The 117606-nt window shown below is 41.4% G+C and overlaps 7 protein-coding genes across 11 annotated transcripts; 5 read left to right on the plus strand and 2 right to left on the minus strand.

Moving 5' to 3' along the window:
• The first annotated feature begins 8519 nt into the window (after positions 1–8519).
• On the plus strand, positions 8520–45982 carry pde4ca (phosphodiesterase 4C, cAMP-specific a). Of its 4 annotated transcripts, none has more exons than XM_084911626.1 (16): positions 8520–9754; positions 34478–34669; positions 35406–35450; positions 35947–35983; positions 36627–36700; positions 36795–36847; positions 37279–37391; positions 40090–40183; positions 40357–40529; positions 40634–40732; positions 40923–41087; positions 41181–41280; positions 41416–41570; positions 41673–41795; positions 41886–42068; positions 42447–45982. In XM_084911626.1, the coding sequence occupies exons 1-16, from the start codon at positions 9681–9683 to the stop codon at positions 42939–42941; spliced, it is 2175 nt and encodes a 724-aa protein (XP_084767752.1). In that variant the 5' UTR covers positions 8520–9680; the 3' UTR covers positions 42942–45982. The 4 variants fall into 4 exon arrangements, with proteins under 4 accessions (XP_084767752.1, XP_084767749.1, XP_084767751.1 ...); XM_084911623.1 differs by lacking the exon at positions 8520–9754 and adding an exon at positions 17349–19625; XM_084911624.1 differs by lacking the exon at positions 8520–9754 and adding an exon at positions 19511–19789.
• A 1259-nt stretch (positions 45983–47241) lies between these two features.
• rab3aa (RAB3A, member RAS oncogene family, a) lies at positions 47242–58932 on the plus strand. Its single transcript, XM_084911632.1, has 5 exons — positions 47242–47359; positions 51646–51870; positions 53471–53589; positions 54055–54179; positions 55764–58932. Exons 1-5 carry the CDS (start codon positions 47357–47359, stop codon positions 55952–55954), a joined length of 663 nt encoding a protein of 220 aa, XP_084767758.1. The 5' UTR covers positions 47242–47356; the 3' UTR covers positions 55955–58932.
• Positions 58933–59242: 310 nt separating this feature from the next.
• On the minus strand, positions 59243–61225 carry LOC146367425 (transcription factor JunD-like). Its single transcript, XM_084911630.1, has one exon. It carries the CDS (start codon positions 60909–60911, stop codon positions 59970–59972), a length of 942 nt encoding a protein of 313 aa, XP_084767756.1. The 5' UTR covers positions 60912–61225; the 3' UTR covers positions 59243–59969.
• A 1540-nt stretch (positions 61226–62765) lies between these two features.
• On the plus strand, positions 62766–67393 carry LOC146367426 (pyroglutamyl-peptidase 1-like). The gene is made up of 5 exons (XM_084911634.1): positions 62766–63189; positions 63648–63700; positions 64094–64210; positions 65175–65407; positions 65867–67393. The coding sequence occupies exons 1-5, from the start codon at positions 63159–63161 to the stop codon at positions 66075–66077; spliced, it is 645 nt and encodes a 214-aa protein (XP_084767760.1). The 5' UTR covers positions 62766–63158; the 3' UTR covers positions 66078–67393.
• Positions 67394–70307: 2914 nt separating this feature from the next.
• Positions 70308–84160, plus strand: LOC146367427 (regulator of nonsense transcripts 1-like). Its single transcript, XM_084911622.1, has 24 exons — positions 70308–70694; positions 71295–71431; positions 71737–71826; positions 72414–72581; positions 72672–72852; positions 73402–73563; positions 73893–73977; positions 74164–74262; positions 75075–75183; positions 75307–75466; positions 75580–75698; positions 75887–76051; positions 76322–76436; positions 78241–78384; positions 78489–78702; positions 79025–79142; positions 79409–79565; positions 79777–79919; positions 80008–80182; positions 80442–80523; positions 80615–80776; positions 80877–81133; positions 81283–81402; positions 81761–84160. The coding sequence occupies exons 1-23, from the start codon at positions 70524–70526 to the stop codon at positions 81397–81399; spliced, it is 3330 nt and encodes a 1109-aa protein (XP_084767748.1). The 5' UTR covers positions 70308–70523; the 3' UTR covers positions 81400–81402; positions 81761–84160.
• A 192-nt stretch (positions 84161–84352) lies between these two features.
• Positions 84353–101810, plus strand: LOC146367428 (homer protein homolog 3-like). The gene is made up of 10 exons (XM_084911629.1): positions 84353–84909; positions 85097–85145; positions 88323–88479; positions 91422–91553; positions 91655–91759; positions 92830–92963; positions 95599–95755; positions 99843–99941; positions 100038–100118; positions 100225–101810. Exons 2-10 carry the CDS (start codon positions 85123–85125, stop codon positions 100408–100410), a joined length of 1074 nt encoding a protein of 357 aa, XP_084767755.1. The 5' UTR covers positions 84353–84909; positions 85097–85122; the 3' UTR covers positions 100411–101810.
• Positions 101811–106019: 4209 nt separating this feature from the next.
• Positions 106020–115800, minus strand: LOC146367429 (ceramide synthase 2-like). Of its 2 annotated transcripts, none has more exons than XM_084911628.1 (11): positions 115621–115800; positions 114790–114963; positions 113930–114047; positions 112562–112680; positions 112301–112358; positions 109685–109735; positions 108552–108644; positions 107987–108115; positions 107304–107413; positions 107034–107187; positions 106020–106753 (listed from the first exon to the last, which is right to left on the minus strand). In XM_084911628.1, exons 2-11 carry the CDS (start codon positions 114954–114956, stop codon positions 106535–106537), a joined length of 1218 nt encoding a protein of 405 aa, XP_084767754.1. In that variant the 5' UTR covers positions 114957–114963; positions 115621–115800; the 3' UTR covers positions 106020–106534. The 2 variants fall into 2 exon arrangements, with proteins under 2 accessions (XP_084767754.1, XP_084767753.1); XM_084911627.1 differs by having other exon boundaries at positions 115592–115800.
• Between the last annotated feature and the right edge of the window lie 1806 nt (positions 115801–117606).

Raw genomic sequence — 117606 nt, forward strand, 5'->3', positions numbered from 1 at the left:
TCTCTCTCTCTCTCTGTGTACATGTGTGCGTGTGTTTGTGTGATAGGAATAGCGATGTATGTACTGAGTACTTTATGATGTTTGCATGTGGATCGATGAGTGGCCTATCATGCGAAACACTTTCAGTGGTCAATAAGAGCACTACATAAATGCATTCTGTGGGTCATCTCCGGTAACAGTTCTCAGTATTACAGTCACATTTGGATACAATTGATTGCAGCACGAGACTTTGCAAGCTGGAAAAGATACTCATTGTTTTCTGGTAAATTGAATTCTTGTGACACATATTATGCAACTATAAAAGGTCATAAGTTTTTTTTTTTTTTTTTACTTTATAGCATGCTCTGCTGCAACAACACACACTGTGTTTCATGTGTTTGTGTAACTGTCAACTGATCAAACATGACATTTTCATGTAGGAGGTCAGGTCAGCTTATAGTCAGTCTTAGGCCATAACACGTCCTATCAAAGGTGCTCTAGAACTTCACTGTGAACTTCTCACCACTTCTTGATTCACTCTCCTGCAGACCCTACCACTGCGCTGCAATCCCCACCCAGCGGGTAGAGCCTGGGGAAGTTGCACACAGTTGCTGCACGCTCTCCTGCCAAAGACACTCTTTCAAAAGAGAATCTTAATGTCAAGATTTATACTTCCTGGTTAAGTAGCTTTAACTGCTTTTTCACTGACAGATATTTTATTCACAATTGAACAATATGGCAAATATATAAATTGAGAAGCTGTACTGCTTTTAACAAAAATATTAGCTCATTTTGGAATTTCATTCCAACAGCACATCTAAAAACATTGGAACGAGGGCAACAATCGGGTGGAGAAACATTTTACAGCTAATGAGGTTAACTGGCAGCAAGGTCAGTGACGTGATTGGGTTTAAAAAGAGCATCCTAGAGAGGCAGAGGTTCACCAAGCTGCAAAAATTGTGGAACAACTGCAGAATCATGATCGTCAGGGTAAAATGGCAAAGAGAATATCTCATCATCTGCGGTACATAATGTCCTCAAAAGATTCAGAAAATTGTTAGAAATCTCTTTGTGCAGGGGAAAAGGCTGAAAATCAATATTGGATGGCTATGATCTTTTGGCCCTCGGGCGGCACTGCATTAAAAACAGTTCTGTCATGGAACTGTGAGCACAGTTCACCGTGCCATCCGCAAATGCAAGTTAAAGCTCTATCATGAAGAGAAGAAGCCGTAATTGGACACGATCCACGAACGCTGCTGGCTTCTCTGAGCCGACACTCGTTTAAAATGGACTGAAACAAAGTAAAAAAACTGTTCTGTTCTCTTAACATCTATTACATCTGCATGACTTTGTATTAGAAGAGTCCATTTGCTGAACTAACCTGTCTTTAGTCCAGACCTTTCACCAACTGAAAACATTTACAGCATAATGAAGTGAAAACTTCAACAAAGAAGAGCCAGGACTGATGAGCAGCTAGAATCATATATCAGACAAGAATGAGACAACAAAAAACCAGCAGCTGGTCTCCTCAGTTCCCAGATGTTTAAAAGAAGATGGGAATGGTGCACAGTGGTAAACATCGCCCTGTCCCAACTGTTTTCAAACATGTCGCTGCCATCAAATTCAAACATTTGATGCGCTTTCTGTGTTCTGTTAATACCTGTTTATGATATTTGCAAATCATTTCGTTCTCCTTTTATTTACATTTTACGCAGCATCCCGCCTTTTTCAGCATTGGGTTTGTAAATTAAAACTTTGGAAAAACACTATCTTGCCAGCCCCTTTATGAACGTACGGGGCCCTAAAATGCCGAAAAAACCCTTCAGATGCACTATAAACATCACATCTAGATTTATACTAACAGATTACTGCCATAACGCAGCACATAAAAAATAGGTGCAAGTACTGTGATGTTTCACTTTTATTTACTTCATAAATGTTTATATGACAGCAGGTATAAAGTAGCGCGGCTACAAACATGACAGCAGGGATATCGAAGGACTAGAAAGCCTTTCATTATGTTCCCTTTCTTTGAAGAGAGCCATGTGCTCTCCTGTTTACCAGTTGGTAGTGCAGTTTTGATGGGATGCCAGAGAAAGTGTTTATAGAGAAGTCAAGGATGCTTTATAGCTGACAATGCTGCAAATCTTAGGATAACCTTTCCCTTTTCCTTTCCTACATCATATACATCAAATTTGCATTAAATGACTCCAGAACGGACCTCAGCAGCTTGGGAGGGATGCGGCTTTTTATGAAACATCTGAGGAAGAATGTTCTCAAAAGACAAACCATTTCCTACCCGGAATAAAGCAGATGGTTTACAAACAAAGTGGATCTGGTGTGAGCCTTTTCTCCAAGTGTGTCATACTCGATGTCTGAAAGTGTCTGATGCACGCTTCCTGCTGGCAGCTGAGGCCTGAAAACCTGGAATTACAACGTCACTCTGAAAGAGAAGGTTGTAAGCATGCTCTGTCCACAGCAGATGGGATCTCCAGATGGATGTTTGAAGACAGTGAATCAGCGTAATGTTTTCTATGAGCCCTGTTTTTTCGGGGGGGGGGGGGGGGGGGGCGTTTGTTCTTTCTGTCTTTGGCATGCTTCATTGCGGGATAAACTTTCGGGTGAATCTCGTATCGAGAAACAAGCAGAAAGCCTTTTTCCAAACTAACAGTCATCCCATTCCAGACACTACTCAGTCTCAGTTATCATAGAAGCAGTCACATGAGAGGCTGCAAGTCTGAGCCACTCTTGAAAACTTATAAGCAAACTTTATGCTGACAGAAGCATCCAGCTGATGGTGCTGTCTCGATGTCTGATTCTGTAAAAAGGGGAATATCTCGAAACAAACGAATGGCCTCAGTGTGAGGAACTCCACTCCAGATGTGCCTCAGGAATACTTAAATCTGAATCTGATTGGGCCCTGGGTAGCTCTTAAGCCTCTGTGGCTCAGAGAGTTGATGACAACGATAACAGGCCCATAATTTGACTTTATTCATCTATTCATTTTGCTCTCATGATTGCACATCTCCAAGTGATATAGTATTATTTCCATATTCCTCACAGTCCTCTTGGCTCCGGCTGGCTGTGCTGTAGCTCCGTCCACTTGCAGAAACGCCAGAAATGTTTTGTTTCCATGCTCGCTGATATCGTCGCTCCGAAAAAAACGAAACCTTAAGATGCCAGACAAATCGTGTTTGTGCTTTAGTCTGCTGCTGCTTAGCCTGGTTCCAGTGACTGCTTAAAAAAACATGTTTCTTTGGATGTTAAATGTTAACTAACTTTGGCTGGCGTGTGCTGAACATACAGGTACAGAGTTAATAAAGGTGTGCCTGAAGGTCGGGTTAATGAGCGAAGTGAGAGTGAACCGAGACAAAATGACAGTAAAACACATTCTGAGATGAGCTGCAAAAGATTATTTGTCTCATTTCTAGATATAAAGATGGATAAGCAGAAATAACAGCACCAAATTTAATGCAGTGCAGTGCTAATGAGTGTATGCACACACACACACACACACACACACACACACACACACACACACAAAAGCTCTCAAGCAAACAATTCTTATTTCCTGCTTTCCCTAAACAGCTGTTGGTCATAGGTTCAGTCCTGTGTCAGATGTTCCAGCTCCCTAGGTTATTTTAGTTACTCTAGACAGCACCGGTGTTTAGTTATGAGTCCTTAATCACAGGAGGACCTTTTCTCACTCTCCGGCAATAAACAGACAGATTGGGTGAGGGAGAAGATGTTGTTGCCTCTGGTCACAGATAGAGAGTGCCATCGTGACAGCACCCATGCTCTCTATAGCTTTTATCTACCTCTGCTTTTTATAGTCAGAGGCACTTCATGTGATTCTTCCTGGTGCGCTCAGAGCATGTGAAAGGCAAAGAAGCTGTCTCTGAGGAAATAGGCAACTTCACAACAGATAGCACCTCAGGGAGTGCAGGGGAGGGGGGGGGAGCCTGAGTATGCAAACTTGGGAGTGAGAGTAAGTAAGGTGAGCTCGAAGGCCAAGCCAGGCGACGGCTTAATGTTTATACACAGGCGGAATTTGGAAAGGAAGTAATTATGAAGCACAGTTTGAAGTTGATGAACAATATGTTCCTTAGGATTGCAAGGGAGAGAAGAGGGGGGAAGTAGAGGGATGGAAAGAGGGATAGAGGAGCAGAAGGAGGTAATCTGTCATGCTTCCACTCCCTGTAAATCAGACGTCCATATTTAGTTGGAAAGAGGGAAGGCCTAACAGTAATGTAAACAAAGCCTGGGGGAGGGAAGAAGGCAGGGAGAGTTTATCATCAACACTAATGTTTGAACGGCCAGCACGGCAGTCAGCATGGTCTTTAGGAAGAGACAAGAGACAACGGAGCTGATAGAGCACAACTGAAGGTAGAGAGGTAGCTTTGTCAATTTTCTGAGCAGTCTTGTCTAGTCCATTTTAGATTTTGAAAACAGGTTTTTATTCTTGAGATCTCTGAGAGAATTGCGGAGCAATGATGAGCAGGCCCAGATCCTCACCTGTTTCATATGTCATGTCACACAAAAGTCTTTAAACAAACCTGACGACAACATTTTTCAAAGGGAGAGCGTGCAAAGAGGGAGCGATCGCTTGACCACTGACCATCTATCTATTCATCATGAACGACCTGTGCTCCGAGAGCTCCGAGGAAGAACAATCTGAAGTCGATGAGACCCCCCGGGAACAAAAGCTGTCCCGGCTTCCCGTGATTCAGCTCATGTCCAGGACCGTAGGGGGTTCCACGGGAGGATCTCCAAAGGTTTCACCCAAGGATTCGCCGCGCGGGTCTCCTCGAAATTCCCCGCTGCTCTTCAGGAAGCTGCTGATGAACCGCAGCATCAACCTCCAGAGGCGCCGCTTCACCCTGGCCCACACCCCCAGGTAGAGTTTATGACTGCAGCCAAGATGATATTGATGACAGCTGTTGCACTTTGCATTATTCTCACTCAAAATAATGTAAAAAAAAAAAAAGGTTATTTTTCTGCAGATTTTGAAGATGTGTTAATGTTATGCAAGTTGTGCTCCAAATCCACCAACTAGGATTCTTCTCATTTAAAAGCCATCTATTCTTATCGAATGTTCACATTTAGCACATCATTTAGACATGGATGATGCATATGGAGGGGGGTGGGGGGCTATGTGAGGGTTGTTTGGTGCTCTTTGCTGTTCCTATTGGTATTTGGTAAAGAAGAACAGCCTTATGGCCATCTTTACTCCACTCGGTTGGAGATGTTGATGCGTTCAAGTGTATTTTTGTCCAAGTGTTTCACACCACAAAAATGGTTGCCCTGAAGCTTATCTTATTAAAGTAAGACTGACCACAAGATGTTCTTATATTCATGCGTTTCAGTCATGCCTGCTCTCCCATAAAACTAGCCTTTTTTTGGTAAGATCTAATCCAAATTTGTTCTCATAATGTGCTAAAGTTTCATTTCCTTAAATAGACCTGCCCTTATTTACTGACTGCACATAGGTGCATGGTTCCTGCTTGTGTTTAGCTTTTTCTTCTTTCTATGAAATCTGCTAATTATAGAATTCATTCACAGCATAGCTGCTGATGAGCATTGAGTTTATATTAAGAAACGCTTTTCCAAACCCGCTGTCAGCTTTAGTGCTGAATTACCTGCAGCCAGGAGTGTTTTTCCTAAGCTTTGTTCACCTTTTGCTTTCCATCATGTCAGTAAACACAGCTCAGCGACATCCTTGTTGTCACAGGATCAGCAGTTTGTTGTTCCACTTGTTAAGGACACGCTTCAATCTTTCAGCAACGTCTTCTTGTTTAACAGCCGCACTTTTTAATCGCTGCACTCGCTGCGAAAGCACACCTCAAACAACTGGATATTTCCTGCCGAGTTTCAAACACCTTAAATTTATTCTTCCGTTGCAGCGGTCACAAATCTCTTTGGAAACAACGCAGCAGTCTCTCTATCAGGCAGCGCTGCTCTGGTACCTGTTGATAGCTTTCGTTTTATGATCCGTTATTGAATCACGTCAGGCTCATGATTTTATTCTTTTCAGTGCAATTTAAACATTTACCTAGTCCCCCAATTAGATTGCATTTGACCATAACTTCTCGAGATAGGGAGAATAAACAGGACTCTGACGGGACTGTGTATTTCTCTTCCCTCACACCTGTTGGTGTCCTCAAAAGAAGAGCCTGTTGTGGAAAATTGTAAAGCACTTTAAAAAGCAAATGTCTCCAGTGTGTACTCTGAGCATATAAACACTCAGATGTAGGCACCATGCAAACTGGCGCTGTTGCACGGTGTCTCCAGCTTGTTGCACCGATGTCAGGCACATCCACGTCAGTGAAATCAGATTAAAAGCTCGAGAGAAACTCTAGCTGGTGCTATAAATTCCTGCCTTACTTTTATTGGCAGGAGCATTCCTACGAGAGCCACGTGCCCCGTAGGAAATCTAAACATGCAGCATTTAAACGGTGGTGTATTTGACATTGGTGGATATGTTTCTATTTCAGAGTTTATTGTAAACTGTTTAATTGAGCTCGGGGTGTCTGTTAAAAATCTAAATATTAGAGGAAAAGAAGTCAAGTGGACTTCAAGGCTCAGTCTTGATTGTCAGATATCTGGAGGGCAGCGCAGATACTCAACATGTCAGGCTTTGTTTTACACAGCTCTGAGGCCAGGCCATTGAGGAAGTTTCCGCCTGCAGTGTCACAGCTCAAATAAATGGATGGACATGAGTTATTGCAGGATGACTGGCAAGCAGGAAGAATTAAACAAACTGGGGGTCCGGCGGAAAATTAATGTCGCAGGCCGCTCAAATATAGAACATGCGCGCAAATTTATTTTCACTTTGTGTCTAAGTTGATGAAGTCTCTTTTTCCCCTCCAGAGACACCGAGTCAAAAGGATTTTTTTTCCATGAAAAACTTTTAAACATTCATTAAACTTTTTTTTCAAGCCAGCTCTGTGATGACAGGTTTTTTTTTCCATTCAGTGTTTCAGTCACGTTATCATAATGGAAATAAAAACTGTCCAGAAAACACAAACACGCAAATTATTGCTTTATTTATTGGATGTATTCATTTCTCGAGCAATGTTATCAGTCTACCTGTGTAGACAGGTGACAAATTAAAGGGGAAAAAATCCAACAAACTAAATCCTAGCAAGGTGTTGTGCCACCATGATCTGCAAGAGCACTGTTCAAGTCTCTGGAACTGATCCCTCCTTCGGTGCTTTGTTTTGATGATAATACTGGAAAGCTTTGAACTTTCCCACAGGTGCTAAACTGCACAGATCCGGTGTGAAGGGAATAGGATGTGATTGTTTTCATGCTCAATAAACCGTTCAGGGATCCCTCAAGCCCTGCAGATGAGAGCACTTTCATCATGGAAGACATTACTCCTCTCAGAATACACATTTTCATTTGTCACCCATTTATAGGTGATGATCCTGACTTATTCCTTTCAATTTGAGCCACTGAAGTAATAATCCTGGGTCACTACTTCCATTAAAACATGGGTACATTGTTTATTTAAACCTTGAGCTTCTGCATATGGGTCTTCTGCTCAACCCAGTGAGCTGCGCTCGCAGCCTCGACAGAGGTGTATGTTAAAATAGCAGAAGAAAAACGTGTGGCGACGCTGAGGATCCTCAACATGCATTTCCCCTTCTCTTCCACTAGAGGACATTAAGTTGTGAGATGCGGGCAGAGAGCCTCTCCGGAGGATGCATTTGTGTTTCTCTGATGGATCTGAGTCGGGGAAAGAGACATTTCCTTTGCTGGAGTTTGACTCTGTGGGGACTCAAATATTTTTAGGGGGGAAATGAGATGAAAAATGTTTTTCTAGCCTGATGCTGTTGAGAAATGTTGTTACTGGATCAGAGAAATTTTCTTTTCTTTCTTTCCTTTCAGTCTTGGACTGATAAGTATTAAGAGTAATGGATGGATTACAAACAGTCTTAAGTTTATCGATGTTCCAGCAGAAGGTTTAACAGCCTCTAGTTGTTTAAGTTTTGCATTTTGATTGTTTCTTTGTTTCTCACCTCTTGGCGAGGGAGAATTCTTCACTTCCAAGTCGCTTCTTAATTAATTAGTTATTGGAGTAATGACCCCAAAACTGTTTTCCTTCTCATTAGGAAATATTTCCTCTTTTACTAGAAAACTTCTCTGAAATATTTCCACAATTACATGTTTCACTGTACCCCCCCCCCCCCCCCCCCAAAATAAATAAATAAAATTTAATAAATAAAAAAAGATGGATTTATATTTATGATTTTAAAATCATAAAAGCTCAATATTGGAAAAGGAAACACATTTTTTAGTTGTTGTTGTTTTTTTCACAAAAAGAAAAATGATGCACTCTTAAAATTCTTCTTTTTCACTTTAAAACATGAAAAAATACATTTTTAACACAAAGTACCTTTAATATTAGTCCACTTTCTCAGGCAGTGACCATCATTGTCCACACCCTCTCTCTTTGTGCAAGTTGCTCTCACTCACTCTCTCCCTCTTTACCACGCAGCACCCTACCCACCTCTCTCTCCCTCCCTCTCTCCCTCTCTCTCTCGCTCTCTCAGTGGAGACAGTGTTGTTGTTTGTTGTTTTAAGCCCCGGTTTGGTCCCACCACTCTCAGGAGAGAAGAGAAGAGAGAGCAGAAGTCTGTTATGGCCCGCTGACTGGGACTACATGGGACAGCCCACTCCAGGGAGCATCTGATGGGATTATAACACTCTTTCCAGCTTTTTTCTTTCTTCCTCCTGCTCAGAATAACTCTGCTCATTCTGTTGGTAGTCCACTTTCACAGAGGCAAAACTGTGTTCAGTGGGACAAGTTTGCATTGAGGTTGTCAGACCTGACTTTTAAAGATAAAGAATACCTGGAGGTTGTTGGTGAGGAATTCGGCTTTGACAGTTAGAAGCTCACTTGGACGAATTCAAGCTTGGTGTTTCCTATTTAGGAGTATGAAAGAGAGAGAGAGAAAAAATACAAGAGAAGTGTTTATCTTGGCACATCTGTGGTGAGCCGAAAGAAGAACCAGTGAGGAATTAGTCCCAGATGAGCACTGACAGCTGACACCATCCTCAGTTTCATTAGATTTGTTTCGGCCCCATACTTTCACATACAGTGAGGCGATATGCTAACTCGCTGTGCGACAGGTCTTTAACAGCCAAGACTCTTTGCCTTTTTAGGCTGTTCACGTGCACACACTCTGAGTTGAACCTTTCTGATTTTCCTTCCAAACAAATGGACATATCCGTACAGCTGGGACCCAAACCAGAACAGCCAGTCAGTTTTTTCTTTCTTATGCACTTTGGTTCATGGATTTTGCACTGAGCTGGAAGTGAATCATTTCTAACAATTAGGTTTATGTGATAAACGCAGACTCAACAGGCCTGGCTTATTGTTGCTCTCACTCCCATTCTTGCTCCTGTCAGGTGCAGCTGATGAGTTTTGCTGTTTTGCATGTTGCAGTTGTTTTGCATTCGTCCTTCTTGGATCTGTTTTTCCTGCTCCGTCCCGTCAAGGGAACCTGCCTCCCGATGCCATAACTTGTGACGGCAGTCGACATAAAGGAATTTGTGCAGACTCTCTTTCTGATTCCGGACAGTATGGGGGCTTTGCTCGAACGGCAGAAGTTATTTTTCTTTATTGACGCAGAAGCTGGTGCTTTGATGATTCTCTAAACTCAGCCAAACTTCTTTTTGAACCCGCCAATAAAATGATGAACAAGGATTCTCGCTTTTCAAGGAAGATGCACAGCAACTTCTCCACCCGCAGGCACTCATGCATTGGGTATGTATCCAGTTGAGCGTCAGGGGTACTGTGATTGCGATGATCTTTAGTGATGGGCGGTGAAGGCAACACGAGTTTGCAGACATTCAGGAAATATTGGAAGCTGGCTTGTTTCTGTTTCTGGCTGTAAATAAATATAAAACACAAGCTGATGGGTAACAGTTAGACACCTCGTCTCTGTCATCGCATCATATCGATTTGATCATCTGCTCATTCTTTGTTGTGTATTTTTTCCAGTAGTTGCCATAGTTCATGCTTTAAGGTAAAATGTATTTGACTCAGTGCATGTAATGCTGAATCTGCACCTGTGTGCTGTTTAAAACTCTGGATTAACTTAAATCCAGTCTAATGCCCGTTAAAACTAACGCAAGTGGTTGTGTGTGTGCCAGAGCCAGGGGCTGTAGCTGTTGGGGTGCAGGCCTTGGGTGGCATGCTGGATCAATGTCTATGTTCTCTGACGTCTCTCTTTGTCGGGGGACTCAAGCCAAGCTGTGCTGTCTGCGTTAGGCACGGTATCATCATCATGTGGTGCAGGACTTTTATGTTTTATAAGAGCAATGTCCATACGAGTGGCAGATGTGGGAGACAACATCTGTGTTTTTATGTAGTCCTTTAAATAATCTGTCAAATCTTACAGTACAATCGTGATAACTTGCTGGGGAGACTGATGACGTGAACACCCGGCGTAATTGGAGATGTGCGTAATTAGGAAAAATGTCAGATCTACTAAATCTGTGAAAAAGACCACGGAGGACACTTTGTTTCAATTTACAGACATAAAAAAACAAAAGAAAACAAAACAGAGATTTTAAATCGTTAAAATAAGAACTTTGATGCACACCATGGGGAACCTGGGGACCTAAATGACTCCAGATGTAGTGGGGAGGGTTAATCTTCTTACTAAAAACACCCATTTTGGAGATGTTGTGGACTCTTTTTTTTTTTACAGTGCAGTATGCAGTGCAGCAAACTTTTCTGAACTCTGGGCATAAGGCATGTGCCTCACGAGTGTCATCCGAACTCCTCCAGCTGTGAGCCTGTTTGGATCATATGAGGAGATCAAAGCAGGAGATTTAAGACCACAGCCAGAAATACAGAAGCACAGAAGGGAACAGAACAAGCCTCTATTCTCTTATTACCTGATTTGCACATTGAACTTTCTGATTGAAAAAAAAAGAAACCCTGAAAGCATTTAGGAAGTTTCTCTTTTTAAGCACAAATAAAGACGGCGACAACTTTATTTATTGTGCGATAATGAGAAGAAGCCATTGTGACAGGAGTAATAGTTCTGAAATTAATTTAGATAGATATTTGAAATCTTTAGGAAAAATAATATCTCTGCCCTCTTGCCCCACACACACACGCACACACACGCACGCACACGCACACACACACAAACACAGACAAAGGAGTCTGTGTTATCCAAATGTGACCATCACAATAATGACACTCTCATCGTCTTTTGTACTGACAGTACCAGGACACTATTCATCTCCCCCCCCTCCACTTCACTCCTTATAACTTTCTCCACAACACACAACACATTTTTATGGCTTCTCTGGTCGTGTGTTGCATAAAAAAAACCTCATGTCGCTGCATTAAGCGAACATAGCCGGAGACGAGAGCTCTCAGACGGTATCATGAGAAGATAGTTTGAGGAGATGCCATTAATGTGAAGCAGGGAGTGATGGGGAGAGACATGGTGAGGTGAAAGTAAGAGATACAGCAGCAATGGCTGACCGAGTGGAAAAAGAAATAATCTAAAGAAATGGGGGGGAAAGGCACAGAAGAGAGGGTGGTGAAGGAGCGATAGGGTGCTTGGGTGGAGATAGGGTGGCTTTTAGCACACAGATAACGAGTGCAGTAGTAGACTAAGAGAGACAGCGGGCTCCCAGGCTGAAAACACAATATAACGATACTCTGTAGACATGCTTAGAAATGTTGGAAAGAATAAAAAGGAAAACAAAAAGTGCCATGTAAGGCCACTCAACCAAAGGTTAACAGTGTCAATGTCAGAGGTCCCAATATAGCTGCTCGTCCCCCCCTCCACAACAAACACACGCCCAGATTAGTCAATAGGGCCTGTGTGAAGCTGCTCTGTGCGTCACTGCTGTACTCCATATTTTCAGCATGACTGATTTCCCCAATCGCCTCCAGAGCCTCATCGATTCCCGAGCAGCGGCCTGGGACAGCACTAACGCTGCCGAAACTCAGCACCAGCTGCTCTACTGTATTCACAGTGCGAAAGGACGTAACAGGCCTTTCTTTTATCCAAAGTTCAGAGAGGATCATTCGGCAACAAAAAAAACCAAAAAATAAATAAATAAATAAAACAACTTACATGATTGTTTTCCAAGAGAAAGTTTAGATAATTACTAATGAATATTGGCATTTCTTAAAAAACCCCACAAACTTTTTTTCCCCAACACAATCTGTGTGTCGACAATACCAGGCCGAATGGTTTGCTACCACTAGAGGGGGAAACCGACTAAGTTATACCGAGACGTGCTGCAGAACGAGCGAGAGTTCAGTGAAAGATTGGGAGCTGTGCGCATTTGATGGATTATAACTGTGTTTATAGGCTTTTTTAGTTCCACTAAACAGACTCCATGTTGTGATTGTGTAGTGATGCTGTATTCACTACATTAGATTACGCATTGCTCTGTGTGACAAGCTTTTTTTCTTTCAAATTCACACTTTTACTAATTTTACTACTTTTATTTCTGAATCTCTAGATGAGTTGTTACACATCGAGGGCCATCGCTTTTATTCGTATTCAGTTTGAAGGTTTTAAAAAAACAACAACAACAACAAAACTGATTCTCACACGGATACTTTTTACTAAATGGCTGCTTTCCAAACAAAGGTCAACTCTAACAGTGTAGTTACAGGATGATCGGCTGCATGATACCAAAGCTGAGATTTTTTTTAGTTTCTAAAAAAAGTACATTTATTGTTCAGTGAGGTATTAATTTACTGTATGTATATGTATAACTAGGTTTTTCACAAACCTTACTGCAACAATTGTACCCACTACAAACATGGACGTATTTATTGAATATATGAGGGTCACATAGTCGGCCAGAGCGATGACACTATCCTTTCTGTCTGTTCAAAGAAGTTTAGCTACACATTTAACCCTTGAAATGTGATGTTATTATTATTAAGAAAAAGAAGTGCATTTCCAACAATATGTTTCAGTCTTTCCACGTCACATATAAATGCTGCTGTAGGAAATGAAAGAAATGTGTCAGCACGACTGTTTGGACTTAAACTGTAGGAAATAGATATGTAACTGTAGGAAATAGATATGTAAAGTTACAGGAGAGAGTTCTGGTAACTCATTGGTTGACTGACTTGTAATTAGAAAACTAAGAAAAGCTCTGTATCAGCAGAAAATGCTATAAAACGTGTGAAAATACAGTAAAAGTCCACATGTTTAAGCCCTCGTTTACATTTCCTAAAGCCATGGAGTGGGCCAGATTTGAGTCTTTAACGGGCCAGTTTTAATCCCCAGGGCTTAAGTTTGCCGTCCCTCTCTTAGGGCGTATGCAAAGTCCCTTTTTTCTTATTTATTTATTTGTTTTTGGCAGAAATAAGATTCTTTTTTTTCATACATTTTCCTATGTTTTTTATTCCATAATCACATCCTTGGTAAAGCAGTATTCACCTGAGTGTGCACACAAGCCCATGTGCTTATTAATGTGAGTTTTGTGTGTATGCATTTCTGGGTTTTTCATATGTGTGCGTGTCTTTGTTTGCGCAAGTTTGTCATCCACCCAATCCTCAAATAAAATGAGCCTCAAAAGCCGGCCGTCGTGCTAGCAGATGGCAGCCTAATGAATCATGAGGTGACACACTAGCCTTTACTACAGTACATGGTGTAGCATGACAGTGACATCACAGAGACGCCGAAAGTTAAATATAGGCCACAAGCAACAGCCAAAGCCTGACACCTGGTGCTGCTTCTTTGTTACATGCTCAATATTTTTGATGACATTTAGCTTGTGAAGAAATAAGTTGAACTGCCTGTTTTTTGGGGAGGGGTTTTGTGTTTTTTGCAGGGAGGAGGTGGTGTCAGTTTTGCAGTTCAGGTAGCTGTGAAGATGCGTAATTGATACGTATTCAGCAGCATGTAACTCCTTTAAAGGAAGCAGTTAGTTTTGTGAATATTCCTTCCTGGTGATCCTGTTACATGCCGCGTGTGTAGGTTTGTGTGCAGCTGCTTTAATAACACTGCTAAACTTTGCTGTGCCAATCTCAGTCAACACATTTAATTTACGACAAAAAAGCGTATAAAAGCTTAATTTAGAACATTTCCACTTGATTTGACATGAAGTCTGGGTGTGAAGGTGTGTTCACACCCAGATGTTCTGCACATCTATGTAATGCGATCAGTGCAGTTTACTTACAGAGCATTTCCTTGCTTCTACAGCGCAAGATATAGAAGAACAAACTGTTTGCAACCATCGTGGCATCTGTTTTAATTTTGTTGGAATGAGATCATGATAAGCATTGAGCAATGAGAGGGCATTACTTAATTGCTTTTAAGTCTTTTTTTGGAAACAGTGTGGCTTCCACACATACCCACATTTTCAATTTGAAGGTCAGTTTTCACTTGATTGAAGCTTCTATCGCCTATTTGGACTAGATGTTATGCAGGTGTGTAGATCTGTCATCTCTGGATGACAGAGGCAAATAAAATGTACATCTTTTGGAGAACTGTGTCCTACATATTCTGCAATTTAAATATGTCCTTTTTTGCATTTTTTTAAATAAATATTTTGGGGCTTTTTGCATTCATTTAAACATCTGGTTAGTTTTAGCTACTTTTACAAATCAGAGACGGTGTGTTCACTGACAGTCGGCTACTTTGACACACAGTACTCCTCGATGACTTCAAAACAGCTCGTTATTCAAGAATGTTAACCATTCGTTCGTGCGTCCAACACATGATGTCATGAGGCTTGCTTTGCAAATAGTGGACTATTAAATCCACCACTGAAAGTTCAGCCAGAATCTACCATTTTGTGAGTTCCAAAAGTGACCTTGTAACATCGATTCGGCCTTGGCATCCAAGTGCTTCGGAGCTCGACTCTCTTAAGTGGGGAAGTGAAGACACTGAGCAGAACCAAACAGTTAATGTCTGTCTTTCTTCAGACATCAAGTCTCTTCCACCACCAGTGACGCAGATTCATGAAACACTCTGAAATCCTCTGGTATGCTGCCAACCAGCAAGTGTGTGTGTGTGTGTCTGCGTGTTCATGTCCACTCTAGATTACAAAGAACAATGCTCTTGCACCGTGTTGTATAAGCACTTTCAATTCTTCTAACTGCACATGAAAACAATTTTCCTGTCATGAAAACGTGTCAGAAAGTGCAGAGCCTGTAAAGTTTAATTCATAGCACAGTCTCATCCCGCTTGCATCAGGACACTGTTCATCCCACAGGGGATCGAGTCTTCCCTTTCATAAGCCTGGCTTGGACGCTAGTACAATATTTGTAGTGTATAAATTCACAAAGGATATTTGTGAATACAAGCAGGAAACTAGACTTAGATTTAGTGACTCCTTCATCAAATAATGATGGATCTGCTTCTAATACTCTTCCACAGTTGTTTCTGCTCACGGCTAAATTTGAATTCACCGTAGTCGGTGTGATTGGATTTATAAGCTGTGACCGTTCCTAGTTCAGTCTCGCCGCAGCTGTAATGCAAAGCAGTATTGTATGTCTGTTCAGATTGTGGTTACGATTGGTCCTTTTTGTGTGCACCTCTTCAGATTTCCTTAAATGGAAGTTTTTCTTGACTACCGCAGACACAGAACCTTTGTATTATAGTAAAGGGTCATATCAAATACTTTGACTGAGCAAACACTGCAGTTGTAATTTGTCTGTGCTGTGTGTGTCTCAACCAATGGAAATATAAAGTTGTAATATAAAACCAAGGCGTATGAAAAAATAAAAAATGAAACGACCTTTCTGCATTTAGGGTAATAAGATTTTCATATGTATGTAGCAGAGCAGTGGTCCTGTGATGTGTTTTAAACCCTCTGGCCTCTGAAAGGAGCCTGGTTCATATTAAAGGAAACTATTGAGTCTATATTGTGATACTTTTATTTCCTTGCATTTTCTTTTCCATTCTCACCTATTGTCTCCGTGCTAACGGTTGTGAATTCCATGATGATGAAGTGATGCTATTGATTGATTTGCCAATTTAATTGAAGCATATCATAGCGCAGAATGAAGCACAACGCCATTTATGGGCATGTGTTCTGTGTAGCTTGACAGTAAGTCGTCATTCCTCGGGTCATTCTATGTCTGCTGGGCTTTTCGCTCGTCCTGGTTGTAACTATGAGTTTTTTTGCTCACGATTCTTGCGTTTTAAACAACAACGTTATAGGCACACAAACACATTTCTGATTTCTAGCTAGCAGCAGGTGGTTTTGCAAAGATTCAAGTAGCTTGAAGATGTTATCAGCAGTGTCTGTTATCACACTTTTTAATAGGTCCTGTTGGCTTGTTTTAAATTTAAATATTGACAAAAAAAAAGATCGACATAATTTCATTAACATGAATTCATCCTAATCTTAAAATAGCTTCTTTTGGTCATTTAGCTTACGTGCTTTCATTGAACTTAACAATGCAGTGCTGTCTCGTGCAACACCGACCGTGGTTATTCAACTTTAAAATTTCATAAAGAGAATGAGCAGGTGACCAATAGTGTAAACTAACCAAAGGCTGGGGGCTACACAGTGGGGAAAAGTGGGGAAATGTTACACAGGTGCGTATGCAACAAGCATATACACAGTGTGCAGCATTGTGAAAAGGGATTTTCTGAATGTCCTGACACAATGCCACAACCTTGCAGGAGTGGATAGCCCAGAAAATTCAGCCCAAGATCAGACTGTGTAATCAGAGAACCTTAAAAAAATGACAACTTTGACCTACATTTCAGGCTCTTCAGTTAGCATGTTACATGTTACGGTTCATGACAGCATGATTAGAAAAACACAGAACAAGTGTGCCTTGTTTGGAAAGGCTACCAGGAGAAAGTTAGCATATTTGTGCAAACTACAAGACTTCTGGAACAATGTCCTTTGGACAGATTAAGCCATAATGCACAATGTAGTATTTGGCAAAAACTAAACACAGCATATCAGCACAAACATACCAACTGTCAGGCACGGTGGTGGAGGGGTGATGATTTGGGCTCATTTTGCAGACCTGGGCACTTTGCAATCACTGAGGCAACCATGAATTCCTCGATATAAATATTCTAGACTCAAATGTGATGCCATCTCTCTGTGAGCTCAAGCTTAGCTGAATTGGGTTCCACAACAGGACAATAATCCAGCACAAGTGGTAAATCTACAACAGAATGACTTAAAGAGAAAATAGTTGAGATGGTCCTCAACTGGATTAAAATGCTGTGGTGGGATCTTAAGTGAGCTGTGCAAACCTCCATGAACTGAAACAGCAAAAAAAAGTGGGTCAAATTATTGGTGTGGAGGAATTTGATGAAGTCATATAGAAATTATTGCAGATAAATGTGACGCTGAATCATGTTTTTTTTTTCAAGTTTTTAAAAGGAGTGCATAGATTCCTGTGAAGACTTCCTTTTTCACATGAGTGCTGCAAACAGTACAGTTTAATAGTATTAATACTACAAGCATATGGTTAATGATGAGCTCCTTGGTTTACAAATAACATATGTTGAGTAATTAGGTGGATATGCTAAGAACTGCAGTTTGTGTTAGAGCAGATTAGAGGCTGATAGATTTATCAGCGGAACGACGTTATCAGCAAATATTCTCTATTTGTTTATCTATTTTTTATTTATTATGGCTCATAAATGCAAATGTAATAATTTATGGTATGACGAAAACATCTTACGAGTGTTCATATTCTATAGTTTGTCCACCAGAGGGCACTCTGCAAAACTCCCTGTTGGCACCAACCTGCTGATCCAAGCAGAGTCGGCAGAACATAAATGAGTAAATGAAAAAGTACACAAAATAGCTCTGCTTTTGTTTTTTATGTCTGAAAAAACAGAACATATCAGCGGATATATTGAAATATCAGATATTTAAATCACCAAATATCTGCATTGGTCCTAAATATGTTGTATCTGATGGGCTCTAGAGCAGATACACATATTGTCCATGAATTGCTTCTACTTCTTTGCTTGCAGTTTTAGTTAGATTAAAAAATATATACTTATTAAAAAACACCACAGTTCATATCTTTAGGCTGCAATGTCCTATAGTCCAGCTTTAGCACCTGGTCAGTGGATACTATTACAATTAAAACTGATATTCAGTACCAAATGCTCTCTAAATTGTAACAAGGAATTATCAAATTATTAAAAATTTTACAAAGCTGTTTGTCCTCAGTGAAAAACAACCACATTTAATCTGTCTCTGTCTCTAAAATAGCTGCCTCGTGTCTCATTTTGCTGATTTCTTGTTAAATATTCTTCTATGAAAGATTTTGTTTGGAGACAGAAAGTTAACCTAAGCTAAGGTTTCATATTTACTTTTCACATTTATGCTCTTCAAATACACAGTCTGTTTAGGTCATGGGTGACCTTGCGTGTGCCTAAGCCTGTGCATGAGTACATATTGTGTGTGTGTGTGTGTGTGTGTGTGTGTGTGTGTGTGTGTGTGTGTGTGTGTGTGTGTGTGTGTGTTCTTCGTTCTCAGCAGTCTGTGTCCCAAGAGCTACTTATTGTAATACCGTATCACACTCATCCTGCCATCAATCTCTTTACCTAACACATACATGGCCTCCCCAACACACACACACACACACTGTGCCCAATGAGAGAGTGCGATCCTGCAGTGGTATTAAGATTGTGTAAGAGAGAGAGCAGGAAGGGGTTAAAATGTCTATAACATTTAGGGAAGGCAGGGACCGTGCTGGCTCTTCTCCCGCCCCTTTTCTCAGCTCTGACCTCACTCTGAAACTTGCTCCCCTTTAAGTCTAATGCATACACACACACGCAGGCACGCATGCACACACACACACACACACCTAGAGACACTTGTTGAGTCACATGCCTGCATACACACTTGTTCAGCAGTGCACACGCTCACTAACACACACATTTACACAACCAGCTTGTACAGCTCTGTGCACATTCTGTGGCACGTCTGAACAAAAAGTACACACACACACACACACACACACACACACACATGCAGATGACAGGACTACTGTGACAGACTGGAGCAGGAGAGCAAGTTTGTCCAGGGAAAGGAAATAAGTCTGTTTGTTCGGTGATTAAAGGTGTAGCAGCCAAAGGGGGTAGGAGGAAGCACAGGGACGGAAACAGAAGACGAGTGTGTGAGAGAGAGAGAGAGCAGACAGAAAGGGAGAGGGGGAAGAGGGCAACAGTGTTGCGTTACATTTAGACCCAGAGCAAAGACAAGATGTACATGGGGGACCGATTAATGGAGCTCTGCTGAGAGTGATGAAAAGCTTTTTCTACAGCCTGCAAGGCAGACAGACGTGCAGCTGGGAGAGTGCAGCCTGGAGGAATTCAGGTGCTCAGGACAGATTACACTCAAAAATTTATACGTATCATCCCAGAGAAAGCAAATCTTCACCAGAATACAGGAGCGACAGCTTCGCCCGGGGCGGCAGATTCCATCGTGCCATTCATCCTGGCACTCCTCTGGAGCCGCTGGTCATAGTGCTGGTGTCCACTCCTGCCAGAGGTAATGCCACCTCCCGGGAAGCCGTGGAGAGCTGGACAGCCTGATCGAGCGAGACAGACGAGGAAGCGGGACGGACTTTACAGAGATGAGAGCGGCCACAAGCTGAGGAGAACCAAGAGAGGGAGACAAGCGGAGTTGCCGAGAAGAGGAGGGTGAGGACGAGTTACAGAGAGTAGGCTAAAGAAAAGATGAGTGTGCCAACGAACTGTGGGTTCTTTTACTCTGTGGAACGGAGTATCACAGTGCGGAGTGGGAACATATGGGGATCACCGTGTGCTGTCAACAGGCCTATTGACATCATGCAGAAACGCAGGCGGTAATTAAGAGCTATGTTATTTATTCTCGGTGCTTTTGTCTTCCTTTTTTTTTTCATGTCTTCTTTCATCTCCTAAACACACAGACATACACAGCGAACGTGTCATTATGCAGATGTGCATGAAGTTGGGGAGCATGGGTCTACTGGTAAAACTGGCTTTTATTGAAACCAAAGTTTATTTCCAAGTATCTAAAACACTGCATCGCTCGTAGGGTATCACTGTCTATTTTTTTCTTTTCGATCCTTATAGTTAAAACAGGAACATACAGGAGTGACTCTAATGGGATTAAAAAAACAATCACAAACCTCTTTTTTTGTACTGTATATCTGAATATGGAAGTGTTTAGACTGCAAACTATTTTTATCAGCTGCAATATTCACAAAAACATTTTTTCTTTATCAGTTGTTTTGGTCCAAATCAGCATTTCCTTAAATATATATATATATATTTAATCACATTTCCTCTTCAGCCCTTTTCAGGCACTGTTCCAGATGAGAACAGTGCCCGCTGTCGTATCTTTTTTTTCATTATGAAGACATCTTGCAGCTTTCAACAAGAGTCAAACTAAGAGAGGAGAAAGGGCGTGTGAAAGTAATAGCTTTTGGATCATTTGAATATTGCAGTATATCCTGGTTGGGGGAAAAAAAAACAAAAATTCTGGTTGCCATCCAGATATTTTTTCAATTCATAATTACCACCGTGGCTTATCCAAGAAGGTTTTATAATGTGTTAGGCAGAAAGCAGTACACAAGTCCAACTGTAATTTCAAATGTGTGTGAGAGATTTAATGCAGACTATACAGCGATGGAGTAATGAAGTGGAGCAATTATGTAACAGGTTTAATACCTTTACAACAAAAATGGTAAAATCGGAGAAAACACATCCACACACTCTTCATCATTTGGATTTCACTGCTTTACCGAATACCTGCTGCCCTCCAGAGATGCAGATTTTACATGGTGGCTTACTTAATTCATGATTTTTGCTGCTGTAGCAGTGAGCCGGCCTGTTTCTGTTACACATTAACAAAGTTTTCATGTGAAGGAAAACGTCGGGATGTTTTTTCTGTGTGTCTCGCACATCAGTTTGAGAAATCCTGTTTCGTAACGCAATACTTTTTTCTCATTAAGGCTTATCTATCTGACATGCAGCTTGAATGCTGCTGTCCTTCTCATAGGAAAAATTCCCGCAGAACTTTTGTAATTTCACGCATAATCCTCAGTGCCAGCAGGGAGGCTCTGAAGGAGGACTCGGAGATAAAGCCGTGTTTACATTACTGTCCTCTGTCCTGTTTCTCAGGCTGGGTCTTTGTTTATCAGATGTAACGCAGAACATTTGTGAGCAGTGGGGCTTTTAAAGGGCAGTTGCCCTATATGATTTCATTGCTCTTGGGGGCCCGTGCCAGGAAAAGCAACTGACTTCTACTCTTAAACAAGCAAAATTACCTAAAAATGTCAAACTGTGGAGACACTGGACGTTTGCTCATTACGTTGCTGCTCGAATTACTTCCACCCGTGGATCTAAAAAGGTCAGAGCTTTACGAGCAGCCGTCTTTGCTGGAGTAGATCTGTAAATGTGCCCAAAGAGGGGAATCAGAAACCGGGAGGTAGAGATCTTTATTTGGATTGAGTTATTTTATCTGGGAGGTTGTGCCGGTGATGCTGATGGAAGAACTGACTCTTGCTGGAGCCCGAGTTCCAATAAACGGCCTGTTTTTTTTCAGTAATTTGTTACAGGAAGTCCAAGCAGATTAGAAACACATGAGATTATCAGAGACAGCCTTATGACGTATATGCATTTATTTTATAATCGGTAGTATAAACCATTTTTATGCTCTTTATATCTTTTTTCATACCTCCCCTCTTTTTTTTATCCTCCCTTTTGTTATTTCTCAGCCAGTCCACATAAAGTAGATCACAGCTGATATCTATGGAGCCAGTGTAGACACTCTGATGTCAGCCTCGGCTCCTTTTGTCTATAAAATATAGTCATGCATGAGTAGATCCCCACATAGGCATGAGATGAACTGACAAATTAAACCTGCATGGGGAGGAAGGATATAAATCTGCAGCGTTTGACATCAGACACCAAACTTAGAGCGTCTCATGTGGCCGCAGTGCGTGATTTAAAGGCCAATTATCTCACTTAACTGCAGAAGAAAACATGAAAGTAGGCCTTCGACTTAGATGGATATGTGCTGAGGTTATGCATGTTTTTACATGTCTGTGAGCGCAGCAGATAGAAGGGTTGGTGCTTTTATGCATGCCATGCTATTTTCTTTAAGTTGGTGGGTGAGTGCTGACGATATTTTTGCGTCCGGTGGTGGTTACTGGTTTCTCCTTTCAACTGTTTTAAACTTTGCTGAAACGTGGATAGATAAATTCCCACGCAATTCATGGGACAGTCGCAGCTCATCGGCGTGTAAAGCTTTTTTAATTTGAATGTTGTGGAAGTAATATTCGCCTTAAGGTATTAAAATAGCCTGTTAGGCACGTCTAATTTAACTATATTTGCTTCTCTTTTGCTGAGAACAGCATGATTTTGGAGAGGGGGCCACTATAGCTGTAATGGTTAGCACCAACACCTCACATCAAGAAGGTCCTGTGTTTGAATCCGCCTGGCTGGCTTCCTCTCACGGTCCAGAACTTCCATGTTAGCTTAACTGGTGATTCCAAAGTGGCTGTAGGTGTGAGTGGTTGTCTGTCCCTCTTTGTTAGCCCTGCAACAAATCGACGACATGTCCAGAGAGTACCGCGCCTCTTGCTCTGTGATAGCTGAGATAGGCTCCAGCCCCACGCTGACCCTGAGTTGAAGTGGAAAAAGATGGAAGAATTGGGTGGATTTATAAAAATAATAAGACCAAATATAAAAACTGGCAGACAGAGACAGCAACAAACTATTTTAATAATACAGAATTTCATCTTCAACCTTTCAGCATGCTGGGGCCCAGCTGGGAGCTTCACTTTTACTCCCTAGCCAAACAGTTTTGGAGCTCGCATGCAAGTCAAGCTCTAGTAAAAATAAATGCAACACTGTGGTAACTGTAGTTGCATTGTATGGCATGGTAACAATATTTCTGAGTCGGTAAAAGTGGTGTGACTTCATCCCTTATTATGGAAAAATAGATGATGGTCGTAATTCTATTGCAGTGGGTCACAGTTAGTACATTTTTACATTCATGGTGATCTCAGGGTGAATCCCTCACAGCAAACTTTAAAAGCAAACTTTTAAACTGGCCAGCGGAAATACCTGCAAAGTTAATCGTCCTCAGCAGGACGTTTATGGCTCTTTTTCTTTGTACCTCTCGTGGGTAAAAGGTTTACGTTGTTATTTTCTGCATAACAAATCACAGAGCCCGCTCTTGTTGTCGGGTCGAAAATTAAAAGCTGGGTGATTAGCTCCATCGATTCGAGCCGTTTCTCTTCCCCTCTCTCGAGCCCATTTGCAGGCAGCTGTGTGTCCACAGGCTGTTGATCTAGTTTACCTCAGCCGTGTCAGCAGAGGGCTGCGCGCAAAATTAACATTGACACGGAATATCATGCAGGTTTGACAGTGATGGAAAAATCCTAAAGATTATTTCTAAATAAACCACTGATGGCAAATACAAGTGTGGGCTTTGTTAGGTGTTTGGGAGTTATGCTCAGGGTAATTTAATATAAATTAAGTGCGTTACAATGCTGACAGTTTTGGCAGTAAAGCTGAGCTTTAGACGTGCGTTTTTAGAAACCCAATACTCTCCCCTGTCAGTTCAACCTGGGAGGAGAGGAGGAGGAAAGAGAAATCTTCATCTGCCTAATTTATCAACATCTCTAAGTGTGAATGTTGGACCCACTCTAACGCTTTAGATGCCAACTCCTGTTAAGTAGTTTCTAGATAGATGTTTCTTGTTACTGCTTCATTTACGTACACAGACTCTTGTCTTTGAGATAATCGCGCAACACTTGTGCCGGGGTCAAATATTATCTGACTTTGCCAGGTCACTGCGGGCTTGATAAATGAATCCAAGCTTTCAGTCGCCGCGCTCATTTGCAGAAGTGATTAACTCATCTTGTGCCCGCTACGCTTCATAACTCTCACAGGTCCTGGCGAAGTAGAAGAGGTTTCTCAGCCAAAAGCCACTTTGTCGTAATAAATGTCTCTTGAAAGTGTTTCCAAAGCATTTCTTAATTCATCAGTGTTTCCTAGTGATGGTGTGGCCCACGGGGGAGTGAAGCGACATGGACCATCTGTCTCAGACGGAGGCAGCAGGTCGGCTGATGGGTTGCAGGCCCGAGGCGCACAGACGAGCATGGCTGTGAAACCGCTCTCTTACCTGTGTTTTTAAATGGACACGTGAGTTGCAGACTACTTCGTTTCAGTAGCCGGTGATGACCTCACAGGAAGATTCATCATGCAAAGGTTACTTATATTTAAAGATGCGGCCTGTATGTGTCTTGGCAGCCAGTCCGCCAGGGCTAGATTATATCTCTCGGCTGGCCTGGGAACGCCTTGGTGTTCCCCCGGATAAGCTGGAGGAGGTGGCTGGGGAGAGGGAGGTCTGGGCTTCTCTGCTTAGGCTGCTGCCCCCGCGGCCGGCCCCGGATAAAGCAGATGAAGATGGATGGATGGATGGATGGATGGCCTGTATGTGCACTTCAGTTTGTTACAAAGCATGAAAACCACACAGGGTTCTGAAATTGTGTCATTTTCTTCATAAAGAGGAATCAGGTTGCTTGATACAGGCGTGAAAATGTGGGCAATACATTAGTATGTAGCCCACTGACTGTGTTGAATAAATTATTTTTATTGGAAAAGAAGAAGCGTAAAGCTTTTTGTCTTTACTGTCTCGTCTATTTTATTTACAGCTTATAATTATACCCAAAGTGCTTTAGAGACGGGAACATTTACATTCCAGGTCTCCAAAAAAACACCTTCAAAATACACGAAAAGCTGAGAGGTGTATTTTGTTGTGTTAACAAACTGAGTGATTTGTTGGTCATTAAAATACGTTCAGAATTTACAAACTAATGATGATATTTTTAAGTACCTTTTTTTTAAATATTTTTATCCAGAAGTCTGTTGACACTGTAACTGCAGAGACCGTGGATGCACATCCATGCAGCCCTGTACTGATTGTGTGGCTTGTAGGCCTCTCCGGGCCTCTCTGCCTAACAATTACGCGACCAGGTTAGGTCCTTCCGGGTAAACGAGTCCCCTACAGTCTTTTGCAAACCTTAGGCTGGATCTTCTTTCCTCCTTTCTTGTTTGTGCAACTCCAGACCTGCCCCCTGCATTTCACCCCAGCTGCCATTTTCAGTTTGTAGGTCGCTTGATGTCATCCTACATTTGTGACATTCGACATTCGAATGAGCTGTGAGTCGTCCCTGACGGTTGTTTTCACCCTCCTCTGGTCTGAGGTTTGTTGTTAGCAATATTGCTTGTTGTTGTTGTTGTTTTAATGAATCATTTTAATGTGGAAACAATTACGTCTATGAGTAAAGCTGGAATTTAACCCTTTGTTGCCTCACTTAAAACTGTTTGTTTCCAATGCTTGGCTTGATTAATAGTATTTTTTCCTTTTGAGGTGCTCCTATCACTGGTCTTTGCTGTCAAGTTTGTTATTTAGAGGAGCGATGGCCACAGCAGTGGTTTTTAGACTTTTCCTCATTAAATGAAATTTGGTTGAAGTTAGATTAGAGATTAGATAAAACTTTATTAATCCCTCAGGTGGGTTCCTCTGGGAAATTCGGTTTCCAAATAGCACAGCACCGACAGAAGTTACAGAATGTGAGCAGAATACCATATATACACATATATAAATACAGAGACATATATAAAAAAAAAGAGTATACAAAAGGGATAAATGGAATAAATAGGAATAAGAATACAAGGGAATTGCACATTTCAAGTATTGAAGTGTATTGCACTGTTGGATATTAACAAAAAGTATTGCACAGTGTAAAGGCACTACAGCTTAGTTGTTCCCCCCTCCTTTGTCCTCCTGTTTCCCCTCCCTCTCCCCTCCAGAGAGGAGTTAAACAGTTTGATGGCGTGTGGGACAAAGGAGTTTTTAAGTCTGTTGGTTCTTGTCTTTGGGAGAAGCAACCTGTCACTGAACAGACTCCTCTGGTTGTTTATGGCCGTGGGCAGAGGATGCCCAGCATTGTCCATAATGTCCAGCAATTTTAGTGTCCTTTTCTCTGCCACTGTCACCAGAGTGTCCAGCTTCATGCCGACCACAGAGCCAGCTTTCCTGATCAGTTTTTCCAGCCTGGATGAGTCCTTCTTTGCTGTGCTGCTCCCCCAGCACACCACAGCATAGAAAAGTTCTCCAGCAACCACCGACTGGTAAAACATCCTCAGGAGCTTCCTGCAGATGTTAAAAGACCTCAGCCTCCTGAGGAAGTACAGTCGGCTTTGGGCTTTTTTATACAGGTGCTCTGTGTTGCATGACCAGTCCAGTTTGTTGTCCACCCACAGCCCGAGGTACTTGTACTTGTTGACCACCTCCACCTCCTCTCCCACCTCAAGTTAATACCATGAGGTGGACTTGCATTGAAGTGGCTTTTAACTGCATGGAAATACTGATTTATTTATTATTTAAAATCTGGAGTTGAAGTTAGAGGTTTTCCCATGCAAGGAGTCCTTTATGTATGTGTATGACCCACTGTTCACTTGCAATTTAAACAACAGTTCGCAGTGAAATAGAGGTCAGCTACATATCTATCTTTTGCCAGCAAGATATCCACACATCATTCTACAGCTTGTCGCTCTAACAGCGAGTTTCTCTTTCAGGGTTCATTCAAGGAAAGGCAAAGAGGAACATTTGAAGAAAATGGAATGTGTTTGCAGTGACAGATTCTTTATGCAAGTTCAATTTCATAGATTAGGCACAAAATATGCAAAAAAAATATCTGGGAAATTTGGCTGCACTGAAATTGTTGGAATTCTTGCAGCTGATAGCGCTTGTGTAAGTGTAACTTAAAACCATTTGTTGGAAAAACAAGTATTTCCTTCTTCCACAGCACCTCTGATTGTGACACCTCACCACTGCCTACACTCTATCAGCTAACTGATGACTGACAGCAAGATTGTCCTCGGCAGTCATTTCACATTGTAAACGGTATCAGAGCTCCACATCTAGACTTTATATTGTTTTTCAAAGGAAGAAAAAAATTGGGGAAAGACAGCTGGGTAACTGAAGCCATCAGAGGGAAAGTCCTGAGGAACCTGCAGTGTTTTACCTCTGACACTCATTTTCTCTAAGTTAAATAAATGCTGTTTGACAAATGTAATGTAATACTGCATGAGTGTGAGATATGTATAAATCCTGTTAGTTATTCACCTTGACCGTAGTGAGGAGGGAATCCATCCTTCCAGACTTTGCACACAGTCATTTCCGAGCAATCAGTACTGGACCTACCAGAAAATAAGGTTGCAGCTAAGTGAGTTATGATACTAGATAGACTACTAGATAGTCACCTTCCAAAAATTTTTCCTTGCCTGCAAGAACCGTTCAGATTTTCCTTACAGACATAAGAAGAATAATCTAACAACATGCTAACTATATACTTACCGATACTGACTTCCAAACCCTTTTGTTGCTTGAAATTAGCTGATGGTAATTTTTAACAGATATATTCCTCTATAGGACTAGCTAGGGTTGCCTCTTTAGAAATCATGCATTGTTTTAGATTAATAGTTAATCACATTAAACGTGAAGTCTTCTGTTTCCTTAACTAGAATAGTAACTTCTTACAGTATGTCTGTACAAAAGCTTTTACGTCATCTAGGAAATTGTAAGTTTACCTCTTCTAAGCCAAATGTTAATTATTCAGCAGGTAATAATCTAAGTATAGGTTGGGTCTTCATTTTTTAAGGCAATGATAAGATAAGGCAAATGATTCTGAGTCCCTGTCTTTGTTGTGTGTCTTCTACATTGGATTACACACTTTTAAAACCAGTTTTTACTGGTTCACTTCATTCTGAACAGTGGTTAGACATCTGTATTACCAATGCACAATGTCTATAATTAGCTCTCCTCTGTCACTCAGAGGCTGACCTGCTGGGCCTGTTTTTGTTGGCTGTAAAGTGTGAAAATAGCTAAAAGGTTATTGTTTGTGTTGCTATTCACAACTACTTTCTTAAGCAGTCACAGCTGCAGTCCGGTTTATGTCTGTGCTGCTTTGCTGTATGGTTTGAGAAAGATCTACAGCGTATATAGCAAAACTGCTCTGTGTGTGTGTTTTAGGAGGATTATTCAGGAACAGAGAAACAAATTCTTACATATTTAGCTTATTCAGCTAAATGCTAATTTGGCTTTTTGAGAAATACATGTTTGCTTTGTTGTTGAACGTTAGCTCAGAAGCTAACTTTGCTTTGTGTAAGGGGCACAAAATCTACTTATAAGCTCCTGTAAAACTCACTAATAAACATGTCCTATCAACTAAAACATGAGTCCAGCACAGAGCCTCGAATGAGATTAAATGCTCGTTTTGTTTGTTTTCATGCTAAGCTAAGTTTAGCTAGGCTAATTGTCATAAGGCTGTTCCCTTTTTGGGTTAATGGTCCACAAGTCAGTTGTCAGTGACACGACAGACAAGACAGCCGATAAGTTTCTTTCCTTAAATCTGTTGTGAGTGCCTTTATTATACAGTCATGTGAAATGAGGAACATTTGATCTTCTGTGAAACACCACAAGCTTTTTTCAGTCAATATCAAAATCTCAATAGATTTAGTGTTCTTCTGTAGAAAATGTACACCCATAGCCTCAGAAGCTTATTTTGGGCCAACTGAGATATAAATAACTTACTTCCTGTAGGTTTTTTGCATAATTTGTCAGACCTGTGTCTGATATTTATTTCACCACTCTTTCATGCAACATTCATTTAGTGATCTGACAAGTCAAAGAGTTTTTTTTGTTTGTTTTTTCTGTTTGAAATCCACATTTCGCAGCATTTAAGTCCAGTCCTCTCCATGACCCCCTTTTCTTTTTGAGCCATTACTTGGTGGATTTTCTTGGGTGCTTAGAATTTTTATCATCTTCAATTCAAGGCAAATGTCCTTGCATGATGTTCAAACACACTACTTTAACTGCGCCATATTCCAGAGCATGGTTGGGAAGGTAAACTGATAAGATGTACTCATGGAAAAAGGAAACATTTTCCATGAGACGCGTTTATTGTTTTACCATACTTCATTTAAGCCACCCACAGTGTATAACATAATCAGATTTATAAAATAATCATGACATTGCTTTTAGAAAATATTTAGAAGATGCAAGAAACCAATGAAAATATAAGTGTACTTTCAGAGATGGATTGCAGCTGGTGCTCTGGGAAAAAGGATAAGGCAATTGTGAATTAATCTAGCTACACTGTCGACATGTAAACACATACCACCTCCATTGGGTTTCTTCACGGCCAGATTCAGTAACGTGATGTTACAGAATAGAAGAAGAAGACGCGCAAGACAAACAACAGGGTGGTCCTGGCTGTGTGTGTGAAGGGCCACACAAAACCAACATTTATCCCAGAGCACAAACTGATGACTTATGTAATTCATACTCAAAATCACCTCTGTGGATTTCTACTGTGACCACTTTTACCACATCTGTTCTCCCTTTGTTCCCATTGTTCTGTGTGCTGAGCTACAGCGTGTGGACTCTCAGTTGCTGGTGCAAACTTTGTGGTCTCACTCAAGCCGGGCGGAGAATGTCTCTCGTGCCTCTTGTGCTGTAATAATTTCACAGCATTGTTGGTTTTGTTTCACACTGACACATTGTCGCATACTAGAAATCATTTCAGATTATCTCCCAAGTTTTACAAAAGCACGATTTTCTCTTGCATGAAGCGAATGCTCTGTGCATCAGTTTAAACAGCGTTTGAATAAATGTCCCAGCTCGTCGCGCAACTCTGCTTTGGTATAACTAATTCTACCTCTGGCTGTGTCACAGCAAAGGCCTGGGAGTGATGAATGAAGGTTCAGATGACAGCTTGCCCTGGTTTACAGGCCTATCTCGCACTTTCTTTCTCCCTCTCTCACTCGCTCTGCCCCGTTGCTCCTGTATTTTAATGCTCCCCAGATGGGATTGACGTTGCCATGACAGGCGGTGACGCAGGCGGGGTGTCAAGTATCAGGGCCACTGACAGGTTGCCATCAATCACACTTGTTACCAGCCAACCACTTAAATAACAAACATGGTAACACCTCTCTCTTTACACCTTTTTTTTTTTAACTAAAAGTCTTTGCCTTGTCCAGGAATGCTGGCTCTAATTGGTCTTTAGACAAGAGAAGTAATTAAGTGTGCGAGTGCATGTGCATTCATGTCCACCTTTGAAGCTTGGTGTGCGAATGCAGATGCCAAATTAGGATGGTTCTATTTAACCATATCCAATCTCAAACAGGTGGCACATTACGCATTTCAGCTGGCTTTTTAGCTTTTATATGAGATTTTATTTTCACCGTCTCTGCACGTAGAAAAACATTTCAGTCAGGGTTTTTTTTTTTTTTACAGTGTGGCAATAATTAAGAACAAAAGTAGCTTGGGTTTTTGTTCAGTGATTAATTTGATTTATCTGCAGAAAACTTCGTCTCTACCTCATTATTTTACAGTGCATACAATGTGCAAGTTCAAAGACCCGCCCCAAAATCGTCAGAATGCATGTTTTGTCTGTGCTAAAGCTACAATGATACAAATATCTGAATAATAAATTATTACATGAATAACATGCCTTAGTTTTCTCTGTTCAGACATGAACATTGACTGGCTGAGGCAGTTTCACTAAGGCCCAGCAGAGGGACTCTGTCCTCAGAGTGAATGAATAGATTATTTTAATTCGGCAGGAAGAACCTAAAATACACGTTAGCTATCACTCATCGCCAGTTTTATCGGGACTATAATTAACACCTTCCCACACTAACAGGGATATTTTTTAAAAATCCCTTTTTTTTTATTCTTGGAGCAGAGAAGAGTGGAGAGTGGGAAGGGTGCTGGAGAAGGAGGAGAGGTGGGCAGGCGGGTGGGTGGGTGCCAGTTGTGAAAAACAAAAAGACAATGGAGGAGTCATTTTTGAAGACAAACCAGCCACGGAGCTTCTGTGGGAGCTTCCTGTTCAGACGATGCGCACACTGAGCTTGAACCTTGACCTTTGACCTCTTAGGACTACAGAATGCCTCAGCTGACAGATTTAATGCACATTTTGTTAACTGTATAGTTAAAGATCGTGCACATTGGAGGTGTGCAGAAAATACTGGAATATTCTGATTGCACTGTAAACGGCTTTTTTCATTTTTTCCGAATATAAAATATCACAATTCAGCTGTTTAGAAAATTATAAAATCCGTAACTCACAACTTAACAGCCTCAACAACAACTATTTTTTTTCAAAAATAGCATGTGTTTTTGAGTTATTGTTTTACTTTATCACCTATTTAGATCTCCATCGCTTGTTTCCATGGTAACAGCTACTTCCCCCCCCCCCTTTTTTTCTTTTTTTTTTTTGCCACATAAATTAAAGGATTTGTTATAAAACTGTATAAACCACAACTAGAAGATTGTGATTTCACAATGCAAAAATACTACGTGTTTTGTCTGCTGGGGTGCTGGAGTACTAGGTGAGCAGTGAAGTGTCACGAGTGAGTCAGGATTCCCTTCCCTGCACTGAGCTCACGACAGCTCAGCGAGAGATAAAGAGAGAAAAACTGGAAGTGAAAAAAAAAAAAGCAGTGGGGGAATGGCGTAGGCGGTATTTTGATCCACGGTCTAATTTTAGCTCGGTATTGGCTTCAAATAGAAACTCCTCCATAAATATTCATGAATGGAGGGAAGAATCTGCTGCTCTGTGAGGCGGAGATGGCAAACAGAGAGCGAAAGAGAGAGAGGAGGGCTCTGAATTCTACCTGAAGGTTATTTTTAGCTGCAGTGTTGCCTTTCTGGATTCGCATGCGAACGGAGGTTAAATTTAGCTGCACAGACAGAGACGTGTGGAAATACAAACAGATTCATAATCAGAGCGCGCGAGGAGAGCAGCATTAATACAGAGATACGATGAGAGAGATGGGTTAAACTGGAAACATGAAAAGGTGAGGAGAGCGTGACCATCTCCTCACCTCAGTAATTTGAGATTAAAATACACACATTGTAGGCGTACATCATTGGGACTCATTGTTTGTATTATTTACACATAAAATTATGTTGTTTTTTTTACCCCTTGCACACACAGCCAGTCTGTCATTCGTGCACGCTCACTCTAGCAGCCACGCTGGCACAGTCCCACTGTACTGTCTGACATTTTAGTCACTCGCACTTTCTTGGCCTTATTATCTGAGTCCCTGGACTTCTGTGATGCAGTCAGTGTGTCTGAATCTGTCACATGGAAATCAGCTGTTATGTAATAGCCAGTAACACACCAACGTCTTTGGGGGGAGAGTACTGCAGAACGGAGCAGGATTGAGAGGAATGAATGCAGTGTTTTCATGCAACTGTAAAGGCTGGATTGTAGCAGCACAACTCTGCAAATGCCAAAGTTGGTCAATCGCTCATGGATTGGAGTAAAAGGTAGTCATTCATGGGGCCAGCAGATAGTTGTGGTTTTGCTCAGGTTGTGTCAAATGTCAAAATCTGTTGACCATGTGAAAAACACATTATTACTCCCCACCTTCTATACTGTGCACCCACTGACCTCTTTGTTAGCTACACCTCTTCAACTGTTTGTTAATGGAAACATCTGCCAGTCGAATGGCAACAACTTGGTGCAGGTAGGCGTGTAGCCATGGTCACTTTGAAGTCGAACGTTTAAACCGAGCATCAACTGCTGTATGCAGCACAGTGTACAGTGAGTATATATGCGACATGGCAGTTGTTAACGTCTTTCAATGTGTGCATTTTGTTACACTCTAGACCCCACACAGCTGCACAAGAATCTGATTTTGTGGTAATCGTATCACTGACATTTAGGGTTTGTGTGTTATTATTCTCTAACACTTTGGAACCCATACCTACGCCATGAGATTTTTATTTTGAAATATTGGTTTCCCTGTTCTGTTTATTTGAAAGGGATCAAGTGTGTCTCAGCATCTGCCCTTGCAAAATCCTTCATGTTCTGCTAATGGTTGTTTTACTAAAGTGTGGATTTCTATTCTGGAGCTCCTGACACTGTTTAGCAAAAGGAGATGCGTTGCCAAACGGAGCTGCTGGCCGAAAGTCTCCGAGGCTCAGAGCAACGCTGTGGGAGAGTAGAAATGTAGATCACAGGAGAAACATGCCTAGACTGTGAAGAAGGACCTTGCCGTGCCTTCGTTTGTTGTTTTCCTCTGTAGTCAGACGGTGTTTTTCAGGAGGAACTCCTCATCACCTGACGCTGTGCTATTCTTAGACTCGCCTCTCTCGTGTAACCCACGTCAGTACTGTGCTGCTATTTTTATCTCTGCTGTTCGCTCACAGTCAGATTCATCTGTATGTACACGCGGACACATACACATACTTGTATCACGAGAGCATCACATTATCTAAACACATTTCATGCCTTTACTGTTTCTCTGCATGATGATTGTGTAGCTGTGGAGTTCAAGTACGTCCAGGCTGGCTGCCTGACAGCCCCAGGTTTCGCTTGATTCGCTGTTTCAAATGCTATAATATCTTTTAATGTTAAATATATTAATATTGAAAAATGGGTCCATCCTGCCCATCAGCTGCTCTTTTTTGGATCACTCTAATAACACACTTAATGGATTTTAGCGGTTAGTTATCCTATTTATAAATCAGCTATAGCATTGCATGCAGCCACCAGTGCTGAGAGGCATTCTTCCTCTTTGGATCTCATCACCTCCTCATTTTGGTCTCAGTCCGACTTGGATGTGTTTTCTTATCCACCATTGTTGCTCGGCTTGAATTGTGGTGCTGATTTTAGCTTACTTCCTGAGCTGTGAGCTGAGCTCATATATATCACAATGTCTTATCCTTTTTGTCACCCTTCTAAATTTGAATTTTGAGTTCTTATTGTGGTCTTTACTTCTATGTTACACTATTTCCTCTTCAAGAAAGGACAATATCAGATTGAAAGCTTGTGTGATAGAAGTCCTTATAAGGTCTGTAGCGATGTTTTAGATATGAATATTCCATCTTTTACTAACTGTGTCCATGTTATTGGCACCAGAGGAGCAGCAGTCTGGTTAACTTGTAACTAGAAGTTTGTAAAAAGTTTGTCTGTCAGTTTGGTCTGAAGGGAAATGCTTATTCCCACATTTATTCTCCCTTATTCTTTTTATTTTATGGCTGTTGCATTTATACTGCCTGCAGCTCTTAATGGAGCTCATTTTCTCACCTCAGTGCATGCTGACCCACTTGACCAGCCACTCGGTGTATTTCCAATAACGCTGTTGACAGCTGGTTTTCGGTTGCTCCTGCCTGATGCTGTAAACAGTCACAAAGTGCTGAACTGTATTTGTGTGACAGACTCAGGGATATATTCATACACACCAGCTGTTGTACACATGAATGCACACATTGCAGATATTCTGTGGGAGATATTTTATGGCACTGTGTGTCTAAGAATGGAAAAACAAGCTTTCCAGGAAGCATGGACAGTTTGGATGGATTCATTTCTTCTATTTCCTTTCCTGACCAAATCTACAAGCTGGTAAATTCCTAAATAGCCTCTTAAGCCATCTAACCTTAATAAATTCTCTTTGCATTTATGTCTTCTTAGTTTTGATGTGGAGAATGGATTGTCTGTGGGACGCAGCCCACTGGACCCTCAGGCCAGCCCTAACTCCAGTCTGGCCCGACCGACCAATTTCCCTCACAGCCAGCGGAGGGAATCTTTCCTCTACCGCTCTGACTCCGACTTTGACCTTTCACCCAAAGGTCCCTCCAGAAACTCCTCCACTGCCAGTGACCTGTAAGTCCACCAGTTGAAACTGTTAATCCTCTGTCTCTATGTATTGAGAGGGGCCTAAAACAATCCCTTTGGATAAATCCAATACCCCGCCTAGGAATCTTGTTGCTTTAAATGTAGTAATCTGTTGATATCAAGTTCTCTAAAAGTAAAAAAAGAGCTTTTTACATCTGAAAAACACAGGTAAAAGTTTTCAAAGTATCAACAGCCATTCCTGATGCTGTGCTTTTTATCCTAAAGGGATACCACTAGGATCACATGGATCATATTTGCATTTCTGCTTTTCTGTTCTTCTCTATCTGTTTGAGCTCAGAGGTTTCCGGGCTGGAGAAGCAGTTTTGTGCCTTGATTTACGTGCTGGCTCCCTTACCTGTTTGCAGTTTGAGTTCTGAAGCCAAATGGTCACGCAGTTTAACTTTTTTACTTGTTTTTCATAGAGTGAGGAGGACTGTTAAGAAAGGTCCACCTTGAGAAGATTGAGCTTTCTCAAAGACTTTATTAGGACATGCTATGTATTGCTTGCAGCTGTTTTCCCATCACAAAGTGCCTGAATGTCAAATCTATTCCACTGGGATTCTAAAGAAAGGAATATTTTGTTTGTTTTTCTGTGTGTCTCAGTTACATCCCCAAGCAAGACATTATAGATTTCATGCTATCTAAAAAAAAAGAAAGAAAGATTCAGTTTTGTAATTGAAGCAGTCACAGATCTCTTCAACCTCTTGCCTATCTGTTTTTAAAGGGAAGAAAGCTTGAAGCATTGGGAAGTCAACTGGTTGTCATCTCGGTGAGAAGAACATGATAAACAAAATAAATTAGGGCGAAAATAAACCCACACTGGCTCTGTCCCCTGAAGGCCTCTTCTGCATTCCCTCTGGATGGCTTCATGATCATTTCCCTCCTTTTTCCCGATGACTAAATATCAAAAACCTCTCTTGTGACCCCTGTCAGGCTCTCTAAAACACCCCGTTCTGTTTTGTTTGTTCTTGCATGCGACGCTTAATCAGAGCGGAGTCAAGTATAATAACACATTTTTGTTTTTATTTACTCATATTTAACTGTTCATAACGTGTCGCCCACCCTTTCCACCTCACCCAGACTGTTTCCTCACCGGCCTCACTAGATGCAGTGCATGTCTTTAATAAATTAGAATAAACTATAATAGATACGAGGAAGGTTTCTTTTTATCACTCTTTGGTATCACAGTTTAGGGATTTATAGTTGAGCTTCTCAGTATTTTGTGTTTTTTCATGCTTTTTTCCTCTTGTGTGTCTTTTCTGCAGACATACAGAAGACATGATAGTCACACCGTTTGCACAGGTGAGTCCTCTGAAATCTTTTCCAGTCAGCCTGTTTTACTTATTGTGTTATTTGAAAATTTGGCAGATGGGCAAATTAAGAAAAGAAAAAAAAAACAGCCTCCAGATGGTATGAGACTGGGCTTTAGTGCTCTACCGGAACATCCCCTCAGGATCATGTTGGCCCTGCGACAGGATCAGCATCCCGCTGGTGTTGCCTAGCTCTTGCGTGGGATGTGCGTCACTCCTGTGCTCACTTTACACAGTGAAAGGAGCTGAGAATCCAATACTGCTGGATCATGCTGTTTCAGATATGCATGGTGGCAGATAAGGCTCATGCATGGATCAAGTCTGGACATCTGATACTCTGTGGGCTTTCTCCTCATGCTGAGTCAGTGTTTGGTGACAGATGCAGTGGCAGACGTGACCTAGAGGAGTGTCAGTGATGCTATGAAAACATCAGAAAGGGAGTGGGGGATGCCTTTGGGTAGCACATCTGCCAAGAGTGGAGAGCCACAGTATCAAATGATAGTCAGTGATTTGTGTTGAGAAGCTCTTGTTCAATGAAAGTGGAAGCTTTTATGAGCATTTAAAGCTACACTTCATCACATTACAAATGCGTCATTTGATGAACTCGTACATTCATTCCTTTGTTCCTCTCGTAGGTCCTCGCCAGCCTGAGGACAGTCCGAAGTAACTTTGCCGTCATAACCGGCCAGCAAGATCGCACGGCCAGCAAGTAGGCGTTTTGGAGACTTCCTAAGTCTTTTTGGTTTTTCACCACCACACCTTGTGTCTTTAATATGCTCACTTTGGATGGTCTCTGTCTACAGAACACGATCTTCAGGCAGCAACCCACCATCCATGTGCAAGACCAGCCTCGCAGGTTGGTAGCGGCTTTGGAATGAGATATTTACTTATTAGCCCAAAATACACGCTGGTTAAAAAACAAACAAACAAACAAAACACACACACACACACACACAAACACACACAGATGGCAAAGATATTAACACGATTAAATCTGTGAATTGGGAAATCTGGGTTACTGGAAACACATCACAGCTGTTTAATTAGTAAGCGAATGTTGTTCACCAACACATGAAATCCAGTGGTGGGCAAGTATTCCAGCCATGTGCCTGTAATGATGATTTTTTAATGCTTATTGTAAGTCACTTGTATCCTCATCCCATGGATACAATTACTATGAAACAAAATGCAGCTCAATATTTGAGAGGGAAATACTTTCCTTCTCAAATATAGAAAATATAATATAAATTTAATATATATATATGTGTGTGTGTGATATACATACAGAGGAGCCTCACCAGCAGCTGGCCATAGAGACTCTAGATGAGCTGGACTGGTGTCTGGAGCAACTAGAGACGCTGAAAACCCGACACTCTGTCAGTGAGATGGCTTCCAACAAGGTACTTTAACAAAACACTAACACACTACCAACAGCCTGCTGGGTTAGACATTTAGAAGCTGGTAATCTAGGCAACTGAAAGACTGGATGAAAGTTTGTTGCTCTTTCAGACATTTCACACACACACACACACACACACACACACACACACACACACACACGAGTGAAGCCTGTTTGAATATTTTGTGGAAAACTGTGGTATGTGTGGGATATTCAGAACACGGTGGATACGTAACCAACAGGTTTTCCACATGATGGACATGACATGGTCCAATGAAAAATCTTGCAGTTGTAGAAAATGGATTAAGTGCAAGGTTGGGAGCTTAAACATCTGCTGTAGTTGCTTAAAAGACGTATGAGGGTCAGAGAGATGGAGTTTTGAAGACAGGGTCCTCTGGTCCTGCTCTAATTGCAAGTTGGAAGCTTATTGGACTGTCCTTGTATATTTTGGAGGGCTTTTGGTATAGAAAGCACCAAAGAACAAACCTTGGGGGCTGATTATGCCGTTATTCCTGTATATGTCTATTTTTAGACCTCACCGCTGGGAAAGGTGCTCAATCTGCAGCCGTGCGGTCATTTTCTTCCAGCTTACTGTTGTCATTTCCCCTTTTTGAAATGAAATGCATCCGATTTCTTTTTAGAATGGATAATATAGACAGTACATGAGGCATGTTCATTTTCGTGCTTTATGAATGGATGTATTCTTTGGCTGTGCTTTTTTCCTGCCCAAATTAGAAAAGGCCCCAAATACGACACTAAACCCAAGGATTGTGTGTGGCCTGCCGTAAATACAATTACCATCACCGATGCTTTAACCAAGCTGAAAGCTCATTAACACAAAGAATCCATCATGAAAATATGAATAGAAGCCCCCATCTGTCCGCAGATGGAAGAAGCTTACATGCATAGGATGATTCCCGGCATGCAGATAGGGACTAGAAACAGGGACACACCTTTTTCCCTGAATCATATGCAGAAACATGTGAATGAGTAGTGGGAGTGGGAGAGATGTTGCACTGGATGAAATGGAATCCTCACCGTGCATGCTTCCTCCATCCATCCCTCTCCTCTCCGATCAGCACTCACAAACACCCACTTCATAGAAGCGTCCAAACATAAGGAAGCAGACCTCTTCTCATCACATAAATCTGAAATACATTATTAACCTATCACATACCGCGCCTGCTTCCTGCTTCATGCATACACCATTCCACACGTCACACACTCATGTGGCAGCGGAGGGGAGTTTCGCTGGAGGCACCCCCCCTCCCACGCCCACTCCTCTCCCCAGCCCCCACAATTGCTGCAGATCAGTCAATGAGCTGCTTCAGTCACTGGGGAAGAATTATCCATGCCGGCCCTTGGGAACAAAGACAGGTGCATGGGAGGCTGAAGTGAACAATGTTTCTGCATCCCTGACGACCTCATCGAACCGCTTTGTTAAACTGGATCTTTACTGACCCTAGAAAGGGTCTTTGAGGAATCGTGCAACCTCTTTTAATCACTGAGTTATTTATATGTGAGTAGGGTATTTAAGAAAGAGCTTTTTACATGCTGCATAGGCATTTTTTTCCTCCTCTGATGGTAATTACTACCAAGTTTGAATTTTGTATAAAAGTGAATAAATCAGCTTAACATTAAGGCCACTGTAATTATCCTTTAATATTTTCTATCTGCTTCTGAGCACGATTTAGCTGTGAGTGAACTTTTGGAGCCCGCTTTAAGCATTTCTTTGTCAAAGCATTTTGTCTTTTGTTCCTCTGATTGTGTTAATGGTCAGGGCACCCAAGTCTCTGTGGTGCGTGATGTACTATTTTTATTTTTGGCTACAAGAATGAACCCTCCTCCCCATCCATTCAAAGCTTTTCCTTCATACCTTCAAACTTGGTGCACATGGTGTGTCTCACAACCTCACTCTGCCCTGCCTACTGTGTATGTCTCGTGGCCAATGACGGCTCTCTGTTTCGCTACACGCTGCTGCAGCGGGTGTCTGATTGGCTGCTATTCTTAGGCATTTTTGAAAGGAGGTGGAGATTAGAGTACCCCATTCTCCCTCTGTTTACACACATAGTGAGCAGGCAGTAACTGAGTGAATGAGGGAGAGTCGGGGAGAGTCTGCCTTCTCTGCCTTGCATCCTGGCATCCAGCAGCATTCCCACATACATATGCTTCGATTCTCCTGTTCTTCCACAGACTTATAATCAAAGCTTCTGCAGCACTCACTGGTGGATTTTTCCGAGACAGGCAGCTCTGTCGAACAGGCGTGTTAAACCTGAGAGCTCACTCGTTTTATTTTTGCTCCCATGCTTGACTTTACGCTGAAATGCCAGAAGTGACTTGTTTCATCTCCATCTCGTTGATGTTCATTCAGGTGAGGAGAGGGGAGGAGAGGGATGAACTGGGTGGGAGGGTAGGAGACTCCCTGAGGTTCACGTGTTGCTTGTTTTCTGACTTTCTCTGAGACTCAACACGTCTTATGTCAGTATGATCTGTGGCATCTGCTACCTTGTATTTGACTGAACCTTTTGCAGGTTTTGAGAGAGAGTGATTTGCTTGTAAAGTGTTTCTTTTCTACGTTGTTGTTAAGAGATAACTGTTGTTCCAGCAGGCGTCTGAGTTGATCCGACCTAGTCTGTCCACAGTTTAGCAAACAGAGTGTTTGATCAAGCTCATTGATGCTTGCATGTGTTTGTCCTCAGTTCAAGAGGATGCTGAACCGAGAGCTCAGCCAGCTGTCAGAAACCAGCCGTTCAGGGAACCAGGTGTCTGAATTCATCTCCAGCACCTTTCTGGGTAAATATGCCGTCTTTGTACGCTACACACTGCTGCACATACATGTAGATATGCATGTAAATCACAGGACAGTGCTCAGACAGGAGTAGTTGAAATGCATGACAGCAGGAAAGTTAGTGTTAGTGGTGCATTTCTGTTTTCATCACTGTTAACTGGATGACTTTTACTGGCAGAGAAACAACATGACATGGACATCATGTCTCCCCCGACCAAGGAGAAAGACAAGAAAAAGCGTCCTATGTCCCAGATCAGCGGTGTGAAGAAGGCCACCCACAGTCCCAGCCTCGCTCCTTCAACCATTCCTCGATTTGGGGTCAATGCTAGCCAGGAAGGACTCCTAGCTAAGGTGTGAGGACTAGTTCATTTGTTATTTCCCTGAGGCTAATTCTCTATTTCCTTCCGCATACTGAATGTTGTTTAATATACGTATTTATACTTTCTCACTGACAGGAACTTGAGGATATAAATCGATGGGGTATTGACATCTTTAAGGTCTCTGAGTATTCTGGGAATCGCCCACTGACAGTCACCATGTACACCATTTTCCAGGTACCACATCACAGCACACAGCGTCCTGTATGGCTCCTGTACTTTATAGCCTCAAACACGGCACAGCAAACAAGTGCATAATGAATTTACTTAAGTCAATGAAGTCAATGAAGCAATGACTTAGCAAACAATTTGTAATCAGTCATTTATCTTTACCTTGGATGAGCCATCCTCTCCTCTGCTGTTGCAGGAACGTGAGCTGCTGAAGTCCTTTAAGATTCCAGTGGATACTTTCATTACCTTCACGATGACTTTGGAGGACCACTATCATGCTGATGTGGCCTACCACAACAACATCCATGCTGCAGACGTGGTCCAATCAACACACGTGCTGCTGTCCACACCTGCACTGGAGGTAATCGCTCAAATACACAGTCCAGGTTGATGCCCTCACGTACACGCACGCATACACACAAAACTAACTGTCTCTCTTTGTGTGTCATCCAAGGCTGTGTTTACTGATCTGGAGATCCTCGCTGCGCTGTTCGCCAGCGCCATCCACGATGTGGATCACCCCGGAGTTTCCAATCAGTTTCTCATCAACACCAGTGAGTTTGCTCGTAGCTCTGCAGGGATTATCTGAATGTGTGTGGGTGCTGAGTGTATTTAGCTATGTAGCTGACGAGATCATGATTTATTTTACATTCAGAGTGCTGAAGTTTTTTATGCCTTTTTGTCTTCAGACTCAGAGCTGGCCCTGATGTACAATGACTTGTCAGTGCTAGAGAATCACCACCTGGCTGTAGGCTTTAAGCTTCTGCAGGAAGACAACTGTGACATTTTTCAGAATCTCAACAAAAAGCAGCGTCAGTCGCTTCGCAAAATGGTCATCGACATGGTGAGTGGACCATTAAGATCGTAGACGTGCAGTAGCTCTATCTCAGCTTAAGCCTTCTTTTTCCCCAGTGACTTCTGTTTAATGTGATTGTTGTTCTTGCAGGTGCTCGCCACAGATATGTCCAAACACATGAACCTGTTAGCAGACCTGAAGACCATGGTGGAGACTAAGAAAGTCACCAGCCTGGGAGTCCTGCTTTTAGACAACTATTCAGATCGCATACAGGTGAGAACTCTTTTTATACAAAGATAGAATCAATCTAATCTAATCTATATATTTGACATGTGACAACACCTGTTTAATTTGCCACTGCAGGTTCTTCAGAACATGGTACACTGTGCAGACCTGAGTAACCCGACCAAACCTCTCGAGCTGTACCGCCAGTGGACAGACCGCATCATGGTGGAGTTCTTCACACAGGGAGACAGAGAGAGAGAGAAAGGCATGGAGATCAGCCCCATGTGCGACAAGCACAATGCTTCAGTAGAAAAGAACCAGGTGGGGAATAACCTAAACCGCGAGCTTAGCCTCAAAATCAAATTCATGTATTTTTCCTCTTGGTGCCGTTCGTCAGCCTAGATTTAGATTGTTCTGTTGTGAGGTGGTTTTGGAGATCCCTTCTCTTTTATATAATGGAACTAAAAGGCACTGAAGTGGTCCTCAAAATACATTTTATGATGGTTAATGATAGGGAGACAGCCTGTAAAAATTAGCCGTATCTAGCTTCATGCTTCCTGTGGTTGATGGATGTAGACGTCAGGAAGAAAACTAGTTCGGATACAAAACCGCTCACGGAAAGATGGAGTTCTTTGATTAAGTCAAAGCATTACTGCTGAGTTTGTTATTCGCAGTCTTAAACATTGCTTTCTCTTTCAGGTGGGTTTCATCGACTACATCGTTCATCCTCTGTGGGAAACATGGGCCGACCTGGTGCACCCTGATGCGCAGGACATCCTGGACACGCTGGAGGATAACAGAGAGTGGTATCAGAGCATGATCCCCCACAGCCCATCACCTCACCCAGAGGGCCAGGAGGAGGAGGAGGAAGATGCCTTTGCAGGGGAAGCTTCGGCACATGGTCGGGGTAGCGGGTCTGCTTCTGCTGACAAGTTTCAGTTTAAGCTGACCTTAGAAGAAGAGGGGGAGTCTGACACAGAGAGTCCACCTGAGGAAGAGGAGGGCCACAGCAGCAGCAGGAGGCATGAAATCTACAGATCCGATTCGGCCTCTCCTGCATCTCGAAGGCTTCCCAAAATGCTTACAAGTGACTCGGGCAGGACGTTTTCTTTAGACTCGGAGAAAGATATGGCAGAAGAAAGAGAAACAGATGAAGGCGTCTCTGGGGTTCCACGCTTTCGAATTGGCACATAGCACCAGTCAATAGTTTCGACTCTTTCGACTTTCTTTCGTTTAATTATTCTTGATTTCAGTGCCTCACCCTCTGTCACACCCCACCTTCCACTTCGAGCAAACGCCACCACCTCTGTTTTTCTGCAGATGGGGTTTAAGAGCAGGACTCAAGGTGGGGAGTACGGGAGTGCGGGAGGCTGTGGGGGAGGACTGAGAAAGTCTGCAGTTTTACACAGCAGTCACTTGCACTGGAGAGAGACAGATAGGCCCAGTCGCTGTTCCAGTAAGGACAGGAAATCTGTGTCTCTCACTCAGACAAATTGTGGCTGAAGTTCCACAGAGACAATAAGAAGTTAGAAAAATACATGCTTTTCTACCAGCTAGCCTAAAGTCCGCTACGACTAAAGACAGACGTGTCTTCCTCTAACGGAGTATTTTTTTTGCGTGAAAGAAGCGAGGAAGTGATGAATGACTGCGAAAACACAACAAAGTATTTTAAGACTTCTTGCCAAACTTGCAAATGCTGGTTTGTCTGCCTTTTGGGGTTTTTTTGGTTTTTAATTTTTAGTAAGTTTTTCTTTTTTAAATTCAGTTGTCTGTTATTTAGATTCACACATAGTAAATTGAAGCTACAGCTAACAGCAAACTTGAAAGAAGTGTAAGCAAATTCATAGCACAAAAAGAAGAGCTATGAAGGATTTTTTTTTTTTGCAAGACACCTTAAATGTAGCAGATATTTGAAGTGACTCTATCACTGTGTTTGTATACATGCAGTAGCACTCCTTTCAGCTGGTGTTGCACAGCCGATTTAATTGTACTCAGCAGGCAAGTTGCTTTAATGATTATAACGACTGAGCTGGCACCGCATATTATTTTTCATGTTTTCAGATGTATTATTTCCATTTTTAATAATCTTAATGAGATATAGTCAGCAACAAAACTGAGCCAGGGTCAGTGTAGCGTTAGGCGCTCTAGGAGTTACATCCAGAGCGATGTGGGCTGTGCTTATGGTGCCTCCCAGTGTCCACATGTGGAACTAAAGTTCTGGTACTGTGGTAAATGATTTGCAATTTCTTACATTGAAAACATATTTAACTGTAGGACTACCCAAAAAAATGTCGGTTATTTTTCTGTTTTTGTTGCTTTATTGTTTGGATTATTTTTATTTGATTTGATGTTTGGCGCCCATTTTATCAGTTTGCCTTCAAGTTTTAGCACTTTGCAGTTTTGTTCATAGGTAGCCTTCATTTTTGTCTGTTTTTAAGGGCTCGAGCCAAAACATGAACTCATTGGAGGCTTTTGACTGAGAAACACTAACTAGCACAGACATCATGAAAAAGAAAGAAAAAAAAACATAAAAAGAAAAAACAAAAAAACTCAGTGTCACAGTAGAGTTAAGAGTACATTAAGCTATTAGAGTTCCATTATTCTTACTACACAGCATCTACCTACTGAAATAGTGTTTTTGGTAACATCCACTAGCATAGATTACTGCACTAATGAGGGCAGTGTCTTGATGAGGTTGTAATGACAGATGTTAGCATCGCTGTAACTGTAAAAACCCAGGAGGTTACAAAGAGCCAGTTCCCTGTGCCTGAATCTCCCCTCTTTTTTCCCCTCTCATTGATCAGTACTTTGCTCTCCACAGGGACACGCCGGTAGTCAATGACAAAACAAGTGCCAAGCAAGCATGACACAACCCGTACTGTAATTTCCATTTTGCCACTGGCTACTTTCCATCAGTGACTGATAAAGTTGGTTGATTGTAGCACCCAGTGTGCCAATCTGACCTCAGTGTCTCTGCTCTTTTTTCTCTCTCTCTCTCACTGAACTCCTGTTCGAACCGTAACAGTAACTGATATTGTCTTAAAACAGTGACGTGTTTGTTGTCTGGGTGAATGAGTTTTCTTTCTCATTTTTTTCTTTTTCTTTTCTTTCTTTTTTTTTTGAAGTATTTGCTAAAAAGAAGAAAAAAACTCAAAGCACTTTGTACGGTTCTCTCACACATCTGCACTTTTCTGTTGACGGACGGCCTGGTAGTTTAATTGAATTGGATGAGCTGGACCATTGACGCTCAGAAGGGCTGAAGTTCCTTGTCTTGTCTTTTCTTTTCTTTGGTCCTTTTTATAATGAACTAATTGACTGTGCAAAAGAAGTGTTTTGTTGAGATGCGTGACATTAGCTCAAACACTATGAAAGTAATGCAGAGAACTTACCAAACTCATCCTGTCGAGAAACTTTTTTATTACCATGAAACAGTGTAACTTATGTTTTAAATGTGTGACTGAGCTTTCTTTCTTCCTTTTTTTGGTTTTTTTGAAGCCTTATTTTTAACTTGGGATTTTTTTCTGGTCACTGACATGCTGGAGTAAAACATGTGCAATCCTTTCTGTAGCCGACGACTCAACTCTCAAAGATGCCTTCAACACCAAAGGACTATTTAACAACATTATAACCAGCACAACATGCAAAGAGTCAGTGTGTGTCTCTCTGTGTGTCACTAATTCATTGTGTTCTTTTTCCTCACAGTACTTTGTGTACAGTTTATTTATTGCTTCTGTATTACCTGTCAGCAACGATGTGACAGAGAAGTAGCTTTTTTTTAGTCTAAGGTTTTAATACTCACACGTAGCTTCATGTGTGAGAAACTTTTCCTTTTCCTTTCTAATATAACATTATACATGAGCAAATACTCACTTTCACTTTTCTCTTGGTGTAAAAATTGCTGAGTGACAGATTTCCGTCTGGGTTTTCTGGATCACGCCCTATCGCCTGTCTTCCTCTGTCATCACTGATTTGATCGCATCACGTGTTCATAAAGGATCTCGGAGTACGTGCGCTCATCTGAAAGCTCTTTGACTCTTAATGAAGATGTCACGTTGTCGAACAGTCTCAACAGCCAACCAAGACCAGTATTTCTGTGCGTGGAGATTTTTATGAATGTGTGTCATAAACTGAAACTCTGCAGCTTTGACAATCCAACTCTGCTGTTTAACTGTGGCTGCGTTAGCCCTCTGTCCAACTAGAACTTTATGCCTTGCCAATAAAGGAAAAGCTCTTCACTTTGTGATGTCCCGTTTTCTCCTTTTATGAGAAAAGCAAGTCATAAAAATGCATTTATCACTTAAAGGAAATGAGTATTGATTACTGCTTTTTTAAAAGTAGCTCCAAAGAGAATGCATTTCTACGTGACACTGCAGACAAACATTGTTCAATGCTAATTTTATTTTCAGTTCTAATTTCCAAAGGGTGAATCTCGCTCTGTGAAAGCTCCAGCCTCGTGTCACCTTAAGTGGATAACAGATTAAGATGATAAATGGTTGTATTTAAAGACATCTTATCTTAAAGACCTTATAGTAACTTATCACCCCGACAGAGCACTTCACTTTTGGACTGCTGGCTTACTTCTTAATATATTTAAAAGTAGTTTGAGAGGCAAAACCTTTCAATTTCAGGTACCTCTTCTGTGGAAACAGCTCCCAGTTTGTAATGTATTTAGGTGATTCACAGACACCCTCTCGACTTTTAATATAAGGCTTCAAACTTTCCTTTATGATAAAGTTTATGGTTAGGGTGTGGATCAGGTGACCCTGGATAGTCCCTACCACTTGGCATTTATCATTAATTATTATTCATCTCTAGCTTTCTTTCACAACCTGTCTTTTGTTCTGCCTCCCTTCACTCTCTTCTACGGAGCCTGGTCCTGCTCAAGGTTTCTTCCTGTTAAAAGGAAGTTTTTCATTCCCACTGTCACCAAGTGCTTGGTCATGGGGGTCGTTTGGTTGTTGTGGTTTTCTCTCTTTTATTGTAGGTTTGTTGCCTTACAATATAAAGCGCCACGAGATAACTATTGTTGTGATTTGGTGTCATGTAAATAAAGCTAAATTGAATAAATTTTAATTGAATGTATTGAACTGAATGCTGAGTTTTGGAGATTAGTGCAAAATATGTATTATACATTGCAATTAAAATGTAGTAATAAAAAAATTTAAGAAACACAATGCAATACATCAAGGAGTGGTAAGAAGAATATTTATTTCTGTATTTTATCCTACCTAAGTACTGCACCAAACTTTAATCAGTTCGAGACACAGAATACCCAGTGGTACTTAGAGTTTTACTTAACTTTATCAAGCTACAGGATGGTTTATGCATGTATGTTAACTCTCATGTAACTCTCAAATTCTCCGAGTTTGTTTTATTAGAGCATCTCCTCTCTTTTGGCCAATTTAAGAAAGAAAACGCATGCAGCGCTGTATGGTCACTCTGGCAATGTTGAAGTCTTTTCTCTTCTCTGATTGGTCAAGTCTCATGCCAATCATTCTTACACTTAGCAACTGCTTATGCCGGAGGCAGCCAATCAAGAAGCGTAAGAGCTACTGCAGGTGCAAAGCAGGGCTAGCCGCTGCAGTAAAGCCGAAGAGAAAACACATTTCATGGTAAATCCCTGCGTTTTTTGTTATTTCTAGGCCTTGTCAAGTGTGACAGTAGCAGCAGAAAGCATGTGGGTTATAAATCGGTTATATAGTCTGAGATTTTGATAGCGTGTTTAGCCGTAAATTAAGAGGAGTAACCTTCATTTGACATAGCTGGGATGCTTAGCTAGCCCCTGCTGCCACATATAAATACTAGTAACGGTGGCTGTTGTGTTAGCATTAAAGGTAGCGATGCTAGCCGAATTCAGATTATTTGTAGAAACACCTCCGTTTTAAGCGTAATGCGTTAATTTCTTTTAATCCCCTTTGTTACCTTTCGTAGCGGCTAAGGTGCATGAAAGCCCGTTATAGTGTTACCATGTATTCCTCTAGCTAAAGTGAACCAACCTGTCAATTTCTGGCTTATTCTCAGCGGAGCTAAGATCCGGTGTTAATTGGTGGTGTGGTTCAAGCCATTTAAATTAGCGACGTGATGTGAGAGGGCACTACTGTTTGGGCCGTTTCCAAAATACAATGCCCTACGAAGCACATTCTGGCCCACCATACGGGCATCCATAATTGGCTGTACAGCCAAGCGCTTCGCGCAGGTCGCAGCCCTCCCTGGATGGGAAAGGGTAGTCAGTTTAGCTGACGCTTAGCCTGCTAAGCCCTAGTACTTCCGGCCTCTTATCTGTGTGGAGTGGAGGCGTGCATTTCTTATCCAACCTGTGTTGATATGACGTAGAAACGCTCGTGTCTCTGATCTGTTTTTGGCTGGATGTGACGCAGCATCTGAGCGAAACGGCATCAGTTTTTATTCCTGTCCTGATACATCCAAGGCGGTAGCTTAAAATCTCATGCAACAGACCGTAATGCCATTATCAGGGGTATGCATGAGGCTGTTTTTAGTTATGATCTCATGTAAGATTGCAGTAATACCCTCTATCAGACCACCCTTGTAGTGCTGGAAACTTACACAAGTTTATGGCTATATATTTATATATTTCCTTTTCAGAACATATTTGTCTGCTGTAAGGCTCACTTGATACACAAGAGATGTCAGCATGCGATGAAATGAGGCACATCTTATTGAGTTCATGATGCCGTAATTGTTGCATCATATTATTTTCAGAGCTCAGGTACTTTCTGCAATAGAGTTGATCTCTGTGTGGTACATGCATTTCAGAGCTCTGTGCCTTTGAGTTGTTGACTTCCTTACTCAGACAAATATTGGTTTAGAAAAAAAGAGGCTTCAAAGGATGTTTGTGGGTAATATAGATTGATTTGGCTTTTCTGTGCGTCTGTAGTTTTCTTCTGATGCTTTTCCTGTCTGTTTGATCTGGTTAAAATTTAGCCAGAAAACTGTGAAATATTTCACCACCTAAAGACTAACTGGAAAATGCATGAAAATTATAGAATTCAACATGTTCAACAGGATTCAACAGAACAGTAGTTTTATGGAAGTGCTTGCTGGCCATGTTGATTGGCCTGCTGCTGACCTGTTTGGCCCAGTGTTTCCATCAGCTGAGTTCACCTGAATCCTCACTAATTTGTAGTTTTTCTTGCAGTCAGTATTTTCACATTTTAATACCATCAGAAGTCTTTCACCAGACCATCTAATCAGATAGTTTAAGGGTTTCTTTTACGCAGTGATCTGAATGAAAAAAATAAAGTAAAAGCTCTTTAATGTGCCAGCATATTTCAATTTGACAGATTTCTACTAAATTTTGCTGAAGGCTGGTAGAAACTCTCCTCTTTCTCTTTCAAGCAACAGTACCTACAGCTTGCAGGACAGAGTCTAAAGCATGGATGTCAAACTCATTTTACATCAGAGGCCACATACAGCTCGCTTTTATGTGGGCAATGAAATGTGTCTTTCTCTCAGTGTACAGAAAGAGATATGCTAATATAATCAGATATGTTAATACAGGGAGTGCAGAATTATTAGGCAAGTGAGTATTTTGTCCACATCATCCTCTTCATGCATGTTGTCTTACTCCAAGCTGTATAGGCTCGAAAGCCTACTACCAATTAAGCATATTAGGTGATGTGCATCTCTGTAATGAGAAGGGGTGTGGTCTAATGACATCAACACCGTATATCAGGTGTGCATAATTATTAGGCAACGTCCTTTCCTTTGGCAAAATGGGTCAAAAGAAGGACTTGACAGGCTCAGAAAAGTCAAAAATAGTGAGATATCTTGCAGAGGGATGCAGCAGTCTCAAAATTGCAAAGCTTCTGAAGCGTGATCATCGAACAATCAAGCGTTTCATTCAAAATAGTCAACAGGGTCGCAAGAAGCGTGTGGAAAAACCAAGGCGCAAAATAACTGCCCATGAACTGAGAAAAGTCAAGCGTGCAGCTGCCAAGATGCCACTTGCCACCAGTTTGGCCATATTTCAGAGCTGCAACATCACTGGAGTGCCCAAAAGCACAAGGTGTGCAATACTCAGAGACATGGCCAAGGTAAGAAAGGCTGAAAGACGACCACCACTGAACAAGACACACAAGCTGAAACGTCAAGACTGGGCCAAGAAATATCTCAAGACTGGTTTTTCTAAGGTTTTATGGACTGATGAAATGAGAGTGAGTCTTGATGGGCCAGATGGATGGGCTCGTGGCTGGATTGGTAAAGGGCAGAGAGCTCCAGTCCGACTCAGACGCCAGCAAGGTGGAGGTGGAGTACTGGTTTGGGCTGGTATCATCAAAGATGAGCTTGTGGGGCCTTTTCGGGTTGAGGATGGAGTCAAGCTCAACTCCCAGTCCTACTGCCAGTTTCTGGAAGACACCTTCTTCAAGCAGTGGTACAGGAAGAAGTCTGCATCCTTCAAGAAAAACATGATTTTCATGCAGGACAATGCTCCATCACACGCGTCCAAGTACTCCACAGCGTGGCTGGCAAGAAAGGGTATAAAAGAAGAAAAACTAATGACATGGCCTCCTTGTTCACCTGATCTGAACCCCATTGAGAACCTGTGGTCCATCATCAAATGTGAGATTTACAAGGAGGGAAAACAGTACACCTCTCTGAACAGTGTCTGGGAGGCTGTGGTTGCTGCTGCACGCAATGTTGATGGTGAACAGATCAAAACACTGACAGAATCCATGGATGGCAGGCTTTTGAGTGTCCTTGCAAAGAAAGGTGGCTATATTGGTCGCTGATTTGTTTTTGTTTTGTTTTTGAATGTCAGAAATGTATATTTGTGAATGTGGAGATGTTATATTTGTTTCATAGGTAAAAATAAATAATTGAAATGGGTATATATTTGTTTTTTGTTAAGTTGCCTAATAATTATGCACAGTAATAGTCACCTGCACACACAGATATCCCCCTAAAATAGCTAAAACTAAAAACAAACTAAAAACTACTTCCAAAAACATTCAGCTTTGATATTAATGAGTTTTTTGGGTTCATTGAGAACATGGTTGTTGTTCAATAATAAAATTATTCCTCAAAAATACAACTTGCCTAATAATTCTGCACTCCCTGTATAAGAAAAAGAAGCACCGTTTCAGAAGTATGCTTCAGTTTTTCTGCATGAGAAAGAAATGCTGCTATAGTAAATGAAAGAAATCTGCCAGTGTGACTCTTTGAGCTTAAATTATAAGAAGTTAACTTGTAAAACTACAGAAATCTATAACTTCATTGCTTTGGTGTAGTATGAATGACCCTGGGAGACCTCTTTATTTGTAGAAAAAGCTGTAAAACTTGTGAAAATACAGTTAAAAGTCTTGAATTTATATCCGGCTTCACAATTTTGAAAGCCATCCAAAGGGCCAGGCATTATGTTTGACACTCCTGGTCTAAAGAGTGGACACAGTATTTATTTCACTACAAAAAATATATATAGTTACTAATTAGTTTTCTGATATAGATTTACAGTAAATATAATGCAAAATAAATGTACTAATAAATGATTTTCTACTCTTGTAGATAATTCTAGGAGTATATAAAGCAATTAAACTGGCTTTTTGTGGGTTAGTAAAGCTCTGATCTGCTGGCTCAGGGAATAATGGGTGGAAAAATGTTCTGATGTGTACTGCACCAACCATAAAGTTTCTCAGCCACCAGCAGAGGAATTGTTTATTTAATTAAGGAGTTATTGTCATGACTACATGGCCTGCAAATTTGCTGGAAGTAAATAGAACAAATACGTTTTTTCAGGTTGCACAAATGTAGTTTGCAGTATTTTAAGTTGTTGTACTGTGCATACTGTAACGTGTTTCTGCTGTTTCATGCAAAGTAACATTGCACGCTGTTTCCTCAAGCTCTTGTTCTGTATAACTTACTTATCCTTGTCCTTGCGTAGATGGCGTCTGCAAATGCCACATACGGGCAGAAGGAGTCTACGGACCAAAACTTTGATTACATGTTTAAAATCCTCATCATTGGCAACAGCAGCGTAGGAAAGACTTCCTTCCTTTTCCGCTATGCAGATGACTCATTCACGCCAGCCTTTGTCAGCACTGTGGGCATCGACTTTAAGGTCAAGACCATCTACAGGAATGACAAGAGGATAAAGCTTCAGATATGGGTGAGAATGTAACTAATAGCACAAAAATAGTACTTGTATGTCTTTATGGAACACACTTAATTAACTCCTGTCAGTGTTTGATGGAAAATAAAAGCAAATTTTATAAGTTCTTACTATCTCCTACAATCCCATTTTGACGTAATAACCTGTATCAGACATACCGCTGTAGCTCCTTGTGAAACTTCAGGAGGTGAGATTGTAGGTACAGATGGTGTAGTGGTTACCAAAGCAGATCTTTGGGTTTAAAATGATAAATGTGGGAAAATAATTGGGAAATGAGAGGGTAACTGGTGTAAGGTGTCTGCCAGTCACTGATTGCTCCCCAGCTTCTCCATTCCATGTAATGAAGTATCCTTGAGCAAGAAGCTGAACCACAAGGTCTTCCTAGTAAAAGGGAGCTTTTCTTTTGCGCTATCACCAAGCGCTTGCTCATAGGATGTAGTTTGATTGTTGGGTTTTTCTATTGTTGTTATGGTTTGGAGCTGTACATGTATATAAAATCGAATTGAACTGAGTTATGAATGTATGCGTGATAGGGTGAGTGAGACTTGCAGTAGGCACTATAATATAAGTTCCACTACATTACGTAATTTTTAAATGTTCAAACTGAAATCAAGATTTTCTTATGCTGCAGTGGAGTTGGACAGCTGGAGAGCTAATTAAATTTAACCAAATGCAGCCTGCAGTGCGTGCATGTTTATGATTATTTATTTATTTATTTTAGTGGTTTAAGTCCATATGACTGCTGCACACACTTGCACTCATTATATTTTTACATGATTGTTATTCTATATAAAACAACAGCAGATTGCAAATCCAGTCTCTCAAAGTTAAAGGAAGTCTATTTATCTGACTAATTATACTCATGGACAGATGGAGACAGCACTTACCGTAAGCGTACTTATTATACTTGTTTGAAGTCCGCCTGAAGGCCTCACACATAGTTGGTTCATCATTGTGCAGTTTCACTATAATTAAGAGAACGTTGACACCTGAGCGGCAGCTCACACTCACTGCCTGATCCAATCAGATCCTAGCATGCTCGTGGATCCCTGAACTATAACATGTCTTTAACTGAAACTGAAATAAACCTCACAGTGATGTAAAAACGGGGATAAGAAACAGCCTCACATGCAGCTTGATACTTTGTTTGAAATGTGCAAAATGATAAATCCATTTTGAGAATGTTGCCAGCTAACACTAAACATGAATTCCTCCAGCTTTTCAAACTGGCAAACAAATTAGATGTTATCATGAATTTCCCTTTTACCTTATTGCTTATTAAAATACAGATTTTTCCTGCCCATCGTATTAGTGACAGTGGAGTCTGTCTTATCGTGTGTCGCTAATCAGTACCAGAACTGGCCTCTTCTGTGCCTTTTATTTGTTGTGTAAACCCTTGAAGGGTACTTAATACGAGCCATAAAGCCTGACACTGGAACCAAGTACTCATTACATGAAACACCACAAGAATGTGTAATGCTCATGGGAGTGTGGAGACTCTTGCACAGCCACAAATCCATTGCAGGTGCCTCATCAGTGTTCTTTGTCCTCTGCTCACAATAATCCTGCATATTCTCAAAAATGTCTCTGAATGTAGGACACTGCTGGGCAGGAGCGCTACAGGACAATCACCACAGCCTACTACAGGGGTGCCATGGGCTTCATCCTCATGTATGACATTACCAATGAGGAATCCTTCAACGCTGTGCAAGACTGGTGAGGGACGGCTGATTGTCTGTGAGAGTGGTGACTCATTAAGCTGCAATCTTGTTGTCTCTTAATTTCGCCCAGCTTTCCTTTTGAGTTTGCGTATCCTCCATCTAAATTTCTGAGATGTACAGCTGTGGTTCCACTACATGGAGATAGTCTAATGATGTATTAGACTACAGTAGGTCATTATTGAAATCAGCAAACAAATGCAGGGAACAACAGTGATGTTAAAAATAACCGTTGGTTTTTCTAACTCCGTGTTTGCAACACAGATGGAAGAAGTGTATGTCACTGCTGAACGAGAAAGAAACGCAGCAGATCGTATGTTAGATAGTTTTCTTCTCAGATCCACACAGTTCTGTGTTGAAGGGATGTGTCAAAATATTTTCTGATTAAATTGCTTTAATGTCAAAAAAATGCTTGTTAGATTCCGTGAGTCAGAACATTACACCATCCTGTTTTTGCAAACAGGTCGACCCAGATCAAGACATACTCGTGGGACAACGCTCAGGTCCTGTTGGTGGGGAACAAGTGCGATATGGAAGATGAGCGAGTGGTGGCTGCAGAGAGGGGCCGGCAGCTGTCAGAACAGCTGGGTAAGTCATTTGGTCAGAATGAAAACTGGACACTGTGTCTGGTGTTGTATCACTCTGGGTGTTTATCTCCCGTTTCCAGGAATATTTACGTTTATTCCGATGGAGAAGGTTTTGATTAGACTGTTTGTTTGTGAGGCTGTCGTTATAGGAGCAAACTTAATGCTTAATATCTGTTTAATGTCGTCTTCAGCTTTGCTGCACTGCATCCTTTCATTTGTGTGTGAAACTGATGTTTGGAGAACGTTAAAGCTGCAGCAGCTCTTACAGAGAAATGTTATTGTTTGATGTGTGTTTGGGCTTGTGGCCTTCATCACAGCCATCATAAAACATTACAGATGTAATGTTTTTAGTGGGATGAGAGGTTGTAAGAGTAGTAGTATAATACAGTGCTGTGCAAAAGTCTTGAGCCACTCCTCACTTGTTTATACAAGGAGCCAGACTTGCTTATAATGTTTAGAGTGCTCTTGAACAACAGTTCTCAAGGCTTTCTGAGTTTTTCTTTGGACAGGCCCTTTGTTACTAGCAGGCTGTTGCAGAAACACATCATTTGTCACCATTTATTTAGCTGAATCTATGAAAACTGCCAGTTTGACAGACATAAAATAGTTTTTTTCCACCAACAAGGTGATGTTCAGTGTGTCAAAAAATGTTTTGAGAAAACTGGACAAGTGGAGGACCAAAGAAGATGTAGCAGGCCTAAAATGTCTGCAGCAGGTAAATCATATCCTTGATTATGTTGTTAAAAATAGGAAAATCAACACAGACCTGACACAGGACTTAAGAGATGCACCTGACCTTCCAGTTGATCGAGCTGCCTTTTATTAAAGCCTCATCAGAAATAGTCTCAATGGAAGGGTAGCTGTCAAGAAGCCATTCTTAAGGAAGGAAAACATGTTATAAAATGCCATGGTGTGCCAAAATACACAAGAACAAGTACACCGTTGGTCATTGATTGACCTCCCCAGAGCCCAGACCTCAAAAATACTGAAGCATTGTGGGATCATCTTGACAGATAACAGAACAAAAGCAGCCAACATCCAAAGATAAGCTCTGAATGTCCTTCAAGAAGCCTGGAGAACTCTGTTTTTTGCCTTTTTATATACTTTTTTCTGTGTATTTTTGCATGTTTCCCACTATCCTTGCAAAACATAAAGAAATGAGGGGTGGCTGAAGACTTGTGCACAGTACTGTAACTCTAAATTAAAGGCAATTAAGCAAAAGTGAACTGCTAACATGAGCCTTACACAAGATATCTGCTGATAGTTTAACAGAGATCAGATCATCAGAACTTAAGAAATTACAAACATGGAAATGCACAAAGAAGCTAAGTAGCTGCAGCTTTGAGAAGGATGTTTTTTATACTCTTACACTATTTGGTTCAATCTCAGACCACCAGTCAAAGGGAGACAGGTTTTAAAATCTCTTCAGTCTTCTGATATAAAGGAAAATGTCATCAGACTTGAGCTGCCTGCCTGACTAGTCTTGATATGTCTTGCCACGATGAGATCACTTAAGAGGATAAGCTGCACATTGAAACAATAAGTGTAACCACAGCGCATCTGTCTCTGTCACCCCTTCTTCCAGGTTTCGAGTTCTTTGAAGCAAGCGCTAAAGACAACATTAACGTGAAGCAGACATTCGAGCGGCTCGTGGACATCATCTGTGAGAGGATGGCAGAGAGTCTGGATAACAACGACCCCACCATCACCGGAGCTAAACAGGGGCCACAGCTCAGCGAGCAGCCTCAGAGGTCCCATCAGGATTGTGCTTGTTGAACACAGCTACACACACGTCTGCTGTCATGAGATCCACACACCTTGTTAGGTTTTTTTTTTTGAGTTTTGCTTTCTTTTTGTTTGTTTTCATACCACACACAGAAACTGCCATACATAGAGACAGACGTAAGATGGCTCTTCAGTTCTCCACCCCTCTCACTACACCACAACTACTGTCCACATCAGCCAGTTCCCCCCAAAGATGTGGTGTTCTTAAAGTTTTTGTTGTCAGTAGTACAGAAATTATGAGATTATGCATATTTGGTCAGAGGGGTAAAGAACATTTAACATGGTTACCATCGTAAAAAGTCTTCAATAGCTGCACACGCACTATAACAGAACTGCAAAAGGCCAGTCAGGCTAAGACTACATCATTCCTTATTTTTAATGTGTCTGTGATTGGGTTGAACTCTAAAAGGTTGTGAAGGAGCAGTATTCTCCTCCAGCCTCCACTCCCATTCAGCACCAATGCCTCAGACCTAAATAGATACCAATCATTTGGCAATTCTTCGACATTTATTTCCACTGAAAATATGTTTGTTGCTGTGTTGGTTGATGTTTTTTTTTTGTTTTTGAATTGGTCAGGTGTGGTTTTGAGCATGTGAAATCATCTTGTCATAGTTGTGTTTTAGTTTGGTGTCCTTACAGGGTTGTTTGAGAGCTTGTTTCTCTCTTTAATTTAGGGGATTAGTGGAAAAATAGCAAGTTGTGCATAACACTCAACCAATCAAGACATCTATGCTCATGGAGTCTAAAAATGCACTGCTCCTGTTGTTTAGGGAGATTTTATACTAAATCAGATCAGAATCAGAAAGACTTTATTTATCCCCAAGGGGCAATGTAGTTCATAACAAAACAAAAGTCAACAGAAAAGGTATGACTCATTTACTTTGATAACATTTTGCATCCAAAAGATTAACAGGAAGCTTAATCTGGTTGAAATTCGTACATCGCTTAAGAGAACCTGTGCATTCCACCTTAAAAGATGCAGGTATAGGCATTTCTGAATTTGATCATATGGTCAGGTATAGCTGACTAATGTAGAAGATGCGCATGCCACCATAGGAACCGTGGTTGTACAACAAAGAAGCCCATGACTTAAGATAGTGTGCACATGTGTCAACTTCTTACTGTTCTGTAATAACTCTCGGCCGGCTTATACTCAGCACCATGACAGAGAATCAGGAGCCTATTGTTCTCCTACCAAGTCTTTACCACTTCACCATTACAACACTGGAAACACCTGGGTGCAAACTTTTCATAGGCATACAGTGTGTCAGTTTTAGTTTTGTTATGAAATATGTTAACTTTGAAAATAAGTGGTAGTAATAGAAGTGCATTTCTTTATTCTATGAGTGTAGATATATAATTACTTTGAGGCCTGTCTCAGAAATTTTAAACAAATGTTTATTAGCAGACTCAGAGAGTATGTTAATGCGGCGTTTAAAAAAAGCAACAGAGCCTCTTTTTTTTTTTTTAACCTTTTTTGTTACTGCTGCTTTTTAACACATAGGACAAAATAAAAGGATACAGGATCTATTTCGCTAACTGAAGAGTGTATAAATGTTTTAAAGGTGAAATGCATATATAATATATTAAAGTGAGAATGATTTTGGATATTGGATTCATTCCTGTGCCGTAGTAAGAGGTGCATGTCGTTGATGTTTTTAATGGATTCTGGTTGACTGGATGGTTATCTGTATGAGCTGTTGTCTGATTTGAAATCCCACCTATCATGCAGTTAAGATACTTGGAGGTACCCGGTGGGGCTAAAGGTTTCAGATGTTAAGCCCACAGCCCTCTGCACATTGTATTACTTTCATTCAATGCGTACAATGTGCAACGTGCACTCACTAGAAAGGCATGTGATTCAGTGTGAGCATTGGTGCAGCACAGTCCTGCCATATCCAGGAAGCCTCTTATGTCTTTGTAGATGATATTTATGTCTTTACGTATTTATTTTTGACAGAGTATGATGTTTTTGAGCATGTTAAATTGTGACTCTTATTTCTCCCTTTCTTTCTGTGAGGCTCAAGTTAAGGGATTTGTTCGCTTGTGTATTTAGTACAAACCTGTAAGTCATGCATTCAGACATATGCTGAGGCATGCGAAGACATAGCTTCATCACATGAATTATTTATTTTGTATTATTTATAACTTAATTTATTTGTAGTATTCTTCCTAGATTATGCATTGCGTTCTGCACTCAACTTTTTAAGAGATGTTCAGTGGTATTCAATCGCTAAACTGTCCCAGCTTTTAGATGACAGTGTGTTTACAGTGCACAGTGTACAAAGCTTAAGATGATTCCTCGAGAGGAAAGTTAAACATTCCAGTGTAAAACCTCTGCTCATGTCCACATGACTTTGGTGGGAAGTTTGTTTGTCTTTTGATATCAGTTATGTAACTTTTAAGGCTAGGCTGAGCATAGAACAGTTTTGTTTTTGTTTTGTTTTTTTGACCATCGTCAGCACAGTGAAGCCTCGCTGAAAGTTTTTGAGCACTGTACTCGGGCGTTTGAATGTACAGTTTCTATAAAGAGGGTCTTGATGATGTGTTTAAAGCCAAAAACATTGCTTGTTGGACTTGTGCTATCAAACCTGTCTGGTAGTTTTTCTACTCTGTGCAGCAGCTCCAAACATCAAAAGTGTTTTGGGAATAAAGTGAATATGCTGAACACTTGATTAAAAAGTGATTCTTACCACATTTGTCCTTTTTTTTTTTTTTTTTTTTAAATTTTGCTTAGTGTATCTTGCTGCAGCTGTAAACTTGCTAATAACTTAGGAAAACACATCCTCCCGTCCAGCCGTCCTGCTCCTGCTCCTCCTCCTCCTCCTCTTTCCTCACCCTGTTACATATAACCTGTGTAAATAGGAACTTTCTGCCCGTCAGGCATTAGGAATGTGAATTGTGCTGTAACTGTGTAATGCCAGGTTTACTAAAAATAAGGAATCAATAAAAAACTTCTCAAAGCTGGAGTTCTGTGTGGATTCAACAACCTCTCCCAAAGTGTGGGTGATTTACAAGAAGTGCACATGTGATGGCTCAGAAATGGTTTAGAGTAAGTTGTACTGTGCCCAGCAGAGGGCACAATACTACAATGATGTGTTCATCTCTGCCCTTTGAGTTGTTTGACCATCTATGGTTTGATTCAGCTTCTCTACAGCACTTAATACAACACCCACAGTGTCAACTGCGCAAAAAGAGATATGTAGAAAATATGTCGTGTAAGTCCTTTAAACTGTTATCAGCAGGCTGTCTTCTTATTAAGAAACAAAACGTTTGAGCTGTAGTAATGTAGTGAATTTAATAATGTCTCGTAGACTCGTTCATTACACATGATACATGGAGTTTCTCAGCACATACACATACATTCATGGAAGTTTGGCAAGTAGAAGTACAAGAGTAGCCATCATAAAGGAAAGTACAAAGGTTACTGTACACAGAAGCGACAAGACATGCAGTGTTCATTTTTCCAAAACAAAATGAAATAAGACCATATGTAAAATAAGAAATGTTTCAGTAAATAAAATATAGACATTTGTCATTTCTAAGTGCTTGTAAACAAGTAAGGCATTATATTACACAGTGGATGACAGCACTTGGTGACACCCCGGTGTTTTGGTTGCGCCCACGTTGAGATTGTCCAGCTTACACACAAATAAGTGCCACACCAGTTCAGTGGATTGCACTTTGCTACATGGCTTTCCCAGAATAAGGACATCAAAGTGAGTCTGTTTGCTGCAAAACACTGCAAGCTGTAGTCCCCACCAGCTTTCGTTTTCCAGTTGACCTGCAGCTCTTATCGAGGCCTGTTCACTTCCGTGTAAACGTCTCTGTTTATGCTTCCCAACCATAGCCGGGAGGATGCATCCACACTGGCTTCGCATTAAGCGTCTCGTGAAAGGGATTTTCTGTTACACGGGGCACAAATGTTCTTTATAATGCAGGCCTGTATCCTCGGGCCACATTTGTAGCAGTAATAAACATCAATTAAAGAGCACCATTATTGGAATTAATAAGCCTGGACCTGGTTTGGTAAAAGCTGGCACCCGCTGCTAACATGGTTCATCACCTTCTGCTTCAGCTGGGCCACTTGCTCCCTGAGCACGCTGGCTGTGGATGCCAGCTCGGTGTTCTGCGTTTTCAGGGTCTTGACCTTGTCCTCCAGCCGAGAGATCCTCTCCAGCTTTCTCTTGCGACATTTGGAGGCGGCTATCCTGTTGCGCAGCTTCTTTCTCTCCGCCTTGATGCGCTCTTGGTTGTCCATGTCGATGGGGGACAGAGGAGGACTGTCCCCGAAGCTCTGCATGTCCGGCACGGTCTGAGGTTCGTCCTTCAAAGCGCCGACAGACTGGAGTCGTGACAGAGCGGCCGCAGCGACCGCCTGTTGCTGCGCGGTAGCCAAATGAGACGGCGGCGGCGGCGGGAAGGGAATGGTGTCCGTGGAATAGTTGATGGTGGTGGCTCCGAGCGGACTAGCCGCGTAGCCGTTCAGCGTAGTGTACACAGGGAGGTCTGATGCCTGAAGGCTGGCAGAGCCTGCTGCGCTGGATGATCCGAGGAGCTCCAGCCTGTCCACAGAGACGCACCCCGTCTCGCTCAGCTGGTTCTGCTTGTGAAGATCCTCCAGTGCCTTTACGAAACCTTCCGCGAATTCCTGCTCGTCACTGGCTGACTTTGGGTAAAGGAACTGGGACGTCGGGTTGGTGGTGGTGGTCACTAGACCGTTGGACTGGATAATAAGTCGCTCTAGGTCCGGAGAGGTTAGTTTCAGGAGTCCTAAGTCTGAGGAGTTGAGAAGTCCGTCTGCGTCCCGGAGCGGGTTAGATTTGAGTTCGGAGTTCTGATTGTCTAGGTTCAGATTAATATCCTTCTTCATCATCGTGTTCTGGGAATAGATACCGGAGACCCTCGAAGTATTCACCACGGTGCCTGTGTAGAGGCTTGTTTCCATTCTACACCCTCATAAGAGGGAGTGTTGAGCGTTAGGCATTAACGTTTGTTCAACAGTCACATCCAAACATGAGGAAATCAGCTGACTCTTACTTGGTGTATTCCGGTCTCCTTATCTCCTTTCTCGTCTTATCACTCAATCGACCACTTCAACTAAGCTGTTGTGCCTGTTGGGGCTCTGATGTGCCTCTATATGATATGGTCTTTTCCCGATGGCACGACTGCTATGCGCAGCGCCAGACCTTGCTCGCTTTCTAGCCCTAAAAATTCCATTATGTCACTCCAGAGCGCGGAGATTGGCCCAAAATGACGTTGGTTTCCGGTTCAATTTGAATAAGGGGCAGAGCCGGCCTTTATCGCCATGGAGACATTAGGTAAACTCCAAACAGTGCAATGCATTGTGGTTTGATGTCATAGCATAAAAAAGCTCAGGGTCGCCAGAAGTGAGCAGAGACTGGGCGGGGAAGGTGTGAGAGGCGAAGGCCAAGGAAAGGGAGAAGAGCGCAGCAGGCTCTGCTGAAAATGTTCCTCCAACTCAGTCAAAAGAAGGTTTTTAATAGATGAAAATGAATAGAAAAGTGGAAGCAGAGCAGGCTTGCTATCTCGTTGTGTTGGTTAAAGTTCAAATTCAGATTACAACGTTATTTATTCATCACACTCTGATTAGACCTGATTAGAGGCTCAGAGATCACGGTTAACTTTCACATAAACCAGACTTAAGATGAGGCATTATGTCTCATGGTGTTCCTGGTTAAACTGAGCATAAACGAGAAAAGGGAAGGAAACGTTGAAAGTAAATGGAGGAAACCAGTGTGCACTGTGATTGAAAGTAACTTGTGGAAATGTTAATGCCCTTACATGTCCATCAGTGGCTGCTGGAAAACAAACTCTATGTAGGGTATTTTTCTGAGGTCTCCAAAGCCGAATGTATTTATTCAACAAAAATGCGTGCAGCTACTTTGCAATTATAATATTATTTTTTCTTTTTTTTACCCACATGAAATGACTCATATGGCTGGCGAATGTACTTTAGACCCTCACAGCCTCACAGAGCAGAGTGGGATAAACAGAGAGATGTACGAGAGACAAATACAGCATCCTTGCAGTACAGTATATCAGCGAGTTGAGACCCTGCGGTCGAGCAAAACATTGTTATTCCGCCCACCGCTCAGCGGTGACGTCAACAGCCCGTCTGCATCAGCACCAGAGCAGAGAGGGCATCGTTAGTTTCCGTGGCAACAGAGACACGGTGAGTGACGCAGGCAAGACTGAGAGAAAGGTGAATGAGTTGAGGCGGGAGAAGGAGAGAGGGAGGGGCGGGGTAGCGACTGCAGTGCAGGTTGTGTAGGGGGTCTGTGGAGTTGTCCTGTGCGTGTGGGTGTTTGATATGGAGACTGTAGCCACAGCGCCAGTAACATGAATGAGATACATCTTGTGAAGCATTCACTTTATAATGTTTCCAACACCGATGGAGAGCGCATTTTCTTCATTGTGCCAGCCACACAGGATGCAGTGTCCAGAATGTGTGAGTCATTTCGCAACCCAGGGGTGTGGACCGCACAGTGTAGCGAGAATGAAAAAAGAAGGGCTGTTCCTGCAAGGCAAAATTAGATTAGCCGTGACTTTCTAACAACAAACTGAGAAGAAAGCTTGTCCTCTACACTCAGGTAAACAGACTGTGTCAGAGGTTGTGTAAGTCACGGAGAAGTGTCCTTTGACTTTGACTCTCTGGGGAGAAAGGCTCTGCAACACCCTGTGCCACTCACCGTGCGTCTGAGCAGCTCGGGGGCTGGCAAGAACCCCCCCCCCCCCCCCCCCCCCCTCCAAAAAAATAGAGAGGGTGTTCATGTTTGTTATTCCCTTCAACTGAAACTTCTCTAACTTTAAATCTATAAATAGAAAACAGATGCTTGGCTTTCATTTTCAGTATTCCCGTGGCTCGAATTGCACTGTCTTTCATTAAAACGCATTAAAAATGATTGTTGTCAGCTTCCTCCTGTCTCTGATTTATTTCCCGATTAAAGGGAGAAAAAATAATCCACAAATCCCCCCGTTTATGTGTAGTATGAGCTGCTGCGGAGAGAGTGAGATGCATGCCCAAACAATAGATGGCAGTATTATCCATCCACGTCTTGTGTGCCGTTTCCTTTCAGCTGTGAATAAGAAGAAGACAGCACAAAGCGCAGACAATCCTGGGGTCCTTGTTAGTGCTCATTTAACACAGCTCCAGTCACATTAACCGAGGACAATGGCCAGTAAGAAGAAAATAGTTGTCACAGGTGAGAGCTCTTGATTGGTCAGAGGAGTGGAGATAGGCACGGTGTGTCTGCAAGTCTTTTTTTTTTTTGCAGTGCTGTTATATCTCAGAGTTCTTTATGTCTGAGCTGCACAGTTACTATTGCACTTCAGCTGTCGTGAATACATCATGAATGGATGATGGCTCTGCTTTCAAAGTTAACGCGCTGGAGAGAGTAATGTCGCTGTCGGGGATAAAGGATTTTGTCTCCTGGCTTTGATAATGGCAAAGAAATCACCCCGTTTCTCTTCACTGTGTCACGTGGTTGTACTGCAATTAATTTTTAACTTGAAGTAACCTTTACACTTTAAATGAAGGGTCCCTTTTTTAACACCAGTCCTGTACCTGCTCTCCATTAAAGATAAGCACTCTGTCTCTGTTGCTTGCCTCGCCACAGATGTGGTTAATTAGTTGGTTGTTTTGTTTTGTTTTTTTCTGCAGGGTTTGAGCCATTTGCTGAGCATACCGTGAACTCCAGCTGGGTTGCTGTACAGGTAATCGGAGATTAATGATCAAGACAACTGTTTAATTTATCTCCAAAGTTGGGAAAGTCCTGCTTTGAAGCAAGGGATGCCTCAATAAAATGCAACAAATGAATACAAAAGAACACCATATACACTGGCCAATTACACTTAAAAGGCCAGATCAGAGGTTATTATTGCTATACACCAGCTTGACCACGACCCTGAATTGATTAAGTGTAAGAAATTAAGTGAATTTGTAATGAACGTATACGGGAAAATGCTTTAGTAAATTCACAAAGGGCTTGTTATACATATTGCACAAAGCTGTGGACTAAAGGGTCTGTCACTCTGTGCTCATGTTTGTTTATTGCCTGGAAAGCTAATTGCAGTTATCTTGTACATAAGCACTGGGTGTGTTCACAGGAGCTGGAGCGGTTAGGACTGGGCGGGGCAGTAGATCTGTATGTGTGTGAGGTGCCCGTTGAATACCAGGCTGTTAAGCACCTACTGCCGTCTCTGTGGAAAGAGCATCAGCCACAGGTATTCAAAGAAATGCACACTATTTTACAGATGGAGTTTGTATGCATGTAGTGCTATGCAAAAGTCTTGAGCCACTCATTTCTTTACATTTTGTTAGGAAAACTGGAAATGAGTGTAGTGATTTAACAGAAACATGTGGAAGCACAGTATGTAAGGCAAAAACAGTGTTTGTAAAGTTTTAACGTGACTACCTTTATTCCTCAACACAGCCTGAACTCTTCTAAGCAAGTGTTCTTGTTAGTTATTTCTTCAGGAGTAGTTCTCCAGGTTTCTTGAAGGACATTCAAAGCATTTTCCTTCTTTGAATGTTGGCTGCCTTTTGTTCCAGTCTTTGTCAAGATGATCGCACACTGTTTCAAAAATGTTGCGGTCCTTGCTCTGCGGAGGCCAGTCTGTGACTGTGGCCATACACTTTCCAGGTGGTATTGAAATTTTGATTAGACTCGAATCATAGCAGAGCGTCTACTGTTTTACAGGCTGTTGACTCTCACTGTTGAACCTCTCTCCTGGCCTTCTCCACGCTGACAATGATTTGAACCAAACATTTCAAAGACTGGTTACTTGACAACTATTTCTGATGTGGCTTCAGTAACAGTATACGAATCATTTCAGTCCTTTTTTTTTTTTTTTTTTTTTTTTTTTTTTTGGCTCTGCCACTTTGACCCTTTCTTCTCCACTGTCCTCGAAACAATTGTTCTTGTGACAGGCCTCTAGTAAACAAAGTGCCAAAAGTTAAAATTTAAAATGTGCTTTGTCAAGTTGTCTGAGTTAGTTAATCAGGAAATGGTCAGGGTTGGACTCATAAGTGAAAAAGCAGTCAATGTTCAAAGAAAGTCTTGAGTAATAGTTCTCCAGGGCACTTTAAAATATGAGAAGTTTGCTTGCTGGAAGCAAAAGACTTTTGCACAGTATACAGTAAATGCCCAAATGAACCAGTGTCTCCTGTTTGATTTCCTGTGAACAGTTGGTGGTGCATGTCGGTGTTTCTGGATTAGCCACCACAGTCACTCTTGAACGGTGTGGTCATAATAAGGGCTACGCGCGTCCAGACAACTGCAGCTTCTGCCCGGCCTCCCAGTGCTGCGTGGAGAACGGCCCGGATTGCATAAAATCAATCCTAGACATGGATACAATCTGTAAAAGGGTCAATGACGCTGGCATTGGCATCACTGTGTCCACTTCTGAGGATGCTGGAAGGTTAGTGATGTTTTTGAAAATGTTTCATAAATAACTCACCTGCACACTCGGGGTGTGTTCAGCCACCGTATATGGGTGGCTGCCTTTTGTAGCAAAGGAACACAATAAGATATCTTTCAAAGTAAATGGTACCATACAGTCAGCAAACATACGGTGTGTTTGCACAGCTTTTGTTTACACGTCTGTTCTGAATGCTGCAGTCGGGCCCAACAGACAGAATCCATAACTGATAACAAGGTCCTGTGTGTGTGTGTTTTATCTCATCACAAAATGAAGGCATATGTGCTGCACATCCTATTTAAATGCTTAAAGCCGATGCTGAAAACTGCAGTCGGGGATGCGTCCATTACTGCAGAGTTGGCACACAGCCTTTGAGTGTATCTCCCATCAGTTCCTCCTCCTGGCTTTTGCTACAGAGTGCAATTATTTCTAACATCCACCTACTTTGGCCCCTGGCAGGTACCTGTGTGACTACACTTACTACACATCTCTGCACCTGGGAAAGGGCCATGCTGCTTTTGTCCATGTGCCTCCTCTAGGAAAACCCTACAGCGGCAAGGATCTGGGTAGGGCCCTCCAGGCTGTCATACAGGAAATGCTGAAACTGCTGGAGGGGAGTCACAGTGAGGAGGCGCAAAGAGGCACTAAGCACAGCAGTGATAAGCCTTAACAAAACTTGACCACTTTTGACTGACTTACAATGTGAGGGTACGCACAACTGGCCAAGATGTAATGTTTTCATCCGAGGGAAGCTGTGCGGCTCCCAAACCTGTGACATCCAGTGCCAACTGTCGACCTGGAGCTGCAGAAAATGAGGGCTTGATATTCACATTTGTGCCTCACCTGGGTGTGGTGTCTTAGAAATATTATGCCTCTAACACTCCCGATTAGGTTGGTGTCTGGAAATTGTCATTCCCCCGTGTCGCTTTGCACTTCACCCACAGAAATGTGATGACTTTCAAAATGTGAATCTGGAAAAATGTGTGTTCATCTCAGGGAATATATTGCAAATGCAATCAGTAATGTGATTAACTTAATTTGTCTGTCCTGTGTATGTATGGTAGGATTGCAAAGGAAAACAAATGGAACACTGTGTATAATTTATAAAAAAAAAAAAAAAAAAGGCTTCATACAGACTCGGTCTTGTCCTTGTTGATCTGAAGTCTTTGGTCAGATTATTTACGAACTTCTCACTTGCAGACTTTTAGACAGATCTTGATGTCAGTCATTAAATTCACCATTTCCCTTTATGCCGTTCCTCAACAGCTGTCCATCCGTCTCTGTACAGCAACTTGAAAATGCAAAAAGTTTTAGGCCTGCAGTTTATCTTGAGACAGTGAAGTGTACTCGGTGAAACAATTAACTACTTCGTCACGTGTCCTGTCACACTGAATTCTTTCATAACTGACGTACTCTCGGATTCCTGTGATGCTCAGCTGAGTTACGGTAATGCTGGGCGTGATTAAACAGACCTGCTGAACCTGTTCTGACCTGATAGATTGGGGGAAGGCGGAGAAAGCTCATGATTACAAACAACCTGCTCCTATAGTTCCAATGAACTCTTTTCTTTTTCTTTAACACCTATTACTGATGTAAAACAGGTGTCAAACATGAGGCGCGAGGGCCAGAATCAGCCTGGCAGAAGGCTCCAATACAGTCTACTGGGCATTTTACAGCTTGTCCTACTGATGAAGACATCCCTTACAGCTGTTCATTTCACACAAAAGTAACAATTAAATGACAGGATTTCCTTTTTTTTTTTTTTTTTTTTTTTTTTTTTTTCTCCCCTCACCATCTACAGCAGAAAGTTCTTTCTTTTACAATGTGTCCATAATAAAAATCAATAAATGGGACATTTTTTGATAATTAAAACTTTTCTGCTTTATATTTACAGGACAGTGTGGGCAATAAGCAACCATAATTTGTTTTGTAATTTCACATTTCTTACAATTAAAGCCCAAACAGTCATGCTGACTAATTTATTTTGTTAAACAGCTGCATTTCTTTATCATGTTGTAAAACTGAGACATACTGTTAAAGTTGCACTCCTTTTCCTTATATTGAGATAACACAGGGATTAAATGTATGGTTAAACTTATTTACACGGAGTTTTCACAGTTGGCACTATTATGACCAAAGTGGGCTGCATGTGGGCCCCAATGTAAAATGAGTTTGACTTCCTTGATGGAAAATCGTTAAAATACCATAGCAGAAGAAAGTGCAAGGATTTATGTGAACCTCATAAATGCTATAACCTGGTTGGACCTCATAGCAATATATTAGTAACTGATAAAGTACAACAGTGTGTATTAAAACCCTATATTTAATTTAATATAGTAAAAAAATATATATCTGATGTTGCAAATGACAAGTTTTTATTGTTGCTTGAAAAATGCCCACCTGGTGGAGGAACTACAAACTGTTATTTGGTTAAATGAAATGGTTCAAACAATTCAAGAATCATTCTTCCTGATGTAAAACGGCAAACATTATACCTACCTCAGCATTTTGCCTGCTTCCTTTTTTTTTTTTTTTTTTTAAAGAATGGCCGTTTGACAACTGAGACCATTTCTGATGAGGCTTCAGTGAACAGCAGATGGATCAACTAAAAGGTCAGATACATCTCCCAGATCCTGTGTAAGTTCCTCACTGAATCACTTCAGAACTGTCACAGGTACAACGAAAAAAAAAAAATCCTGTTTCTTCCTGTTTCTTAAGGACGTGACTTTCAGATAATGTTCATTTGCTGTAGCTACTGTTTTACGCCACCTCTTCTTTTGACTCCACATGCTCAGTTTTCCCAGTTTTTTTTATAAGGAAATACTGCACCCCAGGCAGAAACTGTGCCAAGTTTTTAGCTTATGGCTGTTATGCCCGTCAAACTATGCTGTTGACATTTTTATAGAAGAATGTAGAAAATGAGTGAAAAAGCCGCCAATGTCCAAAGGAAAACTTTCAAAGACCTTCAAAAAACTGGAGAACTGTTACCCTAGAGCACTTTAAACATTACAAGAAACTCTGGTTCATTCAAAGCAGAACATAAAGCAATGAGGAGTGGCTCAAGACTTTTGCACAGCACTGTACTACACCAGTACTGTTACAACCTCTCATCCTGTTTAAAACAATGCAATATTTTATGATGGCCGTGATGAAGGCCACAAGCCCAAACACACATTAAAACGATAACATTTCTCTGTAAGAGCTGCTGCAGCTTTAACCTCTTGCAAACATCAGTTTCACACACAAATGAAACGATGCAGTGCAGCAAAGCTGAAGAGGACATTAAACAGATATTAAGCATTATGTTTGCTCCCATAACGACAGCCTCACAAACAAACAGTCTAATCAAAACTTGGCCATCGGAATAAACTGAAATATTCCTGGAAACGGGAGATAAACACCCAGAGTGATACAACTCCACACACAGTGTCCAGTTTTCATTCTGACCAAATGACTTACCCAGCTGTTCTGACAGCTGCCGGCCCCTCTCTGCAGCCACCACTTGCTCGTCTTCCATATCACACTTGTTCCCTATCAACAAGTGTGATTTGTTTTTTAGGTATTAAAGCATTTGAGAGTAGGCTCACCTTGAGCACATGTGACAGACGTGGAAAGGTCTGGAGAAGCTGTGGAGAACATTGTGCTGCCCGTATCATCGTTCAGTACAACCAGTTTAGTGGTGGGTCCTGGGTTCCTGCTGGTGCTCAACAATAACCCCGTCTCATGTAGTGAGAGTATACAGGCAGTTCCTGGAAGATAAAGGAATTGATACCACTGACTGATCTGACATAAATCCAATAGAACATCTGTGGGACATTATGTTTCAGTTCATCCAACGCTACCAGATTGCAGTGATGCCCTGGTTCAGATCTGGAAGGAGATCCTCTCTCTAAAAACATGGGATTTGTCAGGCATGCATACAAAGACGTAAGGGTTATACAACCTACTGAGTACCATTCTGAGTTTCTGCAGTGAAAATTTGGGCAAAATGCACTATCCTGCTGCATTATCAGTGGGTCTTAAACACAAATGCTTCGCTGTTTTTACATTTTACACAGCATCCCAACTTTTTTGGAAAGAAACTTTAGTATGATCATAGTACTACCTAAAACAAACCAAACCTACAAAAGATTGAATCTATACCTGATGTGTCTTTGCATGTTTTTGTAATAATCATTAGTAAAGTGTCCACTGTATTTTATTGTGTAAATGTATTGTTTTGTACATGGTTTTGTATGGCCTTTTTCCCCATGAGTGTGAACAGTTCTCTGTCTCTCTGTGTTAGCCCTGCAATAGACTGCCAGGATGTACACTGCCTCTCACCCTATGACAGCTGGAATAGGCTCCAGCAGCCCTGTGACCCTGAACTGGATAAACGGAAGAAAATGGATGGATGGATGAAGGTATCACAGATGCAGATGTTTCTGACAGAACAATGCTGTTTTGTTATTCTCTGTGTTAACTAATAAGGACAAACAAATACATTTTTAAATAAATAAAATCAAAACCTTTTATTTTGAAGGCATTTTCATGGGGCCTGCTGGCTATGCAAACCAGTCCTGATGGGTTTTTTCCCTTTAAGGTCCTCCTGCTAGATACATTCAAAATATAATAAAAGTTGTGATACTGCAAATGTGCTTCCTGCATTCTTGATTTATCTTTAATTTTGAACATTTAATTTTAACAGTTAAATGTAGTGTAAGACAGTTTATGGAGTCATAAAGTTTGACAGTGCATAATAATAAACTTTTTTCAAAGAGTATATATATCTATAGATTTATATCTATAGATATATAGATATTTGAGCATTCAGTTGACACCTGTCCCTATTCTATCGGCACCTGTCTTCTTGTCTCCTTGCCTTCTCTCGCTTCCTACAGGTGACTTCCTATAGGAGACAAGTGGTACTGAGGGATGAGAGGAAAGGAGCGGGGGTGGAGAAGACGAACGGAACGCCGCCGAGATCAAGGCTCCCCCTGTCTTTCTCTCTTGCCACCACTGTTTGTCATTTTCTCATTATTAGCTTGTCTCCGTTGTTCGGTTTGATCTGAAGCATCAACAGTTTGTGGAATATTGTAGCAACAGCCAAAATACCGCTGACAAAAGGGTGAAAAACATGAGTGTCGAGGCGTACGGGCCGAGCTCGCAGACTCTAACGTTCCTGGACACCGAGGAAGCCGAGCTGCTGGGAGCGGACACTCAGGGCTCCGAGTACGACTTCACCGATTTTACCCTGCCGAGCCAGACCCAGACTCAAGGCCAAACCCAGAGTCAGCTAGACGGCCAGGTTCGTGTGGTTATTCACGCCGTTTCTGTGCATGAGTGAAGGTCCTGCTGTGTTGACAAAACGTGAATCAGCTAACGCTGGCTAACAACATCGTTAGCATCTGACGCCTTGCCTCCGTTACCATGCTTTTATTCCGCTAATGGCTAGCACGGCAACTAGCCAGCTTAGCTCACGGCTAATATAGCTAGCATGCCAATATAACTAGCATGTAAAGCCACTGGACTTTATTGCTATATGAACTAAGACTGAATTTTCTGCGTGGTAGACCAGCAAAAATGCCCATACATATATGTACCGGCAGTTATTTCTTTCTCTTACTAGTAGTTATATGCACTGAATACATTGTCACTGAAAAATAACAATCACTGGTCAGTAGAGGCAATTATTCTAATACTGTCAACAGTCCGTTTAATGATGGGACAATATGACTGCTGCTGTAGAAAAATTACATTACATAAGACTTCATCGGTCTGGTTGACTGCCCAGTTTGGCGCCCATCTTTTCCAGTATCAGTTGACGTTGTGTGATCCTGTGGCATATAATGCATAATGTCGACAATAAGTTTCGTTTCATGACTCTTAAATTCGTTTGTCTCCTCAGGTCAATGGCCCTGATGGTGTGTTACAGAATGGAGACGACCCTGTTGTGAAGGCCAGCCAATTACTGGCAGAGTTGAACTTTGAGGAGGATGAGGAGGACACTTACTATACCAAGGACCTTCCTGTGCATGCTTGCAGGTAAAGGACCAGACTAATGTTTCTGAATTGCCTGTCATCATGTGCTTGTGTCATTTTATTTTGTTGCTTTATGGTCTCTGTTTGCAGTTTGGATTTATTGTGCATGCATTGTTGCTTTACACAGCTGTAAAAGGCTACTGCCAGTTGATTTTTGGTTTTAATATGTGGGTTTGCCACACCAGAGGTCTTGTAAGAGTATAAGTTGGGGAAGTGCAAGCAATTTCCCTGTTTTCTGACTCTTTTTCTGTGTGGTCTTTTATATAAAAATGCTTTGCATTTCTTGTTCAATTTTGACTCTCCTTCAGTTATTGTGGGATTCACGATCCAGCCTGTGTGGTCTACTGCAACACCAGCAAGAAGTGGTTTTGCAACGGCCGTGGAAACACTTCTGGCAGGTAAGATGCACTCACTTACCAGCCTCTTTTTGCTCCGTCCTATGTTGGGTCTTAACTAAATAACACTTGAGGGGATCATTTTACAGGTGCACTATCCTTTAGTTAGACGAGTACAGTGACTGTAATAATGAGTTTCTGTTTTGTTGTGAAACAGCTATTAAAAATGGATGACTATAGTTTTATTGTTGACTTAAGGCAGAAGTCAAAGAAGATTGTTTGACTGTGAAAGGCCACTTAGGCTAATGTTTAATTTTGAAATCCAAAGTAAAGAACTGTTTAACCTAGTACTGTATTATTTCCTGAACTGCTACAGTTAAAACCAGACTATTGTGGATCACCTCTGTCATACAAAGCATTCCCTATTCATTCAGCTCTTTTAGTAAACACACACAGTGTATTTGCTTTGACATTATAGAAAAATCAGTTTTCATAATTCTGTCACTGCACAGTGGGGTTTTGAGACGACAATTGCATGGTTAGAACATGTTGAGCTGAGACTTGGAAAGTAAGAATTATTAGTGTACTGAATGCACAGTCTTGCTTTTTTTTCCAGCTAGTGCCTTAATTGCTATTCTACTCACTTGTAGCCACATTGTTAACCACCTGGTGAGGGCAAAGTCCAAGGAGGTGACCCTGCATAAAGATGGCCCCCTGGGGGAAACTGTTTTGGAGTGCTACAACTGTGGCTGTCGCAACGTCTTCTTGCTTGGCTTCATTCCTGCCAAGGCTGACTCAGTTGTGGTGTTACTGTGCAGGTAAGGGCAAAACCTGAGTAGCTGACTGTTCACCCATAGGGGTCATTTAAACAAATTATGTTTGACTTTTTTGTTTTGATTTTAACACAGGCAGCCATGTGCTAGCCAGAGTAGCCTGAAAGACATCAACTGGGACAGCTCACAGTGGCAGCCTTTAATCCAGGACCGCTGCTTTCTTTCCTGGTTGGTCAAAATTCCCTCAGAACAGGAGCAGCTCCGGGCACGCCAGATCACTGCCCAGCAGATCAACAAGCTGGAGGAGCTGTGGAAGGTACTGTCACACCACCTTCACTATGTAAATATTCCACAGCACGAATTTGAGTGTGGATCAGACTTATCTATATAGTTACACTTAACCAGATGAATTTATACATCTGTCTGTTATGCAAATAATGTAACGGAAATGTCTGCACTGTCTGTTTCATGTGCCTGCTAGAACATTAATCTTTTTTCCTCCAGATGTTTTTGACTTGTTATATTTGCAAATATATAACTGTACTAAATACTGGCTTTGGTTCTATTCATGTGTTCAAATAGACTAACGTTAAGGTAGTGAGCCAGCAGACCTAATGCAGGAACCTAAAACTGAAGCAGCAAAATAGTAATGATCTATCATAAGATTTATGGATTCCACTGTGCTTACATACCAAATTATTTGGATGTTTCTTAGTTTGAATCTACTATTTTTCACCACAAAGTTACCTGCCCATCTCTAAATATTTTTTTGCTTTTCTATCCACATTTTTAATCTTATCATGCACGATCTGACGTGTGGGTGGGTGGGTTTGTTTTTTCTTTTTCTTTATTTTTTCCTTGGTAGGAAAATCCCACAGCAACCTTGGAGGACCTGGAAAAGCCTGGAGTAGATGAGGAGCCCCAACATGTCCTGCTTCGCTATGAGGATGCCTACCAGTACCAAAACATTTTTGGTCCTCTTGTGAAGCTGGAAGCTGACTATGATAAGAAACTCAAAGAGTCACAGGTAACAAACAACTTGATTACAGTTTGTATGATTTCTTGTCACAGTACTTGGTGATTGCTGGTCACACAACGAGTTAGCTATTTGTTTTGTTTGTAAGTGAATTCGTTTTTTTTTGCTGTACTACTTAAAAGCTTAGATTTATAGCCAGGGGTTTTCTGCATTTACTTCTTGAGGATTTTGTAACCAAAACGTACTCATAGTTTTTATTGTGTATGATAATTTTGAAAAATGGATGAGCGTCATTGCTGTTTCTGTTGTTTACATTTATTATTTTTAGAATATAATTTATATATTAATTATAATTTTATTATTAATTTATTTCTCAACAGACACAAGACAACATCACAGTAAGATGGGACTTGGGCCTGAATAAGAAGAGGATTGCTTATTTCACCCTTCCCAAGACAGACTCAGGTATGTAGCAGTAGTTTCACTGTGAAGTTTACAGCCATCACTTCATACTATGTGACTTTGTGATTTGTGTGTGCACTCTTTAAACTTATTGGGTTGTATGATTTTATAATCCTTTGCACTCATTTTGAATTTTTTTTTCTTAATGTGCATTTTAAAAAATATTTTGTCTCATCACCCGTCCTTTAGATATGCGGCTGATGCAGGGAGATGAAATTTGCCTGAGATACAAAGGAGACCTGGCCCCTCCTTGGAAAGGCATTGGGCATGTCATCAAAGTCCCTGACAGTATCCTTATGACTTTGAATAGGCATACCATCCCCAAGCTACACACTACAGTTTAACCATATAATCTGTTTATACACATTTAAAACTACAGGTAAGGTGATGTATGGATCTTTAGGAACACCTAGTGGCGGCTGTGTAAAACTACAGCCATATAAACAAACTTGTCTTCCTTCATGCTCCAGTGTATTTTGGAAACAATTTCTATATTTAGATCTTGTTTATACAGGATAATTTCTTAATTTCTAGTTTACACTACACCACAAGTACAATCCAAGGCTGTGGATCATTGCATTTTTAGTGACTCTCCTCCACAGTTTTAACATTTAGTGTTAATGAAACTAACACGAAGTAGAGACTGAATCACTTTAGGTGTTTTAACCAGAAATGCAAAGCAGTGTTTGCATGACTTGCATTCAAAAATGAATTGCAGAAAGGCAAAAGTTATGTAAAACTTTCATGCAGACCTTTTTATTCACTTCTTTCAAACCCAAAACATTCTACATGCACTGTTGTGCAGCTGGGTTTGCATTTCATTAAAGGACAGAGTAGCTGCTGCTTACAATTTTACATGCAGAAGAAGACTGTGATTGTCCCTCAGTACTTGTGAGAGACCGCTCATAAATTATTGGAATTTTGGAGTTTGGGATGGATGCACTTTTAAAATAGGAAGTTATTCCTAATGATACATTTTAGATATCTGTGAGTCCAGTTGGGGAATAATCTGGGTAAGACATACAGTGCCAGAAATGAAATGTTTTTGTTACTCCAGTACATATGGAAGCATTAGCGGTTTCCTTGACCTTCTGTCTCAGATTATGGTGATGAAATAGCCATCGAGTTAAGGAGCAGTGCCGGGGCTCCAGTGGAGATCCCTCACATCTTTCAGGTGGACTTTGTGTGGAAGTCCACTTCCTTTGATAGGTATTTCAAATCTGTGCACTCTTGTATTTGATGTGATTAGTGCAATAAAGACCTGAAGCCTAAAGTTCTGTATCAGTTACAATAACAGTGTTTTGTTAAAAAAAAAAAAACAATTCTTTTCAGGATGCAGAGTGCTCTGAAGACATTTGCTGTGGATGAGACTTCAGTGTCTGGTTACATCTACCACAAACTGCTGGGACATGAGGTAGAAGATGTGGTCATCAAGTGCCAGCTGCCCAAACGCTTCACTGCTCAAGGCCTCCCTGACCTTAACCACTCCCAGGTGAGTTGGAGAAGAAGGCGTGTTACATGACTGAAATGAGTTTTGCTTGCTACCTGGCCTCTTGGACTTTGTCCTGTCAGAGATCACATGGATTTTTTTGTTTTGTGATGCAGGTGTACGCTGTGAAAACAGTGCTGCAGCGCCCCCTCAGTCTGATCCAGGGCCCACCTGGCACAGGAAAGACGGTCACCTCTGCCACCATTGTGTACCACCTGGCCAGACAAGGAAATGGGTACGAAACTTGTCTCTAGTCTTTTTTTGTAATGCCACCTTTCTGTTTTATTCTTTATTTACTCTACATTTAACTTAATGTTTTGTTTTGTTTTTACAATATTCCTTGAAGTCTTTATGACCTTAGTCCTGGCTGAAATAAATAATTAGAAAAAAGACCATTAATACGGTTTAAAATTGTCTTCCCAGGCCTGTGCTGGTTTGTGCTCCCAGTAATATTGCAGTTGATCAGCTCACTGAGAAGATTCACCAAACAGGGCTCAAGGTGGTGAGACTCTGTGCCAAGAGCAGAGAGGCCATAGACTCACCAGTGTCATTCCTGGCTCTGCACAACCAGACCCGTAATATGGACAGGTAACACACATCTGTCTATCTTTTTTGTGCATTTGTGATTAGCCTGTTTTTTCTTCTTTTTAAAGAGTTGGACTAGCTGTTGGTCTGTATTGATTCAATAAAACTACCATACATGCTTTAGTTTTACACAGTCAGTCTAAAACTGTTTAGGGGAACCACAACTAAGATTATGATGTTGTATTATAACAGTTTGTGTCAGAGCAGCACACAATCTTTGCACACAAACACAACACTGATCTCACACTCTGATAAATGTGTTCATGCCTGCAGTATGCCAGAGCTTCAGAAACTCCAACAGCTGAAGGATGAGACTGGAGAGCTGTCCTCCTCAGATGAGAAGCGCTACAGAGCTCTGAGGCGCACTGCTGAGAGAGAGTTGCTTATGGTGTGTCATTTGCTGACTTGCTGAACTCTAAATACAGGTCCTTCTCAAAAAATTAGCATATTGTGATAAAGTTCATTATTTTCTGTAATGTACTGATAAACATTAGACTTTCATATATTTTAGATTCATTACACACAACTGAAGTAGTTCAAGCCTTTTATTGTTTTAATATTGATGATTTTGGCATACAGCTCATGAAAACCCAAAATTCCTATCTAAAAAAATTAGCATATTTCATCCGACCAATAAAAGAAAAGTGTTTTTAATACAAAAAAAGTCAACCTTCAAATAATTATGTTCAGTTATGCACTCAATACATGGTCGGGAATCCTTTTGCAGAAATGACTGCTTCAGTGCGGCGTGGCATGGAGGCAATCAGCCTGTGGCACTGCTGAGGTGTTATGGAGGCCCAGGATGCTTCGATAGCGGCCTTAAGCTCATCCAGAGTGTTGGGTCTTGCGTCTCTCAACTTTCTCTTCACAATATCCCACAGATTCTTTATGGGGTTCAGGTCAGGAGAGTTGGCAGGCCAATTGAGCACAGTAACACCATGGTCAGTAAACCATTTACCAGTGGTTTTGGCACTGTGAGCAGGTGCCAGGTCGTGCTGAAAAATGAAATCTTCATCTCCATAAAGCTTTTAAGCAGATGGAAGCATGAAGTGCTCCAAAATCTCCTGATAGCTAGCTGCATTGACCCTGCCCTTGATAAAACACAATGGACCAACACCAGCAGCTGACATGGCACCCCAGACCATCACTGACTGTGGGTACTTGACACTGGACTTCAGGCATTTTGGCATTTCCCTCTCCCCAGTCTTCCTCCAGACTCTGGCACCTTGATTTCCGAATGACATGCAAAAGTTGCTTTCATCCGAAAAAAGTACTTTGGACCACTGAGCAACAGTCCAGCGCTGCTTCTCTGTAGCCCAGGTCAGGCGCTTCTGCCGCTGTTTCTGGTTCAAAAATGGCTTGACCTGGGGAATGCGGCACCTGTAGCCCATTTCCTGCACACGCCTGTACACGGTGGCTCTGGATGTTTCTACTCCAGTCTCAGTCCACTGCTTCCGCAGGTCCCCCAAGGTCTGGAATCGGTCCTTCTCCACAATCTTCCTCAGGCCACACTTTTTCCTTCCCACAGACTTCCCACTGAGGTGCCTTGATACAGCACTCTGGGAACAGCCTATTCGTTCAGAAATTTCTTTCTGTGTCTTACCCTCTTGCTTGAGGGTGTCAATGATGGCCTTCTGGACAGCAGTCAGGTCGGCAGTCTTACCCATGATTGCGGTTTTGAGTAATGAACCAGGCTGGGAGTTTTCAAAAGCCTCAGGAATCTTTTGCAGGTGTTTAGTTAATTCGTTGATTCAGATGATTAGGTTAATAGCTCGTTTAGAGAACCTTTTCATGATATGCTAATTTTTTGAGATAGGAACTTTGGGTTTTCATGAGCTGTATGCCAAAATCATCAATATTAAAACAATGAAAGGCTTGAACTACTTCAGTTGTGTGTAATGAATCTAAAATATATGAAAGTCTAATGTTTATCAGTACATTACAGAAAATAATGAACTTTATTACAATATGCTAATTTTTTGAGAAGGACCTGTATGTCCTGTTTATGACAGTGCTAGGCACAGTAATGTGTATTCATCCATATTTTTTTGTCATAGTTTGTATGATGAGACTTTCCATTAACTTTTTACTAAAATATTATTCATCATTGTGATGGTTTATTAAGGAAAAAAAACAAGTAAGTGATACTTCATCATAATGAAACTCAACTTTCTCTCTTTTCTCTTTGCCAGAATGCTGACGTGATCTGCTGTACATGCGTTGGGGCAGGAGATCCTCGTCTGGCGAAGATGCAGTTCAGATCTATCCTGATCGATGAGAGCACCCAGGCCACCGAGCCAGAGTGCATGGTGCCTGTAGTCCTTGGAGCCAAGCAGGTAGGAGCTCCATAAGTGAAAATAACACTTGATCAGTAATCTGCAGTATTAGTGATCAGCTTAAACTGCTGCAATTTGTAACGATGTGTTTATTTTCTTCGTAGTTGATACTTGTGGGTGATCACTGCCAGCTGGGACCTGTGGTGATGTGTAAGAAGGCAGCTAAAGCAGGTCTGTCCCAGTCTCTGTTCGAGCGTCTTGTAGTTTTGGGGATCCGACCAATCCGTCTGCAGGTCCAGTACCGCATGCACCCGGCCCTCAGTGCCTTCCCCTCCAACATCTTTTATGAGGGTTCTCTGCAGAACGGAGTCACTGCTGGTGAGATGGAAAGAAAGCAACCTTTGTAACAACCTTACATTTCCTCATTTCTTACCAGTACAGACACTTAAAAGTAAATAAATAAAGATCTTTAGCGTCTGTATATGCTGCTTTATGTGACACTTTATGTGTTGGATATTTCTTTAAAACCCACTCTAGGCTGTAAAACATTTGCATTTGTTTTTTATGCTCTTCTAAAATGTAGTCATCTGGCAGCTGACTCATAGATGTAACACAGCCTGTCGCTAATCATATCCAGCTTATTAATGTGATTATTAAGTGTACCAGACTGCACACCATAATCTGTTTGTTCTTTCTGCAGCGGACCGTGTGAAAAAAGGCTTCGACTTCCAGTGGCCCCAACCAGACAAGCCGATGTTCTTCTATGTCACCCAAGGCCAAGAGGAAATTGCTAGCTCTGGAACATCTTATTTGAACAGGTGCCAACTTTCTTGGACTCTGTTGCCTGTGTCTGCCTTTTAGTGTCTAAATGATGCCTGAAAATAGCCAATATTTGACAGCATAAATTTTCTGAATCACTTCGAACAATCCTGATATAAAGTAGATGACTTAGGTGCTCAGAAACACTGTATGCTTGAAGTGATGTCTCATCTGTTTATAGTCAAGGTTAATAGATTCCTGTGTTACTTCAGATTTTCTATATTCAAAAGAAAAATCATTCTACTCACTCTACTTGTTCATGCAGGACTGAGGCAGCCAATGTGGAGAAAATAACAACGAGGTTGCTGAAGGCTGGAGCAAAACCTGATCAGATTGGTATCATCACTCCCTATGAGGGTCAGAGGTCCTATCTGGTCCAGTACATGCAGTTCAGTGGCTCCCTCCACACCAAACTCTACCAGGTAGACTGAGAAATGTTTCATTCAAACTTCAAATGAATGTTAAATTGATTCAGTCTAAACTAATAAAATACCTGAATCCTTAAAGGAGAGGCCAAACACTTGTTGTAGCACCTACGCAGGACACAGGACCAAAGAATTTCAGGCACTTGTGTTTAGTGTTGGAATAAAATATAAAACACCTCACCCAAGAATGTCTTCATACTTTGTGCAGGAAGTGGAAATAGCCAGTGTTGATGCTTTCCAAGGGAGAGAGAAAGACTTCATCATCCTCTCCTGCGTGAGGGCCAACGAGCACCAGGGCATCGGCTTCCTCAATGATCCCAGACGTCTTAACGTGGCACTCACCAGGGCCAGGTAATGCAAGAAACCTCACCAGCTTTTTGAAACCATCACTGTGAGGACAACGTACCCTAATTTGTTACTGTCTTTTGCTCTGTCACAGATATGGCGTGATCATTGTGGGAAACCCCAAAGCCCTGTCCAAGCAGCCTCTGTGGAACCACCTGCTCAATTACTACAAGGAGCAGAAGGTCCTGGTTGAAGGCCCGCTCAACAACCTGAGGGAGAGCCTCATGCAATTCAGCAAGCCCCGCAAGCTGGTGAACACCATCAACCCTGTGAGTTTAGTGTGTGTGTGTGTGTGTGTGTGTGTGTGTGTGCTAGTTACACACACACACAGTGCTTTTGATGCTAAAGTAAAGTTTTTTTGTTTGTTTGTTGTTTTTCGATTATGAATATTTGTTGCTTTGGTACATGAAAAACTGGATGTGCACTTTAAAGTTTGGTCATCTCCTAAACTGAGGACTAAAAATAAACCAGTATAATACATCACTGCAAAGACGCAAAGATGAGCTTTCTTATTGTTTTCTTTTTTAGGGTGGCCGATTCATGAGCACAGCTATGTATGATGCCAGGGAGGCCCTCATTCCTGGATCTGTTTATGATCGTAGCAGCAACGGTGAGATGTCTTTCTTACCCCATACACACCTTTTTCCCCCAACTGAAAAAGTATAATTAACTAAGTGCGTTTAACATGCGTTCTACTGCAGGGCGTTCGTCCAACATGTATTTCCAGACGCATGACCAGATCGGTATGATTGGCACAGGTGCCAATCCCATGTCCTCCATGAACATCCCAATCCCCTTCAACCTTGTGATGCCTCCGATTCCTCCACCAGGATACTTGGGACAGGTGAATGGACCTACAGCAGGTGAGAAAGGCATACATTTGTCATGCTACCTCCAGTTTCCCCTTAAGGCAGCTAGGAATTGTTTAATGGAATTTTGTTACCCGACTTGATCTACGAACAGGTCGCGGTGGCGGTCTAAAGGGCAAATCGGGCAGCGGAGGAGGTGGGGGAACTCGAGGTGGCCGTCAAAGAAACCGTGGAAACCACAGCGGTGGAACAGACCGCGGACAGCATGGAGGTCAAATGACTACAAGCCAGACTAGCCAGGACCAGGGCTCCCAGCCGTTCTCCCAGGGCCCTCTGACGCAGGGCTACATTAACATGAGCCAGCCGTCACAGATGAGCCAGCCTGGGCTCTCCCAGCCTGAACTCTCCCAGGTTGGTTTGTTTATCTGAAAAACTGTTTCTGACCTAGTCTAGCATTTGCCCAGATTTTCTCTTAAAAACATGTCCAAGATTTCTCTACTGCATGGAAGGAAATGAAGGAATAACTGTTGACTGATCTCTTTTTGTTTGTCCCGTTATAGGACAGTTACCTTGGAGATGAGTTCAAGTCTCAGATTGATGTGGCTTTGTCCCAGGATTCCACGTACCAGGGGGAGCGGGCCTACCATGGTGGTGTGACTGGACTGTCCCAGTACTAGACTGTAAGATATTCCACTGTGGGCTAAGATGACTCACTAAAATGAAAGGAGTAGTTCAACTTTTTTGATTAAATTATGCTATCATGAGCTTTTAACACATAGGTTAGCACTTACTTTAAACTTTAACTTTGAACACACGTGCCAGAGCTCGATGTGCTGTTGTGTGGGTTTTGTTGCCCTTGCACATCAGGCAAGCCGTTTTTATCTTTATGTTAAGCTGAACTTACTAACCGGTTTCTCCAACTTTTTATTTAACATTTAAGAGACTTGGATTAATTTCAGAGTCTGATACAATGTGTATGTTGCAGTGCATTGAAAAGCTAAATGAATATTCTCTGAAACAAGTGTGTTTGTCTTGCAGGTTGCAGGAAAGGAGCTAGGCCTGTGTGAAGCTTAGTTCATTGGTATTTTAATCTGGGTAATAACAAAAAAGAACAAACATGGATACCCGTTTTCCACTGCTACAACCGAAGCACCACTGTGTGAAAGTAACAGGAGAGAGACCGTGAGAAACCAACCAATCACAAGAGTGAGAGTAAAAATGGGAGTAGAGCTGGACAGGACGAGAGCAAGACGGAAAGAGTGGGAGACTGGTAGAGGAGAGAAGGCACTGCTGCTCACACGCGAAGACATAGCAAAGGAGAAAGCTGTTGTCCTCGGAGCGGCGCAGTTGGGAGAGGTGAGACCTTCAACAGGTCGAGGAGGGCGAAAAGATCTGAGGCATTCTGGAGGGGGGAAAGGGGCCGACTGCGTCATCTTGTCCCTCGCGTGCCCCCGAACCCTCGGATCTCCAGGCGGTGTGGTTGGGATTCTTGCTCCAAAAGCTGAGAAAGAAGGAGAAGAGGTGTCTCACACAAGTCCTCCAAGCTAACAACAGGACGTCCACTGTGACTTGGAGTGAGAGAGAAAAACAAATGGAGACGCAGCTCTTGAAGCAGTTGACATGGCAACTTTTTTAAACTCAAAGCTTGAATCGAGGTTCTGCATTTGATCACATTTTTAAGCAACCGGGAGAAACGTTTGGCTCAACAGAACTCAGAAATGCTTGTGGTGCTGTGCCTCAGAGGTTTAAAAGAAATTTGAGGACTAACCAGTTATGGGTCATTTGCTTTGCTTTCTCAGCTTTGAGTTGGAAAGTTTTCTAAATAAAGGCTCTTTTCATTGAGGGTTTTCAGTGACGCAAGCTAGTGTAGTTGGCCATCTTTCAAGGCGGGTCTTTCCCTAGGTGGTCTGCAAAGAACAAAGTGGTGGAAGAAGCTCTTAAATGTGTAAACGTAAAAAAGAAAAACATTTTTGTCTCCAAATCTGAGCTCCAAAGACCTGCGGATCGTGAGATAATTTTGTTTTTGTTTTTGTTTTTGTTTTGTTTTGTTGTTCTTCTTTGTGTCTTTTTAATAGTGCAAAAGGACGAGTGAGGGCACTGTAACCAGCTTGTAACTGAATAAAGCTGTCATTCTTTTCTGCTGACCCCTCCCCCAAAGCTGCTAAAGCTAGCAGATAGCAGTCGCCAAGCACATATAGCTGAAAGCGCCTGATAAGCCGAATCAAGAGGGCAGAACTTCCCAAAGAGCCTTGCCCTGAAGTCAGACGTCATAAAACATGCAGACGGTGAGACAGAGGTGTAAATGGTACACGTGGTGGAGTACTTGACATGAATGCTCACTGAAAAGGAGGGTGAAAACATGTAAGGCTCAACTGTACAACGGACAACTTGGTTTCACCACGTTGGACACAGATGTTTTGATGATGCATTTGAGAAGTCGACCGATGACACATTTAGAGGTTACACATCTTAGGTGAAGTTACCTTCAAATTACGAACACATGTAACCCAAGTTTAACATTTATGTAGATAAGCACCACCCACCCACCCCATTCCTCTTGATTTTCTTTGCTTTTTGTTAGTCTTTAACCTATAGAAGAGTGAAACTGTTAAAGCAGTAGTACAATCATGTTGAGGACAGAGCAGTTAGTTTGGTCTATGATGAACTTTGTATCTCTGTTTCAGTACTCGGTGTTGTAAGTTCTCGTTTCGCACTAGTGAAGCTTACATCAGTATCTTTCACCGCCTCATGTTATCCATGTGATGCTAAAAGCTTTCCTTTTTATGTTGTTGAATCCACAATACTGAAGAACTTTGTCATTTTCTGAGCGGTAATGGCTTTGGATTGTCCACTCTGAGCCAAAGCGTCTTTTAATCATTTTAACATCCTGTTGTAGATGCTAAGAGGGCAGAGCGTGTGGTGAAGAGTGCTCAGGCTGCCAAAGAGAAAAGGCATCCACAGGAATGAAACCTGCGAAGAGTGAATTATTGGTTTTTCTTTAATGCTACAATAGTCAAGTTAAGTAGGTGTGTCTTTATGCTGTGTAGGACATCAAATTAATAGTCTCACCCCATTTATATATCTGTAGATTTGCTCTAAATTATTCTTAGACTCCACATCTTCAACTTTGGAAACTGCTCTGCTTTACCTTTTACATAAAAATCACCAACATATAAAACATCTCAAACCTACACATGGTTTTTGCATGTCTTATGAACTGAGGCTAACTTTTGAGTTCTTCCTCTGTACTTTTGCTGTGACCTTGTTTGGCTTATTGCTGTTTAAAGCTGAAGTGAACAATGTTTTTATGTTTGCTGCACTGTTTTTTGTTTTTGTTTTCTTCCCACTAACTGATGTTGGTGCTTAAAAAGTGTACTCACAAAAAGAAAATCTTGTGTTAATAATCTTGGAAAATTAAAGTTTGCTTCTTTTTGCTCATTCAGCTTGATTTGAGTCTTTTATTTCTCCTGTGAGCTGAATTACTAGCATGTGGAGTTCTCTTTAATCTGCTTAAGAGGGCAAAACAACAGGAGGATTCTCATATTGCAAAATCTCATTACACCAATAGGTCGTAAATGGGCTGTTGCACGACTCTTCACTTCTTTTCTTCTTCTTTTTCTTTTTTAGGTCAAGGCAGACCTTAAAGCTCCGGTTTGCACTGCACACATGCAGGCGCGTTGACATAGTTTCCATACCTGACTGTCACACACAGCTGGAGCGGGTGTTTGGAGGCTGCAGAGCCAGCAGGTGGTACTATACTGCCGGCTGTTGAATGCGAACGGCCGGCCGGACGAAGAGCCAACAACTGAAGGGGAGAACAGAGAGGTTTGGCCGTACAGGATAAGCAGTGAAAGACGAGGAAACAAAGAGAGGTTCTGTGACAGCACGAAGATGGACTCGGAGCAGCCCGCGGTCCCTTCAGCCATTGCCGTCCGCAGCAGCTCTGCTCTCCCCGGCTTCTGACTCTCCGAGCTGCTCGGGGCAGGACGGTGCCACTTGGCGGGCTGCAGCAGGCGGAGTGCAGCGCCTTGCGGTGAAACCTCCCCCCCCTGGAGAATAAAGCAAGAATAAAGCATCTGGTAGCTGTGACTGAAAGGAAGAGGAGACCAACTGGGACAGCAGCAGCAGTTTCAGGACGCAAAACATTGTTAGATAACAGACTCGACGAGGTTTTACACCGAAATGGGGTAAGCGCTTCTCTATCCATGACACAGATTTAACTAGACTTTAAGTAAGAATTAAGAGCGGGGAAAATGTTATAGTACAGGGACAAACTTTTATGATTATTCCGTTTTTTTTTTTCTGGTATAATTTTTTATTAAAGTAATTTACGTTAACAGTTGTCTAACCAATCCTCAGTCTTCTCTTTTACAGAAAAGAAGTCTTGGTGATCTTCTAAGATGTTTCCTCACCACAGAGAAAGGTATGGCCATCTACCAGCTTGTCCTTTTCTATTTCTTTATGTTTTTTTCACCCAGGCATTTAGATTTCTTGTACTTGCATGTGACATTGGGATGGCAGACACTTTACATAAATCGAACACAAATACTTTGAGATCTTGTTATCAGATCAGGGGGACTTAAGCTTTGATTTAAAGCAATCATTTTTAGTGAGTTTAAAACTGTAGTAGTAAGGCTGCAGATGAACATTTATCACTGCTCTGCTGATGTTGGCTGTGGAGCACATCTGGAGCAGCGCTCTGGTTTCATTTCAGACTTAATGAATCTGTTAAATTAAGACATATTGTTATGTAGCCCCATGTGGCCCCAGCTTAGTTTATTTAAAACCATTTTCAGCTGATTGGGAGGAGAAGCATAGATTCTGGGGCCATCCTAGGGGAGCAGGTGTTACCATGACAAAATCCTACTTTCACTCACATTAATGTAGATATTTCCTATTGCTGCCTCACTCCCTTTTTATTAATCAGACTGTGTAGTGTTTAACATTTCTCTTAGAAGATTTAGATCAAAAGAAACCAGGTGAAACAGATTTTAGATATTGTAGTTAGTGACAGAGGTCAGAGCTACGCCTCAGGATGAACACACTAATTCCTGTCTAATCACTCCCAGGCTTTGTTATCATGCTTAGAGACCTCCATTAAGTAGGCCACCCCTCTACTGAGGATGAAGGTCAAGTAATTGAATTGTTCTGCTGTTCAGTTAACAGACTATACAGAGGGGGAAATAATTATTCAATCCCCTGGTGAATCACTTCATTTGACAAGAAAAATAAACATCACATAAAAGTTATAATTGATTTGCAGATCAGTGAGTGAAATTCTTGACTGCTGCTATGCAGCTTGATGCTTCAGCTCCCTCCAACCGTTTTCTATAAGATTGAGGTCTGGAGCCTGGCTGCACCACTTTATGACCTCTTCTTTAGCCACTCCTTTGGTGCTTTGGCAGTATCCACAGTTTCATGGTACATGGCCCCGTCTGTTTCCACCTCTGTGCTTGTCTGTAGAGGATGGTGTTCTTTTAGTCGAACTCAGCATTTCTCTTCCAAAGAGCTCGATATTGGTTTTCTCGCAAACCTTCTCTAAATCGAGATTGTCACCGGCAAACTGAAGACAGAGGTGTGCACGTGCCTTCTTGAGAAGGGGAACTTGCAGGTGCTGCAATATTTCAATGTATTGCAGCATCCTGTGTTACCAATGGTGTTCTTGGTGACTGCAGTTCCAGCTGCCTTCAGATCGTTAACAATCTCTTCCCTTGGAGCTTTGGGCTGATCCACCACCTTCCTCAACAATCATCCTCAGCCCATTTGTCAAAATCATGCATGCAGCTCCAGACATGAGGTTTTTGTTTCATATTTTGTCTCTATTAAAATGCAGCTGCCATAAAAACGACACTGTTCATTTCTTTCAGCATATACATACACTAGTTTGAAAACCTTTGTGTTTCAAACGTTTTCTGAGAGAGGAAACTAAACATGTTGACACAAACACGTTTGCAGCCTGTGTTTGTCCGTTTGCTTGATTCCTGGTTCGTTCTGTTTGCAAAGCGGTCCGTGTTGTTCGGTCGGATGCCAGATATTATGTGGCAGAGCTCGTCACCTCAGGCAAGGTGAAAGCGTGGCAGTGATGGGATGATATTAGAGTTAATAGCAGGTCCACCTTCACTCTTACCCATTTTATGTTCTGTGTAAAACTAGCACTTTATGATTGTTTGACATCAGTGACCTTATTGACTGACTCATGGGCTTCATGGAAAATAAAGAATAACATAAATATGACAGATTATTTGATAGCCCATTGACTTTCTGATAACTGGTTAGTAGCTTTATTCCCCTTGGGCTTAAATAATGACCTGTTTTTACCATTTTCTGCAGAGGTCACAGCGGGTTTCCTGTCTTAATCAGGAAGCATAAAAGCCGCAGGCAGCAGAGTTAATGTGACTGAAAAGCAGAATTGCAGCATGGCTTATTATCAGACTGGAACATGGTTGAAAGGGTTAGGCTTCTGCTGCTGTAGCCCATCTGCTTCAAGGTTAGATGTGTTATGCATTCAGAGATGCTCTTCTGCATAACTTGGTTGTAATGAGTGATTATTTGAATTAATGTTGCCCCCCAGGTGGGGTCAGAATTGAAGCAGGCTGGCCATTCTCCTCTGACCTTGGCATCAACAAGCTTAGTGGATATTTTCAGACCATTCTCTGTAAACCCTAGAAATTATTGTGTGGGAAAATCCCAGTAGATCAACAGTTTCCGAAATACTCAGACCAGCCTGTCTGGCACCAACAGCAAAGTCCCTTTTTTAAGCACCTTTCTCCATTCTGATGGTCAGTGTGAGCTATAGCAGGTTATCTCAACCATGTCTACATGAAATGCATCCAGAGAAACCATTGTTGGTTTTTGTATTTGCAATGAGGTCAGGTGTGACTGCACCAAGACTAGCCAAAATAATGCAGTTCCACTGGAAATAGCTATAGTGCGTTAAAGAATACACGTCCTTTTTTTGAACTATTTCATTATTTTACTACATAGCAGCTCTTCTGATTTGCATTTCTATACCAGTGAATGACAGCAGCGTCTTCTTGTGATACTCACTTTCACCCCTGTTGAGGAGAAAGGAGGGGTTAGCAGTGCTGCTGTTCACACCACAGGGCAGTGGTTAAACCACCTCCGGGCACCACTGACTGTGTTGCTTTGATATATTTACCTCGTATCCAGGATACATCGGAGCAAAACCTGCCAGGCGCAGATCAGAGCGTGGAGGGTGACGACTCGGGAGAGGGTTCAGAGGGTTCTAGTCAACATGCTTTGCCAGCTAACCCTGTTTGACTGGTGGATGACGCAGGAAAAATTGTGGGAGATAGCCAAAGGATGATCTGTCCCTGGATGACAGGGGAGACAGCGATGTCCTGTTATGAAAAAAAAGATGGATTTGTGTTTTTTATGTAAACAAGAAAGGATTTTTAAGCAAAACGGTTTTATTAATGGACCATATTTTAATGGTTTGATGCTCATTTTATACATTTAGACTTTACATTCAGTTCCTTCAGTGCCAGTGCACACTACTTTAAGTCTGCAGAGGGATTTTTACTTTGACATTCCCTTCTCACAGCATCTAATCATCATCCCTCTGTGATTCCTCCTTCAGGGAGCAGCCGATCTTCAGCGCCCGGGCCCATGTTTTCCAAATCGACCCCACCACCAAGAGGAACTGGATACCGGCCAGCAAGCATGCTGTCACAGTGTCCTTCTTCTACGATGCTACCCGCAACGTGTATCGCATCATTAGCGTGGGCGGGACAAAGGTGAGCGCGTGGGAAATTGGTGAAGACAAAACTTTAGATTCAGCAAAGAAGACAGATTAAAGATGGACAGGGGGAGAAACAATAAACAAATACAGATCTGCTGGCTTTGAAATAATGCCACAGGTCTAAAAAAGCAAGACAAATAGCAGCTTCAGATTGAATTTTTACTCATCAACCACACTCCCACCAGAAGTCCTGTGAGGTGAAGAATTATATAACAAACTAAACCAAATCGAAGCTCAACACATCAGCAGCCAGAGCATCTTTGGTCCGGGCTTGTGGATTTAGATTAGGCGGGTGGGGAGGGGACCCATCTGATCTCATCTTAGCACCTCTAGTGTGACCCACATTTCTGCCTCCCAGAAGGCAGCGCGAGGCAGCAGTTGGCCGTTCAGTAGCCCAATCCTGCCAGGGCTGGTGTCTGGCTCCACAGTAATCTTCTCTGCCACTGCTGCTCCTGCTGCTAGAATCCAGCATGTTATGTCAAGCACGTCGGCACACAAACGCAGAGCGCAGAGTTCATGTAATCATTGGTTGGAGGGGAAAGGGGTGGGGGATGCTTCTTCTTAAGCTGCCTGCAGTTCTAGTATTTTCAGTTCCATTACTCTAACACAGGAGATGACGTAAAATAAAAAAGGTTTATAAACAGGTGTGTTTTCCTTTTCTTTTTTTCTTTTTTGGGGTCATGTGTTAGGAAGGACAGAGCCAGCTTTGGCAACTTCCCAGAGAATGATGTGATAAACCTGGTAGATATGTTTTGATTGTGCAGCTGCTGCCCTTTTGGCAGAAGTGTGAGCAATTGCCGAAACAGGTCTCAAGGGAGAGCATGCGTGAAAATGGCATCCTGGTAACCTCCTATTAATGTTCATGCCAAACCAACCGCTGATTTTAACAAAACCTGTTCAGTAATACAAATACAGCGGCTCAATACTCCAGTTTATGGCCTTGCTACTATATCATCTATAGCTGTGGTGAGGCTCTGCTGAGGCCTATTTTCGATTTAAATGCTCCAGCATAAGTCTCTAATGTTAGTGCGCAAAGATTTACTATGAAATGTGAACCAAATGTAATAGCAACATGTCCAGATGCTTGTGGAAGCATTAAAACTCTCAATCTCACTGATGGGAATAAACAAAGTGAGTAGGGACCGTGAGTGTCAGTGCTAAATTCCAAGACCACCCCTTTCATACTGTGGCTGATGAAACACTTAACTTTGGACCACAGAGTTAAATGCCAAGCTGGATGCCACATCCCTGACATAGCTAAAATGTGAACCCTGTTACAACATCTGCACACATCCTTTAAAGCATTCTGTTTACACACCAGTAAACAGTCTTCATATGGGGAGTTACATGGTGCATTAAACATTCAGAAGAAGGTGTGATGGGGACGTAAAGAGAGTGCGTATGGTTTGGAGGGGCACACTGGCGTACTCGACCTTCATTTTTGATCTTGGTTCAGTTACTAATATCGATCTCACTCTGCTGTGACTCCATTGGTGTGACTAAATTTGACCACAAACAAACACGTTAACACCTGCCGGGCATTACTCCCAAAACATGTCCCGCTTTATACATTCAGATATTACATTCACTTCCTTCAGTGCTCACTGTAAGTCTGCAGAGGGATTTTCCCTTCAACATGCTTTATTTTCTATTTTACTTTAAATGGAAATGTAATTTACAAAGTGAATATCATGCGGTATTTATTAGGATGGGAAAAATAGTGGAATTCAGTAGGAAAATGCATATTGAGGTGTTGTCTAGTTATTAAATAATAGATGGACTGGTACTTATATAGCACTTTTCTACTCTACTTATTCGCCTTAGTTCTTTTAAACCTAACATTCCCACTGAGGCTCAGGAGGTAGAGCGGGTCGTTTATCAGCTGAAAGGTTGGTGGTTTAATTCCTGGTTACTCCAGTATCCTCAAGTTGAAGTATCTTTGGCCACGATACTGACATGGAGTTTTATCTACTGGGGTGTTTTAGTATAATAGATACGGTGCTTAAGAATAGAGATGTGTTTGAGTGAATGAAGCACTTTTTGTGCTCAGATAGAAGAACTGCTATATAAATATCATTACATCTGCCCAGGGATACGTCAGCAATCAGCCAGGGAACCACTTACCTCCCAGTTGGTGGATCTTCTGAGCAGCCACAGGCACATCTGTAGAATTGGTTTTCACACCACAGCTAACTAAAGGCATTATTTTTTTATTAAAACCCTTGTTTTGCAGTCACTTTTTCAAACAGAGTCTGAGTGTCGCTGTGGTGTTTTCAGTGAGAAAAGTCTCATCTTCTGGAGTAAGACTCTCTCCAAGTTTTCTCAAGGCTGTGAGGATGTACATTTTCTGCTGCGTGTACACATCTGGTAACAGTTTCCCCATCATCACATCCGGGTCCATCTCTGCCTGTCTTATTCTCAGTCGTTCCCGGCTGCTTCGAGGAAAGAGTTGTATCAACTCCCAGGTTTTGGAGGCATCAGCCAAGCCTCCAGCGTCACATCAGCCACTGAGCTCATCCACAATTATCTCATCTCCTGACATAAGTCATTGAATTCATCCAGCTGCTCCAAAGTTTCCCTCTTTGTCTCTTCATGCTCTTCCTCATCCAGTTCTTCTCAGCATTCCTCCAGGTCCATAAGTTGATGCATTAATTTATCGAGTTGTTCCTCCATATTCTGCCTCAATTTGTGGAGAGGTCATCTACGGTTAAAACTGCATTTTGATAACTTTCTTAGTAAAGTAAGAGTAAAATGTTACCATTCACTGGTGAAATGTGTCATAAGTTATCATAAGAAATAAAAATAATAACTTGCAGTGCCTCAGTTAGAGCATGTTGCTGCCATAGTGTAAGAAGGAAGATAGCGTCTGCTCCCAGAGCCATCTGCTCTCTTCACCTGCACCTAAGGGGACGACCTCTGTTATCTCTTTATCTGCAGGCAATTATCAACTGCACTGTTACGCCCAGCATGACATTTACTAAGACGTCTCAAAAGTTTGGTCAGTGGGCTGACAGCCGCGCCAACACAGTCTACGGTCTGGGCTTTGCCACAGAGCAGCAACTGCATCAGGTAGGCCAAAGTACAGCACTTTGAAAAATGTGCCATCCATTTCTTGTAGAGGGTTTGTGCTGCGTTGTCTAGGAGGTCATGACTTGCCCTCTCCTGTAAAGTTTGCAGAGAAGTTTAAGGAGGTGAAAGATGCAGCTCGTCTGGCGCGAGAAAAGTCACAGGACAAAGAACTGGCCAACACTGCGCTCACCATCGCTGCTCCTCAGGTGAGCGCCATCCTTTTAGAAAGCGTGAGCATGAAAGAAGAGCAAAGGTTTGTGAGTGTCACCGAGAAGCTGTAAATGTGAAACCTCTGTTATTCATGCAGTGACACATTTTGGGCATTTCAAGACTGAAATTAGATGATTAGATGAATGCACCTGTATTACTTGCTGCAGCTCAGCTATTAGACAGGGCCGCTGTGACTAAATCAAAGGAGGGACGGGGAGAGAGGGGAACGAAAAGCAAAAGAAATGTGAGCTGGGTCAGTTGTCTCAGAGGGAAGTGAAAGTGAGGAAAACTAGGACGATGGTAAAATTATCCCATGCTGCTCAGCAGTACACCACACTCACATTTTCTCCCCACAGCTACCCAGAAGCCTCTGACTTGAAACACTTCTAATGATGAAAACATAGTCAGCTCAGGGCCCTTTTCCATCAATAAAGAATAATCAGCCTTCAGTTACATCTGCCTGATCTTGAGGAACATGCCTATTTCCTTTTTAATTCTACGGCTGAGCAGGTTCCAAGTGACGTCTCTCACTCCCGATCGATTTAACGAACACATTGGGAGAGCCAAAGCTCCAGAAAATTGCCAACTGCTTCAATTCATTGTACTTGCTAAGTGGCACTGCACTGCATAACTGATCAGTCCGCAAAGCACGCTTTCTGACTGTGATGTGTTGAAAAGGTCGTTTCGTGTTGTGTGCTTCGTGGTGATATGTTCTTCTTTTCTGTTTTTTCCACCTCACGGATTTCCTCTGCAGTTCTCACAGGTGAGTCATTATTTAGAGGAAATGTAAAACACGTGTGCAGGAAGCATCTTTATTTTTTCTTCTTGCCTCTGAGTTTTATACATTTTATACCTTCTCTGATGGGCAGACATTTATTATTGTTATCACGAGCTGTATAGCTTTGCTTGATTTTATATGCAGACTTTGACTTGAATGGGATTTTAACATCTAAAAGCAGGCGGTCTCTCTTCACTTTGAATAAATCCATTTAATGCATAGTCTGTTTATTTTTTAATAATTCTGCATTAGTTATTATGAGAGTCCATTTACTGATGTGTTTCTCAGGACCTCTCGGATGAACTCCAGTCTCCACCGGTGATGTGCGTGAATGGACCGGAGGACAAGCTGTTTCGCAGCCAGAGCGCAGACATCACCCTGTCTTCTGAGAAGGAGCGCATTAAAAAGATGCTCTCTGAGGGGTAACTACACACACACACACACACACACACACACACACACACACACACACACACACACACACACACACACACACACACAGAGAGAGAGAAATGAAACCAAGGAAGCCTTGAAGTTTCATTACTGAGAGCTGAAACAGCCTGATTTCAAACACACCTCATGACCTTCTTCAGTGAAAAAGGTTTTCTAGGTAAATCTCACAACTCGACAGCCATGTTGGTAATGCCAAGTCTTTGCAGTTTTGCACTATACCTGGATTTGCATCAGTGCAACATGGCTAGTTTTATGTTTTTGCATTTAGCCATTATGAAGAGGAAGACTGGCTTTTTAGAATATGAACAGACTGCATTTACAGATACATACAGTCATGTGAGAATTAAAAATTTTGGAAGTGGAATAACTTAATTTGTCATCTCTCACATCACCGTGGTGGAATTCAGACCCACTTTTCCTTATACCGCTGCTTCAGCTCATTAAGGCCTACAGGCATTAATTTATGTACAGCTCACATCAGCATTTCATCAGGTTGAAGGTGGACTTTGACTGGGCCTCTTGTAACACCTTCTTTTTTGTCCATACTGTTGTATATTTGCTGCTGTGTTTAGGATCATTATCCTGTTGTGTGACCCAGTTTGGGCCAAGTTTTAGCTGTCAGCCTCACATTTGACTCTAGAGTACTTTAATATACGGAGCAGTTCATGGTCCCCTCAATAACTTTGTAGATGCAAAACAAGCCCAAATCATCACCCCTAACAGTTGGCATGAGGTGTTTGTGCTGACATGCTGTGTTTGGTTTTCTGGTGCTGTGTATTATGGCCTAACTTCTCCGCTTTGGTCTCGTCTATCCACAACACATTGTCCCAGTGTGCTGTCATGAACGTCAGCATTTACCACGCTAACCTCTAATGAGTCTGAGATGTAACTCTTGGTGATTTTGAAACTTCTGTGAGTATTGCACATTGTGATCTTGGGTTTCATTTTCTTGAACATCCAATCCTGGGAAGATTGTAGAATTGCGTTAACACATACCTGAATGGTTCAAGGACATCCAGCATCTACTTGAGCGTGTGGACTTATAGGGGTCAGAGATTGAGCCACTGACATTCTGATTGGTCGATGACCCGCTCTACGTGGCCACCCCAACGGAAAAATACAGTATAACAATCTAGTAGTTGCTGTAACCACGCACTGTGTTTTACAAACGGTCTTTGTAACATCATGAGGGTTTTTCAAATTTCAAGTGGACTGTGCTTCTGGCTGCACTTAACCAGACAATCCATTACCTTTTGGTTCCTGAGTGTTATCATGGTTTTCATTTTTTGTGTGTTAATTAACGCCACTGACGTCATTCAGTTTGTGAAGCTCCTAAGGAAATGAACAGGCCATTGTCGAAGTGTTGACTCATACATAACACTGAATGAGGCTTGGAAGCATCCCTCCATTCAGTGCTTTGAGCCACCCACAATGCTTTTATACCCTATAGTCCAATTACCACGAAGAAAGCAGCTCCTGAACGGTTACCATGGCAAAGTGTGGCCAGTTTACAACATCAAGCTTTGGAGATGTAGGACAGAGCAAAGGAAAAGGATCAAAGATGAAGACAGCATATCAAATTCAATCATCTTATGTCTTCTGTGCAGGTGGCATAAAAGTGGACTCATGGAGTGGGAACTGGCTTGTCTTACAAGTCATGCATTCATCAAATGTGCAGGAAATTCAGTTTAAAGCCACAGAGATAAAGAAGTTTCAAGGTCACATCATTTTAAACTGGAACAAACGTCAGTGGGGACTGAAGAACCGTGATGGAAAGATGTGAAAAAATACACAAATCTTTATCTGTCATCATCATCTGTCATCTTCCGTTTGTCTTTTTCCTGATGGAAACAAATGTCAGCCTCGGTTGTTTTTTGAAGAACCTTTCCAAAGTCTCTTGATGCAGTCGGTCAGTTTGATCTCTGCTCTCCGGGTCGGGGTTGGGGCTTTAATAAGTGTTTCTTTGCTTTGTCACCAGACCTGTGAAATAAGTTTCCGTCTGCCCTTTAGGTGTGCGGCTGCAGGCTACAGCCTCCTCAACACTTGTGTAGTGGCTCTGTGATTGTGTTAACCAGGCCATCAGTGTTTCATCATGTTCCAGACTCTTGGCAGCAGTACAGCTTGCTTGTTACTCCACAACCAGCTATTGTGTTTAGCCTCATGTTGCAGTGCTTGACACAAGACTCGATTTAATATTGAAGTCATCAACATGTGGCAGTTTTGTTTATTACTAACACTGCATAAGCTTTTTTACCTGTAAAGATTTGTAAGTACCTGAATCAGAATCAGCTAAATTTGCACTGCATTGTTTGTCATACAATAGATCAGTTTTCTCAATTTTATATAGCGGGATACAGAGTCAGATATGACTCCACTTAATGAAATCTAAAATCTAAAAAGCATTGTTGCTTTTGTTTTAATAAGTAACAGTTTTTCTTCTTTGTTAGGAATTTTAACATTTTTTACACTAAAGTTAAGGTCCAGCTCACTGAAACAGCAACTGATGAAACGGGTCTCGAGTCTATCCCAGCTGCCATAGGGCGGGAGGCAGGGTGCGTAGTTTTGGATTTGACGTAGATGTGTATTGGTATTCGTGTTTTTCAGGTCTATTTGTGAGATGAACCTGGAAGCTGAGCTCTTCACTTTACAGGACAGCAACTCTAAGTTGGTGGCAGCTTTGCATGAAGCGAATGCTAACGTGGAGCAGTGGAAGAAACAGCTGACAGCATATCAGGAGGAGACCGAAAGACTCAGAGACCAGGTGAGCCTCAGGGAGTTTGAGGATGCTCTGATGAAGTGTGTTCACCCTGAAGTCTCACCTATTAAATTATAGAAACATATGAAATACAGGATGTTTTTTTTCTTGTTAAAAGCAGTAATTACTATTAGCAAACACTGGGATCCTCCATCCCAGTGTTTGCCAATAGTAATTACTGGATTGTTGGTTTTGTCTCTTTATCTTTATGACTGCTACAAATCAAACTCCTTGGATCTGAACTGGAAAAACCCCCCACTAAGAGTATACATCACTACTACTTCATCAGTGAACAATAACAATGAGATCCATTACTAAGCTTTATGCCAATAATATCCAAAATTGTCTGGCATGTGCTGGCCACAGATACATTTAAAAAAGCTGGGAAAAAAGTGGTGTTTTGCTGAGCTCATGCAGCAGGAGATCTGGATTAACTCTGGGACTCCTGCTGCGTGCCACGCCCCCATCTCTCCCCATGTACCTGTCTAAAACTTTCAGAATCTAATGAAGGCATAATGACCTAAAATAAACTTACAATAAGCTCAACAGTACATGAGCTTATTGTACATGTAAGCTATTATGAGCTTACATGTTTTAATTTTGAGTACACCTACACGCTGCAGACTAAATTCTTCTTCCTCATTCCCAGGACTTTTTAACCTCCCACTTTTTTATTGTGTATAGTAGCTTTTGTCTTCATAGCTTCTTTGTATCCCTGCACTCCAACTTTTATGTGAGACTATAACATCCCACATGTGAGTTTTGCTTTGGATGCTTAAGCAGAAAGTCACCTTGTAAACGAAATCATTTTAAAGCAGATGGTTTGAAACTGCATTTTAAAAAAAGTCATTTTTAGCTGATGGAAGCTTTACTGTAAAGTGAGTGTAGCAATGCAAACATCACCTCTCCTTTAAATCCTGTTAATGCTTTCTAAAGAGTGCTGGAGTCAGATGCTGAAATTGGCTGAATGATCTTATTGTTTTATTTCATAATAATTTGTTTTCAATAGCAAAAAGGCAGATTAAAATATCTCTGTACTCTGGGTTTTCACTTTTTTCCAGTGGTCCAAAGACACACTCAGAATTTCCCACTGCCTCACATCGCCTCTTGTCTAATGCACTCTGGCTGAGAAGGCTCCATCCACCAACTATCAGCACAATAAGGAGTTTAAAGAACGGAGGGATTAGTTATTCATGATAATGCATCATCTGTGACCTAAAAGTTGAGACATACGGTTAACAAAAAGTTAAAATTCTGAGTCTAAAAGCTGAGAAGTTTTCTCCTCTGGCCTCTGAAGCTCTTATACAGCTCTGCAGTAACCCGTGGAGTAGAAACTAATGGTTAAGGTCACACCTAGTGATCATTTCTGGAGTGTAAAGCTGTGGAACAGGAACACAAGTAAGATTGCACAAGCAACAGAGAGATATTGCTGCAAGACTTGTCCAGGGTTGTGTGCCTCTACGCTGCTGAGCGAAGCCCTGCTGCTTTTGATTGGGTCGTCCTTTGCAGACACTTCATTTCCTTGTTTTGAAACTGGAAGCTTTGCTGGTAACACACTCCATCAATCTCTGACTTGTGCTGCAGGCTTTTTCCCCTCAGAAGCTTTAATCAAGGCGTTACCTGCGCTGGTTGAAGCGGTTCACTAAGTACACACCAAATTTCACCTTTCGCCACAAGGGAGTTCGGTCTAAACACCGAGAGCCTCACGAGGGTTTTACACTTGAATTACTTCTCAGGCTCCGGTGGATGCAGATGCCTCTGCCCTCCCTGTACCCGCTCATCAATAAAAGGTATTTTCATATTTGCTGGGAGCTGATTCCTCTGGGGACGACCTCGCCTCAGGCTGACATTTACAAACCTCTCTGATTTGATGCTTTAACACCTCGATCCCTTTCCATTATAGCCCAGCCTTACAGTATCGATCACTACTGTTTAATTCGTAAGCGCTCCCCTGGTATTTCAGCAAGAAACAGCTCTCACTATTTTGGTCCACATCGACTGATTAAATCATACAAGTGAGAACCCCGTCTCCTTTGGACCGAGCTAGTTCCTACTGTTTGAGGAAGGGGACCAGGTGGCTGAAAATGGTTCATGTCTCCGGGGTGGTGTGTGTGTGAGAGAGAGAGGGAGAGGGGGGTTTGTAGGACAGCAATATCCTACTTTCAATGCCCCAGTTAGGAAAAAATGAAAAATCACCAGAGGGAGTTGGCATCCACTTGTTTCTCTCTTTTTTTTTTTCCTCTTTTCTTCTTTTGAGTCTAAACCATACGCCGTTTAAAATAATCCAACGGGGCATTCGGGGTGTTTTTGGAGGTGTCCTTCTGTTTTTCTTTCTAATTCATGGAGCTCAGATGAAATGCAATGCAATGAGGATTTCATTCATTAAAGTGTTGCTCTTCTACAACTTCATTATAGTAGAAGTAGCCGCTTATTGTTGCAGGTGAACGCTGTGAGCCATCTGTAGGTATGAATGAAAGCAAACAGAGTTGAGTGCTCTCTGTGATAAGTTTAATTCTGTCCGCTGATGAGCTCTTTAGCTTTGATAAGAGTTATAGGTGTTAAAAGTCTATGAGTTTTCCTGTTATTCACCTTTACGTTTCATGTCGTTGTTAAAATCTTTAGGCTTTTATGTCTGAATTACTATAGTGTGGTGCAGGGACTGGAGCCTTTCGGTGTAGAGGGTTCTCTTGCCTCCCACAGTGCAAACACGTGCATGTTACTGTAGGTTAACTGGTGATTTTGAATGGCCATAGGCGTGAAAGTAAGCATGAATGGCTGTCTCTGTGTGTTATCTCTGTGATGGGCTGGTGACCTGTCCAGAGTGCATCCTATCTCTTGCCCTGGCACAGCTGGGATTGGCTTCCGCAGCCCTGCTTATCCCTAAATTGGATAAGCCGATAAGAAAATAGATGGATGGTCCAAACTGAGTGCATCATCAAAACGTTCTGACGAATGCTAGAATAAGTCCTTTTAATGTTTTTAGCTGTGCTTCAGTTATTTTGGTTGTGTTTTACCTTAATCCAGACTGTAAAATTCAGTGGGATGGGTAACCATGTTTACATTTATTCCTGGTGAATTCTAATGTCTATGCAGATAATATATTAGAGCCACACTTTGGTTAATATTTATAGCTTGACATAGCAATAGTCATCAATGATTTGGATAAAATTTGGCATAGCTATTCCCTTAGGATGGAGTGTCATAACTTTAGTGATCGCAGTGACATCAGGTCAGAAATCAGTTTATTTAGCTGAATATTAAGTACCTCAAAGACTAATCAGCACATGATAAACATGGTAAACATTACACTTATAAAATAAGTGCTAACTCTGCACGTTAGCATGCTATTCTAAAGTTTGATCTCAGAGATAGCAGTGTGTCCACAGATTCTTGCTTAGCTGTATTAAATAATGTTATATCAGCTGTGATCAAGCCATAACCTCCAGCTTAGACTGTGTGTATGTGTATTTCAGCTCTTAGACTGAATGGCATGGTGCAAAAATGTGTAACTTTACTGCTCAGGGCTTCCTTTTCAGTGCATAGAAAGCAGTGCTGCTGTTTGTGTTTGCCCACCAAAGCTATTTCTGGATTGTACACATGGTGAAGTGCCAGCCAGCGTGCGAATTCGTCTTTGTGGCATTTTGTCCTCTTCCACAGCACTCTTATGAAACCAAGGCAGACGGAGGAAGAGGCGTATTGTGTTGGAGAAAAGCTGCACAGGATAGAGTGTTAAACTAGGCTGGATGGGCCGACTGGAGCCTTTCTGTGTGGAGTTTTCGTGCTCTCTCTGTGCCTGCAAAGATGTCGAAAAACATCCATGTAAGGTTAATTTTAAGCTGGTCAGAGGTGTGTTTGTGAGCATGAATGGCTGACCAAGGTGTTCCCTACATCTCAACCAATCTGAGAAACCCAACCAAACATGAGGTCACTCTGATCTGCATTTCACATTGTCTTTGTTCTCATTATAGTTCAATTGTTTTAAGTAGACCGGGGAAAAATAATTTGAATGAAACCAGTAATAATCTGGACCAAATAAAATCTTTTTAAAACATTGTCCTACATACACAACATTTCCATTGGTATGTTTTGTAAGGTGGCTGACCTTGAAGCCCACGGCCCCAGTGATCTGTTGAAGGATGAGCTGACCCAGTCCCTGGAGGAGCTCGAGGCCTTGCTGAAGGCTAAAGATGAGGTTGGATATTTGCTAAATAACAAGGAATGACATGACACATCAACAAAAACATACAAAAACTGACTTTTTGATGAGTACCTTTCATTCATTCTCTAGGAAATTCACATTTTGCAAAGCAAAAAAGCAGAGTACCACGAAATGGAGCATCAGCGTGACGAGGCCATCCACAGATTACGGGTAGGAGTGACGTTTTTACAGTAACTCGGCATGTTTTCATTGCTTATCGGGTTCTGGTAAACCTAATATTTCCCTCTGCCTTTTCTGTGTTTACCGTTCATTTCAGGAGATGGAGATGCGAAACTCGGAGCTGGAACGTCGCATCCAGAACACGGAGCAGAACCTGAGTAACTCTCTGGAGGACCGGGATCGCTTGGATACTGAGATCCAGAGAGCCATAGAAATTCTGGACATCAAGATCTTTGACCTTAACGACCTCCGCCAGAGCCTTGTTAAACTTATTGACAAATAGGAAGGGTGGGTGAAACATGGCAGAGTGCAACCTGTAAGAGAAATGGAAGAGAGGACAGGGGTTCCGGCAGGAAGCAGTAAACAAAATAAGAAGGAGCTGGTCCCGGTCCTCTTCAAGCACAAAACCCACCTCGGCTGCAGGAAGGTCTGTGTCACAGCAGTGACGGCAACATCGCGCAGGCGCTGACTCTGAGCAGCAGCATATATATGGTAGAGCTTGTCCCGACTTAACGTAACGCTTCATGTTGCTTTCGAGGGTAACACTCAGTGCAATAAACCAACTTATAAGGTAAGTGCTTAACAATGCTAGTCATTTAGGATTTAGAACTGGTGCTTCTGGTCTTTCATAAGGATCACCTTTGTACCCAAAATCACAATGCAGTGTCAATATGAACAATAAGAGGCCTTGTTTTTCATCTTTACAACAAAATGAGTCCATGCTTAGAAACAGAGGAGCTGAAAAGTGAATGCACAAGACAAAAAAAAAAAGAAGTTTAGCTTATTTAAGAGCCTGCATACGCCATAATTATTACTGGGTTAACAGTTCACACAGGTCTTGTAGTTACCCATACATAATCTAGCAGCTATATTGTGTAATGTGAAGGACCAGTGTTAGTTTTTCAAAAGGAATATTCAAGGATAGTGAAGGCGTGTGCTCGTAGTTGTCGATAATGTGGTTAATCTAGGACATGCAACTTGAATAGCAACAGCATCTAAACATTGACACCAAAGATCAAATGTTAAGAGCGGGGGGGGGGGGAAGAGTTTTCCGTGGCTCGTCTTTTATCACATCTTCATTTCTTGTATTAGGAAACTTTTGATTCCTCAGTAAGCTACTTAAGTACATGGTAGTAATTAGGAAATATTAAGCAATTAAAGTTAGCATAACAATGGTTTTCCAAATGATATAAATCAATAAGCTGCACTTAAGAAGTAACCATAGGAAATTAAAATGCATCACTTAGTCTTACAGGTAAATATAAGTGACTTTTGAGCTTGTCCAGTCTGAATGATATGCTGTGCATCATCTACTAACAAAGCACTAACTTAGTAACTTATTTACAATAGCTCCACATCTTAATGAACACGTTTCTCTCATTGGTGTGATGCATCTGAAGAAATGTAAGATGTTTTCTGCCTTCTGTTACTTTTGAGCACATTACCTTTAGCTGTGGACAGTATGCCATAGGCCTTGAGATTGTGGCTGTACTGTATGAATAATTAAATACGTTAAAAAAGAAAAAGAAAAACTGAATGTCTACTTCAGAGTCTTTTCATCACACAGACTGTATCATATGACATTTTTTAAGCCTTACTGTACGGAGGATGAATGTGAACAGTGATGTCGGCTCTCTGGGCCGTGTCATGGTGGTTTGAAAATAAAAGCAAACATTATAATCACTTTATGCAGCATTTTGTCTTTTTCTTTCTTGGGTTTGTTTGTTTTTCTTTGGTGAATATTGCCTGAAAAAAATTCTTGTATGAAAGAATGAATGAGATGTTTTGGAAGTGCTCTGAGTACTTAAGTATAAGAACCAGTCCATTTACCATCATTTGCAGGTGCGACTAACTGGCTCGAAACCCAAACTCAAAATGTAATACTATTACCTACATTCAATAATGCTTTGCTATTTTTTAAAAAAATATATAAATTCAATCCAGTAATATTATTTCAAAATAAAAATTAAAAACACAGGGTTGTTGTGTTGTTGGTTTACTCTACAGACTAGAGATAAATCTGATGTGCTTTTGAAAAATATACTGGCCAACTTTATAATCTATTTTTTTCTTTTAATCATTCAGCTCATATTCACATCCTGATTAAGCTGAACTTTGGAAAAATCTAAATATGGCACAAAATGTGTTATGATCACATTTTCTTCAATTTTGATGTTTAATACATTTCAAAATAAGAGGTAAAATAAAAGTTTTCTTCAGTATTAAAAGAGTTTTATTCAATCTGATGGAGCATTTTTAACGGCTGGATTGTGTAATCAGATTACAGAATCCTCAGTTTGATGTTGCGGGTGTGTCCACACTTGATGGCACGTGGATGCAGACGAGCATAGCACCTAAGACTGATGACAGAAATGTTTAGATTAGTGAGATGAGTGATGACATCACACTGTTTCTGGAATCTGTAGATCGCTGCTTTACTGAGGGCTGTGATATGTATCTGCTAACACTCAACTTGGAGCCATCAAAGCTCTGGGAGAGCTTACTCCCAGTCAACCTAAAATGTGCCACTGAATTTGATTCTGCCAACTGTTCTTTGAAAGAGGAAAATTATTTAATCAGCCACTCAGTAATTATTTAGCCTTGCTAATAACGCATTTTTTCCTAAAATCAAACCTCATGTGCATAACTAAAGTTTTTACTTCTTCAGACCTTTCCTATGCATCCTGCAAAAAGATGAAATCAAGTGGAATCAGTTTTTAGCAATCCGCTCAAAACATTTTGATATTTTTATATCTTTTGAATTATCCCCTCACCTCTCTGAGAGTGAGTTCAGTCTCGCTAATATTTGTGTGTGCTGGTTTTGTATACATACTTGCGGCAGATTATCCTGTCACAGTTGTACTTCTGAGCCAGCTGCTTCAGTGATGGCTCAATGATGCCCCCTCTCAGACGCAGGACAAGGTGAGGGTTGGAATCTGAGAGAAACACATGGGTATATAACCATCAATGCAACTTTAAAACATTAAACAAACAGCAGTTTTCCTCCATCGTGGTGAAATCCACCTTTTTGGATGTTATATTCTGACAGGGTGAGTCCATCCTCAAGCTGTTTCCCAGCAAAGAGCGTAAGACAGTAACTTAATGGTTACAGCTACTGTGGGCATGTACTACTACGTACACAGAGCTTTGTTAGTTACACCAATCCAGTTATAAAGCAAAATGACTGTAGTAATACTGTGCACTGAGTTCAATTCCCAGACAAAAATGATCGTTTCAGAAGTTAAGGAGAAGAAAGTTTATAAGCGTTCTGTTCACCAGCCGCTCAGAAAGACGGGAACTCAGTGAGCAGAGCGCTGTGAACACGTTTTATCCAGTGCTTTGTTTTTAATCTGTCCTGCTGACACTGCTGCACAGAGGGAGTAACTAACGTTGGGGTGAAACTCACTAACAGGTCGCAGATTAACTGCAAGTGTTTGCTATGATGAATGACACAAAGGTACAATAAGAATGAAATAATAATTATTGAAAAAACAAAAATAGAAGAAAAGAGGAAGAGAGAAAAGCGAGGACAATTAAGTTTCATGATTTAATCCAGTTAAATATTGTTTTTCAGAAATTCCTTCAACTTTATTCTACATATTTAATTTTGAATAGATTTAAACTAAATAGAAAAGAAGAAGTCCTGCTCTTAGTAGCATTGATAATATAAGAATTAAGTCAAACACTATTGATTAATAAAATATGAGTCATCGACTGACTGTTAAGCCCACATGAGAAACAATAAAAGAGAGAAGTTGAGCTTTTTCTTGTGAACAAACTGAATGGATGTATTTGCCTGAATCACTTCTAGAGTGAATCTTTCTATCCACCCATCAGGAGCTACGGACATTTTATTCCAAAACAAAGGGATCATGGAAAGACTTCCATCACAGACCATAATGCTTTTCGTCTCTTCTTCTGCTGGAACATTTGTAACTATGTGTGCATTTAAAAAAAAAAACTCCTTCACGAGAGAGAGAGAGGTTTCACATAAAAGTGATATTATGGTCATTAAACATTTTTGCAATTCAAGTCTGTGGACCTCCTTAGTGTGGTTGTAGAAGCTGCCAGCAGATGGCGATGCACAACAGCGGTGATAGTGACACTGTTTAATCTACAGTACTGTGTCTGTGAAGGTTCTCGGTCATCCAGGTCATCATAGTCTAAGGTGTTCGGAAAAACTCAGGAGTCTTCTCCAAGCACGGCATCCCAATGTACTTCAGACCCAGCAACACACTCAGCCAAAAACTGGTTCATCCCAAAGACAAAATTCCTAAACACAAACTCAAAAATGTGGTGTATGCTGTACAGTGCAGCGAGGAATGCCCAGACCTCTACATTGGAGAGACCAAACAGCCACTTCACAAACGCATGGCACAACATAGAAGAGCCACCTCCACAGGACAAGACTCGGCGGTGCTTCTCCATCTAAAGGACAAAGGTCACTCTTTCGAGGATGCCAATGTTCACATTTTGGACAGTTTGAAAGAGGAGTGAAAGAAGCCATCTCTGTCCACTGTGAGCGACCATCTTCGAACAGAAGCGGTGGTTTACGACACCAACTGTCGGCCATCTATAATCCAGTTCCCTTCCCAGACACCCTAACGCCTATTCTCATCCTGGGCCATCTGACCTCACGAAATCACATGATAGGGTGGGGCCAGGTTTCACAATGAACTCACCCCAAACCCTGGCTGATTGTGACCTACACCCGTCTTCACACCTTGGCTCGTGTAATTAGGTAGAGGATCATCAGGGGTCCATGTCTCTCTTGGGGGGACACTCCCACAGGGCTTAAATCTGGGACTCTCCACCATTTGACCCTAGAACTGAAGAAGCTTCTTGGATGAGAGGTGAAACGTCTTCAAGCAACTTAAAGAAGTCCAGACGCTCCTTAGGCTTCAGTACTGTGCAGAACTCGTTAGCCACCCTTACTTATTTGTGTAAAGTGATCCTGGAAAAATAACACAAACAGTTCTCCAAGATTTCTGAAGATCTTTCAAAGTTTTTGTGTTTATTTAAGACTCTTATTACTATTCTATAAATCATGAAAGCATTAAAAAGGCACCTAACCTAATGATGAATCAGTGACTGTATGAGATTTGATTTTTTGTTATGATCACTGGGATGAACTAGTGTTGTGTCTACACAGCTTACCAACAAAATAGTTTTTAATTGTATTTTTGCCACTTAAACACATAATTTGTTCCAATTTCTTTTATAGAATCTAAGAAAAACACATCTGGCACACAATGAAACACTATGAATCATGGACTGTCCTCCCCAGAGTCCGGGCCTCAACATTATTCAAGCAGTGTGGGATTTTTTACACAGAGAGCAGTACAAAAGGCAGCGAACGTCCAAAGAAGAACTTTGAATGCCCTTCAAGAGGTTTCAAGCAATAAACTTTTTCCTTCAATGAATTTTTTCCACTTCTGCGTAAACACTTTTGACTAAATGGCTGCGCCTCGATCCCATCTTCCTGGGTGGCTGAAGACTTTTGCACAGCACTTTAATTCTACAGAATCGCATACTGAAGTATTTTTCAAAATCCATCCCTCCATCCATTTTCTTCCGCTTATCCGGGGCCAGGTCAGGGAGGCAGCAGCCCAAGATGAGAGGCCCAGACCTTCCTCTCCCCAGCCACCTCCTCCAGCTTGTCCGGGGGAACACCAAGGTGTTCCCAGGCCAGCCGAGAGATATAATCTCTCCAGTGTGTCCTGGGTCTGCCCCGGGGCTTCCTCCCGGTGGGACAGGCCCAGAACACCTCACCCAGGAGGCGCCCAGGAGGCATCCTTGTCAGATGCCCGAACCACCTCAACTGGCTCCTTTCGATATGAGGAGCCGGTTGAGGTGGTTTTCAAAATCTTAAACAAAAAAAAGAAATAAAGGTAGAAAGACTAAATGATCATTTTATTTTCAGCATTTAAATGTAACAGTATTTTACAGTAATTAAAGAGCACTTCTATCTACGCATGAACATACATCAACCTGCTCTTTTGTTTCGATATTGGTTTATGTCCGTGTTAATAATCTCTGTTGTACTTTTAAATGTTTGCTTCGTGAGCCTAATAAATAAAAAGAAAACCGTGTGCAGTGAAGGCTACAGTGGACATTAGCAAGCGCAAAACATTTCAAATGAAGGCTGCCGTCCCTCTTTAAAGACAGTGAATCATTATGGATCATTGTACAGCGTTACTGAGGCTGAGCTCAGGATTGTGCCTCCTGTGTGTAGCAGGGCGCTATGACACCTGTTTTATGACACCAGCTTTAAAGAGAATGTTTTCTGCTTCAGTTTCTCACAGTTAAAAGTGAAGGACAGTAGCATCATCTGACTCACAGACACCGCTCTGACTGAACATACCCAGTTCACATTAGTAAAGGAAAACAACAGACGGAGAACGTTTCTACTGAGCTTTACGCATTCTGTCCACCACAGACGACCTGTGGTTGGCCAGGTTGTTAAGGACACAGCTGTTGGTGAGCATAGACAGTTTGGAGTTAAGAGAGTCTTTACTTTTCTCCCAGTAACAGTCAACTCCTGGGTCCTTGTTCTCCTCTCCCCCTTTATCCTCCTCTTCCTCTTCAACCTCACTTTCTTCATCACTGCGTTCATCTTTTTCCAGCTGAGGAAGAAAACAGAAGGTTTCACACTACAAACTACGAAGAAGGTCCAAAAACAAAAGAGTGAGTGACACTGATTTATTTTCTTGTGACCACAGGGCTGTGAATGAGGACATAAAGCTGACTGTGGTTCAGTTTTCTGGATGCTCCCTTTCGTCTTTTTAATTGGACTCTTTGCTTGTTTGCATCAAGTGGTATCACGTAAGAAATAGAACTGCAAAACAATTGAAAACATGTCAGAGACATCTCGTGACGCACTATAGCTTCACTGCTCTTTCTCACCTCGCCTTTCAGGAACTTATAGACCATGTGCAAGATCAACTTGGCCCAGAAGATGTGCAGACCTTGCAGCACCATCAGCAGGATGTTAAAAAAGTAGTAGCCAGCAAAAGGCTCAAACACCTCCATGGACAGTACCAGGGTGGTGTGAATGATTCTGTAAGTAATCGAATAGCTAGAGTCAAGTTGCTGATGAGAGAGTTCAAATTCATCCACACTTCTTTTACAGTTATCAAGCAATTTAACGACAAAAAAAGGAGAATTATCTCTTACTTGCTGGGAAAAATCACCAGCCGAGTCACGAGGAAGATCACAGCGAACATAACAAACAGGGTGTCACACGATCTCCCCCAGCCAGCGCCGTAGTTGAACATCTTTGCAGGCTGCAGAAATAATAACCGTGCAATAAAGTCACATAGCAAATCCCAACAATAGTGCTATGTGGATATGAGGATAATAAAATAACAAACTAAATGTTTTCAGAATGGGGAAAAACAGCTCAGTCTTTAAGTCAAGCAGAGAGCAGAACACTAAGAACGCCTGCTGTTTTCTCATTTTCAGTGCAAAAATAAAAAGCATCAAGCAGCTCAGGTTTAGAAGCCTTATGTTATTCACAATTGTGTCTTTTGCACAGGTTAACAAAGGTCAGTCAGCACTGCTAGCTATCATGGCACAATCACAGGATCCTTCTGCTTCCTGCAGGCTACTGCAGAGGTATTAGATAAATATTTTCTAAGAATAGCCTAAAGTGCAGTTTGAACTTCTGATTGTAGTTTGTACAGTCAGTTTTTCTCATTTCTTTCAATTTTCTACATTAATGTAGGATGTCTGGCCAAAGTGAATATTATATTTTTAATGATTCCCAAGACGTTTTTTCCTGCACATGTAAAAAAAAAATGACCGTAAATGACCTTTATTTTACTTTTAGAGCATAAACAAAAGGATCTGCAGGTTACCTCTAGCAGGATGTCAGAGGAGTCGTGGAGCAGCATGACCAAGGTGCCGATGCGAATGTAGTTGGCACAATAGGAGAAACTGAGCAGGAAGATGGTAGCCAAGTGGTGGACGACCTGTTCCTTAAAATCCTGCAAAGGCAAACATGCAGTGAGCAAAACAAAAGAACCATCAGATGTCAACAGAAGACAGTCACTCATTAACCATGTGCTGGTCAGGTTTCTCATTAAAGCAGAAGTGAAGTGAGAGAAACATGAAATATGACCACAGTTAGACCAACATCATCCCAACAGCTAACTTCTGTAAAGGGCATCTGCTGCGTGAGACAGGAAGAAATCTGGCAACGCACTCTGTGGTAGAGTGTGTGAAACATGCAACTCAGTCAGCAGCAATCTGTATATAAACTCTGGCGTATCTAAAAGGGCAGCGCACGCAGTGAATCAGCTGCTTTCAATGCAACGCTTGCGTAACAAAACGGGCCGTTCAATGCACAAGCGCTTCTGTTTAAATAAACACTTTGCTACGTGTCGCCGGGGCTGAACGCAGCCTGTTGTGTAACATCCTCACCTTCCTCTTGACATCCACAGAGATCCGAAGGAGCAGAGAGCCATAAAATCCCAGCTCCAGCATGTAGTACCAGTAGTGAGCTCTCTCCATGGGCTGAGGAGGACAAATATAAAGATGATTTTTTTATAAAATACCTGGACTTGAAATACTGGCAGAACAGTAGGGAGCACTGCAGCCTACACAGGAACACCTGGAGGATTTGAAATGTATTTATAAGCTTTTCTGTTTAAGAAAGGAAGGGAAACTATCATGAATGATTCTAGCGTGTCGCTATCCTTACGCTTGCCACCGAAGCCTAAGAATCTGAGCAACTCATTTTGTTTTTAGTCCCACTAGGCGGTATAATGGATCCTTCTTTGCCTATAAACTACAATTAGATGGATTGAAACTATTCTCAGCCATGACGGTATTTTTATTTATTTTTTCATACATATATATATATATATATATATATATATATATATATATATTTATCATCATTGTCATTTGCAAAATAGCATTTTTTAAAGAGTATCAAAAGTACAATGGATGCCTACAGAATGTGAAATTTCTCGTATGTGTGGCACAATGTGTGTTTTACTTTCCATTTTTAGGGATTATTATGCTTACTTTTAGAAACTTGTAAATGTATTTATCATAGACTTTTTATACACATAATTTATTATGTATTATTATTATTAGTAGCAGTAAATATGAATATAAAATAGTTTAATTTTCTAAATATAGAACCAGGATGCGTTAAATATCAAACTAATGCAGTTTCATGGCCAAAGTTAACGACCAAGCCAAATCAGTAACCGGGTAAATGTGTGATTCTTTATAATAAGCCGTTAATTATCAGGGCCTCTAATTCTTGGCTTGTTTAGATTTATTTAACCCCATCTTGAGTAACTGAATATAATCAAAGTTACACATGCACATATTTAACTTTTTAACTTCATTTCTGACATCCTGGCACTATATAAATAACTTGGTTAACTCTCTGCAGTATGAATGCCGTACATGAATTTACTGTATTGTGCTTGTTTTACAGCTCCTCTGTAAAATAGGTGTAATTGGATTACTAATCCGTATTTTAATGGAGCACGCGCTGTTTTACTAAAGTAGTCATGTGGTGTATGTAATGTTTTCACCTGAAATGGATACTGCCTCCAACATTCCCTGAGGTCCCAGAACCACGGTTTCTGCACAGACAGGGAAAAATTTAGAATAAACCTGAAGAGGTGGAAACGTATGAAAGGACAGAAATAACTTTCAGATTATCCCTCATAATGTCCTCCGATTTCCACACACCTGTTGTCCTCATGGGTCAAAAATGACCCCACTTCATTTGAGTGTTTTTTAAAGTATAAAGTATAAATTGTCAATCAAGTCAGTGTTACACCTTAGTTTTACTTAAGACCAACACATTACCCCAAAATTTACTCTTCATTTTACAATTTGAACTTTAATGAGAATGGATTTTTTGAATCATGTAAAATTTTTAAATGGCAGCACATAACCACACCTGTGGTCCTCAGGGGTCAACAATGACTCCATCTGGTTTGATTGATACTTAATTAATATGAAGTGGATATTCCCCCACTTTTAATTAAAACTTAATTCAAACATTTTGACACTATTTCTTTATTCCATCTCAAATTTATGTCTGATCAAACCTCATTTAAATGAAATGTTTCTTTGTTTTTGGGTAAAAATAAATAAATTAAATCATCAGTTATTGTGATTATCGTTTCACAACCAGAGTTGGTTTCTTTAACAGATTATCACAGACGGGTTTATGTCAAAGTTAATTTAGGAAGCTGTTTTTAAACTACTTCAAGTTTTTCACTGGCAGCAAATAATCACATCTGTTGTCTTCTGGGCTCAAAAATGACCGCATCTGGTTTGAAAGCAATAAGTATAAAATATCCTCCATCTCTGTGTTTCAAGGTTTTATACAACTTTATTCCAACTCATTACCTGACATCACATACTGCCCATGTTTTTATCTCATAGTTCCCCGGTTTATTTGGGATGTTCTGTTGGAATGGACAGAGTCCTCTGAAGTGGACTTGGTGCTCATACAGCCATATCAGTACCAGGATCTTACATCAGCAGCAGGAGAAACACCCACTTGTTCCATACACCTCCAATGGGAGCATGTTTGTGTCATGAACGACGATCATTTATTGTGTCTTTATCAAGAAATTATATTTTTGCGATTCTGTGATTAATCGTGTGTCAGTCACGGTAGCATGAAAACTGCCCTAAAAGACTCTGGATGTCATAAACTGGCCGTAGCGACTTTACTGGATGCACGGCAGTAAGAATCAACATACCCACATATGCCTACAGCTGCATTTGATCCATTTTTCTTCCTCTCTTGTTGTCCCTCCTTGTTTGTCATTGGGTTGGCTGTAAAGCAGGTCATCTACTAATTGTATGGTTGTTGGTTCAATCTCTGTGTGCTCTAGTCTGGAGTTCTTACCAAGGTGTCCTTGGGCAAGTTACTGAACCCCAACTTGGTCTCTGATGCATCCATTGGCATGTGAAAGTTAAAAAGCAGAATACATGGTGTATAATGCTTTCAGTGCTCGCATAGAAAAGCAATCTAAGGATTTTATGTAATCAGTATGGGACCTGGCATATGTGCCGTGGTAGACTGTCTTTCTCTGTGACGCACGAGAGAGTCCTGCATCGTCTGTCACTGGGAAGGATAGAAGACCAGATCAGTGTTTCCTCACATTACTGCAAATATTCCTCTGTCTCAGCTGACTCCTCGTTCTTGCTTGATCTTCATCATAATTGAAATAGAAGATGTGTAGGCCTCTGACACATCTTCTATTTCACTTTCACATTCTGAAAATTCAAGAAACTTCAAGAAGCCCAGTCACTTTCTTTCCAAACTCCTTAGACTACCATGTCCTGGATGCACGAGAACCTATTTGAACATAGTTCAGATTCTTCATCACTTTCCTTCACTTCATAGCCTTCTTCCACTTCTGCAGGTGGGTGATGTGATTTTTCAGAGAAAAGGTAGCATTTGATCTAAATATTGGCAATATTTTCTTTATCTTCTAACCCTGGATCTTCCTGAACATTGATTATTCCTCCTCATTATACTAGAGGACAATATATGCATTGCTCTACTGGTCATTCCTTTCCACAACATGGTAAAAAAAATTTATCCCACAAGCCTTCAGTGCAATGGAGGCTTGTGAGATCATTTCTGTGTATGTATTATTGTAGAGTCTACCTTACAATATGAAGCACCTTGATGCGACTGTTGTTGTGATTTGGTGCTGTATAATTAAAATTGAATTAAATGTAGAGCACCTGCCTCCTCATTGTGCTTCCTGTTTTGTTGTTGTTGTTATGAGCATTGCATGACCCCACACATCAGTGATCCAAGATGTTTGAAAGCAGTATGGTATGAAAATATGGCCCTTTGCAACACTTTGTACTTTGGGCCGTTTTTGACCCCCAAGGACAACAGGTGTTACAAAATCCAATAAAACCCCCATAAATAAATCAAATTACTTATTCCAACTTATTCCAATCATGCATAGCATAGTACTGAATAACTTCACTTATTTTCAGACCATTTAATGAATAAAAAACACATTTTTGATAGCAAAAGATTTCTTTTTGGGACAAAAATGACCCCAGGAGAACACAAAGGTTAAATTCATTTGTTTTCACTTACTTATTGTTTTAGCATCAATAGTAGGAGTAAAATGTCATTGCTATAAAATTTTGTCACTCACATCAACCAGGCAGGACAATCCAGCCACAAAAGCTGTGAGGTAGAAGAAGAACCTCCAACTGAAAGACAGCGACTGAGATGAGAAACTCTGGCCATTTAAAAAAAGCACTTTAAAAATGTAGCCAGCCAAAGCTTTGGACAGTGTCAGAGTTCTTACGAGCTTTTCCAGGATCGGTCATTGTGGAGGGTGGTGGAGGATCTTCTATTGAAGGAACTCATCAGTAACTGGACAATGGCGGAGGTGTGGAGGGGAAATACTTACGCAGCTTCACCAAACTTCTTGGTTTTAGACGGCTTGTCTTGGCTCCTGCGACGCTTGAACCACGTCTCTATTTGTCTCTGCGTTTTGCGGCACGACAGCATCAAGCCTTCCATTTCACTCTGAAACAAAAACCAGCACAGAATGAGTTGAGGTGGAGCAAGCGAAGCTCGAATGCAACGTGTTCGTATTGTTCTTTTAAAACGTACTTTAAGAAGTTTGTAGTGCAGTAAAAGTAAGTGCGACGTGCAGGCTTCGATTTATTTCTCCTGTTCAAACCCATTCGAACATATTTGACATCATTTTTGAGTATATTTATTTTATTATTTCTTATTAATGTTTACATATGTAGCATTCATTTCATTGTTTAGTGAAATTTGTTTAAATAATCTTGATCACATGTTCATTTTGCTTTCCAAAAACAAAATAAACTTTGTATATGTATGTAAACAGTATTTTTTAAAAGTTATAACCTGTTACTATATTGTACATAACAAAGTTATAAAAAATAATGTGATATTTACATATCATTCTTTATATGCCTACAGTGGAAATAATGGCAGAAAGAAGCATAGTTTTAAATAGCTCTATATAGCATTATTAACATGTTGACCTTCAAATCAATCTACAGGGGTCAGAGGTCAAATGTGACCTGATATTTCAAGTCTTTGTCTATGTGTTAAAAGAACACACCACACTTGTAAGAATCATAGTTTCTAAGTTATGAGGCTTTTTGTCAGTTTTCAGCCAATAAGTCATTAAGCTGACCCTCCATATTTTTCAGTCTTTAGAGCAAAAGCAAATGTCTGCTGGACTCATTTCTATTTTATCCAAAAGTCGATGGAGAACAAACAGTGTGCACGACTCCACATGTGAGGTGGGTTTCCCACTCCAGGCTTGGTTTTCCAGTGTAACTATCCTACCACTCGTGTTTTCCGCTCTGATCCCAATGGCAACTAACAGGAGGAAGTAAAAGGTATGAATGAATATTCCAGCAGCTTGAAAACCCATAAACTCAGAGGGGCAAAACAAGGAAACTATTTGCCATTTATTGAGGTTTATACAATAAACTAGCTGGTAGCTGGTTGAGGTAGAGCTAGTTTTGACTGCTTGGGGTTTTAGTCAAGTAGTTTCCAACAGAGTAGCCAGAAGCCTGTGAAAGGTCACAAGATGACCTTGTGGGGTTGTGTGTTTAATGCTGTGGGGGAAAGGGAAAACAAAGTGCCTTTACACACAAATTTAACTTTCAAATGAAAACACTCTGGAAAACACGCCAGTTTAATCATTTGAAAAACACCTGACTTTAAAAAAATACAAATTCAAAGACTAAGCCACGTGTTTGCATGCGTGCAGGGGCCTGCTCAGGCTCACCTGTGTCGGCTCTCTCCTGTTCTGGATGTAAAACGACTCCAGATTCGGCGATGGTGCAGCGGTCACTTGAAATCTATTCTTCACCCCAAGACACCTGGCCATGGGTGGGGCAACAAACCTGAGGGCAGAGAGAACAAAAGAGGACAGGGGATACTCGGGGTAGCAGTCACTGTTTAGCTGTAAATAGAGCGCTGGGTGACCAGCGTGTGACTGCACTTACATATGAATGCATTGTATTACCACTCACTTAGCAACACAACAGTTAAAAAACATTAGGTTAAAGCATTGTTACAAACCTGCAAACAAGGTTGCTTTTATTAGTTAATCATAGCCATGCATGATTTTTTTCCACTCCAGGAACATGAGATCATTTGACAATCACATGACATCTTAAGTATGATTAACAAGCAATTTGAGTCTCTTGACGCGTCTTCTGCTTGTTTGCTCACAGCTAATATGTGAAATTACCTTCATTTGGGTTTGAACATCTCTAATTTTCTCCCTCATTTCATTTCTGTTTATCTTCCTCTCTAGTTTCCAGAGTCTTTCTCCCCCCATGCTAACAATGCCAGCTCCACTCACCAAAAACACAAAAACACCTGCTCACTGTCCCACAGCTCGGATCCTCTTACAAAGTCCTCTCTATTGATACTGTGGATGGCTATAGGCAGCAAATGCGGTGCGACTACTTTTTTCCCCAGTGGTGACAACGACCTCATATGATTGCTGTATTTTCGAAAAGACTTGTAAGTGCTGTTTCAGCTTCAGTGGAGTGAAATGTTTGTGTGCTCTGCTGCAGACCCTTCACTATCTCCAACACTCACTCACCCATTTCAAAACAAAGAAGGCTTGTGTGCTACCTTTCAAACATGTAGCGGAGGGCTACGAAGCCGAGGGCGAGGGGCAGAGCGATGAGAAGGTCCAGGGGTCTGGGGCGGTTGGAGTCCCCCATTTGCTCCATGTCTCTCCAGGTCACACCAGGAGGAAGCCAGTAGTCCTCCTTCCATAAATCAGGCAGCATCTCCATTTTTTTTCTGATGCACAGGTGAAGAAGAATAAGAGAACATGGTGGACAGAACAAAATAAGAATAGATTCGATTTACTGTCATTTAAAGGTATATAACTCAAACTGTGAAATTAAGTTTGGCATCTAATCTGAAGGGCAAATAATATACAATATACAACACACACATAGACACAAATGCACAAACAAATTATAATATGTACAGTACACATTAGAGGTTTCCACACAGTTAAGCTTGAGCGCAAACAAACATGAATTCATCCAGGTATAACAGCAGGTGAGGTGTCACGTGAGAGAGACAGCAGCTACAACAAGAAGAGCACTATGTTGGTGCATCCTAAGCATCCTATGATCCTACATCTGTCACCTCAACTACAATATGTTATCAAAAATCAACAATAATAATAATACTAACTCTTAAATAAATAAAAATGTCCCACAATAAGAAAATTCCTGTCCTACAAGATCAGAATTAATGATCCTAAGAACCATAAAGCACGGGTCAGGTGAATAACGATCTCTTTTAAACAAAGTGCAGAGAAATAGCCGACTGCACTTCAGTTGGTTGTTTCCATGGATAAACGCAGTAAGCTGCAATGAGACCGCCGAAAGAAACGGGATCCAGAGCAGAAACCTACCGACCAGGACCTCCGTGTGAATTACAAACCGAATTAATGAGGCAGAAATCTGAAAGAAAATCCAGCTTAAACCGAGATTTCAGGCTGAGCCCTGCGTGGCTGACGATGCGCCGTGGTGCTCCTGTGTCCTGAAGACGACAGCAGATCCGAGCCGCTCGGTCATCATCGATCTGCAACGGTTGTTAAGTCAGACGGGGTTTAAAAAAAAAATGACTCGGGAAAGGAAGCTGTGGGACAACCTTCAAAAGTAAAAGCCCTCGGAAGAGTATGTTGTAGCTTTTAGTAGTTTATTTACTTCGTTTTAGTTTCCCCCCGATAAATCTATATAAATATAGAGTAAATAAAGAAATATCACTTCCTTCTCTCTCTTTAAGTCCAAACTGAAAACTTACTTGTTCAAAATAGCTTATCCCACGTAACCTCTTCACTCTACTATTTTACATTTGTTTTATGTCTTATGCTTTTATGATTATATAAACTGTTTGCTTTTATGTAGCTTTTATTATTCTGCTGTCTACAGTGTCTTGAGTGTTTTGAAAGACGCTTTCAAATAAAATGTATTATTATTAATATTATTATTATTTATTTTAAATATCATTTTTAATTAATGTAAGCATATTTTATTAACACCTCATGCTTTTTGACCTGTATACAGCCAAATACAGTCAGGTCGTGGTAGGTTCAAAAATGTAGCAGTGAACCTTTATTGTGAAGACTTCCGGTCTGCTCTGTCTGTCTGAATGATTGATAGCTGTGGGGGGACTGACGCACCAGGGGCGTCTCCGGCTCAGGGGGAATGATTCACAGTGTGAAGTGGGCTCTGTGGTTACCTTTCAGGTTATAGTGGGTGGGCAGAGTATTGCTGAATGCTTGCTACAATTTAAGCAGAAGGATAAGTGGTTAATAGCTGGGAAAGCAGGGATAGGCCTATTTTCAGTGTGCATGGTCTTTAACATATCAGGCCTTATAGTTGTTAACCTGTCATGATGTTCCACTATATAACCATTATATGAATAACACAAACTGGGGCAACCATGGCACAAAAGCTGTGATCTATTCCATCTCATTACACTTTGTTTTACTGTAAAAACTGTTTGATTAAATCCTTGATTGAATATCATGGATGGGAAACATGCCTGATTACATTTCCCTCTACTCCTTAGTAGATTATTCTCATGGCAGACTTCTCCCGGGTCACCAGCTCTCTCTGGGAAAGCAGCTCCAGAAACCCATAGCAACGAGCTTCGAAGGTAAGCACACCTCTCTGCACAGGCTGGCAGGCAAACCTTTTGAACTTTTACCCTTAAGAAAACTCAGGACAACTTTAAATGGTTCACTTCTTCCAAAGCCACACTGTGGTCCTCCTCACACTGTCCTCTTCCACATTCAAGCACTGCAGACAACACTCCTCATGTCCCAAGATTAGCAGATAACATGAGCACTGTTATGCAAATGTGCCGATCTTTATTGCCAAACAGCTCAGCCGGGGAGCTGTTTGGCAATAAGCTTGTGCATGACACACTAGAATTGTGTGCGTCACGCCTCAGGCATATAGGTGCAATATTCGGTCACATACAGGTAAAAGGTGTTTAAATGACTTGTGTTCGGGCAGTAAGGGGAGAGTTTGTGTACATTATGCAGCAGACAAATTACTATGATTTGCATGTGGCTGGGTGTGGGCTGTCCTTCACTGAAGTGTATGAGTGTATGTATAACACCAGTGTACTTGTGTTACTCGTGTTAATGCAATATTAGTAATATCTCTTTGTGGAGCTGCACTCCAAAGACTTAATTCCCCCTTTTTAGGAGTTCAAATATTTCCATTATGTAAATATTTAAAACTTAAGCTTTAGGTGTCAACTGTCAAATAAAGAAATGAATGTAAATTAGTGGGAATCCTGGTACGCGCAGGTGTGTTTTTCTGTGTATTTCATGTTTGCATATTCAGGAAAGTTTGATCTGATCTGCATTTAGTTGGTATGTTCTTGAGCTGGAAAAAGGGACAGCTGTTAAAA

The sequence above is a fragment of the Perissodus microlepis genome, chromosome 18 (genome assembly GCF_051167445.1).
Source record: "Perissodus microlepis isolate ML-2025 ecotype Zambia chromosome 18, ASM5116744v1, whole genome shotgun sequence".
NCBI classification, from domain to species: Eukaryota; Metazoa; Chordata; class Actinopteri; order Cichliformes; family Cichlidae; genus Perissodus; species Perissodus microlepis.

Coding starts and splice junctions, on each gene's coding strand:
- pde4ca (XM_084911623.1), top strand. CDS start 19,477: ATGCCACCTCCCGGGAAGCCGTGGAGAGCTGGACAGCCTGATCGAGCG. Junction 34,670..35,405: donor TCCTCCACTGCCAGTGACCT/GTAAGTCCACCA, acceptor CTGTTTTTAAAG/GGAAGAAAGCTTGAAGCATT. Junction 41,281..41,415: donor TCAGTTTCTCATCAACACCA/GTGAGTTTGCTC, acceptor TTTTGTCTTCAG/ACTCAGAGCTGGCCCTGATG.
- LOC146367428 (XM_084911629.1), top strand. CDS start 85,123: ATGTTTCCTCACCACAGAGAAAG. Junction 92,964..95,598: donor AAAAAGATGCTCTCTGAGGG/GTAACTACACAC, acceptor CGTGTTTTTCAG/GTCTATTTGTGAGATGAACC. Junction 100,119..100,224: donor AGGCCATCCACAGATTACGG/GTAGGAGTGACG, acceptor CGTTCATTTCAG/GAGATGGAGATGCGAAACTC.
- rab3aa (XM_084911632.1), top strand. Junction 51,871..53,470: donor GGATAAAGCTTCAGATATGG/GTGAGAATGTAA, acceptor CTCTGAATGTAG/GACACTGCTGGGCAGGAGCG. Junction 54,180..55,763: donor GCAGCTGTCAGAACAGCTGG/GTAAGTCATTTG, acceptor CCCTTCTTCCAG/GTTTCGAGTTCTTTGAAGCA.
- LOC146367427 (XM_084911622.1), top strand. CDS start 70,524: ATGAGTGTCGAGGCGTACGGGCCGAGCTCGCAGACTCTAACGTTCCTG. Junction 72,853..73,401: donor AGCTGGAGGAGCTGTGGAAG/GTACTGTCACAC, acceptor TTTCCTTGGTAG/GAAAATCCCACAGCAACCTT. Junction 73,978..74,163: donor CCTTCCCAAGACAGACTCAG/GTATGTAGCAGT, acceptor CCCGTCCTTTAG/ATATGCGGCTGATGCAGGGA.
- LOC146367426 (XM_084911634.1), top strand. CDS start 63,159: ATGGCCAGTAAGAAGAAAATAGTTGTCACAG. Junction 63,190..63,647: donor GAAGAAAATAGTTGTCACAG/GTGAGAGCTCTT, acceptor TTTTTTCTGCAG/GGTTTGAGCCATTTGCTGAG. Junction 63,701..64,093: donor CCAGCTGGGTTGCTGTACAG/GTAATCGGAGAT, acceptor GTGTGTTCACAG/GAGCTGGAGCGGTTAGGACT.
- LOC146367429 (XM_084911628.1), bottom strand. CDS start 114,956: ATGGAGATGCTGCCTGATTTATGGAAGGAGGACTACTGGCTTCCTCCT. Junction 112,359..112,561: donor AAGAAGTTTGGTGAAGCTGC/GTAAGTATTTCC, acceptor GCTGTCTTTCAG/TTGGAGGTTCTTCTTCTACC. Junction 107,188..107,303: donor CTGGTGATTTTTCCCAGCAA/GTAAGAGATAAT, acceptor GATTACTTACAG/AATCATTCACACCACCCTGG.
- LOC146367425 (XM_084911630.1), bottom strand. CDS start 60,911: ATGGAAACAAGCCTCTACACAGGCACCGTGGTGAATACTTCGAGGGTC.